At 37.8% G+C, this 128,749-nt stretch overlaps 1 protein-coding gene across 1 annotated transcript; it reads left to right on the top strand.

Annotated features, from left to right (window-relative positions):
- The first annotated feature begins 30,807 nt into the window (after positions 1 to 30,807).
- LOC146595541 (uncharacterized) lies at positions 30,808 to 68,973 on the top strand. Its single transcript, XM_085305514.1, has 3 exons — positions 30,808 to 30,924; positions 65,914 to 66,095; positions 68,645 to 68,973. Exons 1-3 carry the CDS (start codon positions 30,846 to 30,848, stop codon positions 68,807 to 68,809), a joined length of 426 nt encoding a protein of 141 aa, XP_085161640.1. The 5' UTR covers positions 30,808 to 30,845; the 3' UTR covers positions 68,810 to 68,973.
- Positions 68,974 to 128,749: the final 59,776 nt, after the last annotated feature.

Raw genomic sequence — 128,749 nt, 5'->3', positions numbered from 1 at the left:
TTTTTTTTTTTTATTTTTGTCAGTGCCATGCTGCATCCCAAATCTAGGGCAAATTAGTTAGAAAAACTTTTCTTTTGTCAGCTGAACAAATGTGTATGTTATRTAGAAATTTGGGCTTGACAGAGGCCTATCCTGTTCTATCATGGCTTTTTTTTCCTGGAAATTCCTTTGCTATTAATAGYAAAGGAAATAATATATACAAAGTCACTTTTTATTGAACTGTTGAAAAGAATCGTAGACTCATAGAATCAGTAAGGTTGGAAGGGACCTCTGGAGATCATCTAGTCCAACCTCCCTGCTCAAATTGTAGTTACATATGTTTCTACAGCAGCTGGCACAGCCCTAGTCTTGTCTGTCATCTCTAAATACTCTTGTTGTATGAAACACTGAACTCRTGTTATGCAAGCCAAAGAAATAATTTCCTTCCTTATGGTCGGGGGTAGATGGTGGAGAAACTCCACTATCAATTTAATTCATCAGCTTCACTGGCTCTATTTCAAATTTAATAGTTTTGAAATATATTTCTAATTTGCTACTAAGAAAATTAAAATAAAATTCACAAATGCCTTGCCAGAGGCCTGTTCAATGCAAACTAATCTGCACCTCAGGAAGAGATTCAATTTTTTTGTCAATAACTGCACATAATTAGTGTGTCTGCAACAAGCATGTAATTTTTATTATCTGTGAAGAGTTTGGCAGGAGAAATACATCATTACCTGCACATCTAATAATATGCAGTACTACAATTCATTTTCTGAGATGCTATGCATATTGAATAAAAACATTGACTTTATCTCTCCTTTTCTTTTTTTATAGGCATAGCAGAAGCCATTAAAAGCAGTCTGAGGCAGATAAAAAATAAGGGCGGACAATATGTTGGAAAGAAGTTTATACAAACAATGAGTAAAGTTGCAAACAACAAAATCCAGTCCTCAGTTCCAATGAATTAGCTGCATGTTTCAAAGACTGTGCAAATGTCAGGCAACAAGAAAGTAAAGTTCTAATCAGTGGTCAGCAACCTCAAATAAGGAGCTGTAAGTATTTTTATGTATCTGTTTTTGAAATAGYGTAAATAGCTAGCAAAGGAATGGGACATCAATAAACATAGCACTGCTCTTTGCTGCAGCCTTTTAGCCAAGATCTTAAAATCCCTTAAACATGTGCAACTTTCCAATAAAACAGAATTATCTGGTTAAATTGTGGCTGTAATCGTGGACAGAATAGTTTAGAAAAAGTAGCTATGGACAGAGACTGGGACTGAAATCTGGTAAAATGTTTTTGTTGATGAGGGTATGTGCGTATATTTAGACAGTTTATGTGGTTCCTTGAAGAAAGGAGCTTGTGACGAGCAAGGGTGTTTCAGGTTGAACACTATACTGTCAAAGGAGTGTGAAGAGGATCTTAACTGATTTTCAGCATTTCTTCCTCAGTCTTGCTCTGAGTATGAATAAGAACARAAGAAATGAAATGTACTGAAAATATAGTTTTTGAAGAGACACCTCCRTGAAGTAAAGTTCTCTTAAAAAAAAATGTAGTGATGAATAACTAAAAATATTCCAGCAGTTAAGTATCCACTATTACACTTCAGAGCTGGAAATCTCTTGTTTAGGTGAGGAAATTCAGTGTGTCTAACTCCAGCTTCAGGAGACCAATGATGGAAACAATCTTTCTTGCTGAAGGGAGTGTGAATTCTTCCCATAGACTGCGACTCAGTTCTGTAGCATCTAAGGTACTGTGRAGGAGTGTATATTTTATTCCTTTGGGTTGCAATGACCGTTTTTAGAATATAAAGAAAATCTACACAGTTACCTTACTGTGAATGCAATCAGACAGTGAGAATTTCCCTTATCTATCTTACTAGGTGCTAATGTAATATTTCAGAGTTTATAGGCTTATCAGAAAAAATCAGTTAATAGGTTTATCCAGGCTGATTAGATGAATTGGCCACTTGCTTACCTGACCTTCGATGGAAATGGCTCTTAGCTTTCCAGATTTATAAATGGTCCAATATTTTTTCAATATTTCAGATAGAGAATGTTGTTATTGCTCTGCGTATGATATTTTTGATAATGACTACCAACATATGATGGATGTTTCAATGTAAATTTTTAGTTTTTGACACATTTTAAAAATCTGGTCATGTGKCAGAGAGAGCATATATAATAATATTCTGAGTTAAATAAGGCCTTTAACGTCTTACACTGATAGCTTTGAAATAAAAGCATAAAGCAGAATTAGGATAAAAGAAYTATTTTGTCAGAACAATATCATTTCTGATCATGGGAAAATATTAACTGATGGTCCAAAAGTCTGTGTTGCTTTCTACCATAGGTATAAGTTTTTCTTCCCTTATTAGGCCATTCATTATTTTTATTCATTCTTTATTATTAATGCTTGATAATAATAATATGAAATTGTATTTTTGCTGCAGTTTTTGGAAATGTCAATTGTAGTCTTAAAGTGGGAATTCAAAAAGTTAGAGCACTTCAGATAATGAGTTGCTATGTGAAACCAATAATTCTTGTCTCTGTTCTTTCAGACTTCACTTTTCTTTTTCACTGACTCAAATGTTTTACCAGGTTTTCTCAGGAACTGAAATTGTGTTTAGTAGACAAAGATATAAAGCATATTAAAGTTATGTTTATAAAACTAAGAAAAAAAATCCTAGAGAGCTCTATCATTCCAGTTTTAATAAAACATTTTTTTCTATTTGCCAAGTGAATGCTGTAACACATGATGATTAGAAAATTAAACATCTTCACTAAAGAAAGCCACTAAGAATTGAGATKTTACTAAGGGAAGTTCTCTGAACATTGTACTAGCTAAAAGCTTATATAGGTCCAATTTTTACCATAATTAACTGTCATTTATAGATAATTAGATACTAGATAAATTTCAAGGACTCAGCAGGCACACTTTTATCTGAACAGTTCATAACATTACCTGAGAGGGGAGCAGTTATTCTGARGTTTTGGACCTAGTGTTTGAAATGAGCTGTTACTTAAAAAATGCCAATTACAGGTAAAACCTCTCAGCCARAACTGAAATTCAAGGAACTATGTAGTAAGATAAATAGCAATAAACTGCAAAATTATAGCCCCTTCCTCTGAGATTCAGTGCACCAACAGTTAGTGTTAAGTGATTCAGTCATGACTAATTAAATATTACCCCTCTTGATCTTTAATGTTTCAATCAACCTTTCAATCAACTGTGCTGTCTATATCTAATTTGTTTCTGTTTATGGTTTTACATGATAACTACACCAATCTTCATTTCATTAAAATTGAAATTGAGGTGGCGGAGGCTTTGCCATGTCATTTTTATCTTTTAGATACTTTGGTATCCAAACTAACTCCAAACTCAAGTGCTGAGCTCTGCTGAGAGCTTGACTTCAGAGGTGTTCAGGCACAATCAGCCTGAAGGTCCTTTGTGGCCAACGCAAAGGCTTCCAAGGACCTTTTGATGCAGTCAAAACATTTTCTTTTGTGACAAAGCTGGTGTAAGACACTCCTGTCTCTTTGCTCCAGTTGCTTGTTTCTGCTGCCCAGCCTGTCTTTGCAGCCACCTCTGGGTAGTTAACTGATGACTGATGAGAAGGAGAAGGAGGGGAAACCGAACAGTTCGGCATTCCAGATGCAGCCAGTTGGGTTAGGCGAGATTTCCAAAGGACGTAAGGAGTGTGCAGCAGCGTGGAGTGCTGGAATATGCCAGCTGGTAGCTGCGACCAGGAATCGTGGAACTGGATGCTGCTCAGCCATATCAGCCTGATGCTGCACTTGAACATATGATGTGTGCTGAGAGGCAGAGTTTGTTAGCGTGGATGCTGTCAGCTCAGTGCTACTGTGACTGATCTCTTTTGGGGATCTAGGAAAAGATTGCGTTGTGCTTCCTTGCCCTATGAGACATGCCAATCTGTTTGCAGGCAGCTCTAGGATCAGTGAATCATCTTCACTGCGTGGAGTTGGCATGTCCTTAACACCCCTTAAACTGCCAAAAGGTAGGCAGATACTAGGTTTTAGATGTTTTGAGCATGCTGAAGGGTTGAGGTGCTGAAGGGTTGAGGCCTTTTTGGTGAGGTAGGTATTGTCAGTCCAGTTAAATACTCCAGAGGGGCCTCAGGACTGTTGATTGGGCGAGGGCTCCATGCAGTTTGTTGGGGGTGGAGGGATGTTTTTAAAACCACAGACAATAGAAATACAGCAATTTAGAAASCTGAGGTTCTAGCACTGGCAGGAGACACCCAAATTGTAATTTTGTGTGTGACTTCAAACATATTTACATTGGTTGGTGCAAGGCTAGCTTGTGTTAGTGTTAGATGGAAAAGTGCTGAGGAGCGGTCTGCTTTGGAGCTACTGCTCCTGGTAGGCTGCAAAGCTGATAATGCAAGGAGCTTTCCTGCTCGAGCGACGTCTATGCGGCAGTCTGCTGTTCTTTATGGACTTGTGGCTTGGCTCGTGCTGGTTAGGGGGCTCTGCACCGCAAGCCATTTCATGACATGCATGTGTTTCCAGGATCGTCTGTCTGCGTAAATCCACTCTGAAGCGTCAGTTCAAACTGCTGAATCTGCATTGAGAGCCAAACTTCTGATTTTACAGCACTTCTAGCATCRACTGAATGTTAACTGTAGCGTGAATGAGTGGCTCCTGACTGTGAACATACTGATGGCGAGATGAGCCCTGAAGTCATTCCCTGTGAGTTGCAGACAGAATCTAAGTCTAGTTATGAACCTCCTTACCCCCAAACAAAAACTGTTTTCAGGTTTCTGACTGCAAAGATAACCTCCCACTGGAGGTTAACCTCCCACTGGGTCGAAGCTGTGCTCCTTAATCCCTGTTTATGTATTTGAGCCATTTGCCTTGATTTTCAAAGATCCTCTACAAACATCAGCTGTAGTGGAAACGGCTGGATACTGAGCATTTCTGAATATACCCTGAAATATAGATTTAAGAAAAAATGACCTATATTTGTGCCATTTCTGACTATGAAATTATAAGGCATAAGCACTATTTTAGCAATATAAGTGCAAACATAAAATATTACCAGATGATTATTGGAAGAAGCATTTTTWAAAAAAATTTTGGGCCATCAATACAAAATACTCCTTCCTTGGGATAAAATSACAGTTTCTGAGGTTATTCTGAAGACAATTTTATTTGACTTAATGAGCTGGTCTCATTGTTGAGTTACCAGTGGATAACAAATGATTTCCTACTGTAGAAAGCATACCGAGTCCTGCAGGGSGTGCATGTAGAGTTGTTATACACTCTTAAATACACTCTTGATASACTCTTAAAAGCAGTAGTTTATGCTTATGCAGCTCCCTGTCTCTGAAGCACTGCTCTTGGGTGAGAAGGGCTGAGGCCAGGTTTGTCTCCCTTTCACCAGACCTGGCCAAAACTCTCCGTGCTGAAGAAATGCAGYGAGCCCTCTATGGCTCTCAGTTAGACAAGAAAATTGTGGAGCCTTGCACTGGCCTTTCCATTCACGGCAAAACTGCTCTAAGGCAGCCATGGTTTGTTCTTTGATGTTTTACACAGTTATTAACACTAGATTACACCGACATATTTTTGTAATTTTTGTAAGTAACATGCAGTTGGCTGCTGAAGTAACCTTTTTTTTTTTTTTTTTTATTTGAAGTACCAAAGCCACATTTTGCCAGTACTTAGATTTATTCTTGTGTGAGCCTTATTAACAAAAGAAATAGTTAATAAAATTTGGACCTCAAACTACTTTTTTTTTTCCTTGAGAAGAAAGAGATATTGATACATTATACATCCATGTGAAAAAAGGTGCCATACATCATAAACCATCTGTATTAAACTTCATCATGGGTAGTCTGTATCAGTTTGCTGGAGTGTAAAGTGATGGAGAAATGAATTTTGTTTGAACAGATTTTAGTTCACTTATGAAATTGCCTCTTGGGGTAAGCAAGTGAGTGCCTTGAAACTTATGTTGCAGAGCAAGTGGGAATCTGTTAGAAATTACCTCTAGATAAGGTGTATGAGCTGTGTAATGAAATGCTTTCAATACTGCAGAACATTTGTTTTTAATATAAAAGTAGTTGGATGTGAGGATTGTCTCCCTRAAGTAGTTCTTTGGCACGTGATTTCCTGCTGGTAAAAATATTTTCTAAATTTTTATTGGATTGGTTTCAAATTCCTGCAAACTAGTTATTCAGAGGCACGCAAATCATTTCCAACACTTCCATTCTTAACATTTATCTTAATGTCTATTTTGTAAAAACAAAAGTAGGAACTTGTGAACGCACATCTCTAAAACCTCTAAAAACCCAGTATCGTGTCTCTGGAAGTGGTCACTTGTGGATACTCAGAGGGAAAAGATCAGGAACAAGGCAAGGAACTCCCTCTGATGTGCCAATTTCTGACAAACAGAAGTTCAGAGATGTCTGCCTYATCATTCTTTTTGATTGCCACTGATAGACATACTATCCATGAGCTTACCAAATTTTTTTAGACTGTATATCAATATTTGTCTTACAGAAAGTTCTGTGGCRATGAATTCCACTGTGAAGTATATGTCCTGGGTGATGAAAATGTATTTCCTTTCACTTGTTTGTTTTTGAGAGCTCTATGTCTTGTCTTATGTTGCACAGTGAAAGGCTGTTGCCTGTTCACTCTCTCTACAGTATTCATGGGCTTTTAGACTTCCTTCATATTCATTCTTCATTCATTTCCTCTCTAATAAATATGAGAACATTAATCAGAATCATTAAAAAATGAGAAGACTCAGCACATACATGTTGTGTATTTGGAAAAGAGTTTTGTTGTCAGCAATATAACAAAAAACCCCTTCAACTGAATGTAAAATCTGTTTGTGTTGTGTCTCTTCCAAATGTGACAGCAATCTTGCCACAATTGCATCACCATAGTGTTTTTAGTAGTTTTTATCACATAGAAATAATTTGTGAGGGAATAGCAAATGCAAAATTGAAAAGTTTTCTTCTTGTGAGATGAAGAGTTTATCGCTGCTGAGATTCTGCCTGTTTATACAGGCACTTTAAATCTCCATGTAAAATCAAGCCTAAAGAAAAGAGTAGTGTGATTTTTCTGTGCATTCACCTCCAAAATTTTTGTAAAGAAAAGTGAAAAAAAGGTACCCAGTTTTCTGATTCTGTCAAACATTCACCATAGTTCCACCAGCTAGCCTAGAGGGATCACTCCTCTGGGAGTGAAATCTGGGAGTGTGCTGAAATCACCAGACTATTCAGTGCTTATTTTCCTARGAGAGCTGCTGTTTTATTTTGTCATATTAATCGGCGTCATGCAGTAGTGACTTTGTGTGTTGAATCTTCATGTATAAGAACGGCATTACGGATGAGTTTCTTGGGAAATAGGTTTGACAACCTATAGACAAATCATCAGTAAAATGCAACTCTGTTTATCTCTGCAGATATGCACAGATTTAAACTGCTATTCTGATATTGTGTGTTCTCTTTTTCCTTAGCTGAAGAGCTCTCAGTTCAGTCCAGTCTTAGTAGATGCACCAGTTTCAAAGCACAAACCCATACGGTGGCAACCTCTAGGATATATACTGCAGTTCYATACAGCCATTTCAGTAGGGTTTTATACCTGAACTTTAACTACAGATAATGCCATAGGAAACGTCCATGTGAACGGTTAGGAACACAGGACTGGTATGCATCTCCAAGTCATTGAATCCAGTCCTCTGCCGCTTCCAAAATAATCTAATCTCATATTAGCTCATCCAAGCTGAAGAGACTTTTTTTAATCCTAGTTCCTGCATTAGGAAGTCGTCTGTCAGCTCACTCCTCGGAAGTCAAGAGCCTCTGTCTTCCCCGATCATTCTGCTACTCCTTTCCCTGAGTCTGATCTTTAGTGGTTTGAAAATGGATGGTAGGGTGTTATTGATCCTGCCACAGTAATGCAATTTGAATATTTTTCCAGTTCTCTCTTTGAAATGCATCTCTTAAATATTCCACATTTGTCTGTTCTCATAGCCAAAGACACTGCTGTCTCATAGTCCTTCTGTGATTAATTAATATACTCAGGTCTTTTTACTTCTTATATAAATTAAAATGAATGTTCTAATGAATAGTAATTCTTATTAGCCCTGAAGTGTATGACCTTGCATGTTTTCCTATTAAATTTCTTCCTATATTTATTGCTCCAGTGCTCAAGATTGTTCCGTTATTCCTGTGTGGCATTCTGGTTTTTTTTTCTTTTTTTTTTTTTGCATAAGCAAAGTTTTCCTAACATGTTGCCGCCAGATTTCATTGATACATTTCTTTCTTTTCCCCTTTTTGTAGCAACTTATTTTTTTTTTTCAAAATTCAAGAGAGATACAGCTGAATACTCCTGTTTTTATATTATTTGGGAATTAAAAAGATGATGTTTTCCTCTCTCTTTTATACTTAGTTCATGGATTTTTTAAAGCTATGACTTTGGTGTTATGGAGAAGAATGCATTTAAATAGAAGTATTTGTATTTTTTGCTCATCAGGGTGATACAGTCAACATGCTTTTCTCTTCTCTGATTTGTTTAGTTTTAACACGTGTCTATCCAGTCAAATGTTATAGAACAGGACAGCTTCTCACTAGCCTTTTAATATGGATGRCATTCCTCAGTTTTGATCTTTCCTTTTCCATCTGGCCTACTTTTGACTACTTCACTATTATTWTCCTCACATAAAATAATTGATTTCAGCTGTACTGATCCCTCCCCACAAAGGAAAAAGAAGTTCCTGGCTAGTGGAAATCTTCATCACTAGGGCTGATTCCCTTATAAGTATGGAGCTCCTGTTTGGACTAAAGCACTGAACAAGGATTAAAAACGCTTACATTCATTTATTCTTTCAATTTATATTCCAACCTGTGAGGTAGTTTTGGAAGGCTGTGACTATTTTAATAGCTTGTCATTTTATTGTTTTGATCCCTTCATCTACTTCCATGCTTAACCTGATTATTATTTATGTCAAACCACTAAATGTAACAGCTTTGCATTCATGCTTTTAGGACAGCTTTTATAGTGTGACAGCTCAGTCGGTATTCATGATTTCCCTCTCCAGAACACTTACTCAAAAGTACCTGGAGGAAATTCACAGCATGTTAGYGAAGAAAATAAAGGCAATGATAATGGCTTAGCTCCTTGTGAGACAATATTTCTGAATATGTAGGTTTAATACTGTGAGGTGTTGGGTCYCTTGACTCCCATTACTTGAGAGATTTAAGACTTAGCTCTCAGAAGAGGCCAGCATCTTACAGAACTGAAACCTCAGTGATCATTATTTGATTTGTTGTGTTGGGCAATTTATTCTCATTTAACATTTTGTTTTCTTGAGTGTCTTCTTGCCCAAATTACCTCACATTACACACTCATTTCCCCTTTTATTCTAGATACGAATCTCTGTATCTCAGAATATGTTTCCCGTAAAGACATATACTGACCTAGCCATGTCAGTCAAGAGCCTGAAACAGTATAATCTCTGATGCCAACTGAATCCATAGTGCACATGTTGCTACAACAACCAAAGTGACACAATTTCATAGATATGTTGTAATACAAAGTATAGCTTCCTTGGGATAGCTACAGTCATGAGAGTCATGTGTTATCGACATAGTGCAGTGTTATAATCCCATACTTATGAGATGCAGTGGAGTTCTTGSTCTGATGGTTCTACCCACATTAAGTAGACTGCATCCATAGTCTGTCAGTAATTACTCCTTCATTCAAAAGAAAAGGTCAACAGAGTCGTCTGAGTCCAGTCCTGTGAAATCTGTGAAATACAGTTTTTCTGGAGTGCTGAGACTTAGCAAAAAACAAAAAAAAAAAAAAAAAAAAAAAAAAATTACTTCATTTCCCAGCAGGAATGCTAAATAGAAGGCAATAAAACTGTTGGTACTGAAGCAAGAGACCACAGTGATTTACCAGTAACTCTTTTCTTAACTCAGGTTATTTTCCCTTAATGCTTTCTCAAGAGCCAGGTTCAAGCCCCTCCAAGCCCTGCACACTGTCATAAAATGAATGATAAAGCTTTTTAGCAGATGTTCCTGATATGCATAACCTACAGTGGTCTTCTACACACAAGGTGCCTCACTCTTCTGACTGCTCTGAGCAGGTGCGTAGAGGATTCACAACTGAACTCTTACAAAGTAGTTTAGCATCCAGTACATACTTATTGCTTATTTAGATTCTGTGCATAATATTATGCAAATTTACTTGTTGCTTCTTCTGCTTCCATTTGTAATACGCTCCAGTCAGACCTCTTAGAAGGAGCAAGGTAAGCAAAGTAAAGCAAAACATTTCCTAACAGCAGTTTGCCATCCCTGTTCATGCTATCCCAGCACATCAGGTTTGCCTGAAAAATACTCATCATGTGGAACTTAAAATGTTAGTGGCTGAGGTTAAAGTGTCTGCTAAGGATTATGCTATTGAAAACTGCTGCCAGATWATTTGTTTGAAGACATCTTCAGGAGCTGGACAAAGTTCTTTCATTCCAATTGCATGTTGTATTTTCATTGATGCCTCAATAAGGTGAAATGAAGGGACATAGTTAATACTGGCTGACTGCTGTGAGGGTGTGTTGACTTACATAAAGAAATGCTCACATAATGAAGGATACACAGGAAATGGGATTACTGGTCTAATGGCAGCTGAGTACTAATGGACATGTGATGGAAAATTTCCTGAGTTATTTCAGTGGATGGGAAGGAGGCTATAGAAGGAGGGAAATGGACTGTGGCAGCATTCTAGAGGGGCAAATTAAAGATGAAGCCTGTGTCATAGTAGTGAAATGGGACAAACCATTCTTTAAAAGTAATGTTTCTCATAAGGTTATAATGCTATGAACAGTTTCCATTTTTTTTTAACCTAAGCTTCATTTTGGCTTCTTCCTTACTTGAATCCAATGCTTCTGTCAAGGTGGAATGTAAAGTACAAATTTCATCCTACTTTGGAAACAGTGTTTGTAGCTTAAGAACGTTAGTGACTGGAGCATTATTTAGTATTTGCTTGCCTTTAAGACTTATATTTCAGCATTCATGTACTTCAGAACTTTCTATACCAGTCTTTATTAAAAAAAATCATAATAAAACAAGAAGACACTGTTTCAGCGTTCAGACTATTTTACACTTACTGCAGCGTGGCTACCTGCCCCTTTTCAATGATTATAGGAGAGTCTGTTAACAGCTAGACCCATCTGCTCATGCTTGAGGTGAATGGCTTGATGAAAGCAATTTGAGTTGAAATTGGGACTTGTGTGCCATATTTACATTCTTAATGTTTAATCTCACCTGTTGATATAAGTAAATTATGTTACTAAGAGCCACACAATAGCATCTATGTGTTGTTTGCATAACCTGATGATTCTATGATAATCTCTTATAAGCACACCACGATAATCACACGTTGCATGAATAGCACAAGAATTGTTATTAAACTGTAGCAATTTGGGAGCCTAATGCTCAGCTTACTCTCCTTTTGCTGCTAACCATGACAACAAAACCATTTGAAGCTTTTTGAAAATACATACAACACTCCTACTTTCCCCTTTTCTAAACTTTGATGAGAGTTTTTCATTTCTATTTTTTGTTAATAATTCATCCAGCTTCTTGTTGGGAGTTGATAGGAGCTCACTAGTTGTTTAGGAAGCAGTGCTTAGTATTATAGTGGATGACAGTACAGTACTGGTATAACTTTATGTATAGTCATTTAGCTATCTCTTTTTATGTACATAGGTACTACATTCAGGAAGGAGATTGAGGTATGTATTTATGTTGAAGAAGGATGGATTCAGACTGGGACAAGTGAGAAAAAGACTGCTAGGGCAAAATAGAGAGCACCTCTTAAACAAGGAGGTTAACCTAAAATAAAGAGAAGGGATTAGAAATTATTGGTCTAACCACATACATATATACAAGGTCTGGCACCGGGAAAGGTGAAGAGAAGTTTTAGACAAATGAGAGTGTTGGCACTCAAACAAAACGTTATTCCTGAATGTTAATATGTATTATTCCTGGAAAGCTCAGACTTCCCACTCAGAATGATAGAGGAAAAACAACTCGCTTTTGTTAAGACAGAACTTCAGTATGGAGCTTGCCAAATTCATATGAGGTGGCTGCACTTTTGTCAAGGGATTGGACAGTGTGACCATGCTCTTTTGCATTCTTATTRAAAAATTATACCATATGCAACTAAATGAGAAATTTTAGATTAGCCTGTATTTGAGAAGGATGAAGGCTAAGACCCGAATGTGCTTGTAAATGATGACAAATATTTTCAAAGCTGCAGAAGGGAGTTAGCTGGCCATTTCTGACTGCCTGGGAAGAAAATGAAGTATTCAAATCCCCTGGAACAAAGGAGAACCTCAGTTTGATTTGAGCTGACCTGAAATGGTACATTTTGGGCATTCTCCTTGTACATTGTTCCTGTTTAATTTTATGCTTTTAAATTGGCTGTGTATTGTCTTACTGCTCCTCTTGACAGCATACCCCGTACTCCTCAGTGTAAGCTGATTTTCTGGGCAGTATTTACTGGGGAAAGTATCCAATCTAGGCCTTTTCTTTAGGTCTCAGTGGCATGTCAGCCGATAAGTACTGCTTGGGATCAAAGTGTCTGATTAAAAGAAAATCTAATAAGTGGCACAGTGCCCTTGACTGYGGGTTAATGGCACTATCTAATCCTCGTCAGTGAGGGCAGGCATAAGGATTAGTAAGAGATCCGGTAGCTGGCCAAGAACGAAGGCCACAACAAAAACAGTATGTGGAAATGCCCAAGGGAGAAATTATGTTTCGGCCGTGGCAAAAGAGACAAAATTTTTAAGGGTGAATGGAATAAATCTTCCTTACAGTCCTGAGAGAGCTTCTAAGATGTTTTACTTTCAAAAATATGACCTGCCTTCTCCTTTGGGTTTSAGAGTGTAAAGAAGGTAAATAATAGGAAGGACATTCTAATATCTTTAGGAATCTTGATGGATGTATGACCTAAAATAACRATAAAATATTTAGCTGCTTTATTCCTTTAATCATTTGAGAATATCCTGGGTTCAGTTTGGGCTATGTGAATTCTGCACCGTCGCATTTGTCTTTGTTCTCTGCACGGACTAATTGGATGAGTCGCCCGTTACTGCAAGGACGGCTGTGAGTTGCCCAACAACATGGGCCAAATCCATCCCTCTGGTAACTCTACTGAAACTAATACAATTAACCATCAGACAAGCCTTTCGATTGTGTTTAGGCCGTACAATTGCTTCACTAGATGATAAGGACTAAATGAACCTACTTTGAATTTTCAGTATAATTTTTATTTCAAGTACCTTTTCTGCTGACCAGTAACATATGTTAACATCGACAATGTATCACTGAATTCTATTTCCTTTTTTTTTTCTCTTTCTTAACATATCTAAAGCAGAAAATCTTATATTGTTGGGTCTAATGTGACCTTTTTGTCCTTTTGTGCCCTTCATCTTACAGTCATTGTGGTGCACTCTTTCCTGCTACTGGAAATGTCTCCTTTAGCCTTGGTGAGAGTACAAGTAATTCCCATTAACGTTAAAGGGATTTCAACATATCGCTTGAGATTTCCCCAAAGATACCACAGAAATTTAATTGAGATCATCATTAATGTTGATCCTTTCATTCAGCAGAAACCTCAGGCTAAAGCAACAGTCTTCACTTTGAAATGTCTGGTTTCTGCAAATGTATATATTTCACCTATCTTTTAATTGAATTAATTCATTTTTCCCCGATGAAAAAAAGGATGAATTAGAGGGAATAGGAGCTTTGAATCAGTAGAAATAACTGTGTAGCATACTTTTGATTTGAAAGGAGCTTGTACAGAAGTTGAGACCTACCCTGGGTAGCCAGCAGTTAAAGCGAGTGGTGGAGAGACATGGAGCTACTGGAGAGAGTCCTGTAGCTACAAGGATGATCAGAGGGCTGGAGCATCTGCCTTATGAGGAACGGCTGTGAGAGCTGGGCCTCTTCAGCCTGGGGAAGAGAAGACTGAGGGGGGATCTTATCAATGTGGATAAGTAGCTGAAGGGAGAGTGTCAAGGGGACAGGGCCAAACTCTTTTCAGTTGTCCSATGTGACAGGACAAGAGGCAATGGGCAGAAATTGAASCACAGGCAGTTCYGCCTGACYGTGAGGGGGAATTTCTTCCCTGTGAGAGTGCCGGAGCACTGGASCAGGTTGCCCAGAGAGGTTGTGGAGTCTCCTTCTCTGGAGATCTTCAAGGCCCGCYTGGATACAGCCCTGTCTACCATGCTCTAGGTGCCCCTGCTGAGCAGAGGGATTGGACTGGATGTTCTCCAGAGGTCCCTTCCAACCTTACTGATTCTGTGATTCTATGATTTAGCTGCAGTGTTTTGCAGCTTTACTTTCCCCRGGAGCCTGCTCTGACCTTCTGCCAGACGTTAACTCCTCTACGGCAGAAGTGGGAGAACTGACCKTTTGCCTGTGCTCAACCGGTGCAGCTTACAGGTTTGCATGTTGGTGTAACTACTGCTGATGGTTTGCGCTGTGAGGCAGGGATGTGCCCTGGGGAGGCGACAGTGCAGTCGCAKCTTGTTCGGCCTCTGTCAGGGAGCGTTCAGGGTAGCATAGCTGGAAACAAGAATGGCTTAGGACTCTGCCAGAGTCCTTAGTGTACATTTACAATAGCAAAGAAAACGGTGTGTTCGTCATTTAGGTTGGCAAATCTGAGTAAGCAAACTCAAGCAAAAACAGAGTAGATAAGGGAGTTAGGATTTCAACCTGAGTAGTAAAAGTGCTAAAATTTATAGAGGCATTTGGGAAAAAATGTAGGGTTGCCAACTCAAATTAAAACCAAGGTGGGCTAGTTTTAGTTGCTTTTTTAACAGTTGTTAGTTAACTGTTAGGTTAACCAAATGGACTTGGCCAAGAACATATTTTTGCAGTGTACCTATACATTTAAAGAGTTCAGTTTGCTTCGTTTATGAAAAAGATTTAAATCTGACTTGATTGCAGTGTATATCTCTGGTGGGAGAAAATGTGTGATAGAGAAAAGCTCTGTAATGTAGTAGATAAATAAAAAAATATAGTAGGAAGCTGAAACAAAACAATTCAAATTAGAGGTATGATTTTAAAGGAAGGAGGTAACTAACCACTGGAACAAAATACTGTGAGAATTGATAGATTTTTGGTTTTTATGTCTTCAATTCAAAACTAAGAGTTTTCCTGTGAGACGTGTTTTAGCCCAACAGACGTTATGCTTTAGGCAAGCATGAGTTATAGACAAGCTTTTCCAATAAAAATAAGATAATTGGGTAAAACTTAAAGGCCTAGCAGATACTGAAAGTCACAGCAGATGATCTGACGAATTCTTCTGAAATCAGCACCTGTATTTGGGTGAAACTACTTAGAAAACAGAGCAAAGCAATGAGAAATTACAACATTTATGCTTTTTATAAACACCTCTGTTTGTGTTATGATAAGCCTCTCTGAAGTATGTGCAGCTGGTCTGTTTCTAATCTCATTTAAACCCATTAAATGAACTGGATTTACCCTCTGGTAAACCAGAAGGAGCCCTATTATTCCCTGCTGACTTTAATAAGCATTGCCCACCTTGTTGATGTTGTTGATATAATACTGCATATCAGATAGGCATGGGGGCATTTTGTATTACCAGTTTTCATCTAACACTTGCAGAAAGGTAATTTCAGAGAAAAATTGAGGGTTTGAATGCTATGAAATAGACAGAGTAATCAATACCTACATGTGCTGGCTGGAGCTATTTTTTTGTTTTATGAGTATTTTCTACTCCTTGTTCAATATTTTTGAATTTTCATAAGTCTCCTGCTCATCCAGAATTACACTTATCAACGATGCCGCCACCCCAGGCTGTGTTTCATTTTCAGCATTCCAGGGCTGTGGGAGTTGAGTTTTTCTATTTGACTTTCACAAAAGGCGTATTTCATCAGATTTCATGCACGTACTGTACAGAGTGCTGCCACTGCCTGACAAGGCACGCTTTTGGCTCCTAGTCGTGCTCTCTTGTCTCCTGTAGTGACATTATTGTCACAAAGAAAACATGCCTCAGTGGAGCTCCTTCTAGCGCTAGTTCCAGATTGCCGCAGGTTGATACATCGCAGCTGTGTTAACGCTGCCGTGGATCCCAGCTGTGAAGCCCTCACTTGTGAATCATGATTGTGAGCGTAGCCCTTACAGCTGTGCAGCAGCATGTGCAGGCTCAAGCATGCCGGGTGTTATTTTTTGTTCACAAATAGTAACCAAGCTCTGAGTGTTAGCATTTCTAATAGTATACTCGTCTTTGCTTCTTTCTGCTTGCTTCATTCTTAATTTGGGCCCAGTCTGGTATAGAAATCTCATGTGGACTATGATCTCTAGCATTTTCATGTCACATTTCCTGAGCTGAAGCCTATGGAAGACTTAACTGTTCAAGAAGCAGATCTATCCTGAATATTACACAAACTTCTCCAAATTAGTTCATATTTTTTCTAGATCCTCCTTTGAAAATTCAGTGTTCCAGTTTGTATAGCCTGCTGCTTTGTCAGGTTATTGTAAAGTTTATGAATTTAGGATACAAAAGACAATCTTTACACCCTGCTTCTCATACAGTTATATCAAGAGATGTAGAAGTAATGGATTTACAAGATCTGTGGGCTCCCAAAGGAGCAGACTACATATCAGGTTGAGGTAGAGCAAAGGTATAGATAAGTCTTGATTTGATCACAGATGCAGAAAATACTTGCGGGTGAACTCTGGTCTATGCAAGCTGTGGAAGTAAGCGTGCTGCGATTGTCTGCCTGTGTCTGTTCAGGGAAGAGTGGACTTTCCTTTCTTTTTTTTCAAGCTACAAATTATATCTTGTGCAGCTCCAGTCTGCTTTTCTAAATCTTGGTCCAAAACTTTTCCTTAACTTAGCTCTGTGCTTGAAATAAAAAAGTTGAAAGAGTAAACACAATATTTAAAACACTTAAATTGGGTTAGAAAGGCACTGTCACAGTATTGAACAGAAATACTCTATTTCTGGATCAACAGCTATCTGGAGAGACATTCAGGTAAATATTTCAGTCTTTCTTGTCTCAGTTGATATGTAAAGAATGCTAATTCCTGAGAGCAACAGTTAGTTTTAAGGGTGTTTTATACAATAAAGTTATTTCTTGTCCTCAGTGGCTCCATTGCAAGATAAAGATCATTAAAATATATTAAAAATAGTTATCTAATCTAAAAATCTGATATAATGGGGCCAGCAGATGATGATGCCTTTCAGTCCTTGTCATTAGTGAATCTTCCAAAAGCTTATACAACCAATGAAAATTGAAGTTTTGCTGTTAAATGTCCAATAGGAAGTGTATGAAAATGCCGTATARCTTCATGTGGCCACAAAACAGCCTTCAAGAGAAATTCCTTTTTTCCTCCTCTGATAGTGTTAAGCTGTATTTAAACCATGCATTCATATGCCCACATAGCTGTAAATGTATATGAGTTAGTAATAAACTTCTTCAGAGGAAAGTATGATCATGTTTTGATCATGTCTCTTGACTAAAATTTCCTCTTTGGAACTACTTCAAGGGCAAACTTTAATTCATTGAACAGGCTTTCTCTACATCAGTTTTGTAAAAGCTAATTAAACCTTTTCACAAATACCAGTAGTCCACAACTCTTCAAACAAATCAACTGTCCTTCCTTCAGAAGAAAAAAAAATGCATTTTTTTTTTTAAATAAGCAAGTGACAGGGTATTATTTCATTTTGTTTCTGCACCACATTTTAGGACTACAGACTTTACTCTCAAAGGGCCAAAAATCTTTGGGTTGGATATAAAATATCTTTTGGATCTTGTGATTTTTTTCTGAATTGCTGGTATTGTTCAAAGCTGGTGAAATTCTAAAGATCACTTAACTGACTAAGCTACTTTGTCAATAGATACGCTCACTCTTCACCAATGAACTTCACTCAAGATGAAAATTGTAGTTCTGGAAAACATTCCAAAACAAAAAAAATCAATGAAAATTTCAGGTTATTCCCACAATGATCTTTCATTGACTACAGTGAATAAAATGGTTAAAAATGTCTGTTCTTGCTTCCTCACACACTGCAACCTCACAGTAGGACTTAATGAATAGATATGAAAACACATTGTACTTGTTGTATGAGTGAGTTTGGACAGGCTGCCAAAAAATTTTGGCAGAAAAAGTCTTAGTCTTTCATACAGGTCAAAAGTTAGTTCTATTGAACGCATTGCAAAAAGCTGCCGTCCTTTAAAATTTCTCTTGAATTCTCCTGTTGCCTTAGACATTTTAATGGTCTGAATAAGTGAGTCATGGCGTAATAACTAATTACCTCTTATGTAAGGTATTTCAGCCACAGATTTGAAAGTCATGCTTATGTCACAACTCAAGTACATTGAACTCCAGTGTGGATTGTTTCAGAAATAAAGTAGCCTTAAATTGCTGAAGCTTAAACTAAGAAGGATTGAACTGTAGAGAATGAAGGCCACGTTATTTCCCTATGAGAGCATGGAGAGAAGGACGTAATGTGCTTTAGCTTGTGCTCCTTAGCTGTATACCTACAGTTAACATATCTTAACTCTCCTGAATGCCTTTGTGGAACAAAAAAAGCGGAACAAGATCACAAGTAGAGAGCCTGATTCTTTTTTATCTCTGCAAAATTCAGGAACAAATTGTAGAGTGTAAGCTCTTCACATTCATTTTTGGTACATTTTCTTTTTTTACATTCTCATAAGGAGTTTCTGTTATTTCAGAGACATAGATTTCAGTGCTGCAACAGCAATAAACTCGTTGGGATTGCCCATAGTAGATTAATTTAAACAGTTAATTATGCTTTTTTAGCGTCAGAAGCATTGTGATATTGAGAAGATAAAATTAAAATGTGAGATTAATGAGTGCATGAAACAGAATAGGAGTATATGAAATAAAATATTTCTGGGAAAGTCAACAGGTGTGCCATTGCCTCCTTCAGTAGGTGCTAAGTTAAGAGGAGCTAAGATTTTGAAAAATTGATGTAGAATATCCTAATTGAAATAAGTAATTAAAGTAATGGAGAAAGACCCTCTAATCTTAAAGTCAACCAATAGCATCAAGATAACACTTTCAACACCAAAATGAGAATTTACCTATTCCATCTCAAATGGGAGAGAATTCATGTCTGATATCCACATGTTATTTCTATTTCTGTTTTTTTCCTCCAAGAGCAGAAATTATTCAGGTACCATAAATTAACCTGTGCCACATTCTTCACTCTTCTCAAAGGAATGAACTTGTTGCCAACAACTTGCTGTTACAATATAACAAGTTTCTTATCTACAGAAAATGAGAAATTTGATTGTCACACATAAACATACATTATGTGAGGAAAGTATATTTTTGAGAGAAGTGTATTTTTGAGGAAGACAAATGTTATTTCTGTGAATATGAGCATATCCAAGCTGCCCTCAGATATTCCTGCAAGACAGCTTATTTCAGCTTTCTGCCTGGAAGTTGTCTCCAGACACTGCCACTGATCACTTGGCAACATTTTTGATACTTGAATGACTTGAAAAGGCTGACATTGTATGTAGTACTATGTTTCTTTCTGTCTACTGTAAAGAAACACAGTTTTCATACTTGCAGGGAGGTTTTTAAACTTACAGTTGCAATGACTGGCTTCCTGAAACAGATTGTTTAGCTTACTTTACGGCTAAACAAGCAGAATAATGTGTTTAATCTTTGTCTTTTCTTGAAAGCGATGTCTAAGTATGCCTTGAGTACACTTAAGCAGACACAGATGACTAAAACATGATAGTCCCATTTAAGTTTGCTGGTCTGTAGCTTATTTTCAAGAAAATGCAGTCCGTTTCCAGTTTATTCCCTGCACTAAGTATCAGTGGCTTGATTTCAGATGCTAAACATCTATAGATCCCTTTGGCCTCAACTGTGGATATTCAGTTTTGAATATAATTTCCCTCCAGCCCCAAAGCTCTCTTCAAGAAATGTCTCCCCTATACTTGAAGACACTTGCAGCATGCATTTTCCCAGCTGGCAATGTATTCAGAATGCAGTCTTCAAAATATATATAGTGCAGAAGAAATGTGAAAATGAATGGCAAGTGAATTTGGAAGTGTTTCTGAAAGAGTGTCAGAGGGAGTTTCAGATATGATTGAGTGTTAAGCCTTGCATTGCCTTGTATATAACTTGTAGAGCTGAAGAGGAGAGGATGAGGGAACAGAGAAGAAAATCGTATTCATTTGTGTAATGCTGAATGAAAATCCATGACCTGAAGGCTTTCTAGGCAACTGTATAGGCTATTCAAAACCACTGAAAATACTTTTCAAGATTTACATGACTGAATGTGAATTGTTTAAGTGCAGAAATGAAAATTGTTTGCGAGACGTGTTCACATGCCTTCTATTTTGCTGTTTAACAAAATATGAATACGTAGGTATGTGGTTGTCTGATACCAGGGTTTTCTTACGACTAGTCGATATGTATCTTGCCTGCTCGACTCCRTTTCTCTTTCCTCTTTCTATGTGCTTATAAGGTTAGGGGTGTTCTAGGGCTCATCTTTCCTGAAATGTACACCAGCAGTTGGGTACAAGTGGGTAGAGATTGTGGAAACTCCCTTTTTGCCATAAAAATATACAAAATTGTGCTATAAAACTTAATTTTCAAGCACAAACTTTAGACTGATGTAGCCCTTCTTCTGTAGCTGCTTCTAATTTACACTGTGTGAGAGCAGACAGTAGAGGCAATGGTTTAGCTCAAGGGCATTTAAACAAACATGAACGTTATTTGGCCTCTGTCAATCTCTGAATCATGACCAAAACTATTTCACCACACAGCACAAAGTTATTTTAAGGCTTTTTGAGGTACCCAAGACTGGTGTTGTGGTTCCTATGTTAGAATCTGAAAAAGCAAAGGAAGATTAATGTTTAGATTACAGAGGAGAAAAGGGACACAAGCTCATGTTAGTTTTATGTTTGTCTCTACTTTAATTTTGTCTTTAACAAATGTTAAAGTTAATGCAGTTAATGTTAAGCTTCTTGTTTTGGAAGTTCTGCCTGGTTAGTAAAGATGTTAAAGACAGACAGCAGCAGCAGCATTTTTTCCACCATTTTCTGATAATCTCTATGAGTTCTTAGCAAATGATCCATTCTTTGATATATTGTGTTGGATCCAATTTTAGATGCCAGTTCACAAAACAATTAGGTATCTGTCTAGTGCACTGCTGAAATGCTGAGTGCTCTTTCCACATTGCATCACTCTGCAAAAACAGGATTAAGATACTTCCTGTTGACGTTTTTGTACCGGTTTGCTAAGGCCTTTCTTCCCACTTCAAGACTATCTACAGCAAGTAACATTGTTATGGAATAAAACGAAGCCTAAAATGATATTGTAATTGCATGACAGAGAGAGCCTCCTTACAAGCTGGTTCTTGTTGAATCTATTTCCAGTGAGGTCAGTGAGTACAAACCTCATTACCTTTAGAGTGAAACATCAAACTTGTTTCTTGAACCTTGCTTTTCCAGAGTATCATTGTCAAAACAGAGCAACCTAATGTAAATAAAATAATGCTCACTTGCAAAAGATGTGAGACATGAACAGACTTCCTTGTGTGTCTGCTTTAATGTGCATGTGTTGAAACCTCAGATGCCACAATGGTGAACATGGTACAAAACCTGGATATTTAGGGATTGTACATTTCCAGTAAATCAGATTTCATCATATGCGCTGAATCTGTCGCCTTCCTGTTGGGCCTGGCAACAGAGGTACCTATTAGTGTTAGCAGTAGTCATTTGCTGTTCTACCAGAACTAAAGATAGAGGTCTGGTTAGGCTAAATTAGGAACCAAACCAAATTGTCAGCATTCCTGCCGTGCTTGGATCTAAAGTTTTGTTGTGCTTTGTGGAAAAAAAAGCCTTTTTTGTTTTGTTTATAGGCTGAGTCATTGTTATTGTTATTCTGCAATTCTTCATTTGTATGCATTTCACAAATAGTGAAATAACACGAGTAAAGACAGTCTTGTGATTTTGGTAAGCCTCTGGTCGGAAGTCGTAAAAACTTGATGTAAAGGAATGGTTCTATTTTTTTGAGTTCAGAATGGAAACTCATTATCTCTGGTAAAATATGCAGAGATCTAGGTGTGATGGATACTTACTGACACTTTAGTGTCAGTCCAGCTTGGTCATTGTAGGCCATCACCCTTTAAAATGACATCTAAGGAATAATTGCATTCTATGGACATATGTCTGATCATGAAACTAGGCCAAGCATAAACCAGGCAAATAAAAATGGAGAGACTCTGGGTTCATTGAACAAGATTTGAAGAAAGGTAAACACTGCTTAGCAACTTCGGAAATTTGAAGATAAATTAGTCACTGGCTCCCACTGAATCCCTTCCCTCTGGCATGAGGGAAAACTAAAATCTGAATGAGACTGGGATGGTCTCAGAGGATTTCAAGTTCTGCAGGCAAAGAGAGCCAAGCAGTTTTTAAAATTCTTGGATACAGAACAGTATAGTTGACCCAACAGGGACTATTGAAAACTTGATGAGAAAGCTGAACATTCAGAGGAATTAGTAAATTTGTAGACTTGTAGGTGAAGAGGATTTATAATCTGAGAGTTGAAAGATGGTTTATAATTCCTATCTGCCTATGATGTAAGTAAGAATTGTTCTCATATAAAACTGTAAAACCTATGTGTTTGTGATTGCCAAGAACGGGAAAACTGTAGGTGATGTTAACTTCTGGTAATGTCTATTTAGAGTAAAGTTGTTCCTCTCACACTGTATTTATTCAGAGCAAAAGGAATATTTACCTATCTGTGCTTTATTTGACTTCAGTTGCTGTCCTTTTGTATAGGAATGGAACTAAGGTATCTGACATACCTATCTTGCCAAAGAATGACATAAAACTGTATTTATTTTCCTGAAAGCTAGTTTGAATAATAAAGCAGTAAACAGGCATTCACACTATGTTTTCGTATTGTTTCCTTAAGATGTAAGATTTGTAGACTTGTTGGCATGTCTACATTAGACAAGAAATACACTGGAGCCAATGGTGGTCTATGCCATTTTAAACCAGTGCATCTTCATGCCTCGTCACACTGCTTAGGGAAGGAAGCTACCAGCTCAGATCCCAAAGGTGAACGGGCATGTCAAGGTAACACTTTGCCTCTGCTRATAAGCAGGCACATGTTCCCATTCTGGCATGGATTCAATGGCTCTTAGCACAGCTGTCTCAGCACTCTGTTCCATTGTATGGTTTTGACGTGTCCTTCATGTTTCTTCAGATCTGGAAACTATCTGGCTTAGAAATAGACTTGAATAAAAAGCAGTAGAGCATAGGGAAAGTGCTGTTCCATTATTTCTGCCTGGTACTTGAAATAGATAAGTTTGGAAATGGTGAACCTTTTCTAACAGAGCAAATTTTGATCATTATCAAATATTTTTTTGCTGGCAAGTTAGTGTTTGGAGYTGACAATTAGRAACTGCTCAAGCTAGCCAACTRTCAGGTGAAATGAGGRTTGTCTGAGATATTKTACTTGTMTTTTGCTTTAAAACTTCACCAAAAMCAAAAATATCAGGAAGAAAACAGCTGAATTGTATCACCTGTACATCAGAAATGTCACATGAACGTTGTGTTTTTTTTGACAAGACCAAAGCTTAATTTTMATTTGCTCAGACTTATCCTGTCTTMTCTGAAAAGTAATATACCCATTCRACAGATKCTTGCTCCTGATGCATTGGAGGAGSAGACAGTGCAACAGAAAATGACAATTTCAGCATRAATTCATTAAATTTAAAATCCATTAAAATTTGAGGAGCTCTTGGGAAACATGCTTGTCCATGGTAGATGAGAGATCATATGTAGGTTCCTGATGACTCTCACTCATTCAAAAGAGCAACATCAATTTCTGCTGACAAGAAATCAAGTATATTTTTTTATTCTCATTATTTTAATAATTTATTATTMGTAGTTTTTTCAGGTGAACTGAATGCTCAAGAATAAATCAGTAACAGGTATCTAGACAAATAAAATAAAATGCTAGTGATTTGTTTGAAAGTTTTTGGACAAAAGATGCACAACTTCAACTAATTGTCCCTTAATCATATCCCATTGTTTTTCAGCTTTATGACGCTTGTATTTTGTGTCCCTAATCAAGGGATRCTCAAAATGTTGAGAACCCTTCTATTTCACATCAAAATAGGAGGAAGTCTATGAGATTCTAAAAAGGCTTATGAAATTTCCAGCTCAATTTTGTGACCTCATTGTTTTCATATTTTTGTTTTAACAGTTGAAATTTTGGCTGCCTAGAGGGACAAAACTAAAATTCTGTACTTTTTCTCAAGTTCATTTGCACAGAATGAGTGTCTCCCCCTTCCCCATACTGTAAATCAAGTTACTATCTGTACAAATTCTTAATTGCCTTTCTAATGATAAAAAAGATGGTTTTGATCCCAGAAGCCTATTATGAGATTGAGGAAATCTGACATTTTAGATGGGAATTATATGAAGACTAAGAAGTAGTTTGCAGAGGTGCATTGCATAAAGGAGAAATACATGCCTCTGCAAACTACTTCCCAGTCCTTCATATCTATGAATATGTCACTTCCACTGTRCAGATGAAACTGTTTACAGCACATYTAATTTCTATTCTGAAAGAGAAGTTAAATTGTCCTCTGAAAGGTTATCACACTGTCCTTTTAGTTTAAATTCAATTGTTTACAGTTGAGACTGTCAAGATAGTGAATATTACTGATCTGTTTGTGTGCTCAACTTAAAAAAATGCAATTATTGGTTGATGTTTAAGGAAGAGAAAGAAGCAGGCCAAATAACTTTAGACAATAAGTATAGCCAAAGAACAGTTTGAGACAAGTACCTTTGAGGATCTCTGCAAGGTTAATACAGTTTGTTGGTAGCATCAGCACCATGTTTACTAGAATGTTGTAACAACATAAAAAATAACAGCAGTAAAACAGTTAATGATGATCTTAGCAATAATGACATAATTAAAATCAGATCAGGATCCTTGATCCTTCTTACTCTCTTCTTTCCTTTTCTCTGGGAAGGGCCCTTCCCCAACCCTAACAACTCCTGGGAGCTGTATGATGTGTGTGAGGGCAATGAAAGCATTAAGGCAATCTTACGAATTGTTCATTAGTGAGTGGATGCTTTTATGTCATCTGCTGAGCAGCCATAGTGGTAGGCATGTCATAAATGATGGTAGGAATGGAGATTAGATAGGACTAAACATTTCATAAACATGCAACAGAACAAGCCTCTAAAATGATCGTGATTGTACCTCCAAAAATAAGAATCTTCCCTTCCTTCGCAGTTACTCACTTTTTTTTTTTTTAGCCACAAAAATGATGGGTAGCATTTCTTTATTGTCCAGTCCGATTTCACCAATGTCTATTGCTACTTCCCAGCTTTTTAACCTGTTCAGAGTTCCTGGAGTAATCCTCATCATGGTTAATTTTGTCAATGGCATTTTGTTGCCCTTGACCAGAAAAAAAAAAATTGTTAATTTAGCAATGTCCACTACAGTAATTTCTGATTTTTTCCATCAGACACAAACATTCTTTTTAGCAGAGATGGTAGAAACATCGTATTATGTCATTATTACCTCTGTCTGCTTCATCCATTTCTGCAGCTTGCCTAACTTCCATTTTCTGTCTTAACYCATACAGCTGAAATATTCCAAAGTATTTATTTGCCTAACTCTTATTCCCTTCAGAATACCCTCTGTGTTTCAAAACCCTTTGGAGATCAGGACCCTGTTACCTTCATGTTAGGACTATCTTTTCTGACTGAAGTGCTATAGAACTTCATAGAAGATGAGTCCAGTGTATGGCAGCAGGTCCTTAACACCACTGCAGCAYGAATAATAATCATAACTCAAAAAAATGAAATTAAAATCTGCCTTAAATTGAAATTGCAGTGGAATAGAATAGTGGAATTCTGTTTACAAACAATACTTCAATTTCTTTTACTTTTTGAAACAAGATTTTAGTAATCCACGTGTCCTATATGAAAYATTACCATATATGTATAATCCACAGTTCTGACCTTCCCTATATTTTGTATGTCATACTAGCTCTTCTCCTTTCCTATGAATCAGTGAAACTGCAAATAAGTTGGAAGAAAAATGTCTAGCTTGCCTAATCACAGAACACGGGGACGATCAGAGGAGAGCAGCTCTTTAAATGGAAGAACATAACATTTGTACTCTGATTGTAAGAAGAAAGGAACATGGCACAGATTTACTCTTTTCTCATGACRACCGTTGTAATAGGGATGAGAACTTGTGTAAACATTATCCATTCTCATTAAAATGTTCAAACTTCTGTGTACTTTTTGTGAGTGCAGCATTCTCATATGTTTACAAATCATTWTATCAGCAAATCATTATACAACATTGGAATGTAAAGCTTAAAAAAAGAGGTAGCTTATTTTAACATGACAAGGTGATCATTAAAAAGAAAGTTTGAGGACAAATGTTTTATTATTACTATCCTCGTTTAAAAATGCATCTCCCCCAAGTGCAGTGTAGGAATGAACCGTAGYGTTCTGGAAGATTTGGCTGCTGCCGAACTGCACAGAGACCCGCTGTTCCATATTATGTAATGCTCAGACTGTGCTGATACAAAGAAAAGCCATTCGGAGTTAAGCTGCTGTTTTGGATTGGCTTATCCCATGCTCAGCAACTGCTTGTGGACAGAACTGGAAACCTCCAAATGTGAGATTTTCCTTGGCAAAACTTGCAGGGTAATTCCGAGTTTAGAGTTTGTCACGCTTCCTGGCACTATTCCCTTGGTGTAACTGAGTTTGCTTTCCACCATGGAATGAACAATATGTGATTCAACTCATAAAGTCAAGCTATCACTTGAATTCTGCTGGGGGCCTCACAAAGATTCCCTTTTCTTTTTCAGTCTCAGGGTAGCACTTGCTCAGAGTGCTTTGTGTTCAAACCATAAGCCTCTGGCTGCTCTGTGTTTGTGAAAAAGATTTGGCTGCTCCATTTGACTGGCTACCTCATTCCTCTGTGTGTGCAACTGTCTGAGAGCAAGGCTCGCTTGTGAACAGTGCTRTTTAAGTAGGGTGGTTCTTAAGAGGGCCTAGAAAATGCAGGTTAAAAATATTCCCCGAGTCCTRCAGGATAAGGGGAACAAAAAATGGAAGAAACAGGGGCAGAGTGAACAAGTACAGAGTCTGTAGTGCCATTTTCCTGTCTTACAAGTTATTGATAACCTGAGGATCTTGTTTCTGATGAAAGTCTGTCTTATTAGCTCGTTACTGCAAAAGAACAAACAACTCAGACTCTCTCTCCCTTTGCGGTTAAATTCCTTCTTCCCATCTGTTCAATCGGCCGTTGCTTTTTCTATATTGGATCCTCTGCAGTATTATACTTCATAGTTATGTAAAGCAAATGAAAGACATTATGAAAATGGCAAAGCAATGAACATCTCTCTTGGCTAAAACAGAGTTTTATCATTTCCTCCATGACATGAAGAAACCTTGCCTTATTTCCATCTTCTTTGACACCATAAAGTCGTGCTACTATTGTAGGAATTCAGATTTCTCTTCTTTCCTTTTAAGCATTTGAAAATAAGAACAGAAATATTTTTTGCCCTTATTGTAATCTGTGGTACACCCTGAGTTATGAATGGTTTGGATAAAGTAAAAGTTTTTAAAACTTACAGAATATTCTTATGACATTATTTAGWTTTTTATTTCTGAAAGTACTACTGACAAAGTATTCTCTTTGTATTGCTGAACAGTGTTGAGGTATTGGGGGCTTATAAGTAGTTCCACAGAAATAGTGATTTTTTCTGCATGAAACAAAAGATTTCATTATCATCCATTTATCATTCTATAATTATGTAGAAAGTCTCATTAAGGTACATTTTGTTGAAGAATAAGGTGTAGAGAATCATTTTTCAGTTTTAGAAARTGTGGAACATTAATGTCCTACTGTATTAACTTGCCTTTTTGGGTGAAAATTATGAATGTGAAAATTGGAGGAGTGGGAACACTTGGTGCTTCTGATTATAATGCAGGAAGTTTATGCCGGAACATGCAACCATAAAGCAACAGCCTCTGTTATGTACATTCCCTCGGATCACTGACTATCTCCGTAAGCTYCCCATATCCTCCTGACTGATTCTACCCACTGGAGTACTACCCACTTCAGAGTCAGTTTGAAAGTAAATGCATACTTCAGGTATGTCAGGTGTGATAGCTGATTATCCTGTGGGAAAATATATATGCTAAACCAATTTTGCATCTCTCATTTGGGGAAGTTATTCTTTTTTTCTCTCAACCCCCTCTCCCCCAAACTCCCTTCAGAAGTCTGCTATGTACTGTGGGCCAAGGTACTTGCCCATGTTCCACAAGAGGAGATGAAGTTTAGTTATATATGTATATATATATGTATATATACACACACACATACATATGTATACATACATGTACATATATACATCATACATACATACATACATATATATATACACAAAAACAGATGGCATATATGGCAGGAGTATGTGTGAATGGGTGAGATATTTCATAAAATATACAGCCTTTTACAGATCGTAAAACACACAGTTCAACACACATTTCTGAGATTCCCAAACTTCTCATGGCACATACATTGTATCTTCAATATACAGCTGGATAAAAATCCARGTTATGGCATATTAGGAATTTTCCCCTCACTGTTTCAAGGTAGTACAGAGTGACAGCTATTCAAAAGCTTCCTGGTGGAGACTAAAGAATGTATCACTGTGCACTAACTCTTAGAAGAGTCCTTCAGTTCAGAAATGGCTTGTCAAGATGCAGGAAATACAAGACAGAGAACAAATTACAGCTTGAATATGGCAATCCCAAAAACTTGTTCAAGAAGAGGTGGGCGCTAGCAGATTTACCACTTCCATCATAAGAGAATTCCAGAAAGTACTGACTCTTGGGACCAAAGAGCCATAAATTGGCAAGAGAAAATAATCTGAAATTCCAGTGAACTCTGATGTAGTAGTACTTTCTTACGCAGAATGATACTAGGTATACATAACTCATGTGCATCGTGCCATAGGTATGTCATTTATACGCATGTTTGTTTCCTGCTAATTTGTAATTTTATTTACTGTATCAAATACCATGTTTTTCCATCAGTAAATTATAGATTGCTAATAGCCCTTGACTTGCATATATATACTGTATTTTTATTCATTTATTTGAGTTTTTATATCAATTAAGGTTTGATATTTTCATGAAAAAATAATCATTGAATAATTTACATTGGAAGGAACTGCTGGAAATCATCTGCTCCAATCTTTCCCTGCTCAAAGCAGGGCTGACTTAGGTTACTCAGGCCCTTTTTTGATTGAGTTTTCAGTATCTCCAAGGATGGATATTTCACAGCCCCTCTGTGCAACCTGTTCCAACGTTTTACTACCCTTGTTGTGATTTTTTCCCCTAATATTTAGTCAGAATTTCCTTTTTGCAGCTTCTATCCATTGTATCGTAGCCTCTCACTGCACACCTGAGAAGAGTAAGACTCTATTTGTTCTGCATCCTCCAGTTAGGTAGCTGAAGACAGCAATAAAATCCTCTCCCTGCCCCCTGCCCACTGAAGTCTGAAAAAGCCTGGTTCTCTTGGCCTCTCATACATCATCTGCTTCAGCCCTGTATYTTGGTGGCATCTCCAGCGGTCCAGGATTATCTTGGTGGCCTTCCTCTGGATTCACTCTAATGTGTTAATGTCTTTTCTTGTGCCAGGCAGCCCAAAACCAGACAAAGTTCGTGATCCCAGCTGTGATCTCACAAGTGCTGTGTAACAGGCATGTAAGATACAGGAATAATCTGTATCCTGCTTTGTAATAGCTCTTGTCATTCACCAGCAAAATCCAAGCAGGTGTAAAAGAGAAGAAAACTTACTTTTTCCTTGACGAATATGCCATAAATGAGAAAAGTTCTGTGCCACTGTAATATTGAGGCCTGAATATACAAAGCTTGGAATATATAAAAGTGAAAATTAATTCAGAGATGAAAATAGTTTGGCCTTATTGTACTAGTGTATAATTTATTATTATCTTCGCTTACTTTGCCTTTATATAGCTTGCTGAGTTCTTAAACTCACAAGAATTTTGTTCATTAAGAGTTGTGCACACAAGTGACTTAATATGTTGCTATATTAAATGTTTCATGGATCTATCTGAGACTGGTTGGTTGGATTTAGACAATGATTATTTTGCTAGCTCAGGTGTTCAGAGTATAAAAGCCTCTGATGTAAATAAAAAGATGCTAGTCTACTTGGAAGAGAATTTCTCTGTTGGTGAATGTTTACTGGCATGTAAAGAAAAGCTGAAATGGTRTTGACTGACTTGGTTTGTGAATTACTGAATTTGCTGAAGTGTCTACAGAGTAAACAAGAATAGCAAAGTTTAGGAAAAAGACTCAAAGGAAGGGGAAGATAAACTAATATTCAGCTTGATTTCCCTTTTCATTTCAGGTGAACTATGAAGGTGACAAATAGTTGCAGCAGTTAAAATGCACTTAAAGGAGATCTCTTTGAAAATTGTCACATGGATCTTCTCCTGATGGTAGTGTCTGCAGACTGAATGTGCATTGCCATGAATTAGTCATATGACTTTTTTTGTGGCACAGTGGAGTCACTTGAAAAGTCCTTTAAATAATTACTGAGGAATTCTGACACAGTATGACACAGGAAAGAGTAACAGAGAATTTCAGGCACAGAAAGAATACCTTTYCCATGACAGAAGGCTTTGCTCCTTACTCAGTCTCTGAACATCTTCAGCAAATACGAAATTATTAGTGAAGTAGCACCAGTGTTATTTGGGCTACATTTTCACAGTCTGTGCATCTCTATGAGCCATCCCAGCCATTCAGATTCCATAACTACCTGCAGAATGAATAATGATGAAACAAAAGTGCAAGCACCAAGAGGTAGGTGGCATTTTATTCTTAGTAATTCATATTTAGATAATTGTTCTAATCACCACTTTGCTACCTGATATAACAAGAAAAAAGTTTTCAGAATATATGGGAAGCAGAATTTGAAGAAAAATCTTGATACTCCAAAAGTATCAAKAAAATAATTGATTGTAATATCTTCTTTTTGTAAAATCTGTTTATCATCATGTACACTGCTATGATATAAATAATTCTCAGAGACTTTTAAATTTAGCTTGCAGTCATGACACTGTTTGTGGGATTGTGGACAGCAGAATATCATTAGTATTTGATCTGTACTACATATCCAGAGTTAATCTATCACTAAGATACTTTCTTTCATATAGTCTAGAGAAGTTGGAGTATTTCATATTTGCCGTAGACTGCAATGAGTTATCCAAGAACAGCTAACTTGTAAAGATTTCTTAAGCTCTAGTAATGTGCTAGGTTGAGAGATTTTGGGAGATCCTGACATGGTCATCCAAGGTGTATGGAGATGATTTAATATGTTAGTGATTCCAGACCCCGTGTGAGCTCCCTAGTCCCYGAGGCAAAAAGATGTAGAAGAAAGAGCAACAAACAGTACAAAGAAATCTGTAAGACAGGGAAACAGAATAATGCAGCTTGAGATTTGTACCTTGGGGAAAGTCATCTGTGCAGGATTACTTGACCTTTCCATAGTACTATCTTCCTCTTTCTCTTTTAGATGAGTATGTTAAGGGGATTCACTAAGATCATAGTCACACAAGCTCCCTCCTGTGAGGTAAATTATGCTGCAGTATACAAAATGTACCTGTTTGCATTTAATGCCTTGCAATTCTCCAGCACAAATGCTGAGCGGTAGTTGTGATGTATTATAGCTATTTAGCAGTTTTTCATAGTGTGCTATAACTAGCTGTCCAGCCAAAGATGAAAAAAAATATTTTATACAAATATATTTTAATATTATATGATGATATGTCCATTCATTAGAAACCTAATTTTTTTCCCTGAAAAGCTTATGTGGCAAAACAAATACATATGCTGTACATAACAAAGTGAAGCAGAATGAATATCAAGTTGTAATTCACTACTATGTTGGAAATGTTAAATAAAACAGCAGAGAATCAGCAGTATGTTGAGGCACAGCAGTAACCTCCAGCTAGTGAGTTACACACTTTAATTTCCTGTATGGTAATACATTATTAATCTGTAATTTATAATAAACACATGCTATCAAATTTATATCAGCTAGCCAAAGAAATGTAATTATGTTTTCAAAGTATGCATTATTATGAGTTTAAGTTTTGYGGTTGTCTCTGTGTACTTGCCTATATTGGATTAAGGCCCAAGTGAAGAMCTGGCTATGATGTACAGTACCTGGTGTGAGCGGTACTCCCCTGACGGTAAATTAGCTATTATAATTTATTTATTTATTTATTTATAGTGTAGTCATTACGCATAGAGAATGTGCACTAGGTAAAAGTCTGCATGTTGACTCGGTTAAGAGTACACACAYTGAGGTCCCAGACATGATGTTAATTCAGAACACTTTCTTTCCCTATTGCTTCCGCTCCTATTGTAATGATTAAAGGTTTTCAACTGATATAACTTACTTCTTGAGAGCGCTGATGAAGCATGTCTTAAAGAAAGAGCTGACTGAGGGAAGAGTTGGAAGGCTGACATACTGTGCCTTGTTCTTAGATTCGTAGATTCTCCACATTTAGTAAGCAAGATAGGAAAAGATTAAAAAGAAGAAGAGCTTTGGAAAGATGAACGGTCGGCAGATTGTTTTTGGGCTTGATGGCAAGGCTAAGAATTTTAAATTTACCTTTAGAAGTTTATATTTCATGTGGCAGATGATGGAAGGAATTGAAGAACAAAGTGATATGGTCTGATTGGGAAAGAAAGATAATCTTAACAAATAGGATTTGAATTGATTGCGACAGAGACAAGACTAAGAATTCAAATAATTAAGACCTCTGTCCCTGACTCGTTTTGTAAATAGTATGCTGAAAATAATAATAGGTTTCAGAGATTTTTTCATTTGCCTTCTGACACTTAGTCACCTGGATTTCAGGCTTGCGAACATCTTTTATTTATTGAAGATGTATCCAATACCTTTTAACTGAATACCTGATGATCAGCCTGAAGTCCTCATTTTTTCTTGCTGTGTGTTGAGCTGCTGCATGCTAATCTAGCTGGGTGGGCTAGTTACGTTAAGAAGCAGTTCCTCAGTGATCGAAGGTGCCTCCACTGGAAAAGAGGATTATCCAGATTTCACAGTCTGTTGCTCTTAGGCCTGTTTCAACACTTGGAAATTTGAAGATCATTCCATCTCCAAGTTTACTTTTGCTCAGCAAAAGGACCATAGCATTTTTACTGATTAATTCGTATCTCCTAGTTACAGAACTGTCAAAAGTCATCCAGACCATACATGCAATGAAGATTTGCTTCTTAGACTAGCAGAAGATTTTCTATATATCTAACTGAACTTTTCTGTAGTAAGACATAAAGCATGTTAGTGAGAAAAGTTACAAAGCAGGCCCAAGATATAAGAAAGCACATGCAGCTAACATATTTCTCTAAGTCTGGAGCAATAACAATTTGCTGCAGAATCTTCATGTTTAAATTTATGGAGGAAATCAAGGAAGTTGATAACATTCAGAATTTGCTGCTGAAAACAAGGAAGTTCTTTCTGTGCTAGAAAATATATTTAAATTTTATAAATATTTTTACTGATTGTGATAGTCTTTGTGTATGCATGCATTCACACAGGCACTATAACTAACCACTCCRTGGTTATATTTACTTCAGATTATGCTGCAATCAAACTTATAATCCTTTATTTCAAATAACGATGCGTCTCAATTAGGCATCTCCATCTATGAATGAATTTATTTTTTCCTATATTCTTTATACACATAGAAAACACACACAACTGTTGTCTTTATTTAATGCTCTCCCCACCTTGATCCCTCAAACTCAGAAAGAAGGGTGGCAAAACCATTCCTGCAAATTCCAAATTTAGTGTATATAGCCAAGGAGTGTCCTGGATATGAACYGTTTCTGAAATTTTAAAATTAAATATTTCAAGGGTTGCTTCTCTCTATTTAGATTTACTGTTATGAACTACATAATGTATGCCCCTGGCAGTGCCAAGACCTATCAGACCCTTAAATTCTGAATGGAAAATATGAAGTCACATTTTGGAAAGTAATTCCAGTGGTGTGCTCTTTTCAGGGCTTTTTCTTGACAACTTTCTTCAACTTGCTAGCTGTGCTTTGGTTATATCTGAAAGGAATAATGAAAACCAAGAAGGAAGGCAAGAGAAAGGAGAGTAGTCTGTAAGAAGCTATAGGAGGCAAACAGAATATGGGAAATTTGAGCAATGTTAGAGAGATTTTGCCAGTCAAGAAGTTTGGCAGTTACATCGAAGGCAAGGACRGATTTGTGCAGCAGTGTCCCAAGCTAAGCTATTCTGTTCTGATACACTGACATGACAATTTTCTTCCACTGTTGTTGCTTTTTGCATCTTTGGGTACTTGGACTATGATGGTGTGGAAGCTTGTGATGACTTTGGTTCAGAGATCCAACCAAGCTTCTGGTAGGCAGGCAGCTAACTTTCTGCTGAGTCACYGAGTCCAAAGTGATCACGTTATTGCAGAGCAATGATGCTTTACGAAAATTCGAAGAGAGGGAGTAGGAAAGGCATCAGAGAATCCTGTATGTCATCCAAACAGGAGTAACTAACAACAGAGATGAGAGAATGAAATTAGAATCAGATTTTCTAGGAATTACAAAGCAAGTTTGGTCACTGTCTCTCATTTCATTTTAGTTTTTTGTATGTGACATTTCCCATTTGTATGGAAATTGACTGACTTCAACTGAAATTTTGCCTGAGTAAAGACTAGATGGTGGGCCAACTGCTTATTAGTTATTATATAGCCTCATTCTTTCMGTTAAAAACATGCAACTTTGAACCTGAAATGGGCATTCAGGRTAAAGGACTCAGAACAGAATAAATTACATGAGAAAAGGAGAGTGGCAGGAAGAAAGCTGTGCATTTCCCACTAAATGGAAAGGTACATTATCAGCATACTCTTTATTAAGACTCGTGTATTTTGTGCTGGAGAAAGATAAGACATGGGGAAAAAGAGAGTAGAAGCTTAAATTAGAATTGATATCAGATGCAACGATTAAGTATTGACAATTTTTGGGGCTTTGGAATGCTTCCCATTTGCAGCTGCAAGGCACTATACAGCAGCTTTTGTATTTATGAGCACTTGGTGAGTACTCTGACAGGTTTATTATTTGTTGGCTTTCTCCAGCATTGCACAGTAAAAATTGTTTTCAAAGAGTATTCAGAGGTGTAGCTGGCTGCCACTGTATCAAACCCAATCAATCCACCAATGTATTTCACATTCTTGATTGATAACTGGCTCAGCGGTGTGGCATTTCAGGGAAGGAGCAGAAGGAGAGCAAGTCTCGACGGTCATTAATCCTTTTTCCTTGAGCGTCCCTGGGGCAGCTGCTTGTGCCATTATCCACATTTCTTCCTGCTGATTTCCACAATCCCATGGTTGCTCAAACCACCACAAATTCACCACTGTCCGTTTCACTTACCACAGAGCTTTCATCATACTGGTCTCCGTAGCCCTCCTGGGCTGGTAGTGGTTGGAAGAACGTCTCCCTCCTTTTTTTTTTTTTTTTCCTTTTAAAGTTGTGCCATTAATTTGGGTCACTACCTCAGTCTCCTTTCCTCCCTCCAAATTTATTTTGCTGCTTATTGAACAGGAACATGAAGATATCAATGTACTTCCTTTAAAGGCTGTTTGTGTGGGTTGATATGAGAAATGTCTTACGGTAAATAAGGTAGAGTCTGTCTGCATGGTTGTACACTGCTGATTGAACTGATTTTTCTTGATGTTTTTCCTATTGAGTTCTGAGTTACCATGAGGCTGAATAAGCTATCTTAGCTGTTGGGGAGATAGGCTACTGATTTATTTTTTATTTTGTTCATTTATTTATTAAAATGCTGTAAAAATGAGGGAAAGCTCACAGTGTGGTGAATGAAACATCAGAAGTAATTAAGCCGAATTGTTTTCAATGGTAAAGAAAAAAAAGGAATATGTCATTATGAATAGCAGATACATATATAACTAATTGAGAGACAGAACTTTTAAGGAGGAAGAAGAGAGAGAGGCAAAACCCCCCATTTTTCACATTTTTTCTATGTTTGCTTCATTGCACCAAGGGTACTGAACACTCCAGATGGGCTTAAAAAGTACAGGTTTGAGCTCCCTACTGARGATTCAGGATAAACTCTATCTGTCATTTGCCAGCAATCTGGTGAAACACATAACTGTGCTGCTGGGAGTACTGCTTTTTGTGTATTTTCTATTTTGTTAAGCCCAAATGTCTCCTCCACCTGTCCTCTAAAGAACAACATGTCGTGGACAAATCTGTTCCAGATAATCTTTATTTAACTGCCCTTAGCTGCAGAGCCAGAATTTGTGTTAAGAGGTATCCAAATGTGGGGAAGTCATTGTGCAAAGTGATGAAGGCAATGTAAAGAATTTAAAGGAAAGGAAACAGAAARGAGGTAAAGAACTTCTTGATGAAATTTTGAAAGCAAGTCAAATGTCACAAAGGAGTTAATCACATTTAGAAATCCTCCAGTGTTTCTCTATATTACAAATCAAAACTTGCCCCTGAAAACATTTATTCATGTCAAAAGCTCCACTGAGTTCACTAGAATGTTTCTCCCTTAATCAAATGTGTGTTGCAACTTACAGGTCTAGGACCAAATATGTGAGGAGATCATTATTTCAGCTGACAAAGGTATTGAGTTTTATGGGGAGCAATTAATAAAGAGAAAATAGATGAACCATTAACATGTATGGACAAGAAATAATTCCAKGTAAAGACTGGGAAATGCATCAGCTTAGGTGAGAAATCGTTGAAAAACAAGTGTATTGCTGTTTAAGCAGTGGAGTATCTGAAGCTTGGCTTCGTATAGATTTATAGCTCAGGGTTGATCTGTTGTATGTATCCTTCAATAGCTAAAAGATACAAAGCTTGTCTGGTAGTGGAGGTACTTCAGAATTTCTTTCTGTTTTTTATGTCATTGTCTATGTCATAAAATTTGTAGGGAATTTAATATACTCCGTTTCCTGTTGCCCATGTGTACAATAATTGTTGGGGAATGAAGGGAGAAGAAGCTTACAAAACTGGACTAAATTAATATGTAAATAATAATATGCAAACACGATCTTCTGGGCAAGATATCTGTCCTTTTGACTGATTTCCCTCTGGACTTTATCTGGCATCTCCAGAAGCCGGTAGGGCAGAGTGAGACCTTTATTTTTTCCTTGGAATAAAATAACACAGAAGTGGAAGTTCATTTTTCGTAATACACTTCTGAACTGAATTCTGGCCAAGCTGTTCTAATACTCAGATTCCCTTGTTAGAGATCTCTTATCTGCCAGGAGGAACATGGAATTTCATGACCTATCTGAATTCTGGCCTCTTATTAAATGGGCCATCGGGGGCGATATTGAAGTCCTTGGTGATTGTCTGGACTGCTTTATTAAAAAACAGTGCCCATAACACTTTGAACACATGGCAGGGTTCTAAAAATGCTGGATTTAAATTAATCTGCGTCCTGCAATAAAGAATTATATGAAAAAAAACAGTCTTCTTAGCACACATTGCGCTATTTCCCAAATTTTACARTTCAAGAATCAGGTTATAGCTTGGGCTTCACAGTAGCAAATATTATGAGAGAATTAAACATTTACCATAGCTGAGAATACCCAGTGGAAAGTCCCATACATACTGCRCATTGATTGCTAGCTCTTGAGCCTTTAGCACTGTGTTCTGAATATCAGCATGTGCCAGAATATTCGCGGGTTATAAGTGCTAGCAATACTGACAGATTTGTCAAACCCATCGTCTTAGACCAAGGACAATTTATTACATCTTTTTAACCCAAAGGAGGTTATATAATTGATGGATTTGGGTTACATTAAAGATATAAAATAACCTTGAGAGAATTGGTTTTTCACTGATGGAGTTGAATTTGATAGAGTTGAAGTGTCATTCACCTGGGGCTTCTACAATGCTGATAGCTCTAGGTTCTATATGACCAATTTAAATCRTTTGACTAAAATTACATTTTCTGTATAAAATATAGGACATGCTGATTAGGTTTGAGGGAGGAGATGTAGAGAACGAATAACTTAAATAAAACCTAAATCAGCAGAGATTCTTCCTTTATGTCTTTTTTCTCTTTTCCTTCTTCTGAGTGTTTAAATGGCATTTCTAACATGCAGATCAGATGATCCTGTATCATCAGAAACCAAACTCCATACTTCTGCAGTATAGAGCTTTTTATTCTCTTTGATGAATCTATATGACTGGAGTCTATATCATGTATTCATGGAAGCTTTAAGGATCACAGAGCCTATAAAACAACATGTATGCAGCAGTTTTTATTTTAAGGTTAAATAATGCTTTCCAAAGGACAGCTGGTAAACTTAGAGGTTAAGTGATTTAACTGAATTCACACAGTAAGTCAGTGGCAGAGCTGTGACTAGGATGTAGACTACTGGTTCTTAGGCATATATAGTTAGTCCTGTTTATTAAAACCTTTTCCTTCCTTGCAGGTCTGAGTGGTTCTTCCCTTGCCTTGTTACATGGTTGGGCRTATGGTTGAGACCAAATCTAGGGAGAAAATAAAGGAGAAAAAAGGGAGAAAAATGAAAATTTGAAGGCAAAATATAAAATTATGAAATGATAATGTCATATTTTCTGTTTAGTGTTYAAGTACAGTAAATAGAATATGGTGATGTTCCTAGCATAAAATCAGGATTCATAATAATTTATTTTCAATAAAGACATCATTTCAAGCTAAGTCAGGGAATCAGAGTGGRGAGTGAGACAAGGATGAAATTCAGGAACTAATAAGGAGGCAGGAAGGTGATTTTGGGTGTCTTCTGCTTCTGAGGGCAAATTCTTAGGCAGCAAAAGATTCAAATACAAAAGGATTAGTGAAAATTGAGACAAGCTCTGTGTGGAAAGGAGTTCCATGCTCAAGGAAGTTAAAGATTGGCAAGAGAATATTACTGTTAAATGACTTGTTATATTAAATCATTCTGAAGCAAGTATTTTCACATGTACCTGTAATCCTCTCCTCTCAGAATAAAATACRAAGAGGACTAGGACCTATTTAGCAGCATTTTCTTGAAGAGTTGTATCCTTCCTGAACCTAGTGATCTGAGGCTGTAACTCTTACTGTTTGGARCAATCTCTAAGACCATGCTTTAAAAATTTCAGTGGGATATAGTAACACAAATCTTTGGAAATGGATTGAAAAATAAAAGATGAGCTGCATGTTGCGAGTTCCTCTAGCCATTCTATAAAATATTGATAAAATTTTGAGAAGCGGAGCCTTACACTGGAAAAGAGGTCCAGATGGCCAAAGCAGCACTTTGACAAAGTGTATCTTATTCCATTTTAAGGAATGTCTTAAGAATTCTTTGGCATTCTGATCTTTTTTGGGGGTTGGGGCTATATTTCCCAGTGAGTTCTGTAGGAGACCTTTTCATATCTGGATTTTTAAAATAATAATATTAATAATAATAAACAACAACAATAATAATATACTTTCCACTGTGACATTAACTCAAACTTATCAACACAAACATTGGCAGATGTTATGGAAAACATYCAGACATTACTTTTGAAATAGGACTTGAGTGCATTTTTTGGTAATAGCATTAACATATTTATTGACATAGTAATTACAGTAGCTAAAGAACAGTTAGCAGGAGAAGCAAATAATGTAAATCATACAGGCTACCTTAAGTGTCCCATTGGATTAAAGTGATGTTTCCCTTTTAGGAAACTGCGTATTCAATGAGGAGACATGTTTTCTAATTTAAGAGGTTTCTGTTCTTTTCTAAAATGCAAATATACTGCATCCTTTAATTCAAAATGAGGGAATATATTGGAGGTTCGTACAATTAAAAGGTACAACCCCTCTCTGTCCTACTTTAAAGAAAACTTAAGGAGATGATAATCTGGAAATCTACACTTTTGTCAGGGTTTTGTGAATAAAAATCTAGCAAGAGGAGGGAAGCTGAAAGAAACGTGTTCGCCAAGAAATTCTCCCTCAAATGCAATTGATTTGCAAAAACTCTCAGATGGAGGAAAGAGGCCTCTACAGACTGCAACGCAGAAGGCTTGCGTGTGGCCTGAGTGTCTCAGTGCTGCTGCCAGGCAGGGTCCCTTTTAGGAAGTTGGGGGTGATGGAATGAGCTCCTCCTCTGCAGCATAACCTCTGTTCCCTGGAAGCATGAGRCTGAAGCTAAGATAGGTGATCATGACTATGGAGTGGTGTTAACCATTGCCTTATACACTCTGTGTGAAATTGAGAAGTAAGAAGTGTAATATACAAGCAATTTATTTTAAGAATTCCATATTCTTATCATTCGGGTGGTGTGTGCATAGGCAAWTTTTTTTATTTGGGATGTATACTGCTTGATGTTCAGTTGTATGTAATTTTGCCTAGCATAATTGCTAGCTGAAAGCTGTATGTTCAAATAGATCGTATGTCTTCTTGATCTGACCCTTGTTACTTTTGTTGTGGTGCTTTGTTTTATGATGGTGAATAACAGTACTCCCCTTTTAAACAACATATGTCCATATAGAAAGCATTTTTCCAGGACTGGAAGTGCTTTCGCTTACATCTATGTTAATATTTGAAATATAGGTCTATTAATCATGAGACATAACTGTGTATATACGTACTATATATGTAAATATATATATAAATATATGTGCTAATATTCAAGTTAAATGAGCATTTCTTTTCAAAGCTTCCTGATTTACTGCAATTGTGGATTAATCTTTCTTTGAGGATTGAATTTCTGTTACCTAGTCATCTTCCACTCCTCATGTCTGTCAAATTTCTTCCTCTCCTCTTTCACATCTGAAACAAATGCTACAGTTGTGGGCAATATACTGCACTTGTTGGCCAGAAACAATAAATGAGCTTTTCTGACATTTGCTGTTCTGGCCAGAAGCGGTCCATAAGGATGCATTGCATCCTGCRTTGCGTCTATGGAAGAGCCACCTGCACTGCAGCTCTTGCTTGCTAACGTGGCTAACCGGGCAAGAAAGTGCTGCATACACGTCCTTGCTTTGCTAACACTGTGGAGCAGTGGACAATCTGGTTTATTGACTCCAAAAATCACACAGATTGTGTAAAGAGAAGCATTTTTCATTCAGAATGGGATTTTGTGAAACTATGAATCGGCACAGATTGTATGAAACAAAAGGCTGATAGAAATAAAAATTGAAAATTCTCAGATTTTATTTCCCTTTCTATCACCTTTTTCTCACTATTACCTTTCGCAGCTCTGGTAGGCTTATGTTGGTTTATTTAGGGATCTTTTGCTTTTAGTAATTATGTATTGGGAAATAAAATAGCTTTCAGATTTTTATGAACAAACCTAGCTTTGACTTAAAACTCATTGTAATTGTGCTAATTTCTAGTGTTATATTTTGTTACCATTATCTTCCTTTGTGTGATCTAGTCAGTATGGAATTTTCAAAAGTCAAAGGACACAGATCCTCAGTATTGTAAAGTTTCGGCGTGGCTGTAATTCCCACAAGATAAAGAACAAAGTGCAGAATACTTTTGGCTATTAGCTATGCCAGATCAGTTTTTTAAGTGCTGGAATGTTAATCTTGATGTTCCGGCCAAATTATATCTGAGCGCGCTACATTTTGCCTGTCAGTGTTCTCCTGTGGCTTCAGTTCAATATGCTATTTTCTGACAATTCAGAGCAAGTCCAACGGCTTTCAACCTTTCCACGCCAACTGGATTTTTTTCTATTGACTTGCATGGTCACCAGCTCATGCTGTTTCTACCCGATACTCTTGAGTGATACTGCTGTGAAGAAATAATTATTTCTTGCTTAGCTCCCTCTCATTTCTATATGCAGGCCTTCACAGACATTTAGAGAAGCGYAGTATGATTTCAGTCTTAACTTATGACAAAGCAGAATGTTTGCTAAAGAAAAGATGTTCCATACAGACAAGGTGAACCACAAGATAGATTGCTAGATTTTATTTGAGTTTGTTGACAGGACCTGATATATAAAGATTCTGTCCTGCTTCATTGCTTGGAGGGTAGGGAAAATAGCACCTTGCCTTGTATAGCACCCAAATACACACTTTCACACACACTGCACAGTAATAAGTCTCTGTCATGGCTTGCTGTTACAGAAGGCATTTAGCTATCCAGAAAATATCTTCCTTAACCTGGGGCAGAATCCCTAGAGTACTGTAACTGAAGAAAAGATTCTTGTTGACTTAAGTGGGCCATGGATCAGGCCTATAAATGTAAGTCTTAATCATATGCCTAGATAGTAGGCATATGCTACAAATGATGCTATATCCAGAGCTACAGAAAAAGCATTGAAATTTTTTTTCATACATTTTGAAAGTTGATTTTGCTAATATTTCTTTGTCCAACACTATTTCAATTTGTAGATGAATGCTGAGGGCAATGTAAATTATTTGATCATCATCTTGGAACCTGCCACTCATGTCATGGGTAGCATTTTTATTCCTGGTTTCAAAATGCAATTATTTTTCATTCCATCTATTAGAACTGTAGCCATGTGATCCTAGGAGAGGTCAAACCACATGTCAGCATGTGTCAGCATTTTTCCTCCTTCAGCTCTTTTACTCAAGTTCATTGTTTTCAGATAATGTGCAGTCCTATCAACAGAACAATGCACAGTGAATATGTTGTCTAATAGATCATTATGAGCTTCCAGTTCTCTGAGTACAGAAAAAACAAAATGCTAAGCTTTTTAAGAAATAAGCTATTCAGAAATCAGTATTCCAACAAAATCTTTAGGTAGTTACTAATGCTCTGAAATATTGAGTGTTAAACTGCAGAGTAACTTCTCCTAGCCATTAGGAAGATATAACACTGCCCTGATAACTGGCAGGATAATACTGCCTTTTCCAAAGTCAATACAATTGAAAGCAGAATCTAGCACAGTGTATTGACTTTTCTGGTTATGTACATCTGTGACTTTAACAAGAATTTCAGTAAGTAAAGCACACAAATAACATTTGCATCTTAAGTTAAAATAGCTATCGATACGTAATGCGTGTGATGCTATAGCTACTTTAGCAGTTATGGTGTGTCTTGTATATGGGTTTGCTTATGTAGCATCTGCCGTGCTTTATTAAGTGAACAAAGGATATGTTTATTTTAAAAGTATAARCACATCACTGAACTAGGTAGAATGTAAGCTACTGAATTATTTGTGTTCAGAGATATAGAATTATAGTCGCATTGATGCTAAACCCTCTTCTGAATAGTGAAAAAAATCTGTGGGTCCAAGTTGCCAGGTGCCGTTTGCATTGCAGTTGTAATCGTTACAGGCCAGTTTGAGTTGGAGCTGGATTATTAGTTTCCTCCRTCTTTTCTGAACCTTTCTCTGCTTTCTAATAAATTGAACATTTTGAAGGAGTTTCTGTTCATTCTGCAGCTCTTTAAAGGTCAAAATACTCTTAAATGTGCTAAAACAAAGAAGCAGCATTTGCCAGTGTTAAAAAGATATTTATAATCTAGTTGAAAAAAACGTTGAGTGCATGAACTTGAAAAAGACAGAAGAAGCTCATGTAACAATAAAAAGTGCTAAGACTTCTTTGCATGTTTTAGGCATTGGAAAATCAGTAGTCTAAAAATAATGTTGCAACACAAATCTTAAAATATCTCCTAAATTCTGTTTGGAGAAAACAGACTGAACATGGAGTGTGCTGTTTAGCTCTGGAAAAAAGATGTATGTCTGTAGAAGAGATAAAGCAAGTTTAACAATGTTCTCTCTAAACAACTGATTTAGAGAACGTCCTATCTTTTCYTGAGTTACTGGAAGACACCATTGCTGAGTGGCTGCTTCCGCTGATGTATTCTGAACCCAATAAAAACACCGACCAGCTTTAGAGAATTTGAGTAATGAGCAGCAGAGGAGAGTTGACCTTTGGAGACTTAATGCAGGGAAGGRTGGGAAAGGTAATCTATACTGACTGCAGAAAGAGGAGGAACATTCAGCAAGATTCAAAAGAAGCAATGACAGAAGCAGCTCTAAAATCAGGAGTGCAGGCAGACTCGGTGTTCTTACGGAGCAGCTTGCCACTGTTCTCCTTGCTCATGAACTTGGCAGTCTGTCTCTTTGGTAATATTGGCCGGTTCATCCTGGCAGGTAGAGAAAGGTGACAGAAAGTAATATGGAAGCCTGAATTCCATATAAAAACAGGAAAGACATTTAAGGCRAATGTCTTGAAACACTGTGGCCCATGAGCAATGGTTCTTTGTAACTTACATATTTCAGGCAAGTTCGTACTTTACTATTCCTGTTWACTGAATTTTTAACATTTATATTCACTTTATAATATTCATTATATACCTTGCAGACTATGAGATCACTGCGTTTAGACAGTTTAAAGGGATGACAGCAGAGGGTACTGGTAGGCTCCGGGAAATAGTTCTAACAGAACAGAGATAGTAAGGTAGCCAAGAAATTTGGGAATGGAATTTGATTGGTCCTGGAAAAAATTTACAGTGTTATTTATGGTCATAATTTGTGAAGCCTGGCATTAATTTAAAAGGAAAGAATATTTTAGATATCGTTTTCTAGTCCTACAATGTAAATTAGAGACTCTTGTTTGACAACAGAGATGACCRAATGTGAAAGGACATGATATGATAGCAAGTGGTCAGACTGCTGAACAAAAGGAAACGACTCTGTGATGACAAAGATRTGTAGGCTATTCCACATTGTTTTTAGTGGAAAAAATAAGTGTATACACTGAATGAAAAGAAGCTTTGAGGATATACCAGATGCTATCCAAGGAATCAATTTTCTGAATTGTTGAAAAGGAACAGAAAACCGTTCAGTTACAGTCTTTGAATTCTGATGTTTTTTCCAGCATGATACTCCTGTTATAGACGTAAGAGATACAGGCGTCTGCTTTTGTATGCGCTTTATGTACCTGACTAACACTGACTTAAAGGGAAGACTATCTCTTACTGAATCTGTACAACTGGTTGCACTGTTTCCCCCTCTGTGCTGACACAAGCCAACCATCCAGAATGGGGGTGGTGGGATCRAGCACAACCTGGCATGATTCCTGTGCAGAAAACATGTTTAGTTGATTCTGGTGGATTCACTGGTACTGTTCTGTTTGTACAAAAGAAACTASTTGCAAAGGGAGAAAAGCCAACATGCATTAAGATGCATTTATGTTCACACTATAACCATATGCAGAAACTTTCAATAGTACAGTGTGCTTTATGAGTAGTGTCTAAATGTCTGAAGGAGTACTGAAATGATCTGTTATTCCAGTTTTAAAAAGACTAAACTTCTGTTCGTGCGCCTGACATAGTGTAGGCGTAAATAAAGCAGGTTTTCAGCATTGTTCTCTCAAATCAAGGAGGTGGCATAGATAAATTCGTCTCTGTGCTCTGTCAGGAAGCTCATGCTTGCTCTTTCATCCCTAATGTGTGTGAGGATTGTGGCATAGGCTGACAAAAACCCAAGTCTTGGCAGATATAAAAATGRTATCATTCATCAACTCTTTTTTTTATGAGAAAACAGAGAAATATCTTACAGAATTAAGTAGTCAGGCTAACCATTTAAAATGTGCATCTAATTCAAATTCTGAGTCTCATGTATGCCACTCATTCTACTGAGGTTCTGGCTGGGCTTTGGCTAACTGGTTCCAATTTTATACGAACATGATCAGATAAGAATCCAAGCCAGGTTATCAAAATATTCAGCAAAAACAAATGATTCCGGTTGCAGACCAGCATTCTGCCTGCAGCAATTTGGGCTCATGATGTGCAAATATCCCCCAAGCAGCCACTGCTCATTTGTCCAAACTAAGATGTTTACAAGCAAGAACAGGACCTCTGCCGCTTGAGTGCAGGAGCAGGAGTGCAGCATCTCTCTGAGGGAGCAATTACGGCTGCTCTGGTAGGTGGGTTTGGGGATTCCTATCCAGTGAAGAAAATCTATTTTACGTGGTGGACCAGTCTTTTAAATAGACTGTCCCCATAGAMGCCTTTCAGAGCTGTGGCAAAAGTAAACCTTCGTGGCTTTGACATCTGTATGGAAACTACAGGAACACCGAGCAGAACATGCTGAGGGTAGGAGGCGGCACACTAGGCTGCCGTACGTAGCCAAGGCTGACCGGTCTGCAGAATGGAAATAAGAGTGGACATTAGTAAAGCAAAGTAGCCTGTGTGCAATATCTTTGACTTGGAAGGGTAGGACTCCAGAGGTGGTCTGAACATGTGTCTATAGTGCTGTTTAAAATAAATTTGGCAACAGACACCAGAAAGATTTGCTGTCAGTGATCTAGATCTAGTTGATAGCATGTTTTTTTTTTTTGATTTTTTTTTTTTTGGTATGGCAAGTTCATTGGGAAGACATAGTGTTTTTATAAAGCATGCTTGTAACTTGTATTCCTTTGAAGATACAGGAGTAATTATATATTAGGTTTGCTGAAATATTGAGACAGAAGGGTAAGAGAAAGTGACAACATTTGAAAATCTCCACTTTGTATTGGTTCATTATTTCCAGGATGTGTCACAGACTTTAGTATTTGAGACACAGGAAAATAGTGCAATAACTGTCTCATTACCACATTGAATAGAAATACATTGTTTGTAGACATTTGAGGGACTGTAGATGATTGTAGATCATTCTGTAGATGATTGCATTAGGCCAGTGTTACTCTACGCTTGCTGACCAGGCAGTGACAATCCTCAGCAAGTACTGAGGGGTGGTGAGGCAACCTCATACTCTCTCCTCCCTCACCCTGATGGTGTCACCAATGCTTCCAGGTTGTTATGGRAGTGAACAGTGCAGGAGGTTCGGGTACGATGTGCAGGAGGATCGCTGTACGTGACTGAATCCAAGCAAAACAAAGCCTATAACAATGAACCTCTTCAACTCAAACTTAAATACTTATGCAATAGATAGTAAAAGCTGTTTTAAGCAAGCATTCTGGAGAATTCAGTTCCAAATTAGTCTGACATTTCTTGGTCAGATGACAGGTTGGGAGCAACTACAAAGCTTTGCTTGCTCTTTCGCGTTGGAGCATTTTCCCTAAATTCTTTGAGCAAAGCTACATGCCTGTATCAGTTCTCTATAAATCAACCTTTAYGTGGGTGTTAAATAAAAGGCTTCTGGTGACATTTCCTGCCTTCTCATTTCCACTGTTAACCCTTCACACTTATGGTGCTGGGAGCCCTAGATGCCGTCTTTGTCACCTGCTTTTTGGTGGGTGTTGCCAGGGCAGCTCCTGCCCCAGGCATCAGGCACCTCTGTGGGGCTCAGCCTAAAATCTGCTCCCGGGGAGCGGGGTTGGGACGACCACGGCCCCCACTGCGAGTCCAAGAGCCTCTCGCTATGGCTACCCAGGCTGCACCATTGCTTGGCTGGTCCTGAGCCTCAGCACCAAACCCCTGCCAGGCGGGTGCACTTAGGGCACTTAAGCAGCTGTYCTTAAGCGCTTTAAGTGGAAAAGATTCATTTCTTGATTTTTATACTCAGGTTCAGATTTTTTCTTTTTGTTTTGCAGATATTGATTTGCATATAGCAAAATAATGAGTTGGAAATTGTACAATTTAATTTTTTTAGGAGGGGGTTCTTTTACCATGATGTATAGTTGTTATTTAATTGTATTTTCCTGTCGGTCATCATGACAATCAGAATGCCCACAGGAGAAATTATTTCAATATATATTTTCACTTTTTTAAAAAAAGAAAAAGGCATTTTCACAAGCCTCATGTAAGAAGAGAATATTGTTACACTGAAAAAATAAAACTTATTGTTTGGAATTTTTGCCTGTACAATGCATAAGCACAGTGCAGCTCTCCTCTCCCTTAGGAGGCATTTGGCTTGCCCCCTCCAGCTGAGCCCTAGCAGTGCCTCTTGGGAACTGTAGTTGTCAGTCCTGTTTTCATTTATTTCATCAGGTATCATGATGTCCTGCACTTGCTCAGGGATAGGAAGGCCTGAACATCATGGCAAAACGAACTAAGGAGCTAAATTCAGGTGAGACTTGGGAATCACTATTCCCATAGCTATGGGATGTATTCCAAAATGAAACTTTTAAATTTAAGATTGATTGATATTTCTGACACGACACTATCTGTTTCAATTTTTTTCATGGAAAATGCTGCCAAAATCATCTTATCCCATTTAAAGTATTAATGCCACTTTAGGTTTTATTGAGGAATCTTTGCTATTAYGTTTGTCTAGCCCTAAAAAAAACTGATGCTTTTTTTTTAAACAGCTGAATTTCCCACATAATAATATGACTGTAAGAGCTGATACATTCAGACCCCACCAATATTATGAATAAAATGACACAAAGTAGAAGTACTGCAAAAAGAGCAACCGTGACACAAGGGCTATTTTTCAGTGCTATTTTAACAAAAACCCCTAAGTGTGGAACACTCTATACTTATCCAGAGAGCAATGGCACATATTATTACGATTCATATTTATAGGATATTCTGAAGAGAGTCAGTGTATGCAAGAGCAAACAAACCCATATCTTTAGAAGTATGATGTGCTAGCCTGCAGGAGTTTCTCAGTTATACATTTAATTGAGATACCACTGCAGCAGAATACATATCATGTACACGGAGATCAAAATGAAACCAGTCACTAGTTACAGCAGCTGTGTGGAGACATAGGCTAGATGGAGTTCATTTTTTATCTCATCATTCTGTGAAAAAAGAAGTCTCATCTGCATTATATACTGGAAAAATCCTGTAAAATAGTAGTTAATCTTGTCCTTTAATGTTGGCAGGGTTTATGATTTTTAGGCTCTGATTTGTTTTCTTGCTATTTCCCATTAAGAAAAGCATTACGTTTCTGAGTGGGCTGACACCCATCACAACAGCTCCTGTTGTCAATGTCATACCAGTTATAATTTCAAGTGGCTGAAATGCCGGTCGCCTAATAGAATGGTTATCACATGAATGAGCAGATGCTGACATGGGGAGCATCTGACACTTTGTAAATGAATGCCATCCAAGCAAAACATCAGCAGGATTGGAAATGTTTAGGTGGTTAAACATCTGCAGAGGTGACTTGCTTGCAAATCATACATGAAAGCCTGTAAGTTGTCAGAGGTCCTTGGCGCACACACGRCTACTCTGGGTCCAGACCTACTTGGGATTGTATGTCACCATCAAAGATGTGCTCCCAGACATTTTTGCCAAGGTGAGCTCCCTGAAGTTTAGCACAACTTCAACATCAGAGCACAGCTTGTAGAAATCTCAGTCTAGATGCCTCTAATTACCCTATTGTAGTTTGAGTAGGTTCAAGTCCCCATTTTTCTACCACAGTGTTCTGTTAAAACGGAGGGAAAGGGGAAGTGTCCCTTTTATAGAGGGGATGTTATAAGCCTTCATGACAAATGACTGTTATGGAAAGTTTGTTTACAGCTTATGCTTCCTAATTAAATTATTCTGTCTCCCTCCCCAGACCAACATAATTATTTCTCAGACATTTTAGACATCTGGAGACCTCTCACACCTCTTTCTGAGTGAACTGTAACAGGCTCCAAGTAATATATTCATGTTCAGTGCATAGAAAGTAATGGCTGCAGGCAGAAACCAGATCTGAGGCTTTCAGACTAGTGCTCTGGCACTGAGGTAAAACAGAAGGCACTGCAGATTTCTGTTTCTAATAAYGACCGAGTAACAGTTGAAGACAAACCAAACCCGAAATGAAATAAATAACAGGAAATTCTCGCTGAGAAGATGGTAYACTGACTAATCTGTGAGCAAGCTTTATATATGAAAGGCTCTAAAAGTGCCTGAGGATGACTATAAAGTTAGGCATTACTTTTTCAAAGGAAACTAATTTGGTGAGGGCTGCTTTGTGGACTGGAAGAGGTGCTTTTTCAGATTGCACATCACAAATTAGAGTCACTGTTCAAGAAGTAGAAGGTGTATTGATAGTAAACAGGTGGCTCTTGTTCCAAGGAGATTTGTTTGGTACCATTTTATGTTTGAGCTGATGCTGTGACATATTAAGTGGAGCTTGTCATTCTCCCATCTGGTCTCCACAACTGCTGGAGGCGGATCCCATTTAGGAAGTTGCACATTTCTTGCAGCTGTTCCTGAATGTTTCATAAATAACTCACAGAAACCACTGATTCATTTGGCTTTATTAAACCTATCTTAGGGGAATCATGTCATTGTTCTTGGAGAAAATTGTGCATGTTGCATGGCATTTAAGGAACTTGTTATCAAATTACAGCACTTTAAAGCCTTATTTGGAGCTAATGGGAAAATTGTAAAGTACAGATCAAGACTTAGTTTGGCCTGATTATAATTTATCTAAATGACTGCACTTGATAAAGAGTCCTTCATGCTAAGTAAAATGCTTTTTGCCTTGTGGAACCCAGTGTTGACTTCTTTTCATCCCCCTGTGGATGCAGTTTATCCTTGGGTCTTATCTGGAAGAAGCAGTTGTTGCAGAATGCTGTGTTCACTTCATACATCATTTAAACTGGTTTTGTTATTGATGAATTGCTTTTGTAATTCACAGATGAAAGTGAACATTATAAACAAGGCTTTCCCGTATTAGCTTTTCAGTCCTTTGCCCAATGGGCAATTTAATGCAACATCAAATGAGATAGTAGCTGAATGAGAAAAAGAACATTTCCCATGCTTGTTGGCTTCTAATAGCTTGATTTCATTTTTAATAGGCTGTTAATCTTCAGTTAGTGTTTTGCTCTGTATCAAACACTTCCCTGCAGTAAGCTGGGTTGTTTGTCTACTTTAGGTTTGTGTTGTGTTCAGTTAATGCTCCCTTTGGAAGGCATTTGGTGCACATAACTTGCCTGAGATTGACTTTGCAGTAGAAGATTCTGACTCCCCTTGATAAAACTTTTCTATCTGTCATGATGTGACAGGCTAATAAAACTATTCATGTGATAAGTTATAATGGTATCTGGAATGTTGACAATAAAAGACTACCAGCTATTGAATTCAAACCAAGTGGCATGTGGCATATAAAGTGAGACACACTGTTGAGTGTAAAGGACTTCCTAAAATGTATTGCTGTCTAGCTTAGTGAAACAATTAAATACAGTCCCTAGCTGACGTGGAGGGGGGGACACGTTTCAAGAAGCCTATTAGGTCCACAGTGCAGATAGAAAGGCTATCCAAACTGCTGAGGGCTTTGTGAAACTTTGTGCAGATTTTTTTCCCATGTAAGCTTGGAAACAATGTCACTGATATGTTTCTACTATGTTAAAAGACAGAAAAAAATACTGATTTCTACTGGTCTAGATTCTTCTGATTTATTTTGGTTATCTACTTGACATCTTTAGGTATTATAATTGATCTCCTCTGAGGACTGTTTTGCTTGTCAGAGCTGTCTAAAAGTTTGAACAAACTTCCCTTCCATGATATCCTCAATATTTTCTTGATTGAAAAATGACTGCCAATCACATAAATGACAGTAAAGTTCTTCAAAGCCTCCCATACTCCTCTATGGGAGTTATCAGAACATCTGGATGTCTTTGGTAAAAGCTGGCTGGGATGCAAGTGTGAAATGTTCTATGAYTTTGTGATCAGGTGCTGCTGTTCATACTGCCAAAGGTTATCTCAAGGTTTAGAAGAGTTCCTGTGGAGCACAGAGAGAGACATCTCCTGAGTCACAAGGTCTACTCCCATGCAACTGTGGAACTGACAGTCATAAGCTGATCAGACTCCCTTAAAAAATTACTCAGGTGGTCAAAACAAACAAACAAACAAACAAACAAACAAACAAACAAACAAAAAAAACCCTGCTATCAGAAAACTGCTCCAGAGCTTTTCCCCTCTTCGCGTTCTGTAATGATTGTTTCCAGCCCACAGTTATTAATTATTAGATGGACAAATTCTTTCTCCTGCCTGGTGCTTAACCACTTGGACTTACAGAGACAATTCATAGTGCTCCTCAGGCTCTCTTTGTGACATGTGGAGCAGAGCTCCTTAACCTGGTGGTCTCAAAATGGTACGTTCACCTGGGACTCAGATCTGTCTTAGGACTCGAATCCAAGATCAGATTCATTATACGGCTTTGGACTCAAGTTGTTTCTTTATATATATATATATGACTAATGTCTCTTGTGGTGATACAGTTCCTAGCAGTATTTCTTTCTTTAATACTGTCCATTACTGGATTACTGTTGGACATGCTTCGCTGTTATTTTAAATTGAATCAATTCAGCTTGATATGTACTAGGTATTTTATTATTTCTTTTCAGTTGAAATACCCTGTTTAGAAGGTGGACTAGTGCTGTACAGACCTTTCCTTCCTAAACAATATACCTCTATTCCACTGATAATTACACTTGCATTGTGCTTTTGTTGTCCCTGCATATTTAGCTTTCCGTTGTGCACCAGTAAGAGTTCTGTTTTGTTGTTGTTCTCCTTGCATAGTACACAAAAGCTTCATTTTTTTTTCTAGGACAATACCATATTTCTCAACCAGATTAATGACAATACTTGTTTCAGCTCTCTTGCTTAGTCTTTGTGTAGTTTTATCCCTTGGTGTTTGCCTCTAGTATTTCTCTGTTCACTGCTGAATCTCTCTTTACCCAGGGTTCTTCTCCTACTATATTAAAAACAGGATTTCAGATTATCTAAGTTACTTCCACCTTTTCTCTTCATTTCTTAGCTTAAGAAAGAAACTTTTATCTCATTATATTCCTGTCTTTCAGCATGTGCCATCATTGAAGAAAGTTTTTAATTCTTCCTCTAAGTCTCATTAACTGGTGTTCTCTTCTAAGAGCAGTTTATACAGAAGATGAGATTTCATTCTTTTTCTGTTGTGTACTGGGACTATTGATATAAGAAACCTGCTTTGCTGGATATGTAGGTTATTTTTACAAGTTCATTGTGTAAAGAAGCTAAACAGAAGTGGCTACTAATTTTCCTGATGAAATCTTAAGGGACCATAAAAGCTAGTCTTCCAACACTGTTAATCAATCTAAAATGAAAATAAAATGTCGTACAGAAAAGTTGAAGCACATAACAGGCCTCAGTTTCAGTGCATGTGTTCAATTTGTACAGAATATCGTAAGTGCCAGAAACAGCATTTATTTTTCCTACTGCCTATTTCACAAACATGTATTATGTCCAAAGGTCCCAAAGTTTTGTGATGAATGAATAAAATGAAGTGTTGAAAATGTAGGTATTTAGTTTTTGCTTGTCATTGATTTAATTCCAGAAGCCACATGTCAAACATCAAGATGTGACTTTACTTGAGGCAATTTTTGACTTCACTTTAAATCATGTATGGCATTTCAGTGGAAAATAAAGAGTTATAGTTTTCCTTGTCAAGCATTTTTCAAACCAATCTGAAAAAAAGTGGGCTTTGAAATGGAAAAACTCAGAGCTGATTTACAGATGCTTGAGTGAGCATGTATTGTGAGAAAAATAAAATGATACATACGTACATACGTGTATATATATATATATTCTCCAGAATATATTAATCTCTGATAAGCTCTGCTATTAGCCTTCCAGGAGATTTCTTAATGAGGGTGCTATTGCTATTCAGGGCTCAAAAAATAATTAGTTTCTGTCTCAGAGCTTGGCTCAGTATGTTATTTAGACATACTCTGATCAAACGTGTTGAGAATTATTACAACTTCTGAACTAAATTCCACTAATATTGTCTGTGCAAGGGACAAGAGTTGAGCAAACAGCTTTCCATAATGTCTTTTAATGAAGGAATGGAACCAGTGTGTGTTCCTTTAAGATCCTTGTTCCCTTTAGGTAGTTTGCAGATAATTTACAAAATTCTGGAACTCCATMGCTGATTTTCTTACTTAGTTGTCAGTTTTATTTTTATTGATTTCTACTAGATTTAGTCTTAGTTCTGTTGATTAATTATTGTACCAATGAGTGTTCTTTTTCTTTTCTCAATCCCTTTTTTCTATTTTTTTTTCTGATTAATAGGCAATGAAAAACAGATTTTAATTCAGTTACAGGCTTTGTATACAAAATAAACAGGTAATCCAATCGGTTTTATGTTTTCTTGAAAAATAAAGGTTTCTTTTGCTTGCCATTTGATTGACTTGCTGTTCTATTTTACTCATTGTTTACTTAACAACATTTGTTGCTGTTCCTGTTTTCYATGTTTTACAACATACCAGCATACACAATATGCTGAAGAATTTAATACATGCAAACAAAGTTAATTGTAAAAGAGAAAGATAAACATGACTGTTCATTTTTCAATGAAATACATTTTATCTAAATGTAATCTGAACTGTTAGGTAGAAAGCTTATTGTTTTAATGGAAAATAATGCCCTTCTGCTGTATAAGCCTATTTCTTCCTAAACAYAGCATACAAAAACATTTAATTTCTGTTAAGCAGAGATGAACAACCTCTGTTTCCAATGCTAGTGTTCTGGCTGCAGCAGATTTCAGGAACTGTTGTTCTTTCTRTTGGGTTCTTTAGGATTTGCATGGGTTTCCAGAGCGTGAAAAACTTTGGGCCCATTAATAGTTGCCAGGCACCCCCAATAATAATTGACTTAAGACAATTAAATGGAAACAACAATGATGTTTTAAAATATGTTTTCTGCAAATGTAGTGAATAGGGATTTTATTAATAAAAAGACAATTAATACATAATCATTTAATTCATATAGTAAGTCCCCTAAAACAATTCCTCAAGACTAAATCACCCCCAAAGAGTATATGCTTTTCACATTTTTCACCACAGTACATCTTCAGTAAGTGCTAAAATGAGGAGAAAAATAAGCAGGATAATAGTCTTTCACAATACTCTTGAAGAATCAGCTATATATAAGTAGGTCACTTTGTATCAGCATGACTTACCTTAAACAGTCCCAGAGGATTTTAAGTTCAGAAGCCATACCTTTGCTTATTTTTTACAATTTGTCATGAAAAAAAAATACATCTAGTAAAAATGTTTTAAAAGTACACATTACCTGTGATATAGCATAAAATTTGTACATGCAAGCTTTCRTTTGGATACACATTTTTCATAATTATTCAGTTTCTTCATTATCTCTCTGACATATGAAAATACTGCTAAAAAGAATTGATCTAGAAGATACTGGAAGAGTCCAAAAAAAAGTCACTTAGATGAGGAAAGGAATTTGGTTGTCTACTTGCACCTTTGAATACCTTCCTTTTTGTTAATACTTTGCTGGTGCGGCTGTATATCTACTTTTACAATACCACTTGATGTATAAACGTGACTRGTAACAAAAGCATGAATGTGTAGCTTTTGATTACAGCTAGATAAATGGAGTAAGGATTAAAACTGGAATACTTTCAGTAGAGCTGCTCTATCTCATTCTGCTGAGTTCCAGGCCGCAAGGCATGAAAATCCTCTAGGTTGAAATGCACCTGAGTTTTCAAGTKTAGTACAGAAAAAAGACATCTTGCRTATTCGGTGAAGTGATGCTCTCACAGAATTGTTTAACATCTCACCAAGATCTCTGCATCCAAAACCTGAAGAACTGTTGTAATTTTGTCAGAGAAAATGACGTACAACATTGCTGAAAGCCTTGTTCATGCTGTATAGACCCAGTCTCTAAGTAAGAGTACCTTCAGTTGAGAGAAGTTGACTATAACACATTGACAATAAATTTGTGTCAGACTGCAAATGCTGTACTAGTAGTACAGTGCAGCGATGAGCACTAGTCTGAGTAGGGGATACCACTTTACAGTAGAGCCTTCGTTATAGACTGTGACTGCTGCTATTTTGCTGTCTTGTGTGTGAGTAAAGACAGAGACTATATCTTTCTTTGCAGGAGCCTTGGATTTTTCAGATAGACAGGGAATGTGAATCAAGTTTCCTTATTTCCTTGTACCATTACTACTTCAGAACAATTGCTTCTGATTTGCACGGTTGAGAGTATCGTCAGCATCGGRCTTTAAATTTTTATCAATCTGTTGCCCTAAATTTCTCACTTGCTAAGTGTGATCAGGCTTTTATAAACAGAGAAGGTACTGTCCAGAAAAAAAAACCTCTCCAGAACTCTATTATTTCAAAATTGTGTATTTGTTGAACATTTTTACTTGTCTGAAAATAATATCAAATCTGGAGATAGATATCCAAGGTATCCTATTATACTTGTAGAAAGAAACATTTTGTACTTGGAGTTCAGAAAWTAAGTGTGTTCAGTAGTTTCAGAATAGCTTTCTTCTAGCCCTGATTCATAGCTGTCACTTCAGGCTTAAGCATCAAGGTAGAAAGCACAATTTCACTTTTCTGGTAAAGCTAGTAATATCAGAAAAAAAATCAAGACAGGTTGCTATGTAATCCTAAAGGAAAAGCTCTCTTAAGTTATAAAACAGTWTCAGTTAAAGCAGAGCGTCTTATCAGTGGCTTAGCTGTGGGCAAAATGCCCAGTCTTGCATTAAAGACATTTCAAAACTAGAGTCAAAGTAGTTCTGCTGGTTTCCCTCAAGCTATGTGGATGAACATCGTGAACTAGATTCTGATTCTATTGCACCAGTGTAAACCTAGAGTAACTTGTTAGTTTTTCAGGAGAGCAATCATGACTTAACTGCAATCACATGCTGGCCTTCTAGGATAAATCCTCAGCTGCTCTATTTCAGCAGATCCCTTGTTCAAGTGGCCTGCACAAGTATATGGTGATGGATTTCTGTTGGTCACAATTAATTTTGTTCCTATACATATCTATAAAAAACCTTACATCCTGTCTGATGACACCTCTTTCTGTGTATGAAATCACCTGCTTGTTTAATACGCTTCAGGCTAACAGCAGTGGATTGTAGTTCTTAATCAGTAAGGTCTGCATCTCATAAAAACCTTGCACCTGCCCAAGGGTTCAGTAACTGTTGTGCTGCGATCCTTTCACCAGAGGAAGAAGTTTTTACTGTTCTACTAGATGTACATAGCATGCTTCTTTTTCAAGTGAAAAGTTGCTTTGGATATGGGAGATTTGGTTCCTAAATCTTGATAAGTTTAATTTTCACAGTAGATTTATAGGAGTATAGGTGGCGATATTATGACCTGGAAGTAGCTGTTAATGTGAAATCTTGCCTTTTTTTTTTTTTTTTTTTTTTTTTTTTTTTTCATTTTGCATCAAGTTATATCATTAAATGGTGGACTTTTCAATTTGTACACCAAATTTAAAGGATCCCAGCAATTACAGAATCTGAAACAAACTGTTGTCTTTGTGCTTGAATATACCACCAGAATACTAGCAGTGACACTAACGGTCACTGAAACTGAGCAACTGAAGTTCATAGAGGGCAACGCCAGTCATTATGGACTGGTGAAGCAACTGTAGGGCACATAGATCATTRGCCTGTGGCTTCTGCTAATATCTTTTTTACAGACTTTTATAGCTGTCATATTTGAAAGGAATATTTTATGGCCCTTTTTGTGAGATATCGTATGAATGATTTAAATAGGGCTATCTTCTTGTGATGTTTTTGGTTTCCTTTCAGTCACAACCAAGACTATTTCCTCCCTCAGTTACTATATCCCAGATAGCTTTTACCTTCTTGCTTATGCATTTTAATGTCTTTTGTCATGTTCTCCAAATGCCATTAATCACAAGCAATAAGATTACATTCATGAAAATGAATTAATTTCTAGYAACCTTCAGCCTAGCTATAGATGATTCAAACCATAAAGTGAAATTTTTACAGTTCTGTAAAACTATTATTCTGTAAAACTGCCAAACTATTGGCTGTTCCCTCTGGCACCTACCTCTTCCGCTAGCTACTGTGCTACCCACGATCTGGGGAATATTGACTTTTCTAGCACTCGGACCCGTTTTTGGCACTGAGATATAGCTACAGTCATTGTTCATAGCTAACTGAGGATCTGTTCTGAATCTTTTCACTTCTTTTGTGAACCAGACTTGCTCAGCCTTTCTACAAAGCTTCACTTTATGCTGTATTCATCAGAGGTGTTCAAGTACAGGAAGTAGCAAACCCGACACTTCATATTGATGATCTAGCAACCTTCAGTGGAATCCAACTGTTTGCTAATCTAGGTCCAAAGAATCTAAGCTATTACTCTGCAGTATACTTTGGATTTCATCTTTGTCTTCTAATTGATCATTATGCAGCTATCATTCATTTTCAGTTAATTCCTTTATCCATATGTTAAGCACATTCTCAAATTCTTGTCATTAGCTGCACCATGTGTTCACTTCCTGCTATACAACTTTATGTTATGTTTGGACATGTCCTGGTCTATCCATGTACAATACTACAGCTATCTTCTGTAGACCTTTGTTAATCCTTTTATGGACTTCAGACAAACAGCTCTTGGTCTAGTACCTAGCTGCTGATCAGTCACACTAGCAAGTTACCATTACCTGTCACTTCAGCTGTACTGACTTTTTTTTTGGTCGAATGGCTATGCTCAAACAGTGGAAAACTAGAATGGAGAATGATTTAACTGTGCTTCCACAGCACAGAAGGAGCTGAAGCTGAGGAAGGTGAAGTGACTTGGAAGGACTACAGGCAATCATTTCGCTATCTTCTCAGAGCCATTATGCATTCCTTAGCTTACGTCTGCTTCACCTCGGGACRTGTATGTCCTCTGTCCTCTTGCCCAACCTTCTTCAGTTTCTGTAATTCCCTTTAGCTGTATGTTTTTTAAGATCCAACCCTACTGAATGATTTCTTTGTTCTGCTCTTACAGGAGTACCCTGTCAGCTTCTCATACCTGCAAAAGGGTAAAAGAAAAGAAGAGAAAGAGGAGTAGGTTTTACAGAGTAATGTCTGTCCACGTGCAAATACATTTTAGTAATCAGCTACTTGTGCCTACTGATAGCTATGCTGGTGTCTCCTCCCAGTTTAATTAGTACAAAAAATGTGAGCTAGGACATAACAAAAGAATATTATAAGACATAAGGAAGCAGACAGCTCATAAAATCAAATAAAATCCCAAGTGATAAAGAGATTCTCCAAATCTTCCCAGAAGTGCTTTCGGAATACATTCTTCAATGATTAAAGGTTTCAAATTAATAACAGAATGCAGTGCATGTGCCACTTCATGAATGCAAATAGCTCTACTTCTATGATCAAATGTCTCTAACTGCAGCTTCTCCTATCTGCCTCCGCTTTATGATTTCTGTTTATTCTACAATGCTTGATGAACTGTCCCTTAAACCAGTGGCAGGAACTCACTCGAGCAAGACTGAAGATCACTATCTAACAGATGGAGAAAGGACTAAACATTTGCCATACACTTTGGTAACATTAGCTAGCTATTTGCTTTAAGCACTTCAGAGAAGTTGCTTGACCGCATGCAATACACTACAGTGCAGCAGTAAGAAAGGCGCAGAGCAGCTGTGTGTGAGGAGACGTGGATGCTCATGTGCTGAACAAGTATGTTTGGTGCTCACTTGCAAAGTCTTTATTTCAAAACCTCCTCACAGAATGCAAAGGGCCACCAGCTGCTGTTCTACCATAACTGTATGACGCTTGTGCTGCAGCTTTGAGCTGCCTGTAAGTTGTAAGAGTGAATTCTGACCTACTTATCCGCTTTGTTTCTCTTACAAAATCCCGTTAGGCTAGACCTTTGGAAGAATAAATTCTATCTTTAGTAATTTGGTGTTGAAAAATTTATTACATTTTTATTTGAACAACCTATGCAATAATGACACAATGGTTATACCTCATCATCAGCATTAATTAGATTTTATTTCTTGCTATGAATTCCTAGAACAGCAGAAATAGCAGTGGAGTTTTGGACTCTTTGGAGTGCTCTTTTGATCTATGGGGAGTCGTGAAACATTTTCAAGTTATTCTCATGTGACTTTAGATTGGCTTGTATGAATGAATATATGCAATGAAAATTTCATCTCTATATAGGCTTCGTGAACACTGAGTAAAGACTTCATGATATAGGCCAGTTTATTTACTGAATAGGCGGTTCTGATGTACAAACACTAAAGTATTCTTTTGAGAGTATTTCTTTATTTGCTCCTAAGTAATATTAAAAAGAAGAAAACAATCCCATGCAATCTGCTTTGGTCTGGGTGTTCTTTTCTGATTCGAGAACCTAATCAGTCAATGCAATGATTGTCTCAAACTAAACAAGTTAATGATTCCCATGCATATTTTATGCAAATATGATGCTTATTTAAAATGTACTAACAGTATATTCATTTGGAGAACATCGTTTTTATGCCAGGAACTAAACTGACAGGAATTTCATGATAAAATATCTGACAGAAGGCTTTTCATAGCTGATTTTGACATGATTATGGAGTTCTGTGGTTGTATAATCATGTTTCTAATATATGAGAAACATATATTTCTCATACATATAAAAATCCTAACTCAGGAATTGATTGCAGCTTAAATTACGTTTCCTACTCCATTTCAGAAGGCCACAGGTTTAAATATATTGCTCTGCCATGGGCTTGATTTAAGCTAGCGCAATACCTTTTTCAATTTTCATTATACTCTTTGCCATGAAAAAAAGATTTGTCAAGAGAATAGTTTCAGGTCATGTCAGTTTGTGTCCCTGCTACAAATTATGATAGGAGTGAATGATCAGATTTTAACTACCCAATATGTTCTATGAAGTGTGCCAGCTTGGTATGTCATTTTAGCTTCCATCATGGCTTTTCATTGGYGTCATACTTTACTGTCACCTACCTATTACTTACAGTTTGAATGAGGTTTAATGGAGTCATTATCAAATCAAAGATGCRCATTGAAAAGGTTAAGTCATAGAACACAAAATTCTAATTCAGGGAATATTTACCACCTTTAAAATAAGGAGYAGTATCAGGAAATGATGTAATCAACCCATGTCTTGAAACAAAACTTTTTTTCTGCCTCTTTTCYGTTGTAGTTGGAGCTACTTGGATGTGCCAGTCTACAAGCCTCCCTGATTCCAAATTAGCTGAGTTCTTTAGACAGGGTTTTGGCAACTAATTTTTGATACAATATCTCCTCATTCATGCTTAGAATCACAGAGCCGCCTCCTCAGGAAGCAGACAGCATTTTCAGGGTGTGTCAGGATTTTTTGGGTGTGTGTGTCCAACTAGTGCCCCATCAGATAGAGAAGAGATTATTGAAGTGAAGTTGTGACATTTCTTTTAATTCTTAGACATTTTATGAAAGCCTGACATTTGGGTTCAGATGAAGGGAAATGGCAACATTAATGCCTAATGAGCAGTAATTGCGGGGATGAGAGTAATTGTTATAATCCAGATGGAAATATTGCATATGGTCATTAGTAATTACTGCATGTGAGGCAAAACAAAAGATGCATAGTTTGGTCTGCAGATGCATTTTTGGATTATCCTTATCATACAATATAATTAAGATATTATGAACCCWTGCAAATAAGCCAGTGAATCCTGAYATGCTGAACATAGGCAGATATGTAACTGAAAAATGAGTTGTGGCATAACTCTCTGAAAAATGTGTATGTAGCTAATTAGAGAATTACTTCCACCATTTTTAAAACTGCACTGTAGATGTAATACAAAATACTTGCTGAATATTACATAGGGAATGTTTAATAATTAGATAAAGTGTACAAGAAAATTATATGTGTAGAGGTCTACTAAATTTGCATTTTGTTGGACAGTTGCTCAGTGGATGAACAAACTTAGCGCCAAACTACTCAAGATATACCTAACGTGTTAAATGTTTTGCCCAGCTATGGCACACTTTAAAAAGGAACTGCCTCCTTGTAAATTTTAAGGGCTGACTTGTAACATTTGAACTCAGTGAGTTCCTTTAACTAGTGAGAAATGGGAAAAAAACTAAAGTGTGATATCCCTGAAGCTGAATTCCTCCTTTCACTGCAAGAGATCTAGAATTATCACTTCTCTGCCTCCTGGGATGGARCCCTAAGCAAGAAGTTTTGCAGTAGTTTGGGAAATGGGCTTTCAGCATCACTCCTGTTGATGCTGTAAGTACAGTGCACTGTGAATACTTTCTCAGTTAATATTTTCACAGCTGGTATTTCAGTTTTCCATTCTGACCAAAGAGATGTTTCAGGACTTGTCTTTCAGACTTTCTGACCACTGTTCTAGAAAGTCAGCCGTACTTTTTCTAACTGAATTGGTAAATATTAAACAAAGCRGAAAAGTCTTACCAGAAATAAGGTCATATAGGTATTATTCGTGTTTTAATCTTTTGGGTGTTTCCTTTGAATGAAAGGGCTATAAAGGCTGCTTGTCTGYCATCTTAATATCTACACCACAGTCTTTGGCAAGCCTGTTTAGTGGCTGGAAATGTAACAGTCTAAAGTATGTGTTTCTGAGATAATAATGTGGAACCAACAGAGGTAGCAATAGTGACATATGCTGGAACAGGAGTGGAGACAATCTCATACCCAAATTCRAGATTAGTCTCCTTTGGCATACACGTTGCCAGATGAATGTAAAAGGAACCATTCAACTTATACCTATTACACTATGATTTGTACCTACTGAGGAGAAAAGCACAAACCTAGTTAAACTGCTCCTATATGTGAACATTAAATATTTTAAAATTGAGCATCAGAATAAAGTGCACGTAGATAATCTTCTTAGTAATGGATGAAYGTGTGTGTGATAGCTCAGAAGGTTATTCTATGGGCTAAATGCCTCCATTTAAAAAAAATGAATTATAGCGGGTGTGATTTTTACTCTGTGCATGCTRTTCAAATGTTCTATCAAAAAGTGTGATTTCTAACATGAAGACTAATGCAATGTTAAAACTTCTCATGGGRTGAGATATGAACCAGRAAGCAGGRGCAGATGATTGRATGATGGATCCAAAAGTAATTATGCTGGCTGTGCCTTCCTTGCGTCTGATTTGGAACAGGTTCACCTGCAATCTTGTCAGCAGATCTTGCAACCGTGTACCTTCTCCTCCACTACCCCCAGTATCAGACTTAGTCTGAACATGATGTAGAGCATTAAGGACTTATCTCACGTGTCTCAACAAATCTCTTAGACTGTGTTCTATACGCAGTTGCAGAATTTACCCTCTTTTCCCACCAATTAATATATACTTCAGCATTACAAGCTGTTTTGGTTTTTTTTTTTTAAGTATTTGGTATTTTTTAAAAAATGCCATGTTGAACTGTCAACCTAGTTAAGGATAGCTATGGATCTAATCACCATAGCAAAATATTTGCTCTGAAAAATAATAGCATTCTCTTTGATTTTAGAGTAGTATATCAAGAGCAACATTTTTATTTGAGATAACCTAGTGCAATGTATGCTTGAAGTAGGACGTTCCCTTCTGGCTGCTTTGGCAAACAGCCAGTTTTCAGAACCTGAGACAGAATCTTTGTGAACCGCTGTGTTAAAGTCTTTAGCATGTCAAAGCTAAGGATGATGCATCTGARCATGTTGTAGCTCTTATGCATTAGTTCTATAACTGGTGAAAGCAGAGAACAAAAATATCTCAGAACTTCCAAATGSTATTAGTTGCCAGTTCCTGAGATATTCTGATTTATTCCTTAAAATCTTGATTTAACCTTAAATTTTCTATTATTTCTATTTTCTAAGAAGTTTCATCTTCTATTGAAAATGTGCTTTAATATTTATATTTTTGCTCATGGTATGTCATGGCTATTTTCATTAGTTTTAATGAAAGTTAAATATGCATAGWGAAGAAGAAAATATAATACCAATCTGGAAGCACAGAAAACTGTTAGCAGCTTTTTCAGCACCAAGCATGTCTTCACAATATTAAACTGTCTACAGGGAGAGATCACGTTTTGTCATTTAAGTGATTCACTGTCAAACAATAAGATTACAGAATAACACATTAAACCCTCTTCACAATGATGGGATAATTGCTATCAGTTCATCTAGTAGCTTTGATAGTACAAAAGAAGAGTGTAAAGGAATATTTCAGTCCATCTCATTTCCCCTTAGTAATCAAGAGTAGTGTGTGCAAACAGTAAGTCTCATATGCCCTTTCAATAAAGTTGTGTGGGGTTTTTTTGCTATAGACCAAAGAGCAAATACTATGATTGTTTCAAGATTAAAAGAAAAGAGAAAATCTCTCAAAAGATGTATTCAGTTTGAATGAAATGAATCTGACTCACAGCAGTACATTAAAAGAATCATGACCATACTCACTGTGCAAAGTTCAAAGGAAGATGAAGTGGAAACTTAGCCTGAAAAACTTGCCTGAAATGGAAGTGAAGCCATTTCACTTTTCAGACAATTCTTGCTGCAAGAGTTTTTCTTGTTATCATTAGTTGTGGCAAGATTTGGTTAAGTATTTGTCCTCTGAAGTGTCTACAAATTAATAAAGATTTTGAGAAATGTATGGCACATAGCATACACGGAAATGTAAGGGCCAGTTTGTGTCTTCTGCATCTCCTTGATGAAGGACAACTGTATCTGGATCCATCAGGAAGGCAGAGTATGGCTTTCTATTTTATTGCCTGATCCATGTCAGCCCTGGTGCAAGTGAGAGTACCTTGAAATGCCAGGTGGTAGAGCACCTATGGAACATATCTCACTTTTTCTGCACTCTTGATGTGTTTTTAATTCCACTAACATCAGTCGTCAGTGGAGAAAGACTTTCAAAATAGAAACTGAGTAGGTAAGTGTGTTGAGAGCTCTATCCTGCTATGCTGAGAGAGTTGATTAAGCATTCTGTCATACACTRTATTTATACAGTTTGATTTTTTTAAATACTGAAAATGCTAATAAAAGTACAGTCCTACTAGAAAGCTCTTGCCTTTCAAAAGTAAAAGAGTATTCTTCAGTATTTCCTAATTGGGATGATTTTAAAACATTGATATATAATTACATCTATATTTTGGGTCACTGAAAATGTACTATCTAATAGTACATGGTTGCAGCAAATTATCAGGAGATGCCAGTTCCCTGCACTAACAGTGGACACTATTACCTCTCAAAGAAGTTTGCATGTATYGCACTATGCATAAAAAGTAATGTGAAACCAAACTGAGCCTCGGTTAAGCTGTTGGCTCAACATAGCATAAATACATAAAAATGTCCTGGTAAATTTGATTTATGTTACACACCTCGGGCAAATATCAGCAAGACATAAAATTTTTAAAACTTTTGTCTTTCTCTGCAGGGAATGTTATTTTAGTTGCTAAGGAACTGCTTATTGAAAATATATAGCACTGAAGAAGAGCCAGTATTTCTTACTGGCTTACAAAAGCAATTGTGTTRCTTTGGTCATTGTGCTGCAGTGGAAATCTTGAAAAGTAGTTAGTTTATTTAAGCAATTACGTTGCCAATTTTACAAAATCTGTACGTATTTCTGCAAATGGAAGGTAGACAGGGAAAATAAGAACGACAACTTTTTATAGATTTACAGAAACCTTTACATTTATGAAGTTTTACATTTGCAAAAAAGTGTTTGTATGATATCACACACACAAAAAGTTGATTTTTAATGATCTACTTGTTYGGTGAAATGCTTAGCCCCCAAAAGAGGCCAAGTGCATTTCTTGTGTTTCTCTGAATTTCAGGAGATCCCTGATCTTCTCCATAGAGCATGGAGCAGCAGAGTCACTCTCTGTCTCTGTCTCTCCTGTGACGTGGCTGCCTGCGTTTAGCTCTGCCGTGACTCTACAAGCTCAGCCTGGCCTTGGTGAAAAAACAGTGGTGCTGGGAGACAGAGCTGCGAACGACCCCTCTGCTGCTGGCGAGCCGCGGTGAGCCCCAGCACCTGCCCTGGCCCTCGTCCTGGCCGTGCACCTCGCCAGCCCCGGCCCAGGGGCTCTGCTGCTCCCCCTGGAGCTGGGAGCGTCGTCCCTAGAGAAGTGGGGATTACGAGTGACTGGTGCCCACAGGATTTTTCTTAGCCAAGTGTAGTGGTGATAGCAGCCATCGACTCCATTTTGTACCTATTCTTGAGCCGCAGTTAATACAGTTGAATAATTTGTCTTCTGCCTTCCTAGGATCGCRACGACTGGCCTGCCCGCTTGACTCCCCAGGGAAGAGGGATGTGGTTCTGGCGCAGAACAGAGTTCACTGGCGGAGGAAATGGCTAGTGTGGCGGGCACTTTTCACTCAGATTTGCAAATTGAGGTTCTACGATGTTTTCAAGCACCCAGAGGACMACCACAAGTGTGCTTTCAAGGTATTAGGTAGAAAACTTGTCTATTCTACTCAGAGGTGAACTTTTTTGGTCATCTCTTGCTGCATATCTCCAAATGAGAGCACTGAGCTTGAGACCTTCGTGTCGAGTGCTTCACCTAGTCATGACGTGTAGTGTGAGATGGGAGGATTAATGGGGAATGGTGGTGTGTCCTTAAGAAGTGATAATTAATGTAAAAAGCAGATAGGACATGCTGAAAAGGCATGTAAATCGTTTCTTAAGAAAACTCAAGATGTTGCTTTTCTTTTCAAGGATAAAAAAGTTGTTACTGTTCCAGCTATCTGATTTATTATTCTTGCCTTATTGATTGCWTATTAATTCTAATCAGGTCAGGACAGCACTCCCTTGGCCTGGAGGAGGAGAAAAACATTGACCTAATTTTTATGAAAGGTCCATAAATCTGAAGTTTGATCCTTCTCTTGAATAAATAGATTTTGGCTAGTTTGACTGCTTTCTAGACATACTATGACAGAATTCACTGCATCAAATGGCACAAAATAAAATACAGCTAGCAAGGAACATCAATAACAGTATGAAATGATGTTGTGAAGTGAATTCATTAGGGGTAAGCAAAAGGCCAAAGAAATGACTGCTTTGATGCTCACGAGAGAAAGTAAACTGGAAAAGACGCAGAGATGTGTGAAGCGAATGAGCAAAGGAATTGAAATGCTTCTGTAGATGGAGTAACTGAATGGATTAGTGAGATGAATGAGGAGGGGTTTTGTAAAATATATTGGGCAGGTCAATATGAAATTGCTATTTTTAATAAAATGTTAACTAGAGAGCAAAAATGAAATGATCAGTTAGAAGTTTTAAAACGAACAAAAGGAAATATTTTTCTTAGACTGTATACATAAACCATGGAACTCATTAACTTATGAACTTAATTWAAAAAAAAAATCTAAAAAATGTCATTAAACACAAAGGTGGAGATACAGTTTTTGACTCCGTGGTTTTCAAAGTAGTTTCCTAGAGGCAGAGGAAGGGATAATAAGAGAAATATAATTCTGTTTGGCTTATCTTTTTTCCTAAGCAGCTGCTATTGGCCATTTATAGACACAACACCAGTAGATAAGCCTTTTGTCTGCCCAGGACATTATTCCTTGTGTCCTTGTGTTCTCACTGGCAGGCACTGTCTTACAAGACAGACACAGGTATAGTCTGTGTTAGGACAGGAGGCTGTATTTGTCAGTAGGCCTGTACGCTGCAAAATATGAAAAGCTAATATAGGAAATGATTGTAACGTAACAGAAAAAATGATACAAATCTATCCTATACACCCAAGTAAACTTAGAAAAATAAAAATATAAATAGCAATCCAAAGTTTTACTTAATTTTTCCTGTTCTGTAAAAGAAAACTACCATTGTACAAGACGATCCATAGATTTATTTTTTTTTCTCCAGAGTGATTTGGTGACTGTTAGGCTAAAAGCGTAGTTAGGTAAGCTGAACGATCTCTGAAGTCCTTACAAATGGATGATTCTGTAACCTATGCTCCAGGCTTTTCTATAAAGGTAAATGGAKACATATGGTCAAACCCAGCAGGGAGTGCAGCTTCCCCTTACCCTCCTGTAATTGCCCGCCATTCTCCCTTGACTATAAATTGAGGCAGAAGTAATGATGTTCTGAACTTTGGCACCTCAGATACATCCAAGGTTTGCATGCAGATGACATGAGCTATGCTACAGGCTGGTCTGCGTAGCTGTGGGAGGAGGTGCTTTGGATATGGTAGATAGTTTGAACAAGATAATTCTTTTCCAAAGGGAAGGAGAATCTGTGGGTATTGCTATTTATGTTATATTATATGCATTTTATTATTAATCTAAAGCACAGAGAAATTGCATAGACATCTGATGAAATGGAAGGAATGACTTAAGCTAATTAAGCAAGTACACCCAGTGAACAGCTATATTCCTAATGGAACAAAAATATGCAGAAGTTTGCCTGCCAAATAAAAAGAAATAGCTAATTGGGAAAACTGAGAACACACAAGTAGAGCTTGCTCTAGAATTTCAAATTTTGACAATTCAATAAAATTTTAATGGGAAGAAAATTCCTTTTACTAGCCAATTCCAGACTTGTATATGTGAGAGAATGCAAAAAAATACAGTAGAGAATATGAAGAAAAAGCCTTTAGTAAATAAAGATAAAGGGTTACTCTGTTCCCTGCTCTTGAAGCTATCCTTTATTTCAGGCAAGTTATATGCAATGTTGCCAGGTTCAGTTCCTAAGCTGATAGTGATAATTGACATAACCTTTATAAAGGGCAGTTGTGAGTATGTGATTTTGCTAACTGAAATTTTATACCACTTTTTGGTTCAGTGCTGGAGTTAGTAATATGCTGCTCAAGCCATAGTTAGTTTAATTTACTGTTCCTGATAAATATGAAAAAAAGAATTGCCTAAACACAGTTAGAACAACATATACAATCACTGTGGCTACATACTTTTGTGATGTTCAGTGGCTATTAAATCAAATTTTGATCAGAAATGAAAACTGTTATCAATATCTATTTTTGATTTGTTTTGCAGATAGTTTCAACCACTGCTGTTGGAGTCATCATCACTGTAGTGGGGTGCAACATACTGTGCAGAAGTTTGGAAACAGAAGAGTTTCACCAGGACTTTCAAAAAGTTGTGTGGTTTGGCAGTATCATCCCAAAAGCTCCTTTCTCACCTTTACTCTGGAAAACTTAGAAGCTGTTTCTAAGCTCCGCACTCTTCCTAGGCCCTTACCTGTGCCAACAGGGCTCCTCACCCCAGCAAAGCCACGCAGAGTCTTGTGGCGCAGGGGCTATGCTGGTGGCTTATGTCCCCTTGCTTGGAGAATTTTCCTGCAAGCCAATCCAGCTTTTTTGCACTAGGTTATTATTTAAAAAAGCAGGAAAACTGACTATTCCCCAGTAACGTTTTTATGGATTCCAATCCCTAAGCTACATTGGGACTTCTGGCATTAAGTTAAATTTTCATATTCAACACAAAGASAAAATCAGCAAGCATTCTGGAATATAAAATGATAAAGTAATATACTCCATAACAAAAATAAATGCTTTCACAATGATTTACATGTTTATGGCAGTAACAGTAGCTAATGTGCAGTAATGTCAATTTTCAATAGAAATGGGTTAATTAAATCCAATTTTAGTACTAAGAAATAGAAATGAGCACCATGCATGACTGATATAAATATTCATTGCCTGCAAGATGACATATAAAAGTGTAATACTTTCTATTATGATAATGAAGCAAAACCTAAAATAACAAACTACTGTTTGCCACTGCATATGGCATTGTATACACAGTATCAACAAAAAAGAAAGCAGCAGATCTTGTACATAAAGTCTTATTAAATKAAAAAAAAAAAGCTTCTCTGCATCAAGATTCCATAATGCATCTCAATGCTGAAGGTAGCTTTTGTAGTCCACTTTATATGTGTGCGGAGTAAAAGAAAACAGTTTCTCAGTGGCTGTACTGAAACACATACTTTTGGGAGTAATTTTTTTTAGTAACAAGAAAAAATGCATCTCAAAAAAGGGTCTTCTAAAGAGAATGTAAGTATTAAGTAGTTCTCTGTTCCCTTCTATCAGACAAGTCTTTCTGTGACAAAACATCAAGTGAGGGACTAAAACTGAGCTTTTGTCTTTTTGTTACAATTTTGTTAATCTTCACTTTTTTCTGCATAAGAAAATCATTGGCTTTATACATTATTTTGTCTGACATATATTGATATTGTGGAAAATCACAGCGTTCCTTTGGAATTGGCCTGATACAGAGTTCTGCTTGCATGCCTAATACCGTAAGATGTTGGGTGAAACGTTAACCACACGCTGACTCCTTCTGTAAGACATTAGAAAGGCTTTTTCTTACATTGCTCGACATGCTTTGGTAAATACTCTAAGGTCAGATTCTCAGCTGATGTATGTTGAAATTGTTCTGTTGAAGCCAACTGAATGGGTGGGCCTGTGCCAACTCATACCTGCATAGGATTATGTTACTATAATATTTATCAAATTATTGCAATAGCTTTAAAATTCCAAATGTGGTAGGAATGCCGTTCATCGAATGTAGCATAGCAACTTGGTTCCAAAGCAGTTCTGTGGTCTTCGGTGACTCTACATGAGGACTGAAGTATTATTCCATGTGCATCAAAGGTCATAATTCAGCTCTGAAACCATTAAAATTAATAAAAAACAGAAGTATGTGATTACAAAAAAAAAAAAGTTAAGTTTAGGAAGATAAAGGGCCAAGAAGGAAGGCAATTTAGAAAGGCAAAGTGCAACCGATCTGCACATCAGCACTAGCCATTCCTTGACTTGATTTCTGCTAAATACCATCTGAGGATTCCCATGAGCAGGTAAAATTTTAAGACAGAGTTTGCTTTGTGCTGCTGGAACTCCATAAAAAAACCCTATGTTGCTGAGATCACATTCTTTAAAGGGATTTAAGGGATAACTGGATTCTGGTCCAGTTTAATGTATTAACTGTTCCTTTGATGCAATGCTTTCTTCTGCAAAAAATGTCTAAATAGTTTTTGCTCAATGGACCATGTACATAATTTCATTTTAGTTACTTCTCTGCCCAGTGAATGGAAATTATAGAATCTTAAAYTGATCATAAAAGTAGACTTGTTGCTAAAGTTTACTTATATAAATATATATATTGCTATTGATATTAGTATGGTACAAATGTATTTCTGCTTATCAATCAATCTTATAAAATAATGCCATTATTTTTACATTCTGACAGAAGGAAAGAAATATCTACTATCATCTTTTAAATTAGAAATTGGATTCAAATAATCAACTACCTTTACATGCATCATCCCCAGCAAGGCAATCTCATTCTACTCAGTAGCAATAATGCACTGAATACATATTCATTTTCATTATCAGCCTTGTTTTTGTAAAAAATACTCTCTAGCACCTTGTTTTTAAGATTATTTCCCTATGAGTTTTGGGTTCCAGATGRAAGATTCTTAGACTGGATGGTAGTCCAGAGTTTACTGAAATAGGACTTTGCTGCTTTTGAGTTCTCTGCCAGAAAACAATCTTTTTTCTATATACTGTTTTAGATTGTTGCCTATGCCCATTCACAGAGGAATAGGTGTGATTTTCATCAGTAGAGCAAGACATACACACGCTCACACACGCAACACACAAAGGCGTAACGTTGAGGAGGCTGCAGTGATAAATACACTAATACGAGGTGAGACAAGTACCTCTGCATGGTTCTTGCATTAGACTTCTGAATGGCAAGCAGATGTATTGTGGTAGTAGTAGGAACAGAAAATGGAGTGTGGATGAGAAAAAACTGTAGGTAAAAAGTTAAGTGTAAATTCATCAGTCTGTCAGCGCGTGCGTATTCTGTAATTTTTGTTCTCTTCTCTCCTCGAATTCTAAATACAAGCAGCATCGTATGACGAAGGTAAAGAAACACAGGAAGTCACTTTCATCTAATACTGAAATTTGTTAAGGTCCTTAATTTGTTTTATAGCTTTTACTTAGCACGTTTTCTTAGCAAACCTGGTTTCTGGAGGCAGATGGAAAGCAGCAGTACACACATTCTTGCAAGTTTAGTAGGTTTGCCAAAAAGTTGGTTGAAAATAACTAAGCTTTGAAGCTGAAGGCATTAGTGTTGTTGCAGTTTTGCAGCTTAGGCTCRTAGATAGCCTTCACCCTTTGTACATTTTAAGACTATTAATGAAGCGGAGACCATTTCTATGAAAAGTAAACACAGTGCAGATAAAGTGTCTGCTTGGCTAATAGTCAATGAATTTTTGCAAATCAGCATGTAGTTTTCTTTCTTCGCTTCAATTTCTTTCTTTTCTGATAGAAGTAAAGGAAAAGTTTCAGTTGTGAAAATATTTTATTTTTGTGTATTAGATTAGTCAAAAAGGCATTCTCTGATGTTGACCAAGGCTGCTTAAAAACAAAGCAATGATGATAAAAATTTTTTCTGCAGTTTGTTTCAAATCTTAGATGAGCACATACTAATCTGAGTGAATAATAAGCAAGGAAGTATCTTGGGCTCCTTGGGATTGGGGAATCCTGATAAAATGACACCCTCAGTTACTTCAATTACAGAATATTAAAAATTCAGAACGAGTTACAGGAATAAGTGACACTGGAATCTCTGTGCCAATGATGGGTTGCAGTCCCTTGTATTCCCTGAGATCCCCTTTGAGTGCTGATGAGGTGAAGTATGCTATTACTGTTTATTCCATTGTCAGAGTTATACATCAATTAACTGTCAAAAGTGTTTTTAAAGTAAGTGTGCGTTTTTGGCTTTGCTATTTCAAGAAGCTAAAAAATGGAAAAAATACAGGAGGAATATCTAAAAGAGAATTTTTTCTTTGCTTTAAAAATAAAAAGGAGAATGCTTGTTTCATATTGAACAGAAAGTTTAACTTGGTGTGAAACATTTTATCTCCAGCATTTGTAAACAGAGGTAAACTGAGGAAGGTTTGCAGAATGCTCCCTCCCCCTCAAGGTTAATGAGCATGCTGTATCCTGATTTCACCACTGTCTCCACTGAGAGCCGGGAAAATAGCAGAATACTGCCTTACCTTTGCACCTTCGCATCACTAGTTTAAAAATCTGACCATGGAGGAAAAAAAAAAAGGGAGCCAAGACTTCCAATGAAATTAACAGAAAGTCATTATTATTATTTTTAAAGTCAGYTGAAATCACATTTCAGGGTAAATTGGTATTCACCAAAAATGTTGTGTCTGGCTCCAGTTTCAGCGCAGCTGTCACAGCTATCAGAAGCATTTCCCTGCAGAAAGGGCCACTCACATGCCCATCTGCTTGTAATGAGAGCAGCAATCAGACCACATCTGGTGGCACAACCAGCATGCCCATGTTTCCGTGGAAGCCTCCGGGCCAAAAAGGTAGGGAAAGAACAATGATATCCCACACTGGAGAGGTTTGTCTTCTCCACTTGTGCAGGGCAGTGAGTTTGGTACTACAGGTCTGCTTATTCCAGTCTCTCCACTGGTGACCTGCTTCTGGGAGGATGGAAAAGAAAGTCAGTAGCTGCGGTGTCTGCCTGCGCCTCTACATCGGCTGGTCAAATAGTGATGGAGCAATCCTGATTCTCTCCTTCCCTCCAACTCTGCACCTGCACAAGAGCTGATCAGTGTCTTGGGGGTGTATTACTTGACCAGAAGGAAAAGAAAACAGAATTTACTTGATATTATGCTCTTAGTATTTTTCTATGTATTTAATTAATATGTCTCCTGGGGAAGTGCAGCTGGGAATTTCTACATGGGAAACTCTCTTTAACGCACATACAGTTAAGATATGCTGATCTAATTTAGAGTTTAAGGCTGAAATATAGATCAGCTGATAATTATAGCTGTAAAAATAACGCAGCTCTAATAGGTTATGAATGTCCTAACTGGCATATGAAAGTACTGCCAAGTTTTAATTTSCATTAGAATCAGCTACAGCTATGATTCCTACAGTAAAAGTCTGTGTGCTATTTTATATATTTTTTCTTAATGAACCCTATAGTAATTAAGTCAACTGAAAGTCACAGATTTAATCCTGTTCATTATATATTTTGGATGAGGGTTGTGAAGATACGAGTTTGGCACCATGCTAAGTAGAGGGTTAGTAAGAATTTGTAAGTCAGTTCACAAGTTTACAATGAACTTGGTGGTTTCTGCCTTCTTCAACAGACGATGCAGCAAAAGGCCTGACTCTGCTACCCTTTCTGGCTGGTTGTCCTTGGACATCAGTTTAGGGAAGKGCTCAGTACCTCCAGACTCTTTACACAGAGGTGGAGATTTCTGCGAGCCTGGATGAGGCTCATGTGACTCATGTGCTCTGCGCAGCATAGAGGTACTGATAAATGATAGTACTTTGATACTAGAGGTTTGTTTTCAGACTTCTAACAGTAAGTTTTCATATAAAGCAGTTTTTTAAAGGTCATTTTAAAGATCTTGAGACACTCAGAAGTGCAGGTAATCAGATGGGTATCTCATGCAAATTAGAGGCCCCTTTTCACAKATGGGAGAGCCACATCTAGTTAGACAAGTTATGAAAATCCTAATAGCTGTCTATCTGTATCTTTAGCTAGGTACCTGATTTTCATATCTGGCCCTAATTTTCTTTAAAAAGGCATCAGACATTTATACTAGGGAACAGACATTYATCAGAACTCCCTTGAGAGAAGCTCGATTTTTAAGCAGACCCATCCCACTGCGGCGCTGTATGGATTTGCCTTACGCTGCATTACACATACATCGTAGTTATCGTCTAGCTCGTCATTCTTGAGACTGGCCAACCTCGCCCCGAGGCACAGATCAAAATATTCTTGAGGCTGAGGAGCCCGAGACATGTACGATGCACACTGACCAGCCAAGAAGAAAGGAGTTGTGGGAACGGTGCCCAGGGAGGGAGTGACAGGGAATGTCTCCTCAGGGATCCCTCCTCCATTTTGCAATGGTGCTGGGCTGAGTGTGAACTGGTTCCTACTGCACCCAGGCTCAGCAGCCAGAACTGTCTTACTTCATGGCATGAGTGAAGATATACGCTCTGCACTTAGTCCTGACCACTACGTTGTGCCACTGCTGGTGGCACATGGGAGCTCTGCCTGAATTGCCTTTGCTCAGGCTTTATTTCATTAAGGCTCAGTTCCTCCCTCCCCCCGATAATATGTGTTCCCAACATAAGTACCACCCAAGGAACTCGTTGCACCTTCCATTTCTCCCCCTTCTGCGGTTTTACCAGCCCTTTTCATTCATATTAGCATTGTTTTCTCTTCTTTTTGAATTGCAAGATTTTAGATAATTTTCTGCCTCTTTTGGAGGTCAACACATTTCCAGTCAGATTTATATGAATCTCCTTAAATAAAATATGAGGCCTCACATTTAATTACTAGTGTTCATTTATGCTGGGAGAGAAATGTTATGATGAGAACATTTATTATTTAGCCAGCTAGTAATGAGGTTTCGTTGCTGAATTAGTTACAGAATTTTGTAGAAATAGTATAAACTGATTTGTCAAAACAGATCAAAGTAGGATGTTAAAGGGTAATGAAAAACATTCTTCTCCACTAAYGGCGAAATTCCTTCCTTCCTTAGAAGACTGAAGAATCCATAGTTGTCAGAAGCCAGCAGAGGGAATGGAAGACATTCCTAATTTCCCAAAAAGTCAGTCTGGTGGCAATGATGGTTCTGCTGTTCCCTGTGTGATGGAGGGTAAGACTAGCATATGGTTACAAATCTGATTAACTCTTTTTCTTCTTGCTCTGAAACTTTGAATTTTCCATCTTGCTCCTAAACTTTCTCTGGTAGATTTTCAAATTAGGGAAGAACCTGTCCGTGGCACAGAAGACTGGAATCTGTTTCCCTGCCCCATTCAGCGCTCCTTGTAGCACAGACGGTCATCGCTGAGATAAACCTTGATCTTCTCTCATTCTTTCTATCCTCCACTGAATTTCATACTTCATACATAAATGTATCCAAATTTCTGAATATTAAGGACACTGCACATTGCAGTTGTGGATTCAAGATAGGCAGGAGAGGAAGTACAAATGTAAAGTGTAAGGTGCAAAGACTAAGAAGAAAATGAGAGTGAAAAGAAATTAAATGAAGTAAAATATATACATATTATATATATGTATATATCAGAAAAAAAAAACAAGAGCCCAGAGCACAGCAAGAAAATGGAACAGCAATACAAACGTAGGAAGAAAGTGTCAGTGTCCCATAAAAAAGAAATACTTCCAGAAACTGAAAAGGAAATCTTGAAGCTTCAGAATAAAGGAAATTGTACCAGATTTCCTGAAACAAGGTATTTTGCCTCTACTACAGGAAAACAGCATACTTTTTGACCTTAAAGTCTGCTCCTGAAGTGACTATATAACACTGTCAACATAAGGGCCCCTCTTCATTCACTTTTAATGACTTCCATATCCAATTTGTGCAGTTTACAAGCCAAATGATGATTTTTTTGTAGTTGCTTGCACTCAAAACTTCTCTCGGGATCTAGGAATCAGGCTGCTTTTTGTGTCTGCTACATTACCACCAGTAATAAAGGACTGGTAATTCAACACAGTAGAATTCATTCCACTCTTTGGGAGCTCTTTGCAGTGCTAACAGAAGTAAAATCTTGTTTTTATCAGTAAGCTGATAGGACCCTGAGGCTCAGAGGGTACTGATATGCAAGAAGGGATACTTAAAAACTTGCTTGTTTTGCAATATTTACATTTTAACCTTGATTTTCCTTCTGTTCATAATTTTCTGTTAGCTTATTTAAGATGGCTACATTTCTTAGAAATGAAAAATTGATATAATCTCAACCTATAAGACAATCCTGCCATTTCTTGATGCAGGAGGCTTTATAATAGAAGCCTTTACTATATGCTGACTATTTTGCACCAGCAGTTTCCCTATTACTTAAAATCCATTGCATTATCATGCTTGATCCTATGTCTTTCATTCAGCACATGTACTTGTATTTCAGTTCCTCAAAGGGAAATGGGGAGGAAGTGTGATTTAAAAGAAAGATTCTGTAAACATGCATACAAATGAGTTTATTCAAATATATGAATCTGTGCTTCTCTTGGTAGTAAAGTCACTTGCAAATGGAAACTATTTCCAGAATGAGACCCCTGATTTTTCCTTGTTTGAGAGTACATCCTATTTCTAGGGATTTTAAAAGCAATATAGGAGTGCACATCATAGCTTGATGCCCGGGAGTGAGGAGAGACCTATAGATATCCCTCATGGATTTCAGTAGCYGTGTGAAATTTTACATATCTTCAGTGAGACTGAACCACTCTGTCTTCTGACAGAATATGGAAGGACAAACAACTTTCCCTGCAAGAGCACAGCAGAATTTCGACAAGAAATATTGCGACTGCAGCATTGCTGGACAACATTACTATGTAAAATCATTTGTTTTGTTTGTCAAGGTCTTTACAGGCTTCAGATGAGATCTCATATGAAATAGCTTACCAAACTGGCAGTCCTTAATTCAGCAAAAGTTCCCCTGGACTTTGGGGGCGTTTCAGCTGAATAGAGAAATGCTGTGATTCCAAGGAAGAAGGCTCAGACTGTCGTTGGATGTAACTTGACAGTGGAGGCAGGACTCTAGAGGAACTGTCGACTTGGCCCAGAAATACTGCCTGTCTCAGTCTCTTAAAGCTCTGCATCTTGTCTTTATGATTTACACACTCAGGCAATGCACCCAACTCCTCTGGCTGCTGTATTCTTTGCAAGCCTTATTTTCTCCTCGTGTCCCTACTATGTGGTGCCGGCAATAAAATGCCAGCAGAATGTCTGCAGAGAGAGCTGCCTTAAAAAATAAGATAAACATGTTTTGCAAACGAGGCTAATAACTTCAGCAGTCGAGACCAAAATTGTTCCTAGCTATCCTGTAACATGTCTGATAAACAGAAGTAGGTAAAATGCTTTTCAAATTACCCAGGGCATCCAAATGAATACATTAACTAATAACACACTCATAAGCCCCACTACTGAAGCAGCTCTGTCTGTTTGTTTTGATAATCTTTTCATTTAATGATCTAGAAATTGATATTAAGAAGTAAACATTTCAGTGTTGTTTGTGCAGTTTTTTCCTTCTCTGTAAATTTCAGCTAGGTAAAAAGAGAAATTCTTGTATTATTCCTAGAACTTCTCTTTTGCATATTTTGGACTTTTTCAGAAATCTAAATTTAATGGAAGACATTAAATTAAGTATTGATTTTTTTAACTGAGCTTGTTTATATGTATTTTTTGTTTTGCAATACGCCAGGAAGGTAAAGGCATTATCTTTTTGCACTAGATGTTTGTTTATGTATATATATTTATATATTTGTATGTAGTCATTGTGAAATGTGTCCAGTAGTAATTTGTAAGATTTAATATTACTGTTCAATATGCATTTTGCATATCAAAATATCTAGTGAACACTCTATTTTTTAATCTTTATTTTCAGTGCTTGACAAGTTAGATGTCCGTTCTAAGGGATGAGTGAAAATAGCAGAAGTTTATGTGAGAATTTTATCCATTTCAAGGTAAGAAGAATTCATTTGCATTAAGAAATCAGCATGAACTGGATTTTTTTTAACAAGATCCAGGATGGTACTGGCACAAAAGTGAGCATTTGTTTTGTAGAGCAACTGTTGTTTTTTTGGATACCACTAATGTGTATGTAACTGAATGTATTTGAATTCTATAAGACTCTGTCACCTAGATGTGACAGTAGTAGGGCCATGGATCGCTTGAGGACATTTCTGGGGATCAGCTTACAAGAAAGAATTTACGCTATAATGAAACATACTTAGTGACAAACAAGTAATGATTTATTAACCATATTCCTAAGTTTTGATCCACGGAAGTGTAACTAAGACAGATGGGATAACTTTGTTACTAAAGATTGGAAATGATACTGGCACAAAAACCTGAGTAGTTTGGCTAAGAGGAATATTCAGAAGTTCAGTTGCTTAAACTTCATGGTGAATATTTAAACTTTTTGGATTTTCAAAAGAAGGCAAGAGTTTTCACAAGAATATGCTTGATAAGAGATTCTAGAAAATCTGTTTACAATTAGGCTGGAAATACTGTAAGCAGAGACCCTGTTCTCTGTTTTAGAATTTCTATTTTGGAATTTATGCAGTTTTTGCAAATGACTTTGAATTTTGTCTACCAAAAACATAGGTTTCAAACTTATTAAACAGAAAAAGATTTCAGTCAAGAGAAGTTTAGCTTCAGTTTAAGGATGGATATGATTCTTACTGTATTCTGTCTGTATTTGTATTCTATCTTTCAAGAGTGAAGCTAACATTTTTTATGTGTATGAGAAAAGAATTTTCAGAACTTCATATACATTTTTTGTTTCTTCTTCCAGTTTTAGAGCTTTGCTCTGTCACTGAAAATTCAGTCCTTTAGAAGACACTTTGAACATGGCTGTGAGAGAGACCATTATTTGTATTTAAAATGTCGTAACTCAAAAACRCCATTCCATTTTTAAAATTTTCTACTTTTATTAAAAAATGTAGGTTAAGAAGGCAGAATTTTTGGAAAACTTCACTATTTTTTGTTAGAAGTTCCAACAAAACTATTGGAAATGTAGCAAGTTGTTTCTAGACTGGCTTGCATGCTTATTTCTTTATTTGCCTCCTGAAATGCACTGGGATTTACTATCTGCTAAGATATATTAGGAATTTTTTCTAAGACCTCTTCCTGTGGTATAATTGCAACTCCTGAGGGATACCTTAATTCAGTTTCTTTTTATGTTTTCTGCCAATAAATACATCTCCCTTTATACATTTATGCCAACTATTCTGCTAGCTGGTAAAGTTTTTGTGTACTTTTACATATTGGGAGATGATGGCTTAAAACTATGTCTTGGTGTAGTGCATTCCCTACATTAGAAGCAAATACTAGAGGCAGTTTTAGTGTCTGAACCATAAATACCTTATTCTTACGAATACTTTAGAAGCAGAGTTGGAAAAGATAATGGCTTGTGTGTATATAACACTTGTCATTGTGAGAGATGTAAAAGTTTTACAAACTGCAGTATAGATTTAGAGTTTGCTTTACTGTCTACTAAGTGCAGCTTTTTCTGTGGGTGGAAGAAAATGAATGTTTGACAACACACAGCGTGGGTAGCCAATATTTTAGGAACCGATTAACCTCCCCCTGCCAAACACACAGACACATGCACACACTAAAGCCCGACACCGCACAAAACGCAGGCACTGTGGTGGCTTAGATCGGTTTGAACAAAACTGCCTTTCTGCCAGCTCTTTCTGGCTGGTTGGGCCCCGTACTGTTCCATTTTTGGTTTTGCGGATGCCTCAGAAAGAACGAGGATCCAGAGAGCAATGCTAATTTCCGAAACTGAATCTAAATGACCTGCCCATATTTTGGGCCTGTCTGGGCACAGTAAAGCTCAGGAATTTCCTGAGGCTTCTCACCACAGCTGCAGGAAGACAAGGGAAGGGAAGGGAAGGGAAGGGAGCTGCATAACATGCCCTGTGCTGCCCGCGCACCCGGTGAGGTGATGCTGCAGCAGCTTCCAGCCGCTCGTCCCTCTGCTGTCGGTATTACAGAAGTTTACCTGCTTTTGTGCTGTGAGCTCTTATCCATCTGTGAGAGCTGAGCTAAGCCGTTCACCTGAACGGTGACCTTGACTGCACAAGGTCTGGTAGCTCCTCTTAGGCGCTGCGGTTTACTTGTTCTGTTTGCGATAACTGGGGAGAAAATTGCTCCGTTGTACTGCTGGGGAGCGGATCCGTTTCAGATTACTCTGAAAGGCAGCCAACAGGACGGTTAACACCATGGGGCCACGTTTTTAAACAGCCTTCAGTCTGGCTTTCAAGTTTGTTCTCCCAGGTCGGTACTCTCAGTCAGTTGTAAAAAAAATTAATTTCAGGCCCAWTTAGTGGAGGATCTCCATCAATTGGGTGTAGCTAAAACTGACTAAAATTATAGTTGAAAGGATAGCAGGAARATGAAACAGCACCTGAGCTTTTCCTAGTGCAATGGGTTTAACTGGTCTTTTGTTTTATTCAGATTGTGTGCTCTTGTATTTTAAAAATGCAATAGTGTTAGAGGATGTCGCTGCAGAACCCATCGTTACCTCTTTAAGTGCAGGAGGCATCAGTGTAGTAAACAGCAATGGAGCAAATTAATCCAGGTAATTTTCTGGACTGAAAGGCAGGTGTCAGTATCTTCAGGTAAACTCCCATTTACTTAAAGTTTGACCTTCAGACTGTGTATTTTGATGGGGACGTGTGGGACAGAGCACACAGATGCTAGTATCAATTGTCATGACAATTACCAAGAATCCAGCTTTGTTCTCCAAGGTGCTCCAGGAGCAAGACAAGGGAACAACATGCTAGCAAGAGAGATGTTTGCATCCAGACAGCAAGCTTGATTTCCTTAAAATTTCCTGTTTTTTGTGATGCCCTAAGAACCGCAAGAGTAATTTTCTCACCATTCTCTGTGCATTTCAAGATCTTACAGCCTGTCCCACAGGAAGAAGAGGAAAAGAGTGAGTACGTAGGGAATTGAGAACAGCATGAATTTCAGTGCAAAGAATTTGTCGCTTAGAATCATTCCCCCCCAGCCTGGGGATAAACACAGTCCTAACGAAAGCCACCCTATGGACTGATACTGGTTCGTGGCTTGCTTTCCTAATGAACTTTTTCATAGGTCTGTTCTGTCCTCATCATTGGGACTGAGTTTCTCACTTTCAACAATGAAAACAGCTATGAAAACTCATGCTTTCTGCTATAATCAGCTTATTCATAAAACTGAACCTGTCACATGGCAAAAAGTCTGGTGGAAGTGTTATATGTGTATTTCCTACTTTCTTACATTGACAGACTGTTGCTCATAGTGAGTAATACCTGTGAGTATGTGAGAAACAAGTATTTYGTCAACACCAGAAAAGGTAAGTTAAAACCTAAAAGTTTTCTGCTCCCCAGAAAATCATGGGAAAGTTATCCAGAAAACTTCCATTGCAATGTATAAGACATTAAATTCTCTTTGAAACAGTTTGGGTTCAAGCCACGCCGTCTTGATGGCTGCTCTGTTATAAAACTTGAATGTGCTGTAAGAGCAAGGACTTGCTTCTTGAAGGTAGAAATCAAACACCAAGAATTGTATTTCTGCCCCTCCRATGGAGAGAGGGGTGAAATGTACTTTGCTTAGAACAGAAATCTGGCCTCTGGACGGATGGCTGCCTTTTTCAAGTGCACTGTTTCAAAATGAGTTAACCCTGCTAGAGAATGCTACTGTACCCCATACTTCTCATGAAACGAAACCAGAGGCTGCCCTCAGGGAAGCTGGCTCCTATTTTCTTAAAATAAGCCTGGTTCTTTAATCATGAGATATGCTTTTGTGGAACATAAGCTGTTCAAATTTGGGAGGAATGGTCTTTAGTTTGTTTTCTGTCTTCTGCAACTGACATGTTATCGAGACTTGTAACAAACCAGCAAGCAAACAAAAGTGTCCCCTTTGTTAAAGAAGGGACATGTATCACCWGCTTATTGTAAAGCAAATAAGGAAAAAGGACCGAGAGAAGGAAATTTCCCGTTGCCAGCTGAGCCTTTATGCTGATTTTCCGTGAGAGTGTGAGCTTCCTCTAATGCATTCATAAAGTATATAATGGGAGGTGTTTTTGTCTCCTGGTGTTTCTGCACTTCTAAGAGGAATGCTTTTCAGTCCCTTACTACCATGACCCTAAAAAACACACATCAAACCTTCTTCCTTCACGGAGGCATGATGTTTTTATACAACACAGTAATCACCCTCACATTCCCAAAGCTAAGTCTTAATTACARCCTCAGGGAACACTAGCAAATAGCCTATAAACACATGGCAAGAGTCTTTATCCTGAGCTTGGCAGGATCTTTTTCGGTGGAGGCTGCCAACAGCCTCAYATTGGTCACTTCCTTCCCCAGCCACTATCTGACAGATGTGCTGGAGGGGACAGCATCAGGCTGTTCATGCCATTCGATCTTCTGGCCTCCTTGGTCGGCTTTCAGCCACCAGATGTGTGATAGAACTCGCAATCTCTTTAAATCAGAAGAGCCTAATAAATAAAATTAAGTTTCTCCCTTCTCTGATTAGTTTACTGCATAGGGTTGAGGTAGAAAGCAAGCGGATTTTGTAGTGACATTTAAGGCATCAAAGAGCAGTTCAAAGCAGGCTAAAGTTAACACAAAATAGCTAAAAAGTTCAGTGTTTCTTAGAACTCTCTTTAAGAGGAAAAGAGATACTGTTCTCTTAGGATGCAACTACAGACTCCTATTTTGGGTGGATTTCTGTCAGTCCTGCACTACAGCTGCGAAGGATTCCAGGATCCCATTTCCAAGCTGCAGTTACAGCACAGCTTATGAGCCATAGGCATGTTGGATTGAACCATACCCCCATACACATATCCCCAGGGCACATGCAGTTAACTCTCATCCCCTGGAAAAGTTTGAAACCATGTTGTAATTGCATCTGGGGACAGGCAGGTTGAGCTGGAGTTCCTCGAGCCAACTGTAACTCTGCAAAAGCTTAACTCTCAAAGCAGGTTAAAAAGCTAAAAAAAAAGCATTACGTGCTGAGCAAGAGTGTCTTTGAAGCAGATCCACAGTGCTGTAACCCAAAGTTCAATAGGCACTGTGCCAGTTCCTCTGCTGAATCCCGTGTGAACTTTACATTGCTTTGCTTATTAGTGACATTCTAAATGCTTGGTGTATTTTTCATCATATGCAGTCAGTCTTGTGGTGTAATGTAAATCATGCAAACCCTTTCTTTAGGGGAGATGCTACTTTTTCTGACTTTGAGAACACCAGCTGCAAAGTACTTTACTTTTACCTATGGAGGCTATGTTTACCTTTATGGTAAATTAGTAGCTTTTCCTGTTTACTTATATACTGTCTACATTGCATTTAAATGAGGAATTAGCTTGCTTGACTCAAAGCCAAATCTTTTAAAGCTATGCTTGTAGAAGGAGAATATTGAAAACTAAAAAGTAGAATTAATCTGTCAGTTAAAAAAGTCTCAGTTACCTCTATCATAAGGAAACAGTTGGCATCTGCTTCAGAGACATTTCTGTAAGTAAGCACATGTGCACTTAATATTCTGCAGTTAGTGGGTGCTGAATTTTCAAGTTACTGTGTTCTAATGCTTCCTTAAAACCTCTTTGGTTTTCTTTTGCCCTCATCATATGCAAAGTAGGACCAGCCCTGGAGTGGCACCTCAGGTTTCCTTTGGTATAATTCAGACATCACTGAAGTTAATGAAAGTTTTGACATTGCCTTCAGTGTAAGGATTTTGCGTCTGCTGCTCAATAACCTGATTTTAATACCCTGTATTTTCATGCAGAGCTTCATGGAGATTTTAAGCTCATAGGCTTGAAGAGCTTTTGCTTGTACAGACCAGTTTGTCAATTCTTAAATAATGTTTACATACATATAATTAAGAAAAATAGAGGATAAGAGACTATGAGGAGGTACCTAGGAAGTACCCTGAATGAAAAAGCTATTACCTCCACTGAAAGTCTCCTAGGAAAAGACTTTATTCCTTTGATTCTACACATAGATGATAACTTCTTGTCACAAATGGTGGAGGAGCCTATGAGGAAGGGTGTCCTGCTGGATCTTCTCCTTACCAACAGAGAGGGACTGGTCAGAGATGTGAAGGTTGGGGGCAGCCTTGGCTGCAGTGACCATGAGATGGTAGAGTTCAGGATCCGGGGCAATAAGTAGGATGGCAACCCTGGACTTCAGGAGAGCAGACTTTGGGCTCTTCAGAGACCTGCCTGGTAGAATTTCATGGGTTAAGGCCCTAGAAGGAGGGGGGAGTCCAGGAGAGCTGGCTAGTATTCACACATCACTTCCTCCAAGCTCAAGAGTGGTGCATCCCTATGAGTAAGAAGTACAGCAAAAGGGGCAGGAGACCTGCATGGGTGAGCAAGGAGCTCTTGGCCAAATTCAGAGAGAAGAAGAAAATACACAGAATGTGGGAGAGGGGACAGGCTACTTGGGAGAATTATAGGAATGCAGTCAGAGTATGTRGAGATGTGGTGAGGAAGGCYAAGGCCCAGTTGGAATTGAGTCTGGCAAGGGATGTTAAGGACAACAGGAAGGATTTCTTCAAATACATCAGCAGCAAGAGGASGACTAGGGAAAATGTGGGCCTGCTGCTGAATGGGGCGGGGGCCCTGGTGACAAGGGATAGAGAGAAGGCAGAATTACTGAATGCCTTCTTTGCTTCAGTCTTCACTGCTAAGGGCAGCCCTCATGAATCTCAGAGCCTGGACACGAGGGAGAAAGTCTGGAGAAGGGAAGACTTTCCTTTGGTTGAGGAGGATAAGATTAGAGACCTTCTGGGCAGGCTAGACATCCACAAATCCATGGGCCTGGATGGGATGCACCCACGGGCACTGAGGGAGCTGGYGGATGTTGTTGCCAGGCTGCTCTCTATCATCTTTGAAAGGTCCTGGAGAACTGGAGAGGTGCCTGAGGACTGGAAGAAAGCCAGTGTCACTCCAGTCTTCAAAAAGGGCAAGAAGGAGGACCCAGGCAACTATAGGCCAGTCAGCCTCACCTCCATCCCTGGGAAGGTGAYGGAACAGCTCATTCTGCATGTCATCTCCAGGCATATGGAGGAAGAGAAGGTGATCAGGAGTAGTCAGCATGGAATCACCAAGGSGAAATCCTGCTTAACCAATCTGATAGCCTTCTCTGATGGAATGACTGGCTGGGTAGATCAGGGGAGAGCAGTGGACGTTGCGTACCTTGACTTCAGCAAGGCTTTTGGCACTGTCTCCCCCAACATCCTCCTAGATAAGCTCAGGCAGTGTGGGTTAGACGAGTGGACAGTGAGGTGGATTGAGAACTGGCTGAAAGGCAGAGCTCACAAGGTCGTCATCGGTGGCATGGAGTCTAGTTGGAGGCCTGTGGCTAGTGCCATCCCCAGGGCTCAGTACTGGTTCCCATCCTGTTCAACTTCTTCATCAATGACCTGGATGAGGGGGCAGAGTGCCTCCTCAGTGAGTTTGCTGATGATACCAAGCTGGGAGGAGCAGCTGATACACCTGAGGGCTGTGCTGCCATTCAGAGAGACCTGGACAGGCTGGAGAGCTGGGTGGAGAGGAACCTCAGGAGGTTCAACAARGGCAAGTGCAGAGTCCTGCACCTAGGGAGGAATAACCCCAGGCACCAGTACAAGCCGGGGGCTGACCTTGTGGAGAGCAGCTCTGCAGAGAAGGACCTGGGAGTGCTGGTGGATGACAAGTTGACCATGAGCCAGCAATGTGCCCTTGTGGCCAGGAAGGCTAATGGTCTCCTGGGGTGCATTAGGAAGAGTGTTGCCAGCAGGTGGAGGGAGGTGATCCTGCCCCTCTMCTCAGYCCTGGGGAGGCCTCATCTCGAGTMCTRYRTCCAGTTCTGGGCTCCCCAGTACAAGAGAGACATGGAGCTACTGGAGAGAGTCCAGTGTAGGGCTATGAGGATGATCAGAGGGCTGGAGCACCTCCCTATGAGGAACAGCTGCGAGAGCTGGGCCGTGTTAGCGTGGGGAAGAGAAGACTGAGGGGGGGATCTYATCAATGTGAATAAGTACCTGAAGGGAGRGTGTCAAGGGGACGGGGACAGGGACAAACTCTTTTCAGTTGTCCCGTGTGACAGGACAAGAGGCAATGGGCAGAAATTGAAGCACAGGCAGTTCCACCTGACYGTGAGGGCGAATTTCTTCCCTGTGAGAGTGACGGAGCACTGGACGAGGTTGCCCAGAGAGGTTGTGAAGTCTTCTTTCTCTGGAGATCTTCAAGGCCCGCCTGGATGCAACCCTGTGTACCATGCTCTAGGTGACCCTGCTGAGCAGGGAGGTTGGAGTGGATGATCTCCAGAGGTTCCTTCCAACCTTACTGATTCTATGATTCTGTGATTCTATGATAGATAACAAAAGATGAGGCTAAATGGGACAAAGAAAAAAGCAAACATGGTAACACACTGAGGCAGTCTTGGAAGGAAGATATGTGACACTGCAGTCATGAATATGCCTGTAGCTCATCTGGGTTGTGGGCTGTATTAAAAGGTATATAGCTAGCCCAGGTATCAGTTATCATGAAAGTATGGGGCTTTGGGGTGTGCCAGAAAGTTTGATAGAGTCACTCGTCTAGTGTTTGTTGAGTAGGTTAGAGGCACATAGTGTCTAAAGATCGCAATGTTGTTTAGCTAGACCAGCTAAACAGAGCTAGCATGGGGATTGGAAACAGCACTGGAGAGATATGTAGTGCTCAGACTGGGCTGACCTAAAGGAATAGGAAAAAAATAAGTGTCGTTTGAGAAAGCAGGAAGCAGAGGAAAAAAAAAACAGGTTTAACTAGAACTGAAATCTTACAGATTCATGAAAAAGTCAAAAGGAAAAAGGAGGCAAAAAACATACAAAGAATTGTATATACAAGAAACAAAAACTGTGAACTAAAAATACCCTGAAACTCTCAGAAAGGAGCTTCAGCACTATTATTAAAATGAAGGAAGGGGGAGAGAATGTGAAAAATATGCAAAGGCCATATAGATAATAAAAAAAAAAGTTTCAAGAACCTTCTGAAAAGCTTCTTTTTTTTTCTTTCTTTTTGAATGCATTTTGCTGTAGGACCTCAATTTTGTAACTTATTTTTGGTGTCTGTTGCTGGAGGAGCCAAAGCTTAAGGGCAGGAAAACAGGAAAGCATTCCATTGAAATCAAATCTAAATCCAGACATCAGCCTGGTTTTCAACTTACAGCCCAACTCTAAATCCCTTTAAAGTTTACTTGTCACTTAATTGCACTACAAAATCTTGGCAGCCTCCTCACATCACAATTCTAAGCTGTCAAAGTAAGTAAAAGTAGATATAAAACCTCTCTAATGTCTGTCAAATTTTAGAAACCATTTTCTAACTGCAATTATGTACCAAGCAATAAGTTCATTGTGTCAGGTCATAAGGCCCAACAGAGCAAATTAAGGTCCATCAAACTTACTTGGGCCTTGTTTTATTAGGTGGCCTTTCTGGGACAATAAAACCCACCTTTATTTATCATATCCAGAACTAGGGTCTTTGATCTCAAGTTTCATGTAATGCTGCTTTGTTTGAACAGACATGAAGAAAAAGATAATTAAAATGATCAAAAATGCTCTCAATTCACCCTTAAGTGGCAGCAAAGCTCTCAATTACATGCATGGGCAGTGGCAAACTTTTTTAACTGCTGTGAACATCTGGGTTATATCCGGCAAAGTGTAGTGCTATCGTAATCTCGTATCATGTTCTTGACAAGCTACTGTAACCAATGGGCCTCTTAAGAAACAGGAAGGTCCCAGATGTGTACTATGACAGTGCACTGAAAATTGTGGCCTATGTTACCGAGAAGAAGTGGTGCATCCATCTGTAATCATTATACCTCAACTCAAAGTTATTTTACCATTGCACTGAAATTGTGCAGCAGAAGCAGTACCTGGGTTCCTTACTGTTCACTAGGTGAGGGAGRGAGTGTGGCAGAGAGAGATTTAGCAAGGGAGAGTTTTCTATAATTTTCTATAGTCTTTCCTATAGCTTCAACAGTGGCATTTAGATTAGGCTAAGAATTGCTATGCCTCATACCTGTAAGAATGTGATTTCAGAAGAAAACGTTTCCTCAGTKCTCACTGTTATTAACAAAGAGCAGAGTTCCCTGAACACATGGGCCTGATTCAGGTTTCACATCCACTGTGCCAGGGGAACTCTGCTGATTTTAATGACATTGCCTATGGTTTGCAGTGCTGCTTATGGGACAAGCACTATACTACTTACAAGTACATAACATTATTTAATATGCCTGCTCTGCAAAATGTTCAGTGGTCTTAAAGTCACTCATTAGCAGTTTGCAGAGAATGAAGTGTGAAGACCTATGAAATGCTAAGCAGAAACATAGGCCTGACCTTTCTAGTAAGAGGAGAGCTCAGTTCAGTTAGGTTTTCCTTTTTAAGCCCACTTCATTTTAGAGAGTGCTTGATCAAACCTAGAGAAATTCAGAAATGAGAATAATTCTAAATATTAATATTTCAACAGAAATAACTGTTTTCTCCCCTATGTGCTTTTTGAGCCTTTCAAGAAATAGTTACTGGCACTTTGTGTTGCTATGGAAATGTTAGAAAGGGGTAAGCAAAAAGAAGGTCAATTCTGTTTATAAAGAAGACAGAAAACAGGTGAAAGGAAGAAAATGTAATTATCTCCATTTTACAGCTGAGAAGTTTGAGCACAACAAAGATAAAGAGCCCAACTGTTGTGGAAATCTATCAATCCCTTTAGGTTCACCTGTCATTTAGGCATTGCTCTGCCTGCAGGGCATTCTCAGAACATCTACAAATCATCACCCTCCCTTCACCCTCTACCTTTTTCCTGCTTCTACACACAGATGCAGTCCTTCATAATAACTGTCAAAACTCTCTTTTGTAAAAAGACCTTAGAGTCACCCCACCACCCCCACTTCTAAAGACTTACTGCATGGTTGAGTGAACAACAGGAGAACTCAGTRCAGAAAGGAAAGAACAGGCATTACGCCAGTGAGATGTATTTTGTGGCTCACTGAATGTCACAGTGTGGATATGGGCCATCCATTCATAATATSACACAGTAACTATGCAGGCTGGGAGACCTCTTCCCTGACCATTTTGTTGTTCCAGAACTGACAGTGGAAGAAATGGGTAGATATACCTGTGCTCAGCTTTGATAGTAAGTTCTGCACTCTCAGATTGTCAATATTGCAAGTCAGAAGCATTTCTGAGCCACTGGGAAGAGGTTAGAACTGAAAACAAGTTTGAATTTAAATAAGAAAAAAAAAAGGCATTTACATGTTAGTGACATGACTAAAGCCTTCCCAAACCTTCTCACTCCTCTCACACATTTCTCATCTTATGTGCTGCAGCTGATCACTGCTGAGTCTGTGTTTGAGCTGATGTTCAGATTCAGTGGAAGCTGGCTCAGAGATGTCAGCTAAGCAACACTTTCAGGAGAGATAAGTGGAGGATATACAGAAGGCAGCAAGCCCCACTATGTGTACGGATGGTGGCACTTCATATGGACTGGTACCAAAATGTCCTGTTTGAGCAAGGAGCCSAAACAAAATCCCGTGTTATGTAGAAGGAAGGCTCCCTGTATCAGACTGTGAAATGGTGAAATGGGGAGCAAGAACAATAGAAGAGCCTTTTACAGTCACCTTCTCAGGGAGCCYGTACTGATTCTAAGGCAGAGGACAACTGCTTTCTAAGGCCGGAGAGACCCCTACCATGAGCTGGGACCTGCTGGCTCTAACTGTGGTTATACCAGCTGTAACTGTGGCATAACCTGTCCATGGTGTAATTGTGTCYGTACAATCTTCTGAACTTTTGGTTTGTAGCTCCTGAGAGGAAAAAATTGGTGTTAAAAAAAAAAAAAACACTGACAGAGGAATCTGGAGTCATGCTACAAAAGGAGCTATGTCTCTCTGTGCTCACAGTGTTAAATGTCAAGAAATGTCTAGGAAGAAGAACACATTTAGACCTCACTTAAAGCTGATACTCAGATGCACCTCACTTCTATCGCACTTCCACACCAGGACAGGCAGCCAGCATCCTGATATTCTTTGATCTTGACAGTGCACTCATCCCTTCCCTGCATGTTGTGTATTTCTTTTACAAAAATTTCTACATTTCTTTGAGCTTTACTCACTCTAGAGATGTCTTTCTCACTAGAGTTGTATTCATCTTATATCTTAGGAGGAGGATGGAATAACCACATAGTGAGAGAGGGTAGCCAGGAGGAGAGCCCAGATATCATCTAAGTAGTGCAGTCTGAATCATCTATTGAGGCTGGACTCAGACCAGAAGAGATCAGAATACCTAGCGCTGTTCTCATCTAAAACTTGAGGAATGTGGTGTTTATTACCTAATCTAAACGGAATCTGTCACAGAAGAGACATCAGAGYGTTCATCTGTGAAATCTAGGAAGCCAGGGTTGGCAGAAGGTCTTAATGTACAGGATTATCCAGATTTGCTTTTGCATTTCTTCCTAGGACTTGTTACATGGCAGATATCAGTAGTGTATTGCCTTGCCTCAGGGACCTATCTCTTTTCTCTTTTACACTTGTCCATCTTGTGGATAGAAATCCACAATACTGTCTTACTCCATGTTCCAGTCCTCTCCTCACTGAACCCAGGACTCCTTATTGCTTCCTTTCTAGCTACCAAAACTACCATAGCTGTGCTTCCAGTCATAATGTAAAATGTCACCTACAGCTAGTGCTGACCACTCTTCTCCTCACAGCCACCCCATGCTAGTCTAATCTGGAAAAAATCCTGCTCTTGTTATGTTATGTCTTTCAATCTACAAGCCAAGACAAGCCCTTAAAGAATCAGTGCTTTTGTCTGGTGTGCAAGCCTCCTTTCTGCTTCAGGAGTGTCAGATCTAATCTGATAGGACAGAGTAATCATAATTCAGGAAGAACCAAAAATAAGAACTTTATAGACAGCAACAGAGGGATGTAACTGTCTTGGAAGTAGGTGAAACACCGTGATAGGGCTTGGACACAAATCAGAGATGTCAAGGTTGTCAGAAATGTGTGTGCTGAGCATATGTGAAGGAACATCTTAGAAATACAAGGAGCTTTAGACATCTAAATGTAGATGTCAATATAATATAAATGCCAAGTGATTGACAGAAGTGTATGAGTAAGTGGGGGAGGAGAAAAGAAGAGGCAAAAGAAGCTTAGATACCAGCACAGCCTTAGATGTGTAATTTAAGGCAGGTGAATCTCAGCTTGAATGAGTAACCCATTTCCCAAAGTCAGTTGAAAAATTTGTCACAAAGCCAAAAACTGAATCTATCACCTGAATTCCAATTCTTCATCTTCTCAGTGCAATCTAAGCTTACTTTAAAGTCATTGTGTTGTGCAGCCTGTTAATCAAAGTACTGTAGCTGATAACCTTTAACAAAAGCTGGTCAAAATGTTAGACTATTTATTTAAAAGCTGCTAACATAATATAGTTTTCCAGTGTTGTCTTTGGAAAGAGAAATTACTTCAACAGTGGAACATGTCTGTACAGCTGAGTGTAGCCTGTTCAAGTCTGTGACTCGGTTAGAGAGCTTTGGCTTGGAACCAGCGTAGCCTTGCTGGTGTGGTTATCACTGAGCCAGAGTTAGTCCATGCTGCTGCAGGCAGGAAGAATGAGGTAGCTCAGGCTCATGGCTCTGCAGCTTCTAAGCCTGAACTGGCTTGTCTGGGTGAAGTGCAGGTGTGTATAACTGGCTGCACCTGAATAAATAGGAGTCAGTGAAACAAAGAAGCCTTAAGTGTTTAAAGGATGAATCCTTAAGCCAGGGATGACTCCTATTCCAAGATGTATACCTAACTTCCTGAGTGAGAAAAACTCAGATTGTTCAAAATGCTACAGATTATTGAAATCCATTATGGTTGATTGTGAGTATGATTATGATATTATCTGGTTTACAATTCTTACTTTAGAAATGCATTGAGGTAAAATCCAGCCAGAAAATCTGACAGAGTTTTGATCTAAACCCTTGTGGCTCTTGTGACATTCTGGTTGTTACAAAATACAGAAGAAAAGAATGAAAAAAAACAAAAGGATGGATAACACCTTGAGAATACTTTTAAAGTCTTCTAAGAATGTGAAAAAAAATCGATGTTTGATTGACAGGCAAAACATACAGCAGGCTGTTCATTGCTTGATTTTTCAATCAAAGTATTTAACAGGGAATACTATTKGGTTGCGCTTTTCCTGTTGAGATTGCTTTATGGTATATAGCGAGTGGTCCAACATCATCAGTGTACCAGCGTCACTAGAAATTCTAGTGTGGATCAGCAGCTGTGACAACTAATGCTTGATTACTCTTGCAGATGAAAGAAATTGCACAAATCACAGAAATATGTGTGTATACTTGTTACCCTAGGTAGTGCAGGCAGCCAGCATGCAGCATAAATAGGCAGGAAACAGAGAGATGGCTCATCTCAGGGAGGTATGATTTTTATATGGGAATGGGTAATTCTAACTATAATGTTTGYTTTAGTTTTAAGCAAAATTAAAGGACTCCTGGCAGGTAAGAATCTTTRATGAGTTTGGGACTTGTATAAAGTATCAGTAGCTCTAAAGGAGGCCCTGGAGCTGCATCACTGTGGAAAGGTATATGTAAAAGCATACATGCTTTGTTTGCAGAGGTGGTGTAGATCAGTATGTGCTATGGCTAAACAAAGCTATGGAATCATAGAATGGTAAGGTTGGAAGGGACCTCTGGAGGTCATCTAGTCCAGCCCTCAGCATAGCCTGTATGGGGGCTGAGCCTGTGACCCTGGCATTAGCAGCATCACACTCTAACCAACTGAGCTAAACCTGCCCCCATATAGTTTCTTTGGAAAAGCTTAGCCAAGCTTAACTCTACAAAGGGACTSTGGTTGAGGTGAATAGTACTTTGTGAGAGAGTAGAAAGACCARACCTGTAGTTCTAGAGCGAATCTTCCCAGTGCTCAAAGCCATAGGGACTTAGTTTATTTTTTGATGTGAAAAGGTTAACTTTTATGTATGATGAAAAATGTTCCGATCTTGTCTGTCTTTGTTAGGTAATATATCCTAAATCAGAGGGGAGGGAAAATCTGAATAGAGTAGGAGTTTTTCTGCTAACTCTTGCTACACAGGYGAAGGAAGATACAGGAGTGTCAGGAGGAATTTTGGGGTGCTTTGCACAGGTAGGCCTGGGGATCAGACTTGCTCTGCTTATATTCAAAGGAAAAGAAGGTCGGAGCAAGCATGTACTTCAGCTTTAGAATGGTGGCTCAACAACACACTGAAGCACAAACAAAAAACTGTATAGTCATGGCTGTGTAAAGGAAAAAAGATCCTCTTCACCGCCCCCCCCCCCATCTTTGTTATTATTCATCTCTGATGTAAAAGGACAGGCTGCCAGTTAAAGGAGGCATCTCAGAAGGAGCAGGGGGRATAAAAACAAAAGCATTTTCTTTTCTATAGGAAAAGAGAATTGAACCCACTTCTAATAGATATTAAAATAGATCATCAGGATATAAATATTTTATTTAGTTGTTTGATGAAAGGGGGGGAACAGACTCCTTTTTTCTTGGCATTAGAACAGTTAGGAGAACTTGAAAGGTTAAGTAGACGTAAATTCCCAAGAGGTAACAGTGTGATATGGGGCTGTGGAGAATATAGGAATATGATGCTAGGATATTCTCAGCAGTGCTGTTACAGAGCACTTTCTTTGTTAACATTACCTTGTACTATAAATTGGTGTATTTTTATGTTGTATCTTAGTAGTTATTTTAGTTTGTATGTGTTGTATACTTCTGCTGCATATTCCTATTGCCTATTTTAATGAGATAATAACTGCTACAACAAAAGCAGATGCAGTAAAGCTTGACTGATTGATGCTGCTTGTATGTTTTAGACTGATATTGCAGATCAGTCTGAATTTACAATTTGGCAGTAAACTGATACTGATACAAAAACTATTCAAATAACACAAAGATTGTTATTCTGTATTCGATTAGTGTTTTCATTAGTTGTCTGGCTGGATTTAAGATGTCTGCTAATCCATCTAAGTGGGGGAATGAGGGTAAAAATAAAAAATATTTCTAAAAATTGTGGGATGCAATGGTAATGAATGATTAAAAATAAAACAAACACATGAAATCTGTTCCTTAGAAACAAGATTTCAGTATCTGTTTCTGCTTTGTGTCCTTTTAACATGATATCCAATGTTAGATGTGTGTTTTACCTGGAGTACTGAAGGCAGAAAGCTTCTTGAAAATAAATGGTTCACTTTCTTTCAGCAGTCATATGAGGGAAAGAGAAAAAGATTCCCCTTCTTGGCTCATTTTATATGGTTCTGTGTTATCAAAGCAGGGATGAGGTCTTCCTGAGTTGGAGAAATAAAATGATTGTATCTTTCTTTAGAAATAAGATCATTTTYCACTTTGAACCTCCTTCTCAGAGAAGCTGGACAATGGCAACTCTCCAATGCCTATGTAGGCAGGACTCTTCATAGGCTTTTTACCACCTCTTCATAAAATTCCATGTTGAGGGCAGGAGAAAGGAAACCCTTCTGAAATACTCCAGCAATAGGAAAAGTAGGAGCATCTCCTGAGCACCTTTTAGGAACACACACACACACACACACACACACACACACACACACACAAAAAAAAAAATTATAGCGTTAATCTGAGAAGCCCCTTTTGAATGAGGAGATGCTCCAAGCTCCTCTCTTGAGCAACAGAACATAGTGTCCACTGAGCTGGAATGAGTAGATTTCTGATATACCCACAGGAGTTTCTCTGTTCTTTTGTTTAGCCATAAACCTCATTAAAAACCTCAGGTATTTATCCATAAATTTCTTCAGTGAGGCACTGATGCATATCAAGATTGCCCGGTTCTTATTTAATATGGCTGTCCTTTTCCTCTTCTCCCACCAGCCTTGCAGATCATATAGAAGGGAATTCAGAATTTCCTCCTTCCCTAAATGCTGGCTTTTAAAATATGTATGTGTAGGCAGGGATGTAGGTCTCTCCCTGTTAATAGCAGCTGCCTTCATTGGAAGTCCTCTGTTCCCCCTCCTTGCTTGGCCATATTGCATGATGAAAGAGGAAAAATGTCTGAATTAGGTAATACTCCACAATGTACTGAATTTCAAGAAAGTAGGAAAAAAACAGATATCAGATTCAGATAGCACAATAGTGCTATTTAAAACCATGGTGGCTCACAAAGACAGTCATTGACACTGGCATACCCTTAGAGTGAGTGGTAACAGGTCTGTGGAGGAAAAGGTTGACTGTCTCTTTCTGAATAGTGTCTACCTATTGATTCAACTGTTATCAGTAAGGCTGACACATAGTTCTTAAAATTCTCCATCAGAAGCATGGCAACTGTATGAGTATCAATTAACTGAATCAAATCTCTTTCCTTCCTCCCCTCCCAGTCATATGTTCCTTAAGAAGTTTCAAGACTGTATTATCTAGAAACATCAATCTAAAAAAAAAGAAGTTGCAAAAGTACTTTATTTTCTTTTAGCTGCATTGAAGAAGAGTGGGGAATCTTAGAGCACTACATCTAATTTGGGGGATCTCTAGAGCACTTGTAAATTAGATATCTTGGTGATTACGTATCATCTCAACTCCCTATCAGGGGAGACATAGATGCCAGTCCCAAACCTTCTGCATGAAAATGAAACTTGGAAGGGACATGTGCTTTAGATGCCTTTATAGTTATAGTATATTCCCATGAGCTCCTAAATCTATATTATGAGCAATAAAACAAGGCATGCTCCCTAGCTGCATGTGTAAGCAGCTGAAGAGACTGAGCTTTTTGGCTAATCTAATCATATTTTGTCTTTCTGAACAGGATAAATTAAGACTYTTCTGGAGGAATGAGAGAGGCAGTCAGAAAGGCTCTCTAATCTTACCCAGATGATTGCTTAAAAATGAGAGAAAGAAGAGATATCTGATAATTGATKAATTCCTTGTTCTTTTTTGGCATCTGAAGAGGATGCCAAAAAATGGTAGACTGCATGCCAAAGATGGTTGACTCCTAAAGCAAATACTGTAATGGAAACCTCATACTTTGATTCTTACAAACTCTTTGCAAGTTGTTTTAATAAGATAGAAATGCTGCGTAATCAGAACTATCATACTTGTCTAGTCCCTTGATTAAAAGTTAACTTCCTCTAAGAGAAGGAAACTGCTTGTAAAATTCCCTGATGTATGATGTTACATCAAATACACACTTACCAAGTAAATTATTTTTATTAGGGAAGAACAATCATTGGTAACTTCATGAATTCTAATGAGACAATTACACGCTGATCAATAATGTTACATTTAATGATTTCTCTTTCACCAACATTCAGTGTTGTCAGTTGACCTTTAATGGAGATTCAGTGATGCAAAACAACCCTTGAGTAGAATCCAATATAATGAGGCTGGGCCTTCTGAAAGCTCAAATAACATGTTCAAGTTCAGCTAATGAAAAGTGATCCTGAATTATCTAGCATCATGCAAGTATAAGAAGGGAGAATTTTCTTTATCTCTGAAAATCCTAGCTGTTGTCTCTGATTGGAGGATTCCAATCAGTACTGGCTTGATTAATTATCTTCAGGTTTTCTTACTGTTAACCTGAGCCAATAAAGCGATTGAAGCTTCAGCAAGGCCCCTGATCATCATGGTAGGAATAATAGACCTGAAAGTTAGATGCTATCAAGATAGAGATTTACCAACTTGATTTTTCACACTGAAGTAAAGAAGCTAATCTGAACACTAAGTCTGAGGTGAGGATRTGGGTTGCATTTCAATGTTTAACTCGTTTATCCTACAGCCTTAGTATCACCAAGCCAAGTTCTTGGCCAAGATGCAGATGACTTATGTCACATTACAAGGAACATTAAACTACAGAATTAGTATCTTCAGATCAGCATATCCCCTTTGTGCAAGGCAGGCCCTGTATGCCTGTGGCCTCCAGCTTACTCCCCAGTTTGTGTTAACTGAGATGGCAAAGCTGTGATTTTGCAGCTCCATTTCTGTAACRGAGCTCAAACATAACTTGATTTGCACATAATGACCTACCTCAGAATGGTCTGGAACCGAGGGAAAGCTTTGGTGGACTTKTATCTTCTTGTCTCTTTCCTCCTGACTTGTGCTTTGTGTTTCAACGTACTAAGAGAGCCAGGAACGCAGGAGACAGGCTCATTGATAGGCAGTAATTTCTGCTATGAAAACTTGATATATCCACAAAAATTGTTAGCATCTTTGTAGAGACCTTCAGAGATCATGTCCAGAACATATGATAGATTTCCAATATTGAAAGTGAGTGAGTGACAGATACTTGTCAAACTGTAGTGTTTTGAATTGTATTTTAATTTTTAGATTTTCCTCTGTCTTCCTTTTTCTTGGGATGTTAGCAAAGGTTTTGATACATTATAAAAAATATCTTCAAGGAAACAGAAAGGTTATATAAGGGTCATGGCATCGTTTTAACCATCTAGAGTACATTTTAACTATAAAACTTACGTTAAAAAGTAGAAGCAGATCGGTGGATAGTGGGGCAGAACAGCTGGTGCAGATGTCTACGCARACAGTTTCAGTTTGGATTAGGTCTTTGTTTGGCCCCTTGAACTGAGCACCTTAAGTTGTAGCAGTGCTTTAGAAACTTGTTGGGGCTCGTCTTCTGTTTTAGCTTTGTCGTAAGGTAATCAGGTTTGAGAGCATTCTGTGAGGCCATGAGCGTGGCAGGTAGAGATGCTGGGGAGCTGCTTCAAAAGGGCAGATCCAAACAAAAAGGCACCCAAAGAGCTCTAGTGTGATCCTCTCCTGCTAACTGGAACTCCCATATGCAGGTGTAAGACCTACAAAGGAGCAAGTCATCCCTATTATTTCTTGTTTAATTTGCTCTCTTAAATGTATTCTACATACAGCTGTTGCTTCCACACTGGTGGTGAAAAATACATGAAATATTTGAGTTAGGCATATTTTAAAAAGTTTTAGTCTTAATTTATTATGTAGTTATGTTAATAGCAAACAGTAGATGTATTCATAAGGGAAGTAAGTCTTAATGAGATATGAATGACTTCTGCATAGTATGAGATGGCAAGAATTGTCCAAGGAGAGTCTTTTCTAGACCACATAAATGACTGCTGCAACAAAGTAGCTCTCAAGAGTGAAGATGAGACGCTCTAGAATTTGGTTGACTATGAGTAAAATGTTCCCATGTGTGTCTATGTTTTTTCTCTCCCATGTTTCATCCTTTTGGACGCTGAATAATGCTTCTCCCTGCATAGCTACCTTCCTTGGTAGGTCAGAGAGCTAGGACATGCCTCCCTTTCATGATCTGCAACTGAAAAGAGATAAGATGAGGAATACTTCTGCTTTTTCTCCTGTGCTTCTGTGCAAGAGAAAGATACAATCTTTGCAACTATTCTCTTGTTAGACCATGTCCTGTTATACAAGAGAAAGTTTCCTGAAAAATCCTTGAGGATTAGGCTCATTATCAATGCAAATGAATATATATTTATATCAATAAACTGGTGTTATGAAAAAATCCACAAAACAGGTGGTGCCCAAAATATTTATAGTGAAGTCCAAGAAAGCAGAGTGCAAAACACTGGTTAAATGAAGATAAGATGCCAGAGTGAGTCTGCAGGAAAGGCAATCCTGTCAATCATAAGCACTGTGTTTTTCTGTAGAGGACTTTGACAGCATTTTCAGGATGCAACAGAACTAGAATGTGTATTAATAATAATATTTTAGCATTTACATTGAGGCTTTCATAATGCAGTCCCTACTTTACAGCAATATTAACATGTATTTGAGATCATATGAGAAATAGATAAGATCCCATACTCTTCTTAAATAACAGCAGAATGATCTCAAACATTTGCAATACAAATCTGAGCCAAAAGATCTGAGGACTGTTAAAAATATTAGGCAAATATAAGCTTCCTTTTGACAGAATAAGAAGTATGAATTATTTTCAGTAAAGATGCAATGACTTGGAAGTTTGAGCTCACCACTTTTGCAGTGAGTGGTACACTATGTGTACAGATCATTTTGCACAGATTTTACTTGGCAACCAAATGTGAGAGTAGTGCATAGGCTATTGGAGGAATGTATATACTGTATAACTAGAAAACGTCATGCGGTAGATTTTCCCCTGTTTTCTTCTTAAAAAGAACACAGAGAAGAAGAAAACTTCTTACCTTCAGGATAAATGATACTCCACAATTTGAAATTCCATTATTGTAATTGTTGCTATTATGCATAATGTTTTGTTAACACTGTTTTTGCTAGAGCACACATCTAAAGAAAATACTTGTGTTCAGCATTGTCATGGCAATACTAAGATTCCTGATCAGGCTTGTTCATGTACAGTGAATAACAGATGTGCTTGTTTTCTAATTTGGCTCAAGTCACTAACCATGACTATCATTTTCTCTATGCTGCAGGAACACTTCATTTCAGCAGTGAATGAAAAAAATAACTCTCTGTCCTGGCTGACAATGCCAGATTGATGGAAATATTGAACTTCTCTTATTTTAAAAAATGGCTTTCTCAACACTGATAGACATGTAGCAGGTTGATACCAAAAGAACCAAGGATGCCCTCCGGTCCTGAGCTCTGGTGGATAGGGTCTAGGTTGGTATGTAAATAGTCTCAGTGGTATCAGTCAAGTTATGCTGATACACATCAACTGAGCCTCCAGAGCCAGATAAACTACTGTGTGCTTTATTCTGCTGTAATCTGAAAGCTTAGTTTCATTCCACCTCTCCTGCCAACTGTAATACATGCAACTGTTGAGGTCTTTTGCAGAAATGAGGTTTTAGAAAGTGTCCAGGTTAGTCATGCAGGCTGTTTTCCCACCATAGTGAATTTGCATATGGTCAGATAGCACTGAGGCTCAAACAGCATTGTGGAATCTGAGAGAATGGAATAAATAGAGTGTAGCAATCAGCTTTGCTATAAAAGTGAGATTATTACCCAAGATCATAGGTTGAAACAAATATTGAATGTTTTTCCTTTTTTTTTTTTTTTTTTTTTTTTNTTAAACTTACATGTGTCTTGGCTGGGACATGCATTCTTATGCTCTCTGAGACTTTGTTCACGTTATCATGTAATGACAGATCCTGAGAAGACATCATCTTGTCAAGGGCTCGGGAGACCTGGAATAACATTAATAAAACAGTTCAAGATTAGATTTATTTGTGCCAAATTTCAAATTGCTGAAGATTTCTCTGCATACAGCACACAGCTTTGGAGCTAGACATACTTCATTTTGAGGATCTTTCAAATCTTTTTTTTTTTTTTTTTGTTAGAAATTTTTTTAACCTTCCCAGTTATAGGAGCACGGTACTGCCATTACTCTGTATTTAAAGTGTCCTGTGCTATCTTTATAGAATACTGTAACATATGTGAGTTGGCACAGATAACTAGTGGCTTTTGTATTTCTGCATACCTATTAAACCTTTAGCTTAATGAGAAGACACTGATAACACATTCTGGTATTTTATAGAAAGGTAAAGTGCTGTATATTGCTCAGAACCCATAGGCTGTTACAATAGTATGTCCCCACCTTGTTTCTAAGGAAGAATCTTTTAACTGGGTTGTGTTTCATGATTGTACACAAACTTCACAGGGAAACTTGATATTGCCATGGTAATGCCAAAGTGTATATGTATATGGAGGTAACGGGGCTTGTGACCTCTGTTAGACAGACACCTTCAACTAGTCAAACCGCTGTCAGCGTTGCAGGGAACAGGTAAGGAGTTGATTGCTAAAAAGCAAAACCATCAACAGTGCGGGAGAGAATAGGGGGACCGTCRGGTATGGTGGTGGGACTGCTCAATGTAGCTTCTTTCAAGGTCCTGCTTAGCAGGGAGTCATATATCCTTACCTTCAGTTGTATATCCTTACCTTCCTGTTGGCTTGGAAAGAAATGGATAGTGCACAGACCTTTAATGGATCTGACTCTGTGCACATCAATAAAATGGTCTTACCCATACTTATTCTTTCCTGACATTTCCAATGATAACTCCCATATGATCCTGCTATCATAGCTAGCTTTCATCTTTAGAGACACATTATTCAATTACATCATCAGTTCCTCAAAGCTGTAAAACTATTTCCCGACAGAGGACAGGGTGCTGTAGTTGTCATTCTCCTTCAGGAAGTATTACTGCCAATGTTTCAGGGTTTTTTATTATTGTTTAATATTTAAATAGTACCCAACCATTTTCAGACAGTCTGGCTACAAATTCTGTACATATAAGTGGCATATGTCCTGCATCCTTTTGCTTTAGAAAAAGAACTAGCAGTTCTTTTTCCTTGATCTAGCAGTCATTTTTCTCTTACTCCCCAGCTGATTTTTTTTTTTCTTTGAGGCTGGTAGTTAATTCAGGGTGGAAATTCACAACTACAGGAAAGAAATATTTTTCTTTAGTTCAGCATCAACTGTGCAACTATTTCTGAGGATCTGCAACTTCCCATTTTCTATTGAACTCCATAGATATACTTAAAATGGGTCTGGAAATCATGGAATTGCTCTGAAATTCTCTTCCAAGTGTGCTCTTCTGAAAGAGGAGTAGAGGTTAGTCCTTCTGTGTAAAGTGACAGCAGACTCTTACTAGCTACAGCACTTGCTCATGCCGTAGGAACTTGATTCACCTTCCCAAATGGATTCCTAATCAGCTGGCCACTATCAGCTCCTCTGAAGCTGAGCTCTTTCTCAGACACAATAAATATTAAAACCTGATGCAAAGTAGAAAACAGCTGACTGTATCCCAATAATAGAGGTATTTACATGGGAGTATAAAACTTTGTGCATTGATTCCCATTCCAGAGGCTGCTTATACATTTTATATTCCATAGTTACTAGATAAAGATACAAAGATGCAACATAAATAGTCCTTGACAACATAAGTAGCTTGGAACTCRGGTCTTCCTCCAAGCTTTTAAAGCACTGGGGTAAAAGTTGTTTTCTGCTCTACCTTGATGGGTCTTGAATTCTTACCTGCAGAATAGTCCCACTCTAACAAGATGATAGAGAGTTGTTCCTTGTGTCTCTGTTTGGTCTGCAAACCTCTACAGTTCATAGCAGCTGGTGACAGATCTCCTGGGAAGGGAAATATATCATAGAATCTCATTAGCCTGGAATAACACTGGATCTGGAGGATTTTTTTTTTATATATATTTTGGATGAGTGCTATAGCAAATGAGCTATTATATAAAGGGTAGCACTTCCCTTCTCTAGCATAATTTTTTGCATACCCTATTCTAGCTTTCATACATCTCTTAATTTGAAGGCTGTCTAACTTTAAATTTAATCCTGTTTCACACAAATCTATGTTTTGACTCTTCGTTACTTTTATGCTAGAAATTAAAAAAGACTTAATGGAAGGAGATAGATTGTGGAAATATTTGTTTACCACAGAGGAATAAATCCTACAGCACTCAGTTTTTCTCAAATAAAAGTTTATTTGTATGTGCACTGTTTTGCATATCCTTGCTTTTGATCTTCCTCAAATACTTGTTGTACATTTATGCCTTTGAGTACAGAGTGCTGGGAATGGCCGTATGTATGTGTAGGAAAATATGCTGTAGAAACCAAGGTGGTAAAAATTTACAAAACATCCTGTGTGATTCTGAGGTCTACATAATAGCTATTTGATAGTGCACAACAGATATTCACAAAAGTTCAGAGTAGGAAATAAAAGTACAGATTGTTTAGATACAGAAAAGTAAAGTCATGACAATACCAAGAAAGGYAGTTGTGTTTGATAGAATAATTTTTGGTTTTGCTCTATGTAATTTACACTATTTCATTCATTTTTAGATTTTAAAATATAATAAGCAGCACAAACCATTTGCTACTCTTTTTCTAAAGAAATGTTTTGGAAATTACAAGTAACAGAAATAAGTTCCAAGTGTTTATTTTTGTAAAGTGTAAGGTTAAAATATTATTCTTTCCAGTGGGGATGTCTTGTCCCCATGATAATTTCCCTGGTCAGACAATGTCTCCCACCGATATTTGTTGTTGTTATGGTAATAATACTTATCAGAGTGTTGCCAAAGCTGTGGCTTTGTAAGCGTTTCCTCGGAAATGACATGAGGGAGGCTTTTGGGCTTTTGTCTGTAAAACTCATAAGGCTCATAAATTAGAAGTGCAGTATTCTTTTTACAGTATCATTGAAGCAACAGTGACCCAGTGAAATTCAAGAACTCTTCCAAGGGGAACAGTTGCCCTTTCAATCTCTTACACATGTTAATTCGTGCTTTAAAAAAGCTAGCACCAATTTTAGATTGCGATGCAAGCAAGAAAGAGGAAAACAGCTACCCCAATTTTGGTTGACATTCATTGGCTGCACAATCCAAACACGACTCCTTTCTGATGCCAGCTCATGTACCTGTAAAATCAGGAGGGATATGGAGAGCCCTTGGTTTGTCATTAAGCTGTTTCCTTGGTCATATTAGGGAATTACAGTGATACCGCATTCAGTAGCGGCAACCAGTTGGTCACAGCTGGCATCTACATCTATGCCAGAAATCCCCTCTTTCTGTGTGAGCTGGATGATTCCCCCACCTCTAATGCACTGGGCGTAATGAATTAGGCATAAGGGACTGCATAAATGTCTAAAACTTGCCCTGCTGGCACGCTAAGTAAGATAACATTAAAAAAAACCCCAAATCTTTGTTATTGAAGCTGATAAGGTGGGACTTCTATACGTAAGAAATAATCATGCTTATGTGATAACTGTCAATTAACATCACYGTCACTGGTAATATTAAAACAAGTAACCTGTCAGTTTGTTGGAAATAACAAAGTGTTGAGAGTGGTGTGGAARCTTGTCCATGTTTTTAAGTGAAACATGGTAAACATACAGGGGATTTTTTTKAAGTCATTAATTCTGGATTGAATTCAGAAAACATTTTGAGAGTAATATAATTTGTCAGTAGCTTTCTTAGCCAAGAACTAAAGTAAAATACCCCAGAGGACATTGATCTGTATAGAGCAACATAAATCATAAGGTTTTGGAAACTTTTTAGCATAGGAGTATATGTATATGATTGAATAAAGATATGCATACATTGATAAAAATATTTAGAGAGAAATAACAAGAAATCACACAGATGCATATAATAAATATTGCATAAGCCTAGATGACTGCAGGAAGCAACTACATTTTAAAATAAATTCAGGATTGAGGCCTCTGATTCTCACATGATACAGTTCTATTGATTTGTGGTTGAGAAATATTTTCAGAGTGAGACTCCTTGTGAGAGAATAATCACAATGAAATCTGAATGCAGCTTGTTTCACATTATTTCTGATCAAAGAACCCCCCAAACCCTACTATACTTCTCTGTGAATCTGGAAAAAGGATGGTGCTGTGAAAGACAGAGGGATGTTTTATTATTATATCAACTATTTGTTAGTTGCCAAAATGGGAGCATCATGCTAAGTTTATTTTGTACCTGGGAGGGATATGTAATAGAAACATGTAAGTTTAGTCCAACTAGAAAAAAAGACAGTTCTTATACAGATTCTCACCCTGAAAACTGTGGTTCTGTCTTGTAATCTTTATTCTATAAAGCTAAAAATTGGTTTTGAGCTGCCTGACTACTTTGCAGGAGGTATGAACTAATCCTAAGAAGGACCCATACCTACCTGTCGCTGCTAAGGAGAGCTTCATATCTGCTAAAGAACCACAAGCAGAACACAGCAGCCTGAATATTATGTCTCTACTGCTGCATAAATTATTGCCATATATAAAGACGGATCCTCTCAACATCTCCTGTTCTTTTTTGGATTAGCAATTCACTCATAACTGTATGAAAGACAGGGAGGCAAAAGAAAGGTTGGGAGAGAGGAGTACAAGGAAAAGAGTAACCGTGTAGATTRTTGGTCCAAACACATGGTTGGGAGCTGCGGTCTAACTAAGATCAGGTGAGGTAGGTGGTAGGGTTTCTCACTCTTTAGGATGTGTGCCCTGATAATTAGCATCGAAGATGTTTCTAGTTCTCACCATTTCTTTCTGGAAAAAAAGGATGTCCTGATTTAGGAAACTAATCGTAGGAGAGAGGGCAGAGCTGAAAATTATGAACAGATTTAATTACTTAATTACATCTTGGTGATGGAGTCCCTTCTTTGGAATCACTTCTTTCCTTAGCATTTCACATTGGTGGTTTGTTCCCCAGTTTGCTCAGTTCTTTGCTGCTATTTGGTGCCCAATTTTGTAGATGTTTAAAAATTGAACATGGCAGTACTGACACGTCGTTAGAAATTTATCTCTATATGCTCCTAAGAAGTGGTGTAATTCCATGTTAACTAAAATCCAATTATGAATGTAATTAAAAATGTCTGACTTCTGCCTGTACTTCTATTTTTTCCTCCAAAATACATTAGTTTTATGAATGTCAGTTAGATTCTGTCCCTGTATGTATTTAAGATTGACCTTAATTTTTTCTCCGAAGCCACAGTTAAGTGCGGGTTTCAAGATCATACATTAAGCAAGTAWTTTGCATATGTTAATGAGTCACTTTGCAGTTCGAATGACCACTCAGTTTCTGAACAATTTCTTTCTCCATTTCATACTCACAAATGGTTTCTAACTGATTTGGCTGGGAACTTTTCATTTACAATCTTTTAGTTTTTCATTGGGGGCGAAAATTACATTGGTGCTTTTTGCTGGAAAGGTACTATCTCCAGAGATTAGAGGACTGTAATTTATTTTCACTTTCAGACACTTCTTTCTTGTCTTTATCAGTCAGGAGAGTATCTAGCAGACACTTTTGCCAAATAATCTAATTCAAYGTAAGCACATGGAGAAATTCATGGTAACCAGTATCTAAGACTTTTCCTAACTGAGAAACTGTGTGTAGGGGTAAGGAATGGCCAGAAAAAGAGAAAACATTTGATCCAGAAATAAAAACAAAAAAAGRAGGACACAGTTTTGAATTGCCTGTCATGAGAAAAGAATCTGGGCCCTAGAAATATGACTGTTCAGATTTTCTGTTCCTATTTAATTGTTTTTTTTCCCTCCTGAGTGTTTTTCTGTGTTGTGTCCCTTCACTGTGATTGAGACACTAGCTTTCTGTGTTAGAAGCCACATGCTTGCACAATGTTTCCTCTTTTAGTTTATTTCCTATTATTTTTATTCATTTACTTCAAAGTGTTTTCCTAAGAATATATGCATGGTCTTTATAGACAAGAGGGTGTCTTTCAAACAAAAGGTTCTTCAGCTGCACCACCTTTTTTTTTAGCATAAGCGAGGATTGTACTGTAGCATTATCGTGATACGTCACTACGACCCTGCCGTTTCACTCTGAACAGAGCCAAGTTCAGAGGCTTTAGCCCCGTCGTTTAGCATCACCACTAATGCTCCTTTACATTCCTGGAACTGGGAAGGATTTCAGGGCAACGCGGAGCCAGCCTCTTGTGCCGTAGCAAACGATTCTCAGTAAATCTGAAATGGCGCAGAGCTCTTCTGGTGGCCTTCTCTACAGGATAAAGGACACACTGGTGGCTGATTTCTTGACCTTGCTTTTGAACTGAATTATGTGAGGTAGAAGGAAGCACTTAGGAGAAGAGCTAATGGCTGTCTCGCTGCAGCTATTGTTTTCTCTAATTATGGTAAAACTGTACAAACACTCTTCTGGTAAGATGGAGCATGCRCATTGTACTTTTCTTCACTAAAAATGAAGTCAAATAGTGAAAATATTGGTTTCCACATAAATCTTGTTGTGCTTTAGCAGAATGTAGTCATAAACACAAGGGAATGTTGTTCCTTATGGGCTACTCTGCAGGAACTTGCGCAAGTTCTGGACTGGACACATAGCTGCTCACAATGTTTTATCTGGTTAATTGGACAATTAGTCATTCCCAGTCATCTAAAAACTAAATTATTGTAGACTTTATGACACTAAGATTAAGCCTTTCCTTTCTCATTCACAGTACAATGTCTATTTTTATAGTCTCACAAAGCTTTTCTTTCTTCATTTGTTCTCAAATCCATGACGTTTCTTTAATGTGATAAGAACCTGAACTTATTATTGTATTGATATTATCCTACACTCTAAAGATCTAGTTATAGAACTGCAGGAAAAAATATAAACTGTATAGATATAAATCCTAAAATCTCTACCATGATCATTCATTTTCTTGGAAGGAGGTACAGAAACTGTTAGACATTCTTGCTAAATATGATGAGAAAACCAAAGATTGAACATGAAAGAAAAATTGYACAAGATACTAAAAAGTTACAACTTTCTGAAGCAGAAAGGAACAGGAAGAAGTCACTGAAGTAGAAAATAGAACCTCTAAAAATGAAAGGAAAAAATTATTAACACCACAAGGAGATGTAACTAAAAATGTAACTAATTGTATGGCACATGCCAATAACATACGCAACCACATGAGAAGAATGAGTAATACTGTAAAACATTGCCACTCACTGGAACACGTGACCAGTARGTTAGGAAAAAGTAGAAGGCTGATGAAAGTCTAGGAGAAGATGGAAGATCGTCAGGAAACCTAAAGAAAACTGCACATCTGATAGAATCATTCATACTTAAAATGTACTGGAACTAGGGGAGGCAGCAACAGGCAATGGACAAACTGCCTTAGCACTGTGAGGACACCTGAGAACTTGGGGGAGATGTGAGGGTAGATTGTATTGTCTGGAAAAGTGTGAATTAAATGAAAGACAGCCTATTTCTATAGGTATCTTTTTCTAAGAACTTGGATTCGAGTGTCTTCCAGCTTACTGGATTTCTAACAATCCTCTGGGTTTTGCATCAATACGAGTGCTGATATCTGGTAAATGAAATTGTCGATTTAATTAAGCTGTGGTGCTAACAACTAACCTGACTTCATGAATGTTTTGTGATATATAAGGCTTTCTGTTTAGGACTAGTTGCAAAGCTATCAGTAACTTCAAATACTCAGCTATCAATGCATCAGATAATACCAGACACATTTCTGGTAACATGTGATTTTTTTTTCCTATGTAAATCTCATTTATTTTAATAATGTATACAGCTTTGCRTCACCACCTCATCCCATTTAGCCCACTCTGATTAAAATGAGCCTAATAAAGAATAGATGGGAAGATACCAGAAGCCTCAGGCTATGGGATTGGGGTATTTGGTTCATGAGTTTCCTCCCATTATGTCGACAATTGCATTTTTCCTACTGAGGCAAGCGAAGCTACATTCTGCAAAATACTCCTTGCAGAAGCTCTGCTCACTTGCGTTACAACAAAAGGGAATGAAGGTAGAAAACTTCTAGCGCTCTACAAAACAAAATCTTTTTTTTTTTCTTATTTGAGTACAGACACAAAAGATATTGGAATATTGTTGAATAACTTTGGTATCTAATTCCTTTTCTGTATTGAATTTGATGGAATTTGATATTTAGCTCTTTGGGTGATTGATCGTTTGGTCATCTGGATTAAAAAATGGTGGGAGAAGTCTATGGACCAACAGAACACTTAGAAATTTGTTCAGTTAAGCATGTTTATAACAGAAATCATACATGACATGCCTTTCATTCTTCTTAATACAAGCCTTTAAATTTTTTTTTCTCTCTTACAATACTAATATACCAAGCCAGTACTTTTAAGTCACAAATCTTCACATATCCATCTTATGTGACTTAAAAAAATATCTCTAATGATCATTAGCCATGTCAACATGACAGATTAATTTAATGGAATTAAAAAACTGTGCAAACTTAACGCTCTAAAGTTTTCATCAAGGTGTCAAAGAAGAAAATTTAGAGATGGAATAGAGGGGRAAAAAAGTACAAATCAAGTTCAGCTACTAAAAGCAATAAAAAGCTCATTCTACACAAGTAATGAATCTATGGGTTTTTTTTGCTACACTTCTCTAAATTCCAAAAATGAAAAAGTAGAGTCTAGAGCAAGAGAAAGAGAAAAGGGAAGTACTGCTATACAGAAAATAAACAGTTTAGGAGTATATTAAAAGCACTTAGAAATACTGTGATGTTTCAAAGAGAGACAGTGCATTGGAACTATGGATTTACGTTCAAACTATTGTCACAGTGTCACAACTGATTCATGTCTGAAGAAATTTCCTTTTCAAAATCTTCATTTTTTTTTTAAGTGTCTAGACCTTTCTGCCTGGATGTACTTCACAATTACTTCTACACGTGTCCTGCATGTGGAAGAACAATGAGTAGATTGTCTATTTTCAGTTTTCATGCAACTTAATTTTGCCCTAGATCCCTCACAGTACTCAATCATCTGTAAAACTTCTTTACAAAAATTCTGWCGTGCTTCAGTTAATGCCACAATTAGTTTAATTATACTTTAAAAGAATATTTGAGTTTAAAAAAGGCCAGAAATCTGTGTTCTGCATCTTGAAGCATGAAGAAACATTTTAGAACATACATTAGAGTATTAGGTCTTGTTTTGCCCTTCTAAGAAGTCCTCTGAAAGTAGGATAGTTACTAGTTATCAATTAGGAGTAATGAATCTTGACTAAGACTGTGGAGCTGTAATGATTAATTAAAGTTTTATTATCACTATCACTGCCTCTTTGTCTGTTGAAGTTTTACCTTTGAGGAGCATAAATTTAGTTGTTACTAACCTCCCAGATAGATTTATGGGGTTGCTTTTGTCTCATTTTCAAAAAACCCTATTTATGCAAAAATTATAAAAAAACAGTAATAAATTGTTGCTTTATGGCAACAGTTATAGTCCCCAAAGCCACAGAGCACTTAAATATAAATAATAATAAATTTATGACCAGGATGAGAGAAGCTTCTAGGCAAAAGAAACACTGACCAAAAAAACAGTATGCAATAGACACACAACCTCAACAGTATTTGAAAATTCTGCCTGGAAATGTTTGAAGCTTTCAGTTGTTTCAGCCTTTAGAGTTTCATAGCTTTTCCATCCAGAGAGAGGCTGTGTGGAACATCTGTTGTCTTGAATGGCAACTGTAGGCATGAATAGTAGAACAAACATTTTTCCCTTGTCAGAGTGAGAGGTGAGAGCATATTAATCTTTTTTGAAATATAATGCTTCTATTGAGAAAGCAGAATCTTAATACATTATGTTCTCTATAATTTATATCTGTAAATAGCTCATATGTTAAAGTTTCTTTTTGGAGCATTTATTCCAAAATACATGCCTTTCCTGTAGTATATCCTTAAAGCAAATAGCAGTAATTCCACTGCCAGGACCCAGCTTTTCAAAATTACCTTGTAAGACAAAGCTTCTGTAGATCATTGTTGCTGAAGAAGCTGAAAGATTCCTCTGACAGAAATGTTTGAAATACTTTTCTCTTTTCGCACTTTTYCTATTTTTAACAGCGGTTTCCCAAATGATAGCTCTTGGAGCTATTGTAGTTGTCCAGGTATTAGTCAGATCAGGCTCTTTCATTGCATGTAAGAATACAAAAATACYTCTGTTCTCTTGAAGGGTCTTTCTAACACATTCTACGTCCAGAAGTAGCTGTAACCAGAAGAGTCAGGGTAGGAAAAGCATACATGTTTTTCTCTGCCTGCCTCCCTCATCTCCTCAAATACTCTCCTTGCCTGTAAAAGTTTTCATCTCAGTGGCTGCTTTGAACCCATTGTGGTCAGTTTTTGGTTTCCCGACATTTAGCCATTCCCCCTCTAGAACCCAGGCAAACTTCCCCTTCCTTTGGTGCATTCCACATCTACAACAAAGTATATGTCTTTTGAGTAGGTGCTATGTGACCTCCCATCAGGACAGATCAGTGTATCCAACTGATACTCGRTATCTTAAAATGTTCTGGAACCCCATCAATAAAATTCCCTCAGTTTTATTCTTCTGTTAAAAGTCTGTCTATTAATACTCTCAGGTTGATCAGAGTTAGAAAACTAAAAAAAGCTYCATTTAAACCCATGTCCCCTTTCTGTACTTGGCTGCAAAGTCTTATTTCTGCAGGGATCTGAATTATTTACTTACTTATTAAGTGMAGGATATTTGTTATTTTTACACAACCGAGTTTTTAAACAGTTCTTTAGAGCGTAGTATTAAGCAGTATTTAGGTATTAARTGATTTATTTCCAAATGCTTACCTCCAACCTGTGACTCTTAGTATAGCTAATCATTCTCTTTTGAAGGTAGAAGGTAGAAATCTCTCTTGTAATACAGAGGAATGTGATTTTTGTGACTGCTCTTTAGCACAGTACTTCCTTTCACAGTTGTGTACTGCATAATCCTATAAATGCTATATACGTATACATATATTTATATATACGTATACATACACACAATGCACAGCCAGATACGGAGTGACTGTGGTGGATGGGAGCAAAGGAGCACCGAGGTCTCTGAGCCATTTAGAAAGTGCAGGTGGAKACCCAAATGCAACTGCAGGTGCTTTTTTTTTTTTTGTGTGTGTTTTTGGTACCCAATTATAATGTGTACTTGAGATGAGACAATAATTTTGCAGTTACACAGGCTAATATTGGTACAATAGCTGTTCAGAAGGTAAAAATAGGAATATTTTTCCCATCCAGAAAAAAAAATTGACTCCTTAAAAGAGACATAACATGCTGGCATTAAGAACATTCCGATATTTTGTATCAGAAAAACAAGCTGAAGGTGACTTGCTTCTTCTCTGAATTATTTGTRTAGGATTTTTGATTATATTCCTATCTGAAAGAGAAAAGGGATATGTCTGAGCTACAAAAAATAAAAAAGGCTGCTTTCCTATTTATAACACTGTGCTAAAGAGYGCTCATTGTCTGCTTGGTGAAGAATCAAGATCTATTATGTATCAGTTCAGGGACACAAGCCATTTTCTAGGCTTGTACTATTCAATCCTGAAAGCACTGTTTTACAGAATTCAGCAGAAAGATGTATTTCATAATCAAATAATTGAATTTTTAAAGAACTTTTCAATGCCCTAGGCACAGACAGCGCATATCTAGAAGACTGCCAATCACATTACCCAACAGATATACAGTATTTTATGGTCTTATGATCTATTGAAATTTTGCTTGGCACAATAAGATCTTCAGGAAAATGTTTACCTAAAGACAGATTTTTATTTCATAAAGAAATGGGAGTCTGTCAGCCATATTTTCAAAAGGCCGGCAACATTGCATTAACACTTTTATGCACTTTTGTGTAAAGTTTTGTGCCTGCATTTACATATGGATGCAGGTAGTGTCAAGTGCTTTGCCCCTTACCTGCCTTCATCTGCAAAGAGATTAAAGCAGTTGCAGAGGGATGATGCAATCTAGCATGGTACCAAAGGATTAAAAGCAACCTCAACTGTTATTTAATCCAAYCGCTTGTCCTAGCGCAAGATCTATTCTGCCTGTGTCATTCCTGTCAAATGCTTGTGGAGATTTAACTTAACAGTCATGAAATCCAGTTCTCACACTCATTTGCTTTTCAGCACAAGGGAAATATTTGTAATTACTACTCCATTTTCTCATTCCTCAACTGTGAAAATCACTACCTTTGAAGAATATTTGAGATCTRCAGCCATTTAAGGAGTTTGTGTGTCTATTTAATTACAGAATGTTATTTGCATCTTATTTTACAGATGAAGAGATTTTATGCATTGAAGAGTAAAGGGCCTGTCCTGGAATAAATTGTTATTTAGTATTTACATGATAAAACATTTAAGGGGGCTGGATTTCAGTTAACGCTGCTAACCCGATTAGCGTCGGAGAGCATTGCAGGGGACGAGTGTCAGGAGCAGAGCCCCCGTCAGCCTCCCCAGGCCTGGTGCGGACCCCGCGTCGCCAAAAGTCCCCGATTGCCAAATGCTTTTTTGCAGCGCCGTGCTGCCTGAGTGCTACTCCTAGCACGAAGCTGGGGATTTKTCATGGCCTCTTTCCAAAGAGAATTCCCCCTGGGAGAGGCTGCAGATGTGCATCCCAGGCATTCAAGGCTCCCGGGTCTGGACAGCTGGTAGGGACAGCATTAGCTGAACCTAACATATTTGAAGGAAACGTTTTCAGCTTTGATAYGATAGATTTTTTGCAGCAGTGAAACATTTCCGATGAGTTCTAACTGTCTACATGGTTCTCGTGAGTAGACTAAAAATTCATTAACTCATCTGTATGATTAATAGCCTATATGTACATCAATAGTAAAACTTTTACAACAGTCACTATAAATGGTGACTCTCATAAATAGTGATGGCAATAAATTTCAGGGCTTTTAATGATGTGTCCTTCTGATATTCTAGAATATTGCAGAATTCCAAAAAACTGTGATGTCCTGGATTTTTAAAGGCCGTGAATTAAACTAAACTGGCCATAGCACTCACAGTCACCCTCAGTTAATGAAGCAGAACAACGCTAGAACAAGCTCGAGTACATGCTCAGACCTMTTCTAGAGCAGAGCAGGACCAGAGAATTTCACTGCATGTAGGTCTCACTGTGCTTGGCTCCAAAGCTACTGCAGTGAAATTCAGTCAGAGTTATCCTGTCACTTATTTCTACAAACCATGCCATATCTGAAGGAAATCCCTCCAGAAGTTATTGCATTTAATAGAAGAGTTTTGTTTCAGAGTTGAGTTTCTCTCTCTCTCTTTTTTTTTAATTTTTTTCTATTTGTGAAACACAAAGTAGACTAATAAATTTTAGTTAAATTCTCAGAACAAAATCTATCAAACTTAAYGAGAGATTAAAATCCAAAAGGAATTTCTTTGCAACATCTGAGAAGGAGCGTAAGAAAGGGTTATATTGCAGACTGAATTTCTGGCGTACAGAAGCTACTGTGATGGGAGCTGTAGTAATACCCATAAATAATGAACACATTCATTAAAAAATAAAAACTTTGACTTACGCTTCTGCTTCTAAACCTTATCATAATTAAAACTTGCATCAAAAGAGTTTCTAACTGCACATGCTATTCTAAATGAGGACATCASGCTGAAAGTAAATGGGGTCTAGAAGGGGAAAAATGAGATAGCTATCCACCYTTTAGCAGGTAAAATAAACATCTAGCGGTCATGCCTTCATACTGCACTAATTGCTGAGTAAGTTTCTGGTGTTAGGACCATTCTTAACCTATCACATTTAAATAAGGCTTATTAATTAGTTTATATTCAGTTCAGTCCCAAAATATGTCATTTTCCACTTGCCACCAAGTTCCTGTGGCAAACTTTTATTGTCTAGAGAATGCAAAAATAGTCAAGAGGAATAAGTATTATATGCACAGGTCTGTAATTATACTTGCTCTTTATATTGAACCTTACGCTTTCCAATGTACTCGATCAACATAATTAACTAATCATTTCTCTCCGATTTAAATACTATTTTTTCTAATTAYACTCAAGGAAGATTTGGGAAGGTAGGATAAATATTTGGTCTGAAGCTTGTGATGTGCAGTTCAGGAAAGTTTAGAATATAAGACTTTCTGCCTCACATGTAACTCATTTCTCCCTGCTGTGGAGTGGTTAGCTTTCCAAAATGTTCTAATATTGCTGAGGTCTTAGTAAAACATTGTTTAAGAACCTAGGTTTTATTTTTGACTTCTTTTCTAATAGCGTATCATTCAAATGCAAYGTAGCAAAAATTGGAGGGCATGGTTCAAAAGCAGGCCCTGATGATAATAAATGAAGAACTTTCTCATACTGCAAGATAGATGAGCAGTTTGTGAGTTTCATTCATCTGGAATAATTGATTTACATCAGTTCTGCAAAGCTTTAGGAAATTGCTATTTCAAATCAATTTGATCTAGTTATAACGTACAAGACAATTTAGCTTATTTTAACTATGCTTTGTGAGATGGATAGGAAGATATTTAATAATCTGTGGATTTTAAATTCACTAAATTGCAAAAGTATACAATATCTGTCTTAACTATACAATGCAATCTACTCATATGCTGATTGGGGTTTTGATAGCCACTGTATGTTTTAAAGTGCAAAACTACAACACAATTGATGGAATTTAAAAGAGGTGACTTAGGGWATTAAAATGTTTCTTTGATTATCAGAGATATTATAAACTGAATATCTATTTAAAAATGTAATGATAATGTATTAGCAGATCTTCAGAATTAAGGAGTGTTCGTCAAAAAATTTTAACTTTTCTCACATTTCTGCTAAGAATGTACAGAGTGTCATGATTTTAAGACATGACTTTCTGCTATGTCATTATTTATGTTTTCTATCTTCTCATCGCTTTCTTATTCACAATAAAGGAAGAAACACATAAAACAGTTTCTACAACAAAATCTCATCACTTTTTTTTTTTTTTTTAAAACAAGCTACCGTGTTACAGATTTTTGAGCCTGTTTTTCTTCATCCTTTGGTACTCAGAGTGTTTCCAGGTAGAGCGAATGTTGGCAATAAATAATTTGGGATAAATTCCTGGCAACTCATAAAACAATATTTGTCCTATTATGTGAAACAGAAGCCCAAAGTTGAAAGTAAGGTTTGAAAGGAGAGGTCAGCAATGACTTCCTACTTGCCTCTTTTAAAATCCCCAAAGCTGTGGGGTTTGCCTGCTGATGGACAAGATAGCAATAATATTTAATAACTACGTCTCCAGAGGAACTTTCCCTTTGACAGTCTCATGGCTTTGGCTAGGTAAGCTGATCACTTACCTGTCAGGCAAGTAAGTACCACTAGCCCTCTTTAACACATAGCAAAACGTAGCCTCTGAAGACTACTGTCAGGGTTATGCAGGAAGCGTACAGCAGCAGAAGAAATAAAAAGCCTAATTGTTTTATTCTCAGCGTGTTTCTTCCGTTGGAGCCAGTGGCACCGCTTGGCCCCGTGATCTAAAGCCTTTGCGGGGTGGTGGCCGGGGGTCTGCCTGGTGAGCCAGGCGAACTTGCGGCTGTTGAACGGTGCAGGATCCATATACTTACAATATACTTACAATGGATCCAATACCTACAAACAAGTATTTAGGTGTAACCTTTGAAAGCCTTTCCATCGCAATTAGCCATGCGTGTGTGCATGTGTTTGTATGTGTATGGAGACAAGAAAGGCATGGTTTGGGTTTAATGAGATTAGACTGGAAGTTAACCTATTCCCCTCTGCCCCCTTCCTCTCTCCAGAGAGAAGCGAAACTAAGCCACTGCCAACGCTGAAACTAGTTTGATTAATGAGCTCTGTTCTGCTACCCTTCTTGTAATCTCTTCTTAAGTTTTGGGTTTGGTTCAATGTAGTTTAGTCTGGGGTGAGAAGCTGGGCTGGTTTTAATTTTCTCTGGATCATTAAACTAGAATCTAACTGGCACTTGTAATTGAGAGGGGAAGGCTTTCTCCCCTTTGGATTGACCCAGACAAYAGCCAGCCGAAGCTAAGTAGATGCACAGAAAAAGAGTGGACAGTAGTGTATTCTGCTTTATTCAGCCAGGCATGAGATTTGCTTTYAGAAACCTCGGTGCAGCCAAATGTAGAATTTAGTATTCATGCTTTGTAGTGGCTTGTTGAGGAAATGCTTATGATCAGTAGGTATAAGCAGAGAAGGTTTGAATATTTCTGTGAGTTTTATTGTCAGCTCTTTCTCTATACCGAGTGATTGCTTTAACTAGAAATGTCTGGGGCTTAAAATCTGATGTGCTTTCTTACTTTCCTTCACAGTGAGCTGTGCTCCACTCTAATCCCTGTCTGTAGGTGGCAGTGATCCTTCACTGTAACATTGGCAGGGAAATAACGAATGCAGTGGATTGCACAAGAACTCTGATTTTTTTGGGAACAAAAATTAAATATACATATGTGTTTGCGAATCTGGTAGTTACATGAAGCATATATGAACCTACAGAGCTTGCAACATTGTAAGAATGAAGGAGGCTTCTTTCTATATTTAACTTAACCTATAGAGAGTATTCCTATGTAATGTTATTCTGTATGTTTTGGCATGTTTTCCTTTTATTTATTTATTTTTTCTCAAGAGCATTAAAACTTGAAGMAAACAAGAACTGAAAATCCAGACTGGCACCTCATGCATGCTTGATTTTCTTGGAGTCAAAAAGTGATTCTGCTTGTTTTCTAGTTGAATAATTTCTGGAGTGATGTTAGGAATGCTGCAGGTTTGCAGGTGGCATGGAACAAACAGTCCTATAGCAGTCTGAATATCTGCCCTAATCCTATTTTTACATTCTTATACTTTTGGAATAAGAGTCACATCTCTGATTAATAATATCCATTCTACTCCAAACAGAAGGGGTTAAATTCAGGAAAGGATTTAGATACTGTAATGCCGGAAAAGTTACAGCCTTGAGTTGGGCACCTTCATCTGCCATATGATAYTCTGCTCACCTTGTCTGGAGACAATTAGTTTCCTAAGAAAGAMGCAAAAGAAATTAGTAAGCTGAATAACCTAAAAGAGGCAGGGAGAAGCATTGAAGAGAGTAGCAGGGCCTATGGCTATTTACTCAAAGATAATTAGGAACCTAAATTTATTAGAGAAACTGAGCAGTGAAGTCTTATTTCTTCTAGTACTTCTTTAAGTCATGTTTTCATATCATCCCACCCCAGGGTAGCAGGAGTTGGAGTTTGCTCTGATTCCTTGTCCCAAGTACCTGATAAGCCTAGAGGAATGTCCTGAAAGCATGCGGGGTATTCTGGATCAAACATGTCTCATTTTGTCATTGTTGAATTTATTCCAGTTTGTATAAGTTAATACATATTTACTGGAGCAGGGCTTTGAACTGAACTCTCTCATGTAAGTATGCTAACCCCTTCCATAGTCTTTGTGTTAATCTGTTACCTTTCCTTTCTCCCAGTGGCCTAATGAATATTTATTTATTTTTACACTGCAGGGCAATGTTTCATCTACAAGAATGATCAATGGCCTGGTTGTTAGGGCCTTCAGCTTGGATGAAAGTATTTGGGGTTAGTGTTCAACACTCAGAATTTGTCAGAGTAATTAAAAAATGCCTTAATCACTAGGCTCTTGAATATATTTTCAACTGTCTGCCTCATCAATGTCATATCAAAAAGGATGCTTTTAGGGTATCTGGCAAGTGAGATGAAAAGGCAAACACCTAGCTTAAATATCAGCGGGAATCTTGCATCAAATGCTGTGGCAACATTTAGCTGTTAGGCAATACTAAGGATGGAAAATTGGAATCTTGTAGGTTTTGCTGTGAGGAAGTTAAGGATTTTACGTGTATTTTATTTAGGGCTAGGGAGCAGCTCTAAGGAGTTTCTGAGGATTTTAGGTGCCTCAGTTGCAGTTCTGGGTGCTTGCATGATCAGCTATGTTGGCCTGCAGTCACTTCCAAGCCATCTATTTCCAGTCAAGAGGCAAAACTTGCCTCCAAGACAGGGCAGCAGGGTTCCTCACAGTGGAACCAGGATGGTTCCTCAGGGCTGCCTGGTGTGCCCACGGAAGAAGATTTCTCTACAATTTTAACTATGGTAGAACTTGTTCCAGCATACACACACGTTTTCTTGAATGAGGATTTGGCACTGAGGAAGTTAACATTTGTGTTGAACACATATTTGTAGGCTGTTCCTTGTGCCAGGACTAATACCTTTTTTTGCTGGGGAAAACAGCTGCAAACTGTAACACTAAATGCGAGGGGAAAACCAAGACTGTTTCGATTATTTCTTTCCCCWGTTCCTGGATCCAGAAATATTTAGGGGAGCTTTTCATCCCCTAGGACCTCTCTGTCATATTCAGACCAACTTTCCAGAAGAGAAAGCTAGTTCTGCTCCGGGATTATTTCTTTCCCCAGTTCCTGGATCCAGAAATATTTAGGGGAGCTTTTCATCCCCTAGGACCTCTCTGTCATATTCGGACCAACTTTCCAGAAGAGAAATCTAGTTCTGCTCAGGGAGAAGGGAATCGTTGGAGCAGTGCCCAGAAATGTTGCCTCCAGGAGCAGATGCAAGGAGCTCTTGCAAGTATAGTAGCCTCACAAGTAGAGAGGGAATCTGAAGCACACAGGGGCTTCTTGTAGTTCTCCTTAGATAGTCTTCACAGCTTTTACTTAGGAGATTTTTTTCCCTGTGCCGATAAGCTATTTTCTCTGTCGCCTTCCCATTCCTCTCCTCACATTTTGTTTGCTTCATCTCTGCTGCTTTTTTCCTGCTTTTTTTTCCTGTGCTTTCTCAACAAAAACTCTCATTCCCTTGCGTAATGTTTTAGTAGAATCTGCCAAAAATGCTTCACATCTTATGCACAAGGTGCTCTTCAAGTATGGATGAGAGGGTGATTACTACATAAAGTTTGCAAGGGAGAAGAGAGAGGTAGATACAGTCCGACGGACCCCAAGGTGCCCTACCAGTATTGGTTAGCGTGATGACAATGATCTCATCATCAGACCTGTGTGGGTCTCACAGACAAAATAGAATTCTTAAGGAGTATTTGAAGGACAGTGAGAAACATTTTGTTATATATTGCTGGGAAATCTCCCTAGGTGCGAGGGAATGCAAGCAGTATTCAAGACACTTCCAAACAGGTGASGAAAGTTGGCACAGCTTGGGGAGAGGAGGCAGGGACTGAAAAGTTGATAAGACATAAGAGAGGCAGAAGAACACTATGCCTTGGCAACTGCAAAAGTAAAAAATAATTTAATAATTGTAATCCAAATACATATTTGGAGTGCAACATGTCTAATGGCATAACATGTCACATTATTTTTCAGGGTGTGGGTGGAGGCCAGGGAGTAGTTAGACCACATCTGGATTTTTCCTCAAGGCGGTGATGGAAACTTCTATTTATTTATTTTTAATTTACAGTTTGCATCAGTTTATGTCTCCCTATCTATTACTGCCAGCTGTATTAAGGGTACAGTCACTGGGAAAATGAGAAGAGATTACTGTATATCTAAGAAAGTGTGGTCTTGGCCAGTGCTTGAGTATATGTGCACAGAGAGAACATCACTCAGCATAAAGGATGTTTTAAAAACATTTGAATGAAGGAATCTTTCCCACTCTCCTGGAGTGGCAAACACTGGGTYGACAGAAGAGAAGATGCTCTTCCTGCAAAGGTGAGGTATAGAGAAGCTTTAAAGCACAGATCAAGAGTACCAAACATTGCATCAGCCTGAGCATCCTCACCTTGCCTCAGTTCTCTGCCTCCAGGAGCTGGTAATGCCACAGAGCGCATTCTCACGTCCCCCAGTGATGTCTCTTGCTGAAAGCTGCTTTGTAGCCCTTTGCAATTTGCATCCAATATGAAGAACACTCTCAAAGGGGTTTTTCTCCAACGGATTGCCTTTTACCAGTTGGTTATGGCTGTTTRTTAACAGCCATATAATTTGCGACTAATTTATTTTTCCCTGCAGCAATGTCCTTTCACAGTTGAGAAGTGAGCAGCTGAGTTGTGCCTTATGTTTGCACATCAGGCAAAGTCGTATGGAGAAAYGCTGAAGCATATTTTTGTTCACAGTCAAGTGTTATTGTGGAAGCATAACCTTTCAGAGACCGCACTTTTAGGAATGACACAAATATATAATGAATGAAGACTGCATATGTACAGAAACTGAATATTTGTGTGGATGAACCCTGAATTCAAATAACCTTGACTTATTCATGCCTTCATTTTTTCCATCTGAACGCTTATTTGTTACTATCATTGTTAGGTTTGTTATTTTTAAAAAATACTGAGTTAAAAAAATTGTAAAAATCTTCTGTCATTTTTCAGTTACTATTGATGTGCAAATTTAATTGTGTAATTTTTTGTGCAATTTGTCACTGCCTTGCCAAGCTAGATGTCAAATTAAATATCTGAAATTTTCAGTAATTTTAACAGATAACTATACACATTATTTATTTGCTGAACTAAATGATTAAAAATTATYACAATATAGTTTGTTTGCTGACCAAAGTATTAGTAACCCAAGCAATCCCTTTTAGGATTGTCAATTTTAAGTCTACACAGCACCATGGCCCCTAACTACTATTTAATTACCTAGCTACTGCTAATTTCACCATATCCTATCTCTTCCATTGATTTCAGTGACAACTAAAGTTTGGCATCTTATTTTTTGTGAGCATCGTAGAGATTTTATTGAAACAGAGAGGTCTGCTTTTCTGGTGACATACTCTTCAGCTTTTAAATAAAAATCTTTATATAGAATACAAAATCGGTGTAGCTTAGAGGCTAAAAAACCTGAAGTTTCCTTTACTTGCTGCAGATTGCTGGAGACCAACAGTGAACCATACACATTTCTAAACATCTCACGCAATTAAGCATAGCATAGAAAATTACCTTGTTATCACCTTGAGGGTTAATGTCAAGTTCACATGTTATGAAGGTTGGATATGAGAAAGAGAAGCATCAAACACCATATCTGTTAAACCTTGTTCTACCACTCAATTTAAAACGTTCTGTGAGCTGGAGAAGAGCAGTCAGCAAATGCAGGAGAACTAGTTAGCACCCATCCAATACTATTTTGAGCAAACTGATTGAATAAATCATCCCTGAGCACATCTGTACTCAGGCAGATCCCTCTGTCGTTCAGGGCTCTTCAGGTCAGAGGATGGAAGAGAAGTAGAACCTGGTGAGGCAATGGATGATTTCTTACTCTAGGTGGATAGAGAATGAACATTTATATTCGTTTTTATCCCCGACAGTCCCTCGGTATTATTTCTCGGATTTTAGCAGTATGATAGGATAAAGTATTGTCTTCAGAAATACAGAGGTTAGAAGGTGTATAAAGAAATGGTGGTGGTGCAAAGCATTTGGTAACTGCTACCAGAACCTTTAGCTGGAATGCCATGTAGTTTAATTGTAGATATAGTCCTGGCAAACACAAAACAATAATGGACAGAGTTATGTTTAATTTTCATATTTTTAAGTGGTATTGATAGAGCTGTCTTTGAATGTTTTATTTCCAGAAAAGGAAGTTCTATCCTACTTAAAAAAGGCCAGGACAAAAAGAAGACAAGCAGAAGGAACCTTCCCTATGACACAAAGAAGGTATGAGTTATGCTTTTGTTTATCTTAAAGCCATTAATGGTGTAAAAACAGCAGGTGTCTGACATTAGGCAAATCTACAGTCAGCATGTGACACAGCACCATGGGGAGAAGAGACACATTATGTAGCCAGAATGGTGAAATATACATTAGAAATGTGTACATATAGACCAGTGTTTTCCCTCTGGGCTTCCTCCCATGTATAGACCTATCTGTGAATACACAATTAAAACTCCAGAAAATTTGACTCAGAACTGTGTGGAGTGCCAGCTAAAGACAAGATTGCTCAAGGCAATAGAAAGGTATTTTCTAAAAGGATGAAATTTAATCTCTATGCAAGAGTCAGCTAAAAGGCTTAAGTGAGACTTGAATGATACTTGGATGTTAGACAGGGACTGAATGTCACATAACGCTCTGTTGAGGAAAACATCCTAAGTTTATTTTTGAAGAATAAGCTAATGCTTATATAGTAGGTGTTATAAATTTTATTTTATTTTTTTTTTWAAAGATTATGTTGCTATCATTATTATTTCTTGTGAGTATTTGGCAGGTATTTAGAGTTGCTTGTTTTGTTGTGATTTGCCAATTTATTTTGGGACAAACAGCTAAAAAGATTCAGCTGTGATAATAAGGGGCCAGCCTGTGCCACCTGGACACATATATGCACGTGTTCCTTTCCAATATCTTTTCACCTCTGCGCAAAGGGGAACTTAAGTACCTATATAGTCCCTTTTACTCTTTAGTTCAGGCAAAGGTGTGTCTACAAAGATTGAATTGAAGGGGAATGGATTTTTGGCATATATTTATTATACTTTGGAGCCATGTGATCTCCTTGAAAGTGTAGTCTCCTCCCCAGATCACACAGTGAGATAAAATCATATTGTGGTTTCAGTACCTCAGCAAGTGTCCTCTCAGTTAATCAATGATCATTAGAAATGTGTGTGGGGGGGGTTGTTTGGTTAGTTTGGGATTTTTTTCCTCCTTTCGTCACATCCCCTGTGATTTCTTCATGGAAATGGGCTGAAACTTGCCTGTCTCTTACAGGATGATGCAAGCCATTTCCAGAAAAGCCTGTATTTCTGCTGAATATCTTTTTTTCCTAGTTTTGAATAAGAGAAAGAAATCATGGCTGCTGTATCATATGTAATGTGTAATTCTATCACTCAAAAAAGTGGTAGTATTTTAATGCAGTGTTTTAAAAATGATACATCCTTAATTTTCACCTACAAACTACATCCTTAATTTTCACCTACAAACTGTATGTACCCCTATAAGTAAATAGATACCTGTCTGTTCAGAATGGGAACCCACATGTATCTGTCTCTTAATGCAAACATAACTGCCAGTTTCTTCATTTTTATGTATGTGTTAGCTCCTTGAAGTGTGATTTCGTATTTTTCAAAACTTGGTGCCAAGTGTTGTTTCTATGATTTTGCTGAATTTTAATGTCTAATTTAAAGAATTTGCTTTGAGAATTTCTTCGAGGAGATATGTGTTGTAATGTTTTGAGTTTGTGCAATAAGATTTTGTTATGGTTATGAAGTGTTGGTCTGAGAAGGATATCAAGTCAGTAGGAGGCAATCTATAAATCAGAAGGGTTAAATCTAATTCAGAGTTCTATGCCAGAGTACATTATTTTACAATTATGTACTGTACCATCCATGAGCATTGGCCTTGAGCACTCACATTCCACTCGAAACTGGCAGGATATCGAACATGAGAATGTTTAGTCATTATTTAACTCAATTTGCCTGTACAAACTCAACTTGCTTGTACAATTCAACTTGTCTGTACAAAATTATCATCAGTGCATTTGAATGAGCCCTGCTTGTCAGTAATTAAGTAATTAAGTAAGTAATTAAAGGGCTGGATGGTTAAATATGGCTACAAGTAGTTCAAAAATAAATCATCAATTTTCAAGACAGATTTAGAGACAAACACAGATGAATAATAAATATGTGGATACATGCGTAGATCCATAGCTGGAAAAATAGGTGCTGACAGCTCACTATTTTCTATTACAATTCTTTATTAAAAGAAGACAACAGGTGAAATTAGGATGGGGGAATATGAAGGAATAAAGTATTAATAGCAGTTTCCATTTTAATGTTTGGTAGTGATCATTGCAGCAAAGGAAGATCAGTGCAAATATTAACACTTGCTAGCTGAAACCAGTGGTTATTGTTCCAATTGTCAAGCCCTGAATCACAGAGCTGAAATATTTAAATGAGCTATTTTAGTCAAGTTAATCTTGCTGAGATTGTCCATTTATACAAAACWTTAAACTTAATTGATATTTCAAGACAAATTACTTTGATTCTCCTATCTTAGCCTTGCCTATCTACATTCCCTGTTTTATTATTCGGCTTGTTAGTGCTTATGATTGAAATTAGTAGACACCTGCCTCCTGAGGGACCAGTCATAGCCACAGTCCCTGACTGTGAACAGTAACACATATCACAGGATTAAATGTGCTTCTATCTACGTACTTACCTTTTCAAATGTCAGTAATCGTCCAAACTGTGGATGCTCYTGAAATCTTTCAGGAGAATGACAAACACACATTGCTGAAGACARTAGTGCGCATAGAAAATGACAATTTAATGGCTACAAGGTTCATTCTGTAATTTGTTTTGYTTTTCATTTCCCTTCTGGGAAACTCCCAACATGAAACGCAAAGAAATGGGGGGGGGGACACAGCAAGATCCCTTTTAAAATGTAACAGTAGTGGACTCTAATGATGCTTAAAGACATTTGAAATTGTATAAAGCATGCTTAAAAAAACCCAATCCTTACTGTGTCTGYGGTGACCTTTCTTCCAACGTCACTTGGAACAAGTATCCAAATCATCTTGCAGTTGGTGACTGTGGCARGGCGGTTCTCATTACAAGCAAAACATATAATAAGCAATTTCTGTGGTTGGTGTGTGATACATAACTTACTTAATTATAAGCACTAAYTAAACTGTAATAGGGGCAGTTATTAGATCCAGAAGTACAATACTGGCTCAGCCCAGTTCATATTAAGGCTATTATTTTAGTCATTCTATAATACTACATGTGCATTTTCAATGAAATTTTTTGACTGAAACACAATGGAAATTGCTATCAGGAATTCCCCAATTTTGTCAAATAGACGAATAAKTCTTAGAATAAATTTCAGAACAATTTGGATAGTAACTGAGACTCCTGTACTGGAGTATGAGGTTTGACTTTCCCAAATTTAACTTTTATTGCTATTGGCCGTGACTTAGTGTTCAAAAGTGCAGGTATGCACCCATGCCTGTATAAACAGGGAAGATTTGAAAATCTTATTGGGTTTCTGTGTAAATATTCAAAGCCAAATAAATAAGGAATATATACGATCTGCATTTAAACAAACAAACAAACAAAACAAACAACCCCCCCCAGCAACTTGTCTGTAGCATAATAATGTCTTCAGCTTAATCTATTGCYTGTGTACTAACGATCAATAATTGTATTGTTGTCCATTCTTTAAACTGTTTCACATATCATTGAATTAAGCAAATAACTGAGTTATAAGACAGTTATCTTTCATTGAAATTTACATTACTACCCCACTGATACTTAATTAGAGTTCCTATTATGCCCAAATTAAATGTTTAGTGAAGAGAGAATGGACGTTATTTCATATGTTGCTAAAATGTGATTCTACTGCTCTTGAGTTCAGAATACATTTATAACTATATAGCCACTGATACATCTTAAGGYGTCAAAAAATTTTGTTCAAGAGAGGCTAAAAAGTTCTAATACAGATTTTCCAAYGCTGGTTGCAGGCTATATGCAGTAATAATTTTGAATGTTAAATATTTTCCCCTTTCCCCCTTTTTAGTGTTTGCTGGTCACAGACATAAACATCAATATTTTAAATAACGGAACTGATAAGGTTAGCAGAACAACAAAAAAAGTATCAAATACTACTTTTTCTATTGCTTATTTACTCTTGCTTAAATGCAATGGATTTGAGTTTAAAATTGGCTGAACAATGCAAATTAAACAGTTGTTTGGTGGGTTTAAACAGCTGTTTGTGTTTATTGTAATGTTTCATTTCATATAGTTATTATTTGAAATCATTAAATAAGAAGTCAGCATTGAAGTGTTTCTAAATGCTAACTTTTTCTATAAGAAATTTCCATCTCTGTGTGGAAAAAATGGCATCACTAGTCAAAAAAATGTATAAATAATGTTTGATTTGGGGTATAATGATTATATTTGGATGTATTGAGCCTTAGGTCAGTTCCTGTTCCCTGACAGGAAAAATGTAAATGCAAGAAATCTGATTTCTGACATGGACAATCACATTTAAAGAAAGCAGAACTGAATTTGCATTTTATTAAGAAAACAAAACAAAACAAAGCTTTGCTTGCTAAATATTAATCCCCTAAAACTCATTTCTTAAAACATTTAGGTTTTGTTTATGGCAAAATTCATCATCTTCAGAGAAGAAGCGTAGTATTCGTATACCACGGGTATCTCTTTATACTGAGTAACTGCTGCATAAGAAAATGGAAAGCAGGTAGTCAAAATGCACTTGTGTAGAAGGTCACTCAATTTTTTTCAGCACTGCCTGTATCTGTTCATTATCAGATTAGTATGACWGTCTTCACATTGTCTTCTGTGTACAATGACTTTATTTCTTATATCCTATTAGGCAGGATATAAGACAGAGAGATGATGGATTGTAGCTAATGGATACTGAGTATATTCAGCATCTCTCTGGAGAAGCTATGGCACAGGAGCAGCCCTTAGAGAAGAAGCTAATTATCTAGGAGGCAGCTGTTTTGGACATGGCCTGGGCCAAGTTGGATACAAACATGGAATCCAATTCTGAAAGCTCAACAGGCTCTCAGGGTTTGTGTCGCAACCTGACTCATTCATTTTGCTTTTCAATTACAGCAGAATCATTTGCCTACCATTTGTATTAACCTGATTTTTTTTTCATTTTAATTAGAAGAATAATTGTCAGTAATTAGCAATAACTTCTTTTGTCCCTGTAGCTTCAAGCAGTGTTCTGCATAACATAAAATACGTTGCTTATTTTGCTTGTACAGCTATGTTTAACAGACTAGCATGTGAAAAAGAAGGATCTGTATCACATTTAACTTTTCCACTGTTCTTTTCTTATTTGTACAAAGACTGCTTGTTTCTATAAGCTTAGGAGAGGTACCCTTTATTTAGTACCCGTGTCAATAAAATATCATGTAGAGTATTGGTATTGGTCATATCATACTCTTATGTTTTAGGCATTTCTCAACAGTTATGCTGTTTTAGAGGGAAAAAAAAGCCTGTAAAACAAGTGGTATTCGCAGACTTGGACAAAGCATTTCTGCGTGCGTGCGTGTGTGTGTGTGCGTGTGCGTGTATGTGACTGGGCTATTCCAGAAGAAACTAGCTCATGGCATGGCATGATCTTGCATTTGGGAAAGAGCAGATAATATTCATCCATTCATTCAACCTGATGCTTAGAATCAAGCAACTGTAAAAACTGTGTAGCTGAAAAAAAAAATCAAATTAAAGTAGTGATTTCAGGTGAGGTTTTTGTGTATGTGGTGTGTGTTTCCTCAGCTTTCTTCTCCATAGCCACCAACACAAAATAATGCAATGGCCAGATAAGCATTGGTCTGTTTGGACCAATAGCAAGACCATCTGCGTCCTGTAGGCTTGCTGTGTGAATCATCATAGTCACCAGTTTAAATCTGTAGGGCTGTGAAGCAGCTTTCCCTGGAGAAGTAACAATATGCCATTGATCATCTTTACTGTCTCTGTTCACCTCTGAATCAAATGCAAAGTGCSCTCAAGTAGCTTACAAATCTTTCAAAGATAACTACTTTGCATAATTGCTACCTTACTCTCCCATATTGGTGCAAGCTCTGAGTATTCTGTGATTTTTTTTTTCCACAATSATAAATCTTATTCCTTACTTGGTAGCATCTCTCAGGAAGACCTTGAGCCAAAAATTTCAATTGAGACTTCCAAGCTGTGAGTTGCTATACTCTGTTTCCAATTATAAGTCTCTTACTTCTAGCTCACAGTAGTTCTATTAGACTCCCTTCCTCTCACTGTCCTCTTTTATCCTTATCTTCCCTTGACCTCTGTCTGCAGGCATGCAACATTTCAGTAATAGGGCAGATCTCCAGGTAGTGGATAGGTCACAGGTGGGACAAATCTTGCCCCATTATCTTGTCTCGTCTCTTGTTTTGATTTTGGTTTTGGTTTTGGTTTTTTTCGCCAATGTCAGAGCCACAGCCACTTTATTTTATTTTATTCTTTTCATTTGACCAGGGTCTGAGTAGTAGTACCTGAGCAGCTGGAGTGATTCCAGTGGAATAAAGGGAAGAGTAACTCATACTCTTTTCATTTTTCTGAGATACCACTCTATTCTAGATCTTTTCTAGCTTTTCACATCCCTTCRTGAGAAATTTGAGAGTAACGCAGAAGAGTAGAGCTGAAAGTGGTCCTTTTATTGCAATACTATYTTCTTGCTTAAAAATGTGCTTGGGATTCAATTTTGTTGTGTTTCAAAAGAATTAATTTTGCTAGGAGAGCTATTAGGAACAAGAYGCTAAAACAAAGGTGCCAATGACCTATACTCTCTATGCATTCCCCAGCACAAAAAAAGAATATGTCTACTTTGTTCTGAAACTGTGAGAATATTCCCTTGTGACCATAACTCACTTTTCTTCCTTCTCCCACAAATGGGTAGGTTTCAYGTAATAGTCCCTTTCTATGCAAGGGGACAATTAAATTTATA

The sequence above is a fragment of the Rhea americana genome, unplaced genomic scaffold (assembly GCF_003343005.1).
Source record: "Rhea americana isolate MKP2758 unplaced genomic scaffold, rheAme1 scaffold_221, whole genome shotgun sequence".
In the NCBI taxonomy this organism is placed as follows: Eukaryota; Metazoa; Chordata; class Aves; order Rheiformes; family Rheidae; genus Rhea; species Rhea americana.
This window is presented reverse-complemented; position numbering and strand designations above follow the sequence as displayed.